Source organism: Biomphalaria glabrata, chromosome 1, assembly GCF_947242115.1.
Source record: "Biomphalaria glabrata chromosome 1, xgBioGlab47.1, whole genome shotgun sequence".
Lineage (NCBI taxonomy): Eukaryota > Metazoa > Mollusca > Gastropoda > Planorbidae > Biomphalaria > Biomphalaria glabrata.
In genome coordinates, this window is record NC_074711.1 from 62,955,660 (window position 1) to 63,082,015 (window position 126,356).

A 126,356-nucleotide genomic window follows, 5' to 3' on the forward strand; every position below is an offset into this window, starting at 1 on the left:
CATCAACGCTGCTGTATCGGTTGTTTTCCTTTCCCTTGGACACATCGGCTGTGTGGTCGACATCGTTCCGATCCCAGGTAATGCTAAAGCTTTCAAATCCCTATCGACGAGATAAACAATAGTTCTTCTACGACTAAATAAGGCCAACAATTGATTATTAGGATCATTATAAATCTCCCGATTCTTCTTTACAATTTTAATGGACTTTTAAAAATAATATATACACTAGGGTTGGCTGAGCCGTAAAGCGCTTGGCTTCTGAACCGGGGGTCCCGGGTTCGAATCCTGGTGAAGACTGGAATTTTTATTTCGGGATCCTTGGGCGCCTCTGAGTCTACCCAAATCTAATAGGTAGCTGACATCAGTTGGGGAAAAGTAAAGGCGGTTGGTCGTTGTGCTGGCCACATGACGCCTTCGTTAACCGTTGGCCACAGAATCAGATGACCTTTACATCATCTGCCCTATAGACCACAATGTCTGAAAGGGATACTTTTACTTTTTATACTTTTCATAATGCATTAAATGGCTACCATCGTGCTTAGAACTTATTCCGTGAGTCTATAAAGCGTTTAAAAAAAAAACTTGCTATTACACAATGGTGCAACGATGTGCAATCATGCAAAATTCCTTTGCACCTCAGAGCACCGTGTTTGACCAACCTCAAATGAAAACTTCCGCTGAAGAGATTCGTTGATTGAACATGATAGCAGATCAAGGTTCTAGTTTCTTTTCTCTTGGCAAATGCCTGCATCGGTTCATTGCTTAATGTTGTCTAATGAATGTTCAAAATTATGTAAATTAATTGGCTAATTTTAGCTCAACGATCTCTTTGAAATGTCATTGAGGTTTGATATTGAGTTACATGAAATATGTTTCTGGATAAAGTGCGCATGCCGACAGTCACATTCACAGTGATTCATTTCCGCATTTTTATGTAAGCGCTCAGTAAGTAATGCCACAAAGAAAGAAATTAACCTGTCCGGAAATCTCCCCGGGACCACATCTAGTCGACTGTCAAGGAAGTAATCCTTTTGGTGGACGGCGTTTGATGATACAAACAAACGAGTACAAAGAAGTACTGCAATCAGAGAGCTCTCCCGATGCTGGAGACAGAGAATGTGAATCTGTCCCGAACTTCAGTGTATCTCAGTCAGAAGCTGCGTTAGAGGACGAAGAACTCACGGAACTGGATGGTCAGGACCTAGACGCTTATATAGAACAAGATTTTGAGAATGGTTCCAATAATGAGATCATTCATCTGAATCAAGCGAATCATCTACAAGACAAAAGAAAGAGAAACAATTCTACCGAAGTAAATAGAGCAACAACGAAGACAACCAACAGATACAGGTAAACATGATTTTAGACAGTCAATGTCTCAGACTATACAAATAATTATCAATGCCCCTGAATTGTGTTTTAAATGTAACTATAGTGCTGTAAACAATTAACCACAAGAGAAGAAGATGACAGACATTTACAATCCTTACAATAACGAAGAGGAGAGGAGAGATTATGGTTGGTGCCACAACAGCTGTGCTAGTGTTTGAAATTATTTAACAAGAACTAGGGAAAAAAGATTCCAAAAACAAAGCTGATCTCGAGGAAAGAACAGCTAATTACTGCCATTAATCTGAAAATTAAGGGTTTAGCTCCCTTTCTGCTATATAAAACAAAGTTAATTAATTAGTACTAACTAAATGATAAATAATTTGTTAATTTTTGGATTGATTTGTGTGTTGTTATCAACTATGAATAATTGCGCAAAATGTGTGCCACTTGATTCGGGAATGGAAAGTGGGAGAACAAATATGTGAAAATGTAATAAGGGGACTAAAGCCATTAATATATCCACATCTTTCATTCAGTAGCATTTATGTTCCTTATTTTGAAAAAAAAATATCACCAATAATAAATGAACTAATTGCTTTTTTTATTGATTCATGTATTGTCAGGTTCAATGAACAATTGTGCAAAGTTTAAACTTGATCCGAGAATGAATGGCAAATGGGGAAAAAAACTTGTTCATACGGACAGACAGATAGACATTGAGTTGATATAAATTTATAACTATTTTTTAAAAGGAGCACTAATTTGTATCGTATTATTATACATTTCAGTGTCTCTGATGCTGGTGGTAATGGTGCATGTCCAAAATCCCATACAATCAAAAAACGAGTACCAGATGAGTCTCCACTGAATGTAACTGATGGCTGTGTTGAAATTTGTGCTATTAAACCTAGTAGCAAGCCGCTCGCACCTAGAACCTCATTCACACGCACCCATAGAAGAGTGCCGTCAAATGGCAATGAACCCGAAGCACACAGTGGTCAGAGTAATGCCAACCGTACGGTTCATGTTACAGAAGCGCAGAAAGGTGAGCTAAGGAAAAACAGAGTGACACACGAAGTAGAAAAAAAGCGCATGAAATGTAACAACGATACGACAAAGAAAATCAATGGCACTGCTCAACCCCCCAGCAGTTCTGACAAAGAACATGCCTTCGACTCTCAGAAGATTGAACTCCTCAGAGCGTTCATCAGTTCTCGAGCTTTTACTGAGATCAACAATACATCTCAGTCAGACCACAGTGCCGACAGCGTGTCACAGAACTCTAGACAGAAGGCCAACACTGCCAGACTTCTTCAAAATTTACTGACTTCAGAGGTAGCAAAAAAGCCTCTTAAAATCAATGTGAACACCAACGCCCACGGAGACCAGAATTCCCAGCCCACGATAGTCACACACAATAAGCCAACCCACGGCAGTCAGAAGTTTTTAGTCCGCAAGGACAAGCAGTGGAACAACGGGGACGGCTGCGAGCCTTCTTATATTATTCATATTGAATCCAGGACTGACCAGTCATCAGTTTGCAGCAAGCCACCAATCGAAACGAGGAGAAGACGAGGTGACATTGTTCGTATGAAACGCCTGGAGATAGCGGGGGAGGGGTCGCTTTCTACGCCCCACAGCAGACACAGCGAAAGTGAAAGTCCCCATGGGAAAAGATCCTCAGAAAAGACACAAAATAACGACAGTCAGTTTTCCAACGATGGACGTCAGCGTCCAAACAGTGAAACGGACAAAGCAGACCATGAGATTTCGTTGAAATCATCGGATAGAAGAAGGGCGCTATCTGACCGGAAAGAACAAGGTGATCATAGGTCAGTGAACCGCGCAAACTTTAATTTGAGACTCATCGACCATCTCGAACGAAAGGAGACGTCTCCAAACAATTCAGAGCCATTGACTTTGAGAAATGACGTGACGGCTGGCTCCGTAAATAAAGTGACCAAAATACCTGTGGTATTTAAAGAGTCTATCACGTGGATCTCCAAACAGGCTTCTCCTGCTTCGGGTAGTGTTGGTAAAAATCTTGTGCATGCTCATAACGGGAACCAGAGTAAACATTCTTTAAGGAGCAATGGAGATAGATGTCCTAAATTTGACATTGATATATCAGATAACTTTAATGACAACTCCGATACTAACAAAATGTTACGCTCACATCGACCACGACCTTCCAATGGATTAGAAAAAGAAAATGGAAGCAATAGTCCAAAAGTGACAAACGGATCTCGACCAGGGCACAAAAATGATCGCGAAGAAGGCAAAGCATACACCCTACCATATGTCAGCCTTCCGTGGGAGGTGATGAGCTCCGTTTACGGTAAAAACTACGAAGACCTGCTGCCGTTCGTTAAGGTAACGCACGTGCGAGACGTGGCATGTCAGTACTCACCCCCTTCTGAAGATGATAACCAGGAAGGTGAAAGGGTCCATTTGGCGAATCCAAAGTGTTCTAGAACATTGCTGAATGCTCAACAAGGTCATCATGAGACGAACATATCCGGAAACGCTGTTTGGTCTCAGGAAAGAGAAGAAAGCAATTATTTTGAAGAAGCAACGCACAATGAAATGACTCTGAGAGCTTCTGATTCTGACAAGCATAGAAAGTCTATTCCCATGGAAAGCTCGTGCTCTATTAGCTGTAAATCAAGACATGTCGTATCAAAAAGTGAAACATTTGCTAAGAAACCATCAAAACGGAAGAAAAACCACGTGTGCAGGAAATCTGAGGGCAGGATCCATTCTGAACAATCCAAAGTTTCATGTGAAAGTCCGGAAAGTTTAATTTCATGCGATGGCGAAAGATACAGGCCAGACTCTCCACTGCCGTCGTGGTCAGGGCAAAACTATAATCCCAACGCTAATTTCAGCTCCTGCGAAATTTCTCCGTACTCTGAAACTGGTATCCGTAGACAGGTTTGGCCAACAGGGCACCCCTCTTTGTGCTCATCTTCTGAACAGGATACTGAAGGATTGATGAACCCTCACCTTAACGAGAATTACTCAAACCAAAGGTCAGCCCAGTCTAGTGACGGTGAGCCCATTGATGAAGCCATTGTCCTGGAGCCATTGAACCCTTCTATGTTGTATATGCCCACGAAGGACACGCCGTCGCCAAGGTATAGCTCCCACGTGTCCCAGGAAAAGCTTCAGAAGTTGATTGAAGAAGCCAAGGCAAACAGTCGAGCGAGCGTTAAAATTTTGGATCAAAATACAAATTTTGACGTCGATGGTACTTACCAAGAAAAAGAGACTCAAGATGTGACCAATACATTCATTGGTGAATACCTGTATAAACTGTGGAAGAATGAATGTCTTTGTGATGTCAAAGTGACAGTAAGTACAACCATTTATTAAAGCATGTTAATATCTAAGAAATCATAAGGGGATTGTTGTCTGCATCATTTTATCAACAAAACATTACATAATATTCTAGAATCTATTAATTAGATTATGACATTGACCATTAGATTATGTCTGCAACATAAACAACAGCTATGGGTATAATGTTTTGTTATTTGTAATGCACAATTAATAATATTAAAGATGCATTATTATCTTTTTTTAAAAACTTATAAATCAAATATTGGAATTTCATTACAAATTCTAAACTAGTTTAATCAGTTTGCAATGTCCAGTATACACTACATTTCTTCAGAAGTTAATATTACAAAAGAGAATTGATTTCAAAAGAATGGACCACATTCACCAATCGTAAATAAACACATTTAGCCAAGTCATAATATTGATAAAACAATGAAAACTACGTATCACGTGACAGCCTTTATGGATTACATAATTTGAATTGAAGATATATAGAATCACGTGGCTAAATGTTGTTTGTTTACCATTGGTGAATGAGGTCCATTGTTTCCACAATGCGCTCGTCTCGCCAATAATAAACACGTGTCTTTTTCTCCCCTCCCCCCCGGCCCAATACCTTGTAGGTTGAAGACGTCGATTTCTTCGTCCACAAGCTTGTGTTGGCAGCTTTCAGCAACGTCTTCTGCCCCTCAACACCGCAGCCGCCGCCTTCTGTGTGCTTCAACGTGCCGTGTTCAACTCCAGACGCAGTCAACCAAGTAAACTAGTAATGTCCAATATTGACTTGTATAGAACATTGTTACAAGTGTTTATTTAGTAGGATATTCTTCTTTACCTAGTTCTAGATTAAAAAAAAAAGTATTACTGACACATATTCCATTGCATTGCAAGAATAAATTTGAAAAAAAAAACTTCCATAATTAATTGGAACACATGGGATCTTTCCTGTAGAGGAGGGCTCAAAACCAGTCAATTATCTTCTTACTACGTCTCATTTGTATGCTACATTTAACTCTTACTAATCCTTTACACTAGTAGATCTACTATCTCAAAGATCAGCAAGTGTAAAATGGGATTCGACTTCAAGAAAATGATTTTCCACTGTAATAACTTTATTTTCGACCTCTGTTAAGGTCATTGTCGTGACAGCAGGTACTGGCCTCCCCCCACCCCCATGAGACCCTAATCAGAGTTAGCATATCCATAGTTAATTTAAGTTTGGACGAAATGGTCGGTTCTTCTTGGTTAGGGTGTTTCAAGGTCATTCGTCATCACAGAGAAGTGTGTGTGTTTGTATGTTGTTTGTATTAGCTTCTATATCATTATTGTTATAGAAGTAATGCTCAAGTCGACAAGTGTAGTCAAACATAATTTCCATTTGGTCGGACTAATACAATTATTTTTGTATCATCTTGTCTTACAAATGTTTATTTAAAAAGGTATTTGACGAAAAAACAAATAGATAAGCCTTGTGAGTCCAATGATGAAACAAAGTCTCTGAAAGTTGTCGGTGTCCCACGCCTTCTAATACTTCCATTATATTTCTTTCTTTAATTGATTCAGATTTTCAACTACATCTACACGTCAAGTATGGAGCTGAAAGACGATCTTCTGGAGCCGATTCTCAGTGCTGCCATCTTTATGGGGATCTCGGAAGTGATTGAAGTCATCAACGAAATTTTGATGAAACCAACTATGGAAAACTTAGAGGTGAATATAAATACACACTTTTAGCTAATGCCTTCGTTTTGTAAGTATTTTAAAAATAAATGTAGACATTTTTAGTTTCTTATTCATAACCATCATTAAAGACCTGAAGATATTCCACCAAGAAAAGATGTTCATGTATATATCTGAGTATTGTGTGTCTTGAGTGTGATGGCACAATATAGATGTGTGTGTGACATTCCATGCAGTATAGCTGGAACGTTTGTTTAGCGTTGTAATGTCCTCCTTGTTGTAATGTCCTCCTTGTTGCAATGTCTTCCTTGTTGTAATGTCCTCCTTGTTGTAATGTCCTCCTAGTTGCAATGTCCTCCTTGTTGTAATGTCCTCCTTGTTGCAATGTCCTCCTTGTTGTAATGTCCTCCTTGTTGTAATGTCCTTGTTGTAATGTCCTCCTTGTTGCAATGTCCTCCTTGTTGCAATGTCCTCCTTGTTGCAATATCCTCCTTGTTGTAATGTCCTCCTTGTTGTAATGTCCTCCTTGTTGTAATGTCCTCCTTGTTGTAACGTCATCCTTGTTGTAATGTCCTCCTTGTTGTAATGTGCTCCTTGTTGTAACGTCATCCTTGTTGTAATGTCCTCCTTGTTGTAATGTCCTACTTGTTGCAATGTCCTCCTTGTTGCAATATCCTCCTTGTTGTAATGTCCTCCTTGTTGTAATGTCCTCCTTGTTGTAATGTCCTCCTGTTGTAACGTCATCCTTGTTGTAATGTCCTCCTTGTTGTAATGTCCTCCTTGTTGTAATGTCCTCCTTGTTGTAACGTCATCCTTGTTGTAATGTCCTCCTTGTTGTAATGTCCTCCTTGTTGCAATGTCCTCCTTGTTGTAATGTCATCCTTGTTGTAATGTCATCCTTGTTGTAATGCCATCCTTGTTGTAATGCCATCCAATGGTACGTCACTAAATACAAATTTGACCGTTCTTACTTAAGGAAAACGGTTAGACTCTAGAATCGTCACGAATTCTCTCCCCGGTGATCACGTCCCACAGTATGAGAAACGCTAAGATAATGTTTGCGATTTCAATTGTTTTAAAACACTTCTACGCCTAAAAATTAAATTTCTTTCTAAATACATGCAATATTTTAAGGTATTAATGTTCTACGTAGTTCCTTATTTATGCTGTATTGATAAGCTGTGCCAACAATGAAGTGAATGTTTTTAAATAGCAACATTATCTAATTAGAAGCCATTCTCTTCCTGCTTGTAGATTAAGTTTAATATTTCCTAGGACTACACAGTTACTACCTACATATTCAACGCACACAAAGCAGCTGTCTACCGAGGGTCAATTTATGTCCACTTTTCGATGTAACTCGCTTTCGATGGCAAGGTCCTTTCCTTAGGTTCCTAACCCTTTCAGAAGCCATTAGCTGCCAGCTGCTATCTATGCAAGTGATGACAACTGACGCCTTAGTTGATCTTAATAGCACTGCTGAGGGGCACCATTCTTTCTGCAAGTGAGGACAACTGACGCCTTAGTTGATCTTAATAGCACTGCTGAGGGGCACCATTCTTTCTTTGTGTTCCCTTAAGTTTGAGAAAAAGGATCACCTTTGGTATACTGTCATTTACATATGGGATGGGCGTCCAACCCATGGCAGCTAATGGAACAAGTAGTGCCTCTACTGTGTCCACACCAGCGATCAGAAGAACATGTAGTGTGGTCTTGCCAACTATGTCCATTATAGACCGAATGCACTTTCATTACAAGCGTTTCAGGTGCTTTAGATGCTTCCAATAAAGCATCCAGGTCTGAGCACCATACTAAGAAGTTGTGAGAATCACTGCATTATTACATTGATGTTTTGCTTGACGGAGAGACCTGTTTTGTTGGCCTGAAAATAAGAATAAACACGTACAGTCTCTAGTGTCTCAATAGCAGACTTCAAAGAATAAAATGAAACACTTTCGTTTTGCTACAACTAAGTTTGTTTCCCTTCTCAGCTCTATATCAAGGTGAAACGTCGTCATGGGACCTACGTCAGTCTCGCGACGTTCCCAAAACTTTATCAGAACCACTTTTTGGAGCTGATAAGTCAAGATTCCTTTCTCAACATGACTATCACTGAGGTAGGGTTGACATATTCGACTGTCTTTCATGGCAAAAGGTATTTAGTAGAAAATATAAAAGGGAGTTAACTTAAGTGTTTTATTTATCATTTTTGATATATAAATTTATTTCCCCTTTTTCGCCTATGTAATAAACTAAAATGTTTAAAATGCACAATTAAAAGCTTTATTTATTATGAACATTAAGTGACATTTTGGTATAATGCATTTTCCAGATTTCTAACTTTTTAAAATAAAAATCTAAGGAGAAATGTGCATACAGCGTGAAAGGCTATACATATGAACCATATACTTAAAGAGTACAAGGCAATTGATAAGCACTCCAACCTACAAGATTTCTTTCCTACAAGCTTAGCGATAAATGTGCACACGTGATAGGATGTTATTATAACGAGCAGTCTATCCTACAGTTAAAATAGTATACATAGTCAAACAGATCTAACGAGCAGTCTATCCTACAGTTAAAATAGTATACATAGTCAAACAGATCTAACGAGCAGTCTATCCTACAGTTAAAATAGTATACATAGTCAAACAGATCTAACGAGCAGTCTATCCTACAGTTAAAATAGTATACATAGTCAAACAGATCTAACGAGCAGTCTATCCTACAGTTAAAATAGTATACATAGTCAAACAGATCTAACGAGCAGTCTATCCTACAGTTAAAATAGTATACATAGTCAAACAGATCTAACGAGCAGTCTATCCTACAGTTAAAATAGTATACATAGTCAAACAGATCTAACGAGCAGTCTATCCTACAGTTAAAATAGTATACATAGTCAAACAGATCTAACGAGCAGTCTATCCTACAGTTAAAATAGTATACATAGTCAAACAGATCTAACGAGCAGTCTATCCGCAGATAAAATAATATACATACATAATCATTCAGACCTAACGAGCTGTCTTCTATTTCATGCACGCATGCTGTGAAGTATGGATGGCAGCCTGGTCTCGTGCAATGTTAGTGATTTAACAATAATTAAATAACTAACTTAATTACCAAAAATAAAGGACAAAAATATCTCTTGTTTTGTACATGAAAAATACGTTCAACACAAACACTCATACAAAATATAGATATCTATCATTCTTTTTAAAGAACGTAAATAATTTGACATTTTACGCTCCAAAACGTCTCAAGTGCCAAAACGGCTGCGCCAAAAAGGCTGCTCCAAATCGTCCTGCTTCAGTCTACCCCACAGATAAAAAAGGATATATACATAATCAAACAGACCTAACGAGCAGTCTGAACCTTCAGGTCTTCATCAAAGTAAAACAAAAAATTGTTGCCTACTAACGTTATTCTTTTCTTTAGCTTGAATATTGAAATATTTTACTGAAGCAAGAAGAAAAGTCACACTTGGCAATCAATATTATACTTTCTTTCAATTTTGGCCTCTCAGTTTGAACAAATCCTCCAAGATCCAGACGTTTTGGTGACCAGCGAGTTAGACACAATAAGTGGCATCGCCAGTTGGGTCAAATACAATGCATGTGAACGGTCTTCCTATCTGTCCAGGCTGCTCCGATGTGTTAGTTTCGAGAGCATCTCGCCCAAGCTGCTGGCCTGCATATCAGAACAGTACAGCTATTTGTTCAACATACCAGGGGCCCCACAAGTTATAAGCGAGGCCTTCAAGTAAGTTGTTGTGTATGTCTAAGACAGATCTAAATCTAGTTTTGAAATAAGTTGTTGTTTTTTTTTATTTCCTTCTAGCTGTACAAGTCAACATGCATTCTTGGGAGTTATTTTTAATAGGTTTCCTGCAATTAATATCGACTTATATTTTTACATTTCTATGAGAATAAAAACAAAAGAATAAAATAAAAAAGAATTCGACTACACCTTTTCATTATATCAAAAGGTTTGATTCATTTATGAACTTTAACAACAAAAATTCTGAATAGACAAATATGTTCCTTTTGAAAAGAAAACTACTATCATGTCCAGGGGCTGATTCCGACATTTTCTAAAATCATTGACTTTTCTCGCTAATGCTTTGCCTAAAAGTCAATTTTTTTTCAGTGCATGAATTATAATATGAAATTCCCTGTTCATATGTATCATTGAACGACAGAGTTCTGTTCACTAATAAATCACTCCTGTAGTCTTTTTTCTTGTTCTTTTTAATTCAGATCTCATTACTTAGTACTCTAGTTATTTTTCTACTTTAGTTCTCATTAGTTAGCACTCTAGTTGTATTATTTTTGCTTCTGCTTCAGGTTTCATGCTTTGAAACTAGAGACTCAGTGTGGTAGCTATCCGCCAACTAGCGTAAGTTTGAATTTTATAGATTTAATTTATTTACTAAATAGCTCTAAATGTTAATTCCAATGTGCAAAAGATGAGCAAGCACTAGTTTGAAGACATTTGTGGCATCAGGATATAACACAAGGAAAGTAGTCACAAAAGGAAAACAACCCATGATTACCTACACAAGATGCTGCGCGACAGAGTTACCCTACACATGGTGCTGGAGTTGAGCTATGAGAGGGTTTCCGTGAACTACAGAGAATCAGTTCTCCGTTTCCAAAGGTTTGAACCCACTACTGAAGAAGTTCAAGTTCTTTAAACTAGATAAATATCATATGAACACATAAATTAAAGAGATCTTTACGGTATAATATTAGATTCCTTGTCATTTCTATAGACTTATTTTATACAAATAAAAGCGGGGGGGGGGGGGGGACAGAAAAATAACCTTTTGTTATAAAAGTTTTTTTTAATATAAAAATTAGGAACATCTTAATTAAAACTAACAATTCTTTCCACATGTAAAAAGTTGTAATTCTTTCTTCAGCCGTGTAAGCCAACCAAGAAACAGATGAAAGGTAAATCTCTTCTCCTCGTTCTTCTCTACAGTCATTTTGTCCATCAGTAAGATGTCACACTATCTGGCAATATTAACAACTTACAACACTAGATTAATTAAAATGCAAAGGGGGCGGGGGCTGGATGTTTGTGAAATCGATTATTTCTAAAACAACAACAAAAAAAAACTATTCTAGACTTAGAAGATCTATTTGATTCTGTTTCGCTTAGTTTATTTATTCCAGACATTACATGAATCCTTACAACTCACTGTTTTTTGTGGTCATTACATCTTTATTTTGATATTTAATATGAAACTAGCATGCTGTTTAATGTGCGTGTCCATTTTCCAATGATTCTGACCCAATTTCCTTCCATTTAGCTGCCTTTTTATGTAAGAAAAAAAGAATTTCAAATTTGAAAGTCAGGTTGTTGTTTTTTCTCTTATGTTACCAGGATGACTTTACGTCTTCGTATGGTTAAGACTATATTTTTTTGGTAGCCTAAGTCTATGCTAATGATTTATTCTGTTTTTGGAGCTGATTTATTTGATTCATAATCCAAGTTGTTTGATTCCATAAAAAAAAAATTTAATGGGTGTTACGTTTTTCTTACCAAATTTATTTCAGATAGCCAGTTTTGAACATTAATGTTAATGATCTTATATTATATTTGTTTGTTTGTTGTTGTTTTGTTTTTTTAAAAGAATAAATGGGCAAATGTTTGAAGTCAGCTTGATACATTGAATGAAGTTAAATGCCTAGATATAGACCTACTAGATAGATCTAGATTTATATAGAGAGAATATAGAGGATTCATCTATTTAGGCAAGAATGGCTATCCTAGCCTGTAATATACTACAAAAGATCATCTGCATTAGAAATGTATTAAATGAATAAACAAAAATAACACAAACATTCAACACACATCTAATCATGCAAACATAAAATAAGTCTAAAAGTCGATGTAGAAGTCACTATGCCAGTCACCTAATTTTGGTAGAATAAGTATGTTCATATTTTTATTTTTTGTGTTCGTATTTATGCATAATTTAGAGATATATTAATGATTTCATGTGAGGGGCTATGCCTGGGATCTTAAAATTTAGTTAATATCAATATAGAATTAAAATCTGAGTTTATAGATGCCAAAATATTGAGACTGTTTGAAATAAATTTTGGTGTTTGGAATCAAATGTGTGACAAAATTTATTTGAATTTAATATGGCCTCTTTGACCTTTTTTATAATAACTAATATGGGCTAGTGGTATAAATATAAGTAATCATCCTTATTTTCCTTAAACTAAGGAAGATTTTTATCCTTCATTTTCTTTGCTATGTCAAACCATTATCAAATAATGCACTGTCAAAGTCAAACTTTGAATTTTTGCCTTATTGGTGTTTGAGTAGCTTAAACTACTCTTGATCAATTTATGAACAAGAAAAACAAATAAATATCGGTGTCTTGTTGTATCTCTTTTGTGATGGTACACTCATTAGGTTAATAGTAGGGTTGTGATTATTTATTTCGAAGATCTTTTTATCTTTTTTAAGAATGATCTCAAATAGCTGCCCAAATGTTGTTCTTTCTATGGTAGTCAAATGTTTAAATTAAAGGAACGTAATTCATTTTGGACTTTTGTTGACAGGCCTCAAAACTGGATGTTTGCAAAACAGTAAAAAGAAAGATAAGTTACGAAAAGCTATTTATTACAGTCCAAACCCTGGAACAACTAGCTGCGCATGTGAGACATTCCCAACAGATTCCAAGCAAAGAATTGCCGCCAACCAATCTTGTGGCAAAATAGACTATGAAAGTTTCGGCTCGCGCAAACCCTCAGCTCAAAACTTAAATTCGAGCGCCTCTCAGAACCGGGAGTTCAACGCCGCGAGGTACGACGTCTTTCCGTCCAACTATTTAAGAAACCTGCCACTCGACGCCTCGCAGCCCTCGGTATCACACCACGGGAAGCAGTGTACCCCTAGCGGGGCTGTCATGGCAGCACCTAAAATACCTCCCGCGGTGTCGAGTAAGCGAAATGATATCATGAAGCAGCATCCGGGTATGGTCTGGCACTCGACGTTGAACGGAGACCGACAGCTGTGGAAGTGTACAGAGGTTCCTCAAAATGAGCGTGTCTACTCCAATAAACTGAGGCACCTTAGAATCACACCAACAGGCCGTCCGGCGTCGAAGCTGCGCAAAAAGAGGTCAGTGCGACATAGACACAGCCACGGCTTTAATAACAACGCTGCCGACTTTGGATTTATTATCAATGCTGCCATTATGGAAGAATCGTGTGCAAAATTGGAAGAGCAGCTCGACGCAGATGTCTCAGAGAGCTACAACATCGAGTCGGTGGCTGGCCTCAAGTCGAACTGCACGAGTCCCAGATCTAAAGAAGACACAGAAACATTTGACACCCAAGAGATCAGCTCACTGGAGACTTGTTGCAATGCTGAAAAACAGGAGATATTAGCATTTCCACAGGATGCATCCCCGCACAGTCTGGTGACGATCTCTACAAAAGAAAATATTCTTCCGAAAAAAGGTTTCACTGGTTTACAATCAAAACGACTAGTACTAATTGAAAATGTCAACTGTTTTCTACCAATCACATCTTCAGAAGATGAACTGGTTGGATTCTATGATACTAAGCAAAATATGAATGTAATATAGAATCATTTATTCTCTTATAACGTAATTTTAATATGATATATATATATCATAGGATGGACATTAGCGGTACTTCGGGAGGGCTTAATGGGAAATGTTATAACATTATTTCTCGGCATCTTCCTACAGACATATTTATTGAGTGCTTAGTTTAAACATTTGCATCTCCAATCATGAATGTCTGTTCCTTGGCCACCTAAGTGTCACAATCATGAATGTCTGTTCCTTGGCCATCTAAGTGTCACAATCATGAATATATGTTCCTTGGCCATCTAAGTGTCACAATCATGAATGTCTGTTCCTTGATCATCTGTGTGTCACAATCATGAATGTCTGTTTCTTGGCCAACTATGAGTCACAGTCATGAATATCTGTTCCTGGGTCATATAAGTGTCACAATCATAAATGTCTGTTCCTTGGCCAACTATGAGTCACAGTCATGAATATCTGTTCCTGGGTCATATAAGTGTCACAATCATGAATGTCTGTTCCTTGGCCAACTATGAATGTCTAGAAATGTTAAAATCTATCTCTGCCAACAGCGATGAGAAGGGAATTGACATCTTTGACTTTTAAGCAATGCAACCAAATAATAGTTTATAATAGTTTTTATGAACGCTAAGCGTGATACAAAGACATGTATGCTGATGTTTAGTGAATGAATTGTTTCTCTTATACATTTTTATACATATCTACTAGTTACTCTCTTTTGCTGCCTTCCTTTACTAACGTGAACATTTCCAACAGACAGTGTAGCTGTGACGTACACGTCTTCTGTTTCAAACCAGAGTAGATTTGAGTAGTGGCTAAGTTGGATCTTATTGCGACGAAAGAGTTGAATAAACTGGAATGAAACATTCCCTCGCAATGTTTTCTATTCATGTGTTTAAATAGTGTGATGTAGCTAAATCAGCTGTTTTAGAGCAGCGGTTCTCAACCTTTTAAGCTCGCGATCCCTTTTTACAATCCCCTACTCTGACGCGACCTCCCCCCCCCACACACACACACATACAGCAATAGAAGAGTAGACAATAACACTCCATATTTTCGATTGTCCTAGGCGACCCCTGGCAAATCGTCAATCGACCCCCAAGGGGGTCGCGATCCACAGGCTGAGAACCCCTGTTTTAGAGGAATCAAGACTTATCTCTGTTATTAAGTATAGATATGAAGCGCCAATGAATACTTTTAAAACCTTCAGTTACCAGTTAAGGCAACCTCCCCCCAGTCACACACACACACACAAACACACAAACACACACACACACACTCTTTTTACTCGTGAACTCATCAGAAGTTGGTGATGAGTCAGTGAACTAACAAGCAAATCATGAAATAATCATTTTTGAAACAAAACAAAAAGATTATTTAAGGGAAAGAACTCCGCACTTACAACTATATCTCTTAATAACGTAGAAGTTATTTCCCTTATTCAATATCGGCCCGAGATAATTACCACTAATTATTTGACTAGTTTAATTATTTAATTGATTCATGTTTTGTTAGGTATAATAAATATTTATTTAAAGTTTCAATATATTCCATATATATTAGTGTGGGATCAGTGGCGTAGCAAGGTACCCGTGGGCCCGGGTTCAAGAACATCTTGATGGGCCCCCCTCCAGTCAATAAGACAAATTTAGTGTGTGACAAAAATGAGTAATCTAAATGCAAAGTCATTCCAATGTAAAGATCGTACCTTTTTTAAAAAATAAGTTATTCGAATGGATGGTTTTAAGTGAATGAGTGGGCATTGCATCGTATTGGTTTCAAAATCAACCACCGCAAGAAAACAAAGAAACAAACAAACTTCGAATGGATGGTTTTGAGGTCATATGATGAGAATGTATGGGCATTGGCATCGTATTGGTTTCAAAATCAACCACCGCTGGAATCCGCTATCGGAATAATTTAATTAGGCACTCGCTGAACCTCCAAGAAAACATTTAATATCTATATTTCATTTGGTATGGGGATCCAACCCAGGACTTGTGTGACAGGCTCGAGCTAAATGGGAGATGGCATAAACACGGCTTGGTGTTGGACCGAATTGATTTTGGAAATCAAGTGCCAGTGCTTCTTGTGACTGAGTCAGAGACAGTATTATAAGCGCACATTCTTAAAAGCACGGGATAAAACGATATTATTAATTAATATCTATTCGTTTTAAGACACATTAGGAAGTAATATGTAATCATGTAGTTTGAATATTGGACTATTAGTGTTAAGTTAAATTTTAATTTAGATGATGGCCAGAGACTGTAGATGTATACGACGTAACCACTGCCTGCTACACAAGTAAATATCACACCAGTATTGCGAAGACTATAGGACCTAACCACTGCCTACTACACAAGTAAATATCACACTAGTACTCCGGGTTCAAGAACATCTTGATGGGCGGCTCCTCTCCAGCCAATAAGACAAATTTAGTGTGTGGCAAAAAATTAGTAAACTAAATGTAAAGACATTCCAATGTAAAGATCGTACCTTTGTCTCAAAAAAAAGTAATTATGTCATAACGTTTGATTCAGTTAGGACTGCATATAAGTAATAGTGTCTTAAAAGTCAATGTATTTACAGCTTCTTAACAGAATTAAACTACTTAAAAGTGTTTCAAATGAACAAACAAATGTTCTTCCTAAGTTCTAATGTGGGCTCCAACTGGCCTTGAGGCATGGGCCCAAGCGTAATGAGCTCCTTCGCGCCATGTTTGCTACGCCACAGCTGTGGGCCCCTATTGCTTGTAGGTCCGGGTTTATTGAACCCCTTCGCGCCATGGATGCTACGCCACTGTGTGAGATGTATAACTATTAACTAATAATAGTTTTATAATTATCAATTATTAAAGTCCATACTTTAAAGTGGCGACCAACAAAGAATAAAGGGGGCTAATTCAACTTTTACCTACATATCAGTCAAGTACAATTTCTTTCCGTTGTTCGAGATACGAAACAAAATAATTTATTACCAATATTTAATTATTTACATTGTTTATTTTTCTTTAAAGATTCTTGTTTTGTCATGTACAAGAAATAATTGTCAAAACTTTTAGCTTGGATTTGGGAGAAATAACATACACAAACTCTTACCAGACAGACTGACTGAGTGAGTTGATCTTAGCTTTGCGAAAAAATAAAAATGAGGTATCAAAAACATGTTATCAACAAACCCAATTGTATCGGTACCATTTCTCAAAGTTACTTATTTGATTATTACAGGGGCGGACTGGGTATTAAAATCGGCCCGGGCATTACCATATAGACCGGCCCACAAATGGCATGTTATATATTTTCGGTGTGGGGTGTGTGTCTGATTTGAATTTTTTTTTTCTTTGGTCGCGACCAGACCGGCCCATTTGGTACCGGCCCACCGGGCATTTGCCCGTTTGCCCATATAGCCAGTCCGCCCCTGGATTATTACATATTTAAGAGACCTTTTTTTTAACAAATGCTTAACCCTTTTGGATATCTCATACATGTTCCTCTCCAGCCAATATCTCCTATGTTGCAATAGATCATCATTGCACTCTCTGGCAGACCCTACAACGTTACTGACCATTTGAACTGAGACGATACACAGGTTCTTAGCTCGTCTTCTATGAGCTTTAGTGACCTAACCCTAACCTAATTATTCTCTCTACCTTAAATGAATTACTTAGAGTGTTTGTGTAGGCTATTTTTATGAAGCAAGTGCATGTATTCAAGCTGTTCTATAAACGAAACCGAGAAGTGTATGTAAGTAAAGGACGAGCTAATGGTGCTGACGTCATCCGATGGTCTTCAATGGACCTACCGAGACCAATCGTCATAGACTAAGGCTGCTTCATTGATCCTTATGGAAATTTGTTGTGATCAAAAAGATTCTTTTCTCAAAATAAAAACAACAACAAATACATTCACATAAATAGAACAAACAGAAACATAGAGAGTTCATTGAGTGATTACACACAGGCGTCTTGATCCTTTTCATTGAGTGATTACACACAGGCGTCTTGATCCTTTTCATTGAGTGATTACACACAGGCGTCTTGATCCTTTTCATTGAGTGATTACACACAGGCGTCTTGATCCTTTTCATTGAGTGATTACACACAGGCGTCTTGATCCTTTTCATTGAGTGACTACACACAGGCGTCTTGATCCTTTTCATTGAGTGACTACACACAGGCGTCTTGATCCTTTTCATGGTTCCTGGTCAACGAGTAGCGCTGATAAAAGTCTGGCCGAGAAAGGCAGGAACGATTTCTTTGTTCAGGTCGGTTCTAGTCTTGATTGACAGATGTCGCCCACTTCACAACGACTTGACACAGTTATGATCGTGCGGCCGATTGCTGTCTTCCATGACTTTACGATTTTGTTAAGGCATATTTATTCAAACACTGACCCGCAACATCGCAACCTGTGGACAGTGGAGACCAATAGCTTGTTGCCATGTCACATGTCTGTACGACAAGGCATCGAACTATTGGTCTCCAATGGCCACAGTTTGCGACATCAAGGGTCAGTGTTGAGGCCGTCTCGGTCCTACACACATTTGACAATAGAATGGAATTCAGCTAATTTTTCCCTAGATGTGCACGTCAATGTAGGGAGCCTTCAGTTACACGTAGGACAAATAGGGTTCCTCTCACAGTGATGAGTTGAGAACCTGGGTATTAGCTACGTTGGGAAATGTGTAGCCCACACAGCAGTTCCCCCTGTCCCCCAATCAATCAGATGCTGGGTTCAAAAGAAATGGATATATCGATACAATTTGGAATCAGCAGAAAGCAGCCCTGCGGGATGAAGTCTGACACAAATGTGCCAGGATCCTGACTTTTCTTTAAGATTTGATTTAATCAGCCTTTTTTTCACACCACATTAAATTTTTGGAATTTCCCGACTAGTGTACCATACGTCAGCTAGACATGTGAAAGGGCAATGTCTTGTTTAGACAGAGGTAAAGATGGCATTTAGCTTGACTTGACAGCTTGCGACACACAACGGCGTGGTTTGTCATGAGCCGCTTGTCTATACGCTAAGTCTTCCCAATGAGTGCATCACCGAAGACATCTCCAGCGTCTGAAGTCAAAGCTGAACAAGCATGTAAAGTATGGAAATTAGATAGCTAGATCAACTTAGTTCTAGATCTAGATAGAGATTATCATTAACTAAGATATCTACCAGCTAAAATACCATATTTAGAATTTTATATTTAGATGTAATTCTAATCTCCTTCTTATTATTAAGATGTAGGCACAACTAGATATATTCTATAGTTTTAAGTTCACACTATATTGGGTGATCTGAGGCTATAATTATTATTTTTTGTTTGATTTCCAAGATCTCCCTTTTATTGGACGATTTTGCTATGAACCAATACAAATATATTTATTATTACAAAGTAGCTGACTACATCATACATCATTGACCTAGTGCATTCATCAGCAATATCTATCTACATAAAAATGGCTACCCCAATGCAATGGCTTAGCAACAATGGAACCAAGAAAATCATTGCACTCGGGCCTAAGACAGTCAGGGACGAACAGGAACCCTTAAGAAAACACATTTGTTGATTGAAACAATTTAAATGCATTCAATTTGTATCAAGTTTCACTCGTAATATGGCTTTACTAATTTATGTATAAAAGTCACTATATACATTGGAAAACCTTTTGTTAATGTACTTACTGATACACTCGTTGAATCAATTTATTTTGTGTCATTTTCAACCTGCGGAGCAGGGGGTGGGTGGCGGGGAACACCAAAATATTCTTTATCGCTGCCAACAGTTACCGTGCTAAGTCTTTGTATATCCATATCTCATTGCATGTTCAGAGAAGTTCGGACAGATGAATTAATTACCTTAAAAATGTTTTGAACTAGTTCAAATAATAAATATTTATATATAATAATATATAATTAAATTTGACCTTGACGTGACAGTGAACTTCAACCGCAGTTCGTTAGTCTTACAACCTGCCTATGTAATGATTGGCTTAATTCACCTAACGGGTTTTTATTTCATTCTCTATAGAACTCAGTGCCACTGTCATTACTTGATACAATGGACTGGCTAACTATCGTGGCTGCCAAGTTCCTGACAATATTTACCAACCTTTGAGATTTGGTAGACCTATGAGAATGTCTATTTCAATCTAATTAATATGTTATATTGTTAATCATACTAAAGACCACTAAAGTCACTGTTTTCTAACTCAGTTACTAAACCGCTGACAGGAGTGATAGTTAATTTCGCATATTTGAATACTTTTATATATTCTAAAATTTTAATTTAAGGTTTTGTTTCTCACGTGATACTTTTTTTTCTGAAATTCTTTCCCAAGGAAGCCTCAAACCAACTCACTGGGCCTGCTCCTAGCAACACATTTCTTTGCCAAAACACTTTGGAAGGAAGTCAGTACATCAACATCAAATCTCTGTCAGCGTCATCTCGCTCCAAGACTGAGTTGCAACGAGGAGAACACTCTGAGCATGTTCCTTGCGGACGATCTTCATGTCCGGCCACTAAACAGCAAGACTCTTCACTAGCCAATAACATCGAGCTATTCCTTACAAAACGAAGGGAGCTTTTATGCCTATCAGATAGTAACGTCAGCAAATCAAGGCGCAAACACTTGGACCGGCAGAAACAGTGTGAGAGCAGCTGGCACAGCCATTCCTCTGGAGAAGGAGAGACCAGAAAACAACTAGCCCGCAATGCGGAAACAGGATGTGAAGATCCGTTCATTTCTAACAGTGACAAAGGAATAAAGCAGGTTCCTGAGGTAACATTGCAGGAGGCGAAACGAAAAGGAGATTCCATTTCTGGTAACGTCACTGCTTTCTTGCCTGGACGCTCGTGCAGCTCTCCTGCCAGGTTTCTTGAGTGCTGCCTAGCAGCAGAGAGTGGGGCTAAAGATTTGTTTAACATCCAGTACTTAAAAGGAGACACGGCAATGGCTGTCAATAAACACGGCGATGGAATACTAGATGATGACCAATGCAACTCTTTGGAAAAGAGAGGTCACTCACCGCAGTCATGTCCGGAAACTTCTGAAGCTCCCCTCATGTGCAAAGGGGCTTGTTCTAATTGCTGTAACGTAAAGTGGGTCTCGGAAGGATCCTTGAAAACGAAGAAGAAAAACGCATGTGGAGATGTGAGAACATCCGACAGCGGGATTCACAATGAAGTCGACTGTTGCCGAATATGTCAAGAAGACGGCACATACGAAAAGCTAATCTCTCCATGTTACTGCTCTGGAACTGTGGGCTTCATGCACATGTCCTGTCTGGAGACTTGGCTCGGCCTGAACGGCAGAACCGCATGCGAGCTTTGTCTTTTTCCATTTCCTGTGGTGAAAATCCATCCGAATATCTGGCAATTCTTCAGCCGCCCACTGGCAAATATGGACTTTGCTAGCCTCCTGTGTGATGTGGCATGTTTCTGTGTACTGACACCGCTGCTCATCGCCAGTACCTACCTTTGCAGCATAGGAGTGAGCCACTATGAAGAGGTCGGCAAGACGGGATCAGTGTTCGCCATCGTGACCCTCATGGTTTCGTTGATAGCAGTTTACATCTCATGGGCGGTCCTGGCCATTCTGTACCATCGTCGTGTGTTTCTCACGTGGAGAGAGAAAACGGCCCGTATTCAAATGTGGACCGACAAAACTTCGCCTGGCCTCAGCCCAAAGAAAATTCCGGAAGATCACAATGTCACGGACGACGCTACCAATTCTGGAAACACTCCTCTCACTAGTAGAAGACAGTCTGGGATGTCTCTGTTTCTGAAACCCATGCTGTGGTACTCCTACAGATTCAGGTCTCAGAAGTCCGAGCCGAGCTTGCCATTTGTCCACGGTGTGAACTTCAATTCTAACCGCAGGGAGCAGCTCAAGTTTAAGAAAATCCAGGCACGAAGGGCTGAAGTCGCCCAGAGAATCAAAGCCAATAAATTAGCCTTAATGTCAAAGTTCAGCAGTTCAATTGCAAACAGCGATGTCTAGAACTCTGACGCCACGTTGTTTTTAGAACTATTGTACAGAAATGGTTCTGGGTAATTATGTATAAAATAGAAACATCTAATGTTTTGCAATCGGCACAACCTACAATTTTCAAAAAGAACAAACGAATAAAATTCTGTAACTTTGTATGCATTGATCGATTTCATATTGATATACTTCATCCTCCATTCCATTGAGTTGTAGTCATGATGTAAGCTTCAAATCTTTTCTGAATTTTATTTTCATGTCGTTTCTAAAAATGTCTTCAAACTCACATCAACATTACCAGGTTGGTCAAGAGAGAGACAGAAGGTGAGAGAGAGAGAGATAACGAGAGAGGGGGAGGGAGGGAGAAAGAGAAATAAGGAGAGAGAATAAGACTAGATCTATACATATATAAATAACTTTTTTTTTTTAAGCCTAAAAAAATATAGATAGGCCTATAGATCTATACATTCATAAACATGTAGACATGTCTCAATTTTTCAAATGAGTGTTGAAATTTCATGATATAGAAATATGTTTTGAAATATGTATAGATCTGTGAAATTTATAGAGAAATAATCTCACGAAGCTCGAACTTCGCTTTGAAAAGCAGATTTAATCTCTGGCATTGGTACTATGGGATACTGGCTGCTTTGTTTACATTAACTTTTTTCTTCTAACTGTGGGATATCCACTTTGCATGGTACTGATTGAGTAAAGGTATTTTAAAATGATTTCTCAATTTTAACTAGCGAACTAAACGCAGCGAACGCTGATTATAACAAGGCATTTATTTTACCACAAACACCCTAGACGATTGCTGGACGATTGCTAGAAGATTGCTAGGTACACGATATCCGGAGTACAAAACAAAGGAGATTATCAAACTAGATATCCAGTCTTGGAAGTTAAATATAATGAGCTTCTCAAAACTGGGAAGTGACAAATGTGTGGTTAGCTCAGAGACACACACGATTCCTAGACTACAAATTGTTAAACTGTTTAAAAAACTTCCAAGTCGCCAACATGAAATAATGGACAGGCTATTGTGTGGTCACACAGCCCTTGAGCTGTAGGAGTGGAGAATGTTGGTGGCGCGAACCGTCACAACACAAGCTTGACGCTGAATGGTTTTAGGAAAAAGAACGTTGTAAATGTTAGTTTTGTGCCGGTTGTTCGGTGTTTATCCTATCCCCGTTTACCAAAAGTGGGAGAGAGGCATGACGGGAAAATGTGCAGTAGCTGTCCAGTAGGATTATAGAATCCTTCCCACCGACAAAAGTGTCCCCAAGCGCTTGGCTCTACTCACATTGAGCATTGCATCTTATAACCGGTCACTGCCACTTTCCGTGTTTCGTCTGCTCCAAAGGCTAAGCAGGAGTGTCTCCAATAGTTTTTAAGGTTCTTCTGTCCACGAAGGCAATGTGTCCAAAGGAACTGCAAATACGCGACACAGTTTGGGATCAGAAACTGCAAGGATTTATCACTAATTATAATATTTCTAAAACAAAAGGCATTGTGGATGAATACTTGTTACAGTTCTAGCTACCCAATCAAATAGAACCACGTAGAAAGGGTTATCTAATGATAAATTGAGAGACCTTGTGAAGTAGCAATCAGGACTATTTCAAAATACAAATGGAACAAGTGGAAAATCTCGGTTTAAATATTGTTACTATTTGGTTTCGTAGACACTATTTTAAGAGGGGAAAAAAATGAAACAGGGGAGGTAATTGTAACAAACATTTTCAAAATGTTTTTATTTATAACATCCCTTTAAAAAGGTCGAATATATTTGAGCTCTCGGTTTTTTGCTGCATACCGTTGTAAAAGGCTGTAAAAGTTGACCTACAAAAATTTGATCTGACTAGAGGGAAGGAAGATAGATGACAACTTTAAGCCATGGAATTATTTCAATACAAAGTGTTGAAGTGCTGGTGCAGCTGTTAGGTGAACATCTGCAAACAAAATAATTTACCTCGCACTCGGTGGTGGTTTATCTGAGTTGCTATCTTCATTTTCTCTTTTGCTCTTTTGTCTCTCTTTATTTTCTCTTTTAGCTCTATTTTATTTCTTTTTTGTCTCTTTATTCCCTATTGTCTTTATTGCTCTTTTACTATTTTGTCTCTTTTTGTTTCTTTATGTCTCCGTTTTGCATCATCATGTTCTCTCTTACTACTTTTACCTTGCTTAAATTGTACCTGTTCTTTATTACCCAGACTCACCTGTCTTTCTGTACCTGTTCTTTATTACCCAGACTCACCTGCCTTTCTGTACCTGTTCTTTATTACCCAGACTCACCTGTCTTTCTGTACCTGTTCTTTATTACCCAGACTCACCTGCCTTTCTGTACCTGTTCTTTATTACCCAGACTCACCTGTCTTTCTGTACCTGTTCTTTATTACCCAGACTCACCTGGCTTTCTGTACCTGTTCTTTATTACCCAGACTCACCTGTCTTTCTGTACCTTTTTCTTTATTACCCAGACTCACCTGTCTTTCTGTATCTTTTTCTTTATTACCCAGACTTACCTGTCTTTCTGTATCTTTTTCTTTATTACCCAGACTCACCTGTCTTTCTGTACCTGTTATTTATTACCCAGACTCACCTGCCTTTCTGTACCTGTTCTTTATTACCCAGACTCACCTGTCTTTCTGTACCTGTTCTTTATTACCCAGACTCACCTGCCTTTCTGTACCTGTTCTTTATTACCCAGACTCACCTGCCTTTCTGTACCTGTTCTTTATTACCCAGACTCACCTGGCTTTCTGTACCTGTTCTTTATTACCCAGACTCACCTGTCTTTCTGTACCTGTTCTTTATTACACAGACTTACCTTCCTTTCTGTACCTGTTCTTTATTACCCAGAATCACCTGTCTTTCTGTACCTGTTCTTTATTACCCAGACTCACCTGTCTTTCTGTACCTGTTCTTTATTACCCAGACTCACCTGCCTTTCTGTACCTGTTATTTATTACCCAGACTCACCTGCCTTTCTGTACCTGTTCTTTATTACCCAGACTTACCTGTCTTTCTGTACCTGTTCTTTATTGCCCAGAATCACCTGTCTTTCTGTACCTGTTCTTTATTACCCAGACTCACCTGTCTTTCTGTACCTGTTCTTTATTACCCAGAATCACCTGTCTTTCTGTACCTGTTCTTTATTACCCAGACTCACCTGTCTTTCTGTACCTGTTCTTTATTACCCAGAATCACCTGTCTTTCTGTACCTGTTCTTTATTACCCAGACTCACCTGTCTTTCTGTACCTTTTTCTTTATTACCCAGACTCACCTGCCTTTCTGTACCTGTTATTTATTACCCAGAGTCACCTGCCTTTCTGTACCTGTTCTTTATTACCCAGACTTACCTGTCTTTCTGTGCCTGTTCTTTATTACCCAGACTCACCTGTCTTTCTGTACCTTTTCTTTATTACCCAGAATCACCTGTCTTTCTGTACCTGTTCTTTATTACCCAGACTCACCTGTCTTTCTGTATCTTTTTCTTTATTACCCAGACTCACCTGTCTTTCTGTACCTTTTTCTTTATTACCCAGACTCACCTGTCTTTCTGTATCTTTTTCTTTATTACCCAGACTTACCTGTCTTTCTGTATCTTTTTCTTTATTACCCAGACTCACCTGTCTTTCTGTACCTGTTATTTATTACCCAGACTCACCTGCCTTTCTGTACCTGTTCTTTATTACCCAGACTCACCTGTCTTTCTGTACCTGTTCTTTATTACCCAGACTCACCTGCCTTTCTGTACCTGTTCTTTATTACCCAGACTCACCTGCCTTTCTGTACCTGTTCTTTATTACCCAGACTCACCTGTCTTTCTGTACCTGTTCTTTATTACCCAGAATCACCTGTCTTTCTGTACCTGTTCTTTATTACCCAGACTCACCTGTCTTTCTGTACCTGTTCTTTATTACCCAGACTCACCTGTCTTTCTGTACCTGTTCTTTATTACCCAGACTCACCTGCCTTTCTGTACCTGTTCTTTATTACCCAGACTCACCTGTCTTTCTGTACCTGTTCTTTATTACCCAGAATCACCTGTCTTTCTGTACCTGTTCTTTATTACCCAGAATCACCTGTCTTTCTGTACCTTTTTCTTTATTACCCAGACTCACCTGTCTTTCTGTACCTGTTCTTTATTACCCAGACTCACCTGTCTTTCTGTACCTGTTCTTTATTACCCAGACTCACCTGCCTTTCTGTACCTGTTCTTCTTTTCAAATCCTTGTATCAACTCACTCTTTCTTGGATCAAGCTGCAATTTCGCAAAATTAATTATATTATCTGACAAAAAAAGACTCAACAAAAAAAAAATAGTTTATTAACTATTGGTAATTAATTACTTTTTTAGTATCAAATAAGGGGAAAATACTCGTTCTTAACTGAAGAGGTGGTATAAGTTGAATTTGTCGCTTTTATAATTTGTAGAGAGAAATAGGTCGCAGTTACAACAGTAGATGGCTATAAAACCTTCTACATTTATGGCACAGTAGTTAGTGTGTTGGCTTGAAGAGGCTTGAAGAGCTTTGAGCCCTCAAATTTCAATTCAGATCGTTCAACTTTTTTTTTATATAAACTCAATTAAAAAGCGATCATGGTAACACAAGTGATAGGATCCTAGCGTAGTGAGAAAGCTAAAAGTATGCTATTGCGCAAAACAAAAACAATGGTAAAATATTTCTAATTGCACAGATTTATTACTTCAGATCTATATCAAATTAATTACATCACTGATCCAAAATAATTGATACAAGTACGATTAATATAAACTTTGTTGTTGTTTTTTTTTAAGTATTTTACCTGTCCTTTTGTACCTTTCATCTCTTACCTGCTATGGACGGTCGACTATCTTCTGTCTTACTCTACCAAATCTCCACCAGAACCTTCCATCTACCTGTCTCTGTTCTCCTGTATTTGCACTCAATTACCTTGTCCTCGTGTTTTTTTAAAGCTCTGTGAACCAATCATCATCGATCACACGAGAAAAGTTTGACTCAAAAGAAATGTATCGATGTTTGCCGGCCAATGAAGTCTGTGGTCTCATTTATTCCAAAAAGTAAAGATTGCATTTCATACATTGGCCACGTCTTTAAATAGGTTTGATACCCCCAGGAGAGAAACAGCCGACATCGAGAGAAAAACCTTCTATTCAAACTTACAAGTGGCGTCCGGACATGGTTATAAGCCATTGCCGTCATTGTCTCTCATATTCTTTTTTTTAAGTTCAATCTTAAAAACGACAACTCGACCTAACCTAGATTCCATTTAGTAAAGTCAAGTTCCCATTTCAGACTTTGTGATCTATGGAGCAGATGATGTAAAAGTCATCTGTTTATGTGGCCCACGGTTAAAGAGAGTATCATGTGGCCACCACAGCAACTAACCACCATTACTTTTCCTCTACTTATGGTAGAAAAAAAAAACAACGCTTCAGTTTCTGGCTCGTCGAAATTCCGATATATTTTTCTTTTTTGTGGAGACCCTGGGGCACTAGCCTCGCTTGCCCTCATTAAATCCGTCCCTGATTATACTTAACAAGGAATAAACCAAAAGGTGGCTTAATTTTAGCTTTAACAAGGTAGTACGCTGATTTTTCGCGGCATCACATTTGATACTGTCTGTCCGTCAGTCCGTCTGTGTGTCAAGTTTAGAGCTCCAACATCAATAAGGTAATTGTAATCCCGACGACTACATTGCGTGTCTTGTGCTTCAAATAGGTGTACTGCGGTAACTATTGGTCATCTGAAAGTGAAGCCCAATGTTTGTCAAATTAAAATGTTATATATGTACACTGTTTTAAGACAAGATTCAAGAGTATTATAATAATTTACTGAAAGATAAAACAGTTTCATTATTCCTTTTTTTGTCTATTCCACTCAGAGAGTAGTTCTACTTTCTTTGTCTTCTACTATATAAAATCCTTGTCTCTGATCACTCAATCACTCGCTGATTATCTCTAATTCACAAATCACCACAATGTATATGTTTATGTTTAAAGGAGGTATTGTGCTTCTGTAAAAGTAGTTCTAATGATTTTTTCGTCTACATTGTTCTTCTCTATTGTTTGTGTTAAAATATTTAATATAGATTTTTTTATATTATCAGAGACGCTGAAACACAGGGGAACACACATTTGGAAGTTACAGGTCTTATCACTTAGCAAACAAGTGTGTTTTGTCAAGTACCTTAGGAAGTAGCCTATCTTTCATTTTCTGATAACTTAGTCCATATCTTTGCTTTATTTGTGTTGTCTCCCTTACTTCGTGCTATTGTGGCAGGGTATCTCCAAGGCACTTTCTAATTATTCGAGTCAATGTCTCTTTGGTGTCCTTGCAGGGTGAGCCTTTATTGTGTTTGTGCTGTTGGCCTGTCAAGTTCATTTCACAAAAAAAAAGAGGGTCGCTATTTATAGCTACAATACCGGTTCGAAGTTTGTTTGTTTGTGTGTTGTTGTTGTTTTTACCTAGCTACCTGGCTATCATTCAGAAAAACAATAACCAACAACAAACAGTGGCGTAGCTACCAATGTGCGGGTGGTGCGGGCCGCACAGGGCACCAAGTGGAGAGGGGCACCAAAATTCCCCCAGTGTGTATTAATTTTCTATTTCCCTGAGCGTTTCAGTAAAAACGACTTATTGTATGGACACGAATAAACATAAACTACTGTATTTTAAACGTGAACTAACGATGTATAAACTAGTCATGTCACTATTTTGTTTCACCTCCTTGACTATTTCTTCCATACAATGTAAGCTATAGAACAGTTTGAATCTAATTTACTAGATTTATTTCGGACACACGGTACATGTTGTTACTACACTGATCGATGCTCTGTAATATAAAGAAGAAGATAGGCCAACCTTTTTTTACTTCATTGTTTTAACCTAGATATTGGTTTAATCTAGATATTGAGTTTACAAATATATTTCTAAACTCTAGCCGTAAACAATTGTCTTAGTTTATTCATTTCTTTATGATTCTTTATAGTTTAATTTGTAATGTCAATATTCTTAAATAAGCTAACCTTTGTTTTCTACAAGTTTTTTTTTTTAACTAACTAGTTAATTGTAATACTGTAACGTAAACAAAATGATGAACAATGCTCAAGACTGACTAGTCTGGCTGGCGCCTCAAAACCCTTTTAAGCTCAGACGGAGAAATCGGCATCTCTGGTTATGTCCGGTCTGGGTAGACTAAGGGCCCCATACCCAGATCTATCGGGGTCCCTCATTACCGACCCATAGGTATAACAGAAAATGGCATCTGATGGGTGGGACTTTAGTGTAGCTGATGCCAAGTTTTGGAGTATGGCAGGTGTTAATCGCCTTTTGGTGGCCCCCTCTTGCCCTATAAGGGACATGCTTATTTGTGGGGCCGGCTTCTCCTCCACGGAGGGGTAAGTACTAATCCTTCTAATTGGGATTCTGTCAGTGGAGAGCCCAGCTGATTTTGACAAATTGACCGCAATATGGAGGAACGATCGCATTTTTATGCCGCTCCTCTCTCTCTACTGTTGCACTAAGATTGTGATGGGTAGCCTATAGTCGCCACTTTTATAGCGCTCATAGGCCGTAAGTACCACCCTCTCCCTCCTTAAATGTAAAGGGGCCACGTTTGTTAAGATTTCAGCAGCGTTTGTTGAGCTTGTCCGAAAGGTGCCACAAATGAACCTTAGTGCCTGTGATTGTACTCGGTCGAGTGATTCGAGGGCAGTTTTACTAGCATATACTTGAACTGTATAGCTGTACTCAATTTGTGATCTGACTGCCCCTAAGTACAATGTGCGTAGCATGTCAGCTTTGGCGCCCCACTTTGTGCTGGCCAGCTTTCTTAGTAACGCTAACTTCTCCGAGGCTTTTCTTTCAACTTCCTGGACGTGCTGGAGCATTGACAGTTTTCTATCCAGGGTCACCCCTAGATATTTGGCGTGTTTTCACGTTGGAGTCGCAGCCCACCGAGTTGAAGCTCGAATGGAGCCTTAAGAATGTCGATCCCTAGGCTGAACAGGGACCAAGTCGTTTTGGCAACGTTTATCTGAATCTGTCATTTGTCACAATACGAGGAGATGGTTTGGAGGTCTGCTTGTAATGCCGCCTGTATTTGGTCGGCTTTCTTGCCGGTTGACAAGAGGACAATGTCATCCGCATAAAGCAGTTTCTTGACCGCAGTAAGGTGCGTTTCTTAGATTTCTTAAGTCTAAAGAAGCATCGAGACCATTTCAAGTCACATCATTGCCAGAGTCCACCGACTATAGGCGAGCTGTTAATGGGTATGAATTAACTGAACAATTAAACGCAACAAAGCGAGATGAGACGGTTATCATTGAATCCAGAAAAAAATGATGAGGCCGACATCCTGAAAAGAAGAAAATACTTCAATACCGCAGGTTCTAGAGACTAAAGGACAGCACACAGAATTCATACTGAAGAAGCAGAACCATCAGACAGTATAAACAATACAGAAAGCAGGATAATAAACTCTTGACTGAATGACATTGGAGATTGGCCTGATGTCATTACAGGTAATATTCGCATACACCTTGTCACTCAAGGATCTGAAACAGTTCAGCATATGGACAGTCAATTCAGAGAGGCGTATAGACATCAAGAATCAGCAAAAGGAAAGGCTAGAAAGCTTTCAAAGGTTTGGTTTTTCCGGCAAATGTCAAACGGCGAGAAAGTTCTTAGAAAGTGGATGTGTTATTCGCTAACAAAAGAATCCTTATTTTGCTTCCCCTGCATACTCTTCTCAACAAGATCAAGTACCAAATCTTCATTTAAATCCAAAGATGGATTCAATGAGTGGTGGAGGTTATCCCCGAAAATAGAAAAACATGAGCTCACATTCACTCATCGCTTGATTGGAAGGAATTTGAAGTTTGCCTGAGAGTAGGGAACAATATTGACAACAAGGCCCAAGATTTAATTATACAAGAGACGAAAACTTGGAGAGTTAGTAAAATTACTATCAAAGTACGATCCACTCTTGAGGGAGCATGTGCTTCGAACTAAGCTTTGTTCCAGACCGAATACATACACAAATACAAAATGAATTTATTACAATATTGGGGGATCACGCTAAAAAACAAATCAAACAGCAAATAAAACAAGCCAAATATTTCTCTATTATTTTTGACAGTACACGTGAAATCTCAAAGCTGGATCAAATTTCCCACATTTTACGGTATGTTGTCATGGATAATGACGGGGTGCAGGTTCGTAAGTCTTTTGTTGACTTCATCGACACAAAGGACAAGCATGCTGCTGTAATCGCTGAGATGATTCTAGTGAAATTGCGTTCGGATGGCTTAGACATAATGAACTGCAGGGGTCAAGGCTATGATAATGCTGCGGTCATGAAAGGTCATTGAGGTCAAGAGAGAATTAACAATATTTGATTAATGAATGCATATTATTTTGAACAAAAAAGTAAGGTTTTGCAATGTTATTAATTAGTTAGTTTTTTGTTTTTTTCTGGGGGGGGGGGGCATCAAGATGAGGTACCGCACCAGGCATCATATACTCTAGCTACGCCACTGACAACAAATAATAGCATAGTATGCCAGTCGTAAGAACTGACCAACTAAAACCTACCAGCTGTCCTTAAGATAGTAATGACGTTTTCACAAAAATAGCCAAGGTTAAAGGTTTTTTATTATGGCATGAGTTACTACAGATCAAAGAAATTATTTGAGTTGGTGAAAGTGACCTGTAAATATGGATAGAGTCTATTAGCACAGCACTAAGCGTATTACTAAGAGCAAAAAAAAACACATGATTAATAAAAAAAAAAGTGTATACTGTTGAATGTGTCACGTGTTCAATAGCAGACACTTATACTTTGGTCTACTGAACGAAGTCATTTTCTTTCACTTTCAACTTTCAGTGGGGGCCGGTTGTTTTTTTAAGCTGTGTGAAGTTCCCCTTCTTTTAAATTCAGAACTGTTCTATACTGTTCACATCGAGAATCTATAGGTTTTTTTTTGTACTATAATAAATCTTGTAAGTGAGAGGGTTAAATCACAATTCAAAATAGAGAAGAACTAGTCTATAAAGACTTATTTCTAAAAAAAAAAATAATAATAATTAAAAAATATTTAAAAAATAAAAACCGTGGAGAGTTGTTAATACTCGGTCGTTGTTTTGTAACCCCAAACAGTTAGTACAATTTTAAATAATGTAGGCCTATTAATATATTGATGAAAATAGTAAAATGAAAGTATGCAGACGTCTTTTAAAACAATTAAATATAACTTTTATTAATAAATATACGTAGCTTCAACTTCAAAGTAAATGTATGTAGAAACATAAACAAAATGCTTATTTAAACAAGACATAAGTCACTAGAAACACGCCTCTAGATAGTCTCCCCTTTCACTCTCCAGCCTATACAACCAAAACATTCGCCTTTCTTTCCTTATGGTTACATCATAAACCTGCACATACACTTCGTAATAAAGATTAAATTTATTTGTAAAAAAAAAAATCCCTAATGATTACAATAGATTTATAAAGATCTAAATATAAAAATAAGCAACTCTTGCTAATAAAACATCATTAGAAATGTCAGAAACCGAAGTTTAATTTGTCTCAGTGTTTACATTGGGATTAAAACCAAGTTTCACTGACTCCGTTAATTGTAGCTATCAGTTCCTGGTTCAGCAGCATGTCACACCAGACCACACATTGCTTCTGATAACACACCCGCGATAACGTTAATTACAGGTTTAAAAAAAAAAGGCTTACACCAGCAATACAATAAATCAAATATGTCGATGTTTATTGAACGCGCATGTACACAAGTGATTATAATACTGAGCCACGTGACCACAGAGGTTTCTGGGACATTAGTGCCACAAGTTAAGACCAAGTTTTGGTTTGTGATGGACACTGAGGGGGTGTGGGTGATGGCTACTACGTTAGCATTCAAACATTGTTTAAGAGAAGTGGTCAATTGTGTCAAAGTGTAGACCTCTTTCACGTATACATTAGGCAAAGTATTGAATGGCAGGTAGATACATTATTTGGTTCCTTGCTGCCCAGGCAAGAAATGTCTTACAATGACAGTAGGCTAATAAGAATCAAATGACACAATACATGAGACTGTGAAGGGGGGGGGGATGATCAGTACAGCTATCACGATCACAATGCCAAAAGTGTTAAATATAGGCCCTATGAATTTAACGGAGGCCATCTTTTCTAAGAAATTTTTTAAAAAATTAATTACACTGTTTAAGAGTTATAATACTTTAAGTGGCACGTCTATTTAGACGCGTTCAAATGACAACAGACACCAAAGCACGGCTGAATTCCTTGATCATTTAAATAGACATTACAGTTTGAAGCCGTCTAAATGAGTTTACTTTTAAACCTCTAGCTGTAGCTGGCTCTGTTATTGAGAACAATGGTTTTCTGTTGTCTTTGTCTTTCTTTCTAACCTTGAGGTTGAATGGAACCTATTCAGGAGACAACGAACTAGTCAAGAAGTATGAAAGTTTATTAGCCTGTTAATGGTTATTAGACGCCTTCTGAGCGGAGTGTTTTAGCTCCTGGCGGCCGAACTGATCACCCCGAGATCAAGCCTCAAGATTTAGGAACGTCCCTAAGCTCATTTCGTACACGAATTCATCGGGCTTTAAAAGTTACATACTATTTGTCTTTAGTAAGTGTGATAAAGTAGTGGCATCCAAGATCCTCTGCTTCTCAAGTGGCAAAATGTCTTTGTGATCAAATAAATTATGACTAGTGGTGTAATTAATACAACTATATAAAGTACATTTAACATATTCGTTGACAATGAAAGTCAAAGTACAATAACTTATTGGTAACATTGATTAAATAGTCTTACCCAAACTAAGTCAATGAGTCTATTAATACATGAAATGTCACCAAGTTCATTTTTGACTTTTTCATTCTCTGTTTTGATTTTCAACGTTATATATATATATATATATATATATATATATATATATATATATATACATTTTAAACGGTGAAATAAAGCTACACATTTTAACATTTGTATATTCCCTTTTCATAGTATATCTAACAATGGCACATAGGTTACGTTATGCAAACATCATTAATGTCTTGGTGTGTGTCTTATAAGCCAGTGCTGACATTTCTCTATAGCCTGTTGTCGTATATCAGGGGGCGGGGAGTCCCCGGGGTTGTAGGGGATAATCTGATGGAACCGAATGTCAAAATCCACGGGGGTGATTTCAAATGTGTTCTCCCTAATGGACATTGGCTCACGTGCATGTCCAATGTCTGGAAGAGGAAGATGAGTTTTAGGGAAGTCTTCACGAGGAGGGACACCGTGCTCTAGCTGTGGCAACATCCTGTTAACCCTCTTGCTGCCAATGCGGTTCATCCTCTGGCTAATGTCCCCACCGAGTGAACTGCAAGGCATTATTAACGAGTTCTTGTTCGCAGTGCTGTCCGCCGCGTAGTCAGTGCGGCTCGTTAATGTGGCATCTGCGTTACGGAGAACTAGGTCAGGAACCACAGATTGTTCCGATGTGATTAGACTTTCTTCCCTAATCCTGTTCGATAGTTCGTGTGTTTCGTTATGGTATCTGGATGTGTCATTTGAAGTGCCGTGTGTTACGTTTGGTAGATGGGGTGATGTATTCGTGTCGTACTCAAATGTCCTTGAACTCTGCAGCATATCTTCTGCCCTCAGCTCGTCAACAGCGTGGCGAGCCTCAATGGACATGCGGGCAAACACCCTGGGCTGGTGCCTGCTGCTGAAAGGGCCGCTATCCAAGCCCTGGACGTTGTTTCTCAGATCGTAGCCCATGACGTCATGTCCATTGTTGACGAAAAACGTGGCCGGGCAGGATTGGCTTGTCTTATGGCTGAGGCGACTTCCGGGTGTTTTCACAGCCCGTAGGTCACGTCGCCGCCTTCTCGCACGACTGATCTCCATGTTTTCACCTTGATCGTCAAATCTACCATGAATTATACTATTACTTTTAGCATTTACGTTGTTATTATTGTTCTCTGTATGAAAAAATGAAGTGCTATTACCTTGGTCAACACAGTATTGAGACACGTCACAATCACCGGAAACAGTTCGGACAAAGGGATTATCTGAACTGACCGGTGTAGTGAAGTGAAATCCAGGATATGAGAAATCGGCTATCGAGTCTCGGCCTGTCTCGAGAGTGGACACGTTTAAATCTAGTTCCTGTTCAACACATGTGTAGTCTTGTTCGGCACACGGCGACTCCACCACACCACCGGCTGCCAAACACTCGGCTGTGTTGATATTATTGTCTAAGTGGCACACGTCCTCTGCCCCACCTGTGCTGAGGGTACTCCCGCTACTGGCGCAAACTAAATCGTCGTCACATGCCGTTTCGATTGGCGCTATTGTCAAAATCTCACCCGTTCTGACAGCTGGGCTGATTTTTGTGTATTCGGTATGTATGGGGCCTTTGTTTTGGGCACCCCTCCTGGCACTGACACTTGGATCTTCGAAGCAATGATCCGTGATAGCAGTTCTCGTCACGGTACTCGGGTGTCGTCTGCTGGAAAATCGCATTGCCTGGTTATGAATTTTAGCGTGGAGCCGTTGGTATTTTTCTTCCATTTGTTTCATCCAGTGAGGGGGTGGGGCGAGATTAGATTTTGTGTTCCCTGAGCCTCGTTTTCCAAAAGCCATTTCAAAAAGATATGTATTTTAAAACGACCACAAAATTATTTTTAATATTATTTATAATTTCATCAAATGTCAACCATCTTACACCAGAGCATAGACAGTAGTTATATTTAGTATATAATTAATTGTCATCCTTATCACCTGATGATCAAATTAGATGTAGCATTTATAAATATCATAACCTGCCTTGGATACAATTTATAATACTTGTAGCTTATTTTCTTTAACAACATTATTGGCTCTATCTTTTCCCCAATTCACGTAGAAAACATTCAGGTTCGACAACTTTGAAGAATCTAGTAAATTTTCATTAAATTGAGTTACCTCCCTCTGATACCTGTGAAATAGCGAAAAGAAATGTTTGTTAATGATTGAAGTGAAAATCTGATGAAGCCAGACAAGTCAATAACATAAACAATGACTCAATTACATTCATTGCTGTTGTTGTTTTATTTGGGGGGGGGGGCATAGGCCTTTGAATATTAGGAAGCATGCGATAGAATAGCTTTTGATTTAAGACTGCATACAATAATAACTCGGGCTTTTTGAACAAAATTTGGAGATTTCAATGCATAATGCCCCATTCCAAAAGTTATAATAAAAATTAAGTAAAAGTGCTTGGATTTTATGGATGGCACTAGATCGTCTGCGATTTGATAGATATTTTGTTGTCTTTTTTTTTTCGTTCCCTTTCGTTTAATTCTTTTGTATGGTCCTTACAAAGCTTATAAAATGCTGCCCAGAACTACAAATAATTACAAATACAAATTATTAGCGTGTGAATGTTTACTGAAGTGGTCTCTGTCGTGCGCATCTAGAGTTGCTTTTTGTGTGATGTCTCTTTTGTGCACCATAATGGTTTGTGCGCTCTAGTTCCTAGGGTCGCGCTTTGTTGATGTCAGTGCTTTTTTTTTTTTTTTGCCTCTGTTGTTGTTGTGCTGAAGGCGGATCTTTGTTTGGAGTTTTCTTTGGTGTTTTCTTCCCCAGTATTGGGTAAGTTCGTTTATTTTACTGTTTTCTTCGTGATGTAGCTCTTAATTCGTTAGTCATATAATAGTGTGAATGGCGATCTCAAGGGATGCGTATTTTTCTTGTTTAGGGACGCAGGCTTGGGACTCTGTTATAGTCAGCCTGATTTGTTTTAGTATGGTCCGTGCATCCATGGCATTGTGAATGATTGTGTGTGGGTTTTGAGAGCCCTGATCAAATTGTGGCACCGAGCTTAAGGTGTGCTATATTTTATTTGCATAATATGTATATGTTTTTGCCCTTGTATATACTATTGATCTTCATTCATGTCATAATATTCATACATTCATTCAATTGTTGAACGTACACTCTTGTTGTTAACTCATGAAAGTTAACTTATCGTTGTTTTTAATATTGTTCATGTTGAACAATTGTTGTTCAGTTTAATGACATATATTCGATGTTCAGTAAGCCAAAGTTCTACATGCCATTACTCTTTGCTTTGGTTTATACTGTCGAGGTGGGGGAACCTGGGAGTTCAAGGAACCTATGTCTACCCCTAAATCAACGAGCTGGAAAACCCACCTGAAAGTCTCAACATTTTTTTTCTTTTCTATAGAAAACAGAAAAAAATATTATCTTATCAAGCTTTTATTAACCAAAATCAAAAACCACACAGACATATTCCTAGCCGAAACAAGCAAACAACGAAACTACCAAGTAAATCTATTTTCATCCTTTTGTTACAATTCCTCTATTCAAGTCACACTTTCGATGTGGAACCTTCTGAGTGGGCAAAGGGTGGCTGGCTCCAACGATTTTCATAGAAATTTGAGCTGAGAAAAGAATTACTAGCTCGTTGGACCCCCTGGGAAAACTCTAGTTTGACCGCTATAATTTTTTAAAGTATAAAAAGAATGGAGTAGGGTAAAAAATATTATACTTTTTGTTTTAATCTAACATTCATTCGTCAAAAGCAAAATAATCCTTCTATAAGATGTATAAAGGACGATTTGTATTTTTTTTTAAGTATTGTTTATGTTTTTTTCTTGTCAAGTTGTGAGGAGAGGGCCTACATTTTTTTTTATATTTTCTTTTCAGTACATGTATTATCTATCTATTTAGCTAGCTATACATTTAGATAGATAGATAGATAGATAGATAGATAGATAGATAGATAGATAGATAGATAGATAGATAGATAGATAGATAGATAGATAGATAGATTTGATTGATTGATTGATTGATTGATTGATTGATTGATTGATTGATTGATTGATTGATTGATTGATATAAAGATAGAGATAGATAATTACTTTAATTTTACCTTAAATATGAATTGAAATTACATAAAACTACAATATATCACTTTATTATGTTTAAAAAGAGTGTAACAACAGTATATCACTTTATTATGTTTCAAAAGAGTGAAACCACAGTATATTACTTTGAGACAAATGATTTTCACACAAAAATGTTTACTGCGACGTGCAGGAGGTGATGGCTGCAGTAGTGGATGATACCCAAGTAGAGAAAAACACACTTCCTCTTTCTCTCTCTCTTTCTCTCTCTTTTCCTCTTTCTCTCTCTCTCTTTCCCTCTCTATCTCTTTTCCTCTTTCTCTCTCTCTTTCTCTCTCTTTTCCTCTTTCTCTCTCTCTCTTTCCCTCTCTATCTCTTTTCCTCTTTCTCTCTCGCTAGCTCTCTTTCTCTCTGTCTCTCATTTCTATTCTCTTTCTAACATACCGTAATGTGTGTCTATAAACACTCCTTTAAATGCCACAAGATTTCCTTTGTCTCGTAGTCTATTACCAACTACTTGTAAAAGGCGTCTGTTGATAAAAAATAAAACAAAGCAATGTCAGATACGTTTTGAGTCTTCGATCAATCAAGTCATTCTATTGCACTTAGCTATAATCTGGTTCTACCGTACAGAATGTATCCAAGGGATTAAATGTCTTAGTTTATTATTGCCGATAACTGATAAGGGGATTCAACTGTGAACGTTGGAACTTTGTCTTTAGAAAGATAGTGTCGACAAAATATTCGTTCATTCAAATAGAAACGAACAAATTAGAAGTCATGTTTAGCTACACTATGCTGTAGTTTTAAAGAGTTTATGACACGATGAAGAATGTAGTTTGTGCTACACAAACTCGTTGGAGACCCTGCGGGCCAGACGTATTCCCACATTAGGTCACACAGAAACTCAACTAAAGATCTCACATACTAAAAGTGACCATGACTAGCAATTTGGAGAGTATTATTTACTCCATGAGAGTGTATAGGACGATCCTTGTCTACTTAAGTGTATTGAGTCATTTCGTAAAACATAATTAGTCGTTGCACTTATGACTAACCCGATGATGGTAATAATCAGATTTACAATTTGTAAATCATACACAATAGTGTGTAGATCCCAAGCAGCTGCGGAATGAAAACATTCGGATGTGCATAAAGAAAACATACTTGATGTTTGAATCAGAATGATTTGTTTTCGTAAAAACTAAAAGCAGTCGATGAAAGCGAGATTGTCATTGTATGTTTTTAAAGCGTAGTTTGTGTACGAGATCAGACCAATGCTTACCACAAACTTCATTTGTCCCCATGTTTTCAAAGTGTTTTTACATAAAATAAAAACAGTTAGTTATAAAAACAAAACTGTTCGCTCTCAGCAGACGAGATAAAAGTGAAATTAAAATTTGACGTTCTAAAGATTTTACTACAAATTTGTCAATGGGCTTTTTTGCGTTTATGCATTTCGTTTCTTTGATTTAAAACTAGGCCGGAAGTACCTTTTTCCTTATATATCTTTTGCATTTTTCAGTTCTCATTTTAAATTAAACTGACATTATTAGGTTGTAAATTAAAGTGTACCTGTTAGAAAAAAAATATCTGCACAAAAATACGGGTAGTTGGGATCAAACCCCAAAAAATGATAAATAAAATGAAAAGACCTGAAACAAGCGCGTGAAACTACACATTTATATTTCTTTATTAGATGAGTCTTTTACCCAAGATCTGTGTATTTCTTTTTAGGACTAGCTTACTTCAAGTACCCGGCATTTTCCGATACACAATTTCACACAATAAAATTATTGTAGAAATAAAAATTGTGATTTAAAAAAACTTTTAATGGTTTTTTAAAAGGTGTTTTTAAAAAGGTGTTTTTAAAAAGGTGTTACTGTATTCAATTGTGAATATTCGTTTGTTATGAATCTCACTGTCTATTTTGTATTTGTTTTAATTTCTTAATGTTTTCTTGAGTTAAGGGGTCGTGTTTTCTCCTGACGTTTATACCTGATTTCTCTTATCAGTCGTTGTGAGACATTGGTCCAAAATAATGTTAAGCTTATAAATATAAAAAAATCGCATGTGAATATATGAATGAACTTGTTTTAGATGAAGTCCATTAATTACAGTTGCTTTAAAAAATTGATGTTTGTAAAATGTTTTACATGTTTCGGATGTTCCTTCAGAGTTGAAGATAGTTTACTTCCTAGTCCAAACCTCCCGCAGGACGACGGGGGATGGGAGCGGGCAGGGTTTGAACCCGGGACCATCGATAAATCCGAAGGACAGTCCAGCGTGCAAACCGCACACACATGCCATGGGCCTTGTCATAATAGTCATAGATATATAAAATCTAGTTATAGTCTGTAATCTTTATAATCATAAATATTCACGTTGAATTCGAATTGTAACTATAGAATCAGTATAGATCTACTTCTAGAATATCTATCTAGGTCAGGGGTGGGCAAATTACGGCCCGCGGGCCACATGCGGCCCGCCGGAGTGTTTTATTCTGCCCGCCTACACCTACAGAAATCATGTGTGCCCACAGTATATACATATAAAATTACAAATATATTTAAAATAATATCTTTAGATAGTATTGAAACTGTCTCATAATAAAAAGTTTAAAGTAAACGAAGATTATGCTTATTGGCTAAACACCAATACACTCAATAGAACTCACAATCTCTGATCAGTATGAAGAACTGTGTTAAGTGTCGGGTATGCTTGGAAAAAAAAGGGAAATGAAACAAGTGGCTGAGAAAAGTATCTTTTTTTTTTTAAATATAAAACCAGAAACTCTAAACAGGAAAGTTTGCACAAAACTGCATAAAATTGCATGTTAATGTAGTATGAGTTTGAAATACAAACTTAATAAAGTAAGAAATGTTAAACACGGTTAGTTTCAAATGAGCAACTATTTAGCATGTACAAGGCAAATGAGAATATATTATCTCAAATAAGAAACTGTTATGTTACTCGAAGGACATTGACTGTGACTTTGTTACCAATATTTCTAATGAAGAGTGGAAGACTGATTTCTTATTCTCAATAACAACTATTGCAATGCAATTTCTACAAGCAAGCTACAGAAAACAGGTTTTGACATTTTCCTTTGCTGAAAGATGAAACTATTTCTAGTGAAATGATTAAAAGTACAACACTTATTAAGATTCCTTAACTATGCAATTTATAAAAGCAAATTTTAAGACGTCATGAGCCAGTTTTCAATACCTTCAGTTCACCACTTAGTGAAGAAGCTGATTCTGCTCCAGAGGACATACCTCCAAACAAAGAGACGTTTCAGTCAGTACTTCCACAGGAGTCTTATGGGTGCCAAAAGCTGTTCACACTATTTATGTACATATACATCTGTTCTTCTAATTTTACATGTTGGAGGTTTAACTGAGATTAACCGCGCAGTGGCTTCCAGATCAGGCAGTTCTCAGAATAGCTTTTGTTGTATAGGAGGGCTTTGTGGCCAGAGTCTTTTTCTTGATTTACTATGCAGCGTTGAAGGACATGGTCAGCCATCTCTGGTGTTGCTCCACAAGGGTATGTTTAGCTCGTTCCAATATTTAACTTCCGGAACATACATTGTCTCATTTGTGTGGAAACTAAACAAGCATAATCACTGGTCGACGTTGACTGACTGTATTTTGACAGTATTCACAAGCGTAACAGCTAGTAAGCTAGTTCTACAGTTTCGGAACATTATGCACGAGTGTAAAAAGTAAAATACTACACATTAAGAACAACTGTATATTTGTGATATAAAAAGGAAACAAAAATTTGATAAAAAATCGTAAAATTGGCTTCAAAAATTAAATGCTGACTCTTGTCGTAATTCCTCAAGTGGTGTGGAAGCAAAAAAGAAACATGAATATAATACAGCGTGCATTTAAAAGGCATTTTACACAGTTAGCAAGCGTATCCTTTTTCTAAGTTGTGTGTGTATATATATATATATTATTATATATATATATATATATATATATATATATATATATATATATATATGTGTGTGTGCGGCCCGCCATTCCCAATTTTTTTTTTAAATGCGGCCCTCGATACAAAAAGGTTGCCCACCTCTGATCTAGGTTATAAATATAGTAGATAATCAGAATCTAAGATAATCATAATTTACTGGTACTCTAGGCAGTCTAGATCTAGAGTCTTAGACTTAGTCTTGATTTTAGACTAGATTTAAGTCTAGTATACTATCTAAACCTATATATACGCTGCCTTCGTAGACCTCACCAAGGCTTTCGACACGGTCAATGGTTAATGGAGGATTCTGGCCAGGCTCGGATGCCCAACTACGCTCCTATCAATTCACAAGCAGTTTCAAGTGGGACAAAAAGATTAGATTAGACACAATGGTGACCTTTCTGATCATTTCCCAATAGAAAATGGCGTGAAGCAGGGCTGTGTACTTGCTCCTACTCTATTCGCTATCTTCTTTGTAGTAATCTTATTCTTCTTATCTTATATGATACAGACGTTACTTCAAAAAAGAAGATCATTACGTCCTACGCGTCATGCATTTAGTACCTTGCTGGGTCAAATGACGCAGCGATTGCACGAAGGCATCGACATCACGTCTACTGTCCCATACACAAAACCAAAGAAATGGTCATAACAGAGCTTCTCTATGCCCACAATGAACAATGATCTCAAGTTCGCGGTCAACGAATTCGACGACGCTCCCGAATCTTTCTATTTATCTATAAACCATGGGAAAACAGAATTCATGTTCCAGAAGTGACCCAATAAAACCTACTCAGCCCCAAAGATCACTGTAAATGGACGTCCCCTTAACGTGGTAGACCACTTCACATATCTAGGAAGCATAGTATCGAATGACACCTGGCTTTAAAGGAAGTTGATAACGGTCTTGCCATGGCCAGTAGTGCTTTTCGACGCCTCCAGGAGTGAGTTGGCGAAATAGATCGCTCGCCTGCCTACAAAAAAAAGTCTTTACCAAGCAGTGGTAGAATGATACAGAAAACAACTAAGACTACTTGAACGATTTCACCAAAGATGCTTGAGCTCCATCATAAACATACGGTGGCCAGACAGCAATACAAACAGAGATGTCCTTGCGAACGCCGGCATGGACAGTATAGACTAGTATAGAGGGACTTCTTATGGTCCGACAATTACGCTTGGCAGGGCACGTATCCCGTATGCGGGCGAACGTATGCCAAAAGCAGTCTTTTTTTGGTGAGCTAAAAGGTGGTCGACGTAACAAAGGTGCCCCACGGAAACGCTTTAAAGACCAGCTTAGGCGCTTACTTGCAATAGCAAACATAGAAGAGAGCACCTGGTTGCAGCTGGAGGTCACCCACAAAGGCCGCGGGATGCACATTTGAGACCAAAAGGAAATCCGCTGCCGAGGACAGACGCAGACGACCATAGACGGACAATGGTTATGCTTGCCTTGGTTGTGGGAAAATATGTAGGTCACAGCTGGGGCTGCGTATCAAAGGGAAATATTGCATCCTCATTAATCTTCGGACTCAATTATTATTATTATATTGGTATATTAGATCTAGGCGTTCAAAAGTAGATCTATAAGTAGAAGTATATTCAATATTGTATAGATAGTTGATCTACTGAGTCTGACATAGACTAGCTATAGAATTTTTCTAGATCTAAATATAGACTCTACATAGAATAATCTAGATAGTAGATGTAGGCCTATCTTAATTAATAAACTTTAGTCAGGTAGAGCTAGATCTAGACTAGTGACAATCTAGTTTCAAAATAGAATGTAGATTTCTAAACTAGATTCGATCTGAAATGTAGATCTAGATATAGAGTCTACTTAATGATAATGCCATTAAGTCCGAAGATTAATGATGAGTGCAGTGTTTACTATTTATTTAAATGTTTCACGAATCCCATGTGCCCATGTGGTGATATGACTACTCCTACGGTATATGCGGAACCGTCAATGGCGTGAACTGTAGGTTAGATCTATACGCAGAACCTATTGCGATGTGACGGCTTTTGTAAGTTTGTTTGCTGTGCTGCACGGGATGCCAAAAAATATGTAGATTGTAAAATTCTAGAACAATAGATCTATTCTACTTAATTTATTAACAAAAATCTACCAATCTCATTATAATATGTAGTTCTAGATCTACTATATTACCAACGAAATCATACATATTTTAATATAAAGATTTAATTATACTAATATAGAGATGTAGGCCTGATCTATACGGTGTTAGCGAATAGCGTTACACAAAAATAAAATGGGTTTTTCTAAAAACTGATGCTTGGTATGTAATAGTAAAACAGCACCTACCTAAATAAATCGTAAAAAGAGAGAAAATACCTATATTTATTGTAGTGTATATAGATCCGTGGTTCTATAGTATATGACTTTCGTAACTTCTTCTATAGAGAAATGACTTTTTAATTTCTTTTACTGAAAATTTGGGCTATTCGCGTCTGACCATAGACATAAATAAATATAGACTGGCCGAAGGAAGTAACTTCATGTAACTTGAAAACATGTATATCTATTGTATTCGGATTTCTTAGAGATTTAAAGAAAAACACTAGTGAAAATAATGTAATAATTATATAGGTTATGGCTGAAATAGGTATGAATACTTAACTTTTATACTGCTCATAAATGCTGTATAATAAAGTACACAAAATTGCAAGTCACAAATTTTCGTTACAAAAAACTCTTTAATCGGCCAGTCTATATTTATTTATGTCTATGCGTCTGACACGTTTATAATTTGTATGTGCACCAACAAAAGCCCATTACGTACACATTAATGGAACAAAAAATGGCCACACGGTGAAAGCTTAGGTTTGAAGGTTATAATTTTTTTCCAAATGTTATCGTCTTAAAATTAAACCTGGTCTATTTTGAACACCCTCCAGTGGGAATTGGATAATTAATTATTTTGTTTGTTATCTCAAATAAGGAAAAGAATTTGTACTTGAATGAAGTGGTGGTATAAGCTGAATTAGCCCCATGTATATATCGTCGTCTGCGTCTTATTGAATGCAACATGAACAATCGGACTAGACCTGGACTAGACTATAGAAACAATAGATAACTCTACAATCATTCATGTTCATAGGCTCTACACTAGGAGAGTGGTTGCCATGTTGGGTTTAAAATCCTGAGAAGGCTTGAGCCATGAGTTAGAAAATTCAGGTCGATTCCCCTTTTTTTTAAATTTTATAAATGTTTTTTTAATGTTAGTCTAGATCTATTCCAAATCTAATTATGTGACTGGTCCAAACTAATTGTCCACAGATTGTACAGACCTGTCTATTCTATATATCAGCTTTTTTTAAAAAAGTATTTTATTTTTATGGTTTGTTTTCAGTCTTAACAAACTTATCACGGGTTCTTCTCCCCCCCCCCCGGTCCTTACTAACTATTTGTTTATTTGTAATAAATTTTCATTTTATTTAATTTCATTGCATTCTGTTCTTATATCAAAGTTGGTGTCATCAACACACGCACACACATACACCCTACCTAAGACCTATACCTGATACACACACACATATATATTTGTTACCTAATACCTATACCTGATACATACACACACATACACATTTGTTACTTAATACGTATACCTGGTCGCTAATTAAACATTCATTACACTCATTCACCAGAGTACGTTGGCCACTCCAGGTCTGAAAGTTAAGGATGTTATTGGCTAATTAATAGGAAATCGATTACGCCCTTATCTCTCTTCGTGTATGTGTCTGCATTTAGGCCAGTGCGCTGGTCCACACTGTCTGTGGCCCAATTACATTACAGGAGAAGGTCAGCGCCCTTTTTTTCCCGTCTGTTAATAGAAGTCGTCCGTTAAAGGCGGCAACTACCCAATCTTCTAGCCTTAAGTTTTGTCCTATTTTCTAGTGCTATTTTCACGATTCCTCCTATTAGCTTGCAAACTCTTCGTGGGTTCCAAAAGTAAAAAAACTGGACGAATATTTCGAAAACTGCTAGGACTATTTTTACTAGAAATCGACAGTTGATGTATATTTTGGAGTACAATATAACTACCCAGTTGGCCACACAGTGAAGGTTTGGTCATTAGAATTTGTGTAAAATATACTCATCTTAAAATTAAATTTGACATGCGTCTTTAATCTTGAATACAACTTCAGCATAAATTGCCGCATTCGACCGAGACCAATCGTCATAGGAGACCTGAACACTGATCTGCAACGTCACGAGACCAATAGCTCTTTGCCACGTCACAGGTCTGTACAACTTTTGAAATATTTATTCTACTCGTTTTTCTGTCCATTTTACACCCTAAAAATTCCTGGAAATTTTCTTTGCGCTGCTCAGCAATTTTTGGAGTTTAGATACCCTCTACGCCCAGGCCTAAAGCAGCACTCAAAACAATCTGGACAGAAAGGCATAGCCATCGACATTAAAATCAGACTGATGCGCTCCCTGGTCGCGGCCACATCCTTGCGAACGCATGCGAATATTGAACTAGATGCTACAGAAAGATCCTAGGTGTCTAGAGCCCAGTTGGCTATTGATCATAATTTTCATAATACACCCACTACTGGTAAAAATATAAAAATCTTATTTCTTAAAAATACTGAAATATCCAGGGCCGCTTAACCTCTTAAAATTATTTTGTTTGTTGGGAGGGGAAAGAATGTAAGTTTGTGGGTTAACACATTTCCATCAGCACGAAATGTTTTAAAATATTTTTATAAACTTTTAATACCATACTCTGTTGTATTTCCTTCAACTAATAGCTCTTTTCAAACAAATGAAATCATGTATATATTTACTCTAATGGGATAGGTAGGTAGTTTAGGCTAGTGTAGGTAGTTTAGGCTAGTGTAGGTAGTTTAGGCTAGTGTAGGTAGTTTAGGCTAGTGTAGGTAGTTTAGGCTAGTGTAGGTAGTTTAGGCTAGTGTAGGTAGTTTAGGCTAGTGTAGGTAGTTTAGGCTAGTGTAGGTAGTTGTCTGGTTTATAATCTTCTAGAGTGTAATTCAATTGGATGGTAGTTTTAAAAAGATTTGAGAAATATTTAATACAGTTCATAAGACAAGATATTGTTTTAAAACATGAAAAAAAATGAAATTAACACATATTTTACAAAGTTTATATCAACTCACTCTGTCTGTCTGTCTGTCTGGTAAAACTAATTCTACACGTCTTTTCTCCCACACCCAATCTCGGATCAAGTTGAAATTTTGCACAATTATTTCTTGTACTTGACAAAACAAGAATCAATTTTTAAAAAAAACCTGTTAGTTATTAACTATTGGTAATTAATTAATCTGTCTGGCATCGAACAAGGGAAAGAAATCGTGAAATAAGTTGGAGGAGGCTTGAGCCCTGAGGAAACAAGTTTTTTTTTAAAGCATGAAAAAACACTCAACAAAAACAATCGGTAAAAATATTTCTAATTGCACAGAGTTATTATTGTTAGTCTAGATTCTAGATCAATAAAAATTTTAATTACATGATTGACCCTAACTGATTGATACAATTACACTTCATAGAGGTTTTGTTTTACATTATATCTCACATTTAGCCATTGTTAAAGTTTAGTTCTTATTTTGGTTTTCCAGTGAGTTCACTGCAAATGTTCCACTACAGAGAAAGTAGAAAATGTAATATCTAGTTGTGGATTACAGAATTTTGCACGGATATTTGACTTAAAATCATCTATATTTATTTACTGAGAGAACCTGTGGTCCAAGGAGTTGCACAAATATCTGTACATAACTGATCACTGTTGTGTTATATGCTACTATTCCAATGTGTATCAAACATCCTTTGGGGAAAATCAGAGGTAGCTATATAATTTATAACACACTATTGTTAAGATTAGAGTACAAATGCAGATCTAGCTCTAGTTAATTAGACTAAATACATGAGAATGTTTTTCTTATGTATAAAAAAAAAGATTATTATCAAAAGACTTTCAAAAATTCTGAAACTAAAATGTTTAAACAAAAATTTAGCAAGTGTGTAGATCTAAAATTTATTGAACATAATTTAGTTGCGTCAGAGTGAATCTCAAGGTTATAATTGTGAACTTTTGATTGTATATCATAACAGCCTTTAAATAGAACATCATAGGATCTGTATAGTTAGAAAATAAAGACTTATATTTTACTTTTTAACATTTATATATTTCTACAATGTATAATTGTTATTTGAGTAAACTCTGTTACCTTAATTGGCTGTAAGACTTTTGTCGTGTCTATCTCATCCACCTGTTTCGACAAATGTCAACATATATCCGTAGAGCTGAATCGAACAGTTTAAATCAAAGCTCTGTACATCTCTCCTATCGTCTGACTTGTATCACCAAAATCTATAACACGATCACCTGGTGCCTAAGGATATATATATTGGGTGCCAAAGAGAAAGTCTTGAAGATCGCGCGTTTTGATTATGATACTAGCTTCCGCCTGTGGTATATGTTTGATCGAAGACAAGAAATCAATCGATCTATTGGTTGTGGCCCGCGACACATTTTACCCTTGGTTGTTTTTTGTTCCCCTGAAGCCATTGTACGATTTTATTTTTCTTTTAGGGGCCAGCCAGGTAGAACTGTGATAGTGACAGAAGGCTTGATAGATCGTTCTCTTGCTTGCTAATGTTATGACCATTGAAAGGCTGACATTAATTATTCAATCTTTTTTATTCTAAGAGACAAGAACAAAATAATTGTTCCATGGTGTTACTGAAGTAGATGCATGCTTTTCAATGTCCTCACTTGTATTAATGGAGTTGGACCATTCGTAAATTAAACGTTACATTTCTGTATTCATGATTTTCATGTTCCTTTTTTTTTTTTTTTTTTGTCCTTTTCTGTCTTAATGTGAACATCTTCCTTATCCCTATTGCAAATTAGAAATGACTTTATTTAAAGAAAAAAACTTTTAGATTGAATATCTCAAGTTTTTATTTGGGTGATAAATGGATTCGCAGAATGCTTAAGGCTCATATTATAATAAAATTATTGAATAAAGATTGTTTCATTGGCCAGTCTAGATATTGCCTTGTGTATAATATGTGGGATTGTGTATTTTTACACATACTTGTTTGAGTTTATTTAATAGCTGCACATGATTAACCATTCAATGATACTTTCTCAATTTAAAATGTACAATTTTCCAATGCCGATGCTGACTGTATCCATCAATCCGATAAGTAGACATGACACTAGTAACATATTTATCAGTCAATAAAAGCTCTATTGTAAACTAAAAAAAAATATTTTTAATCAAAACTTACACTTTCACCTGCTTTGTTTACCAAACATCAGACTCACAGGAGCCGCCGAGTTCTTTTGAAAGCGTAAACTCTTTGTTATGGTGCTGCTTTCATTGTTCTCAATACGTCTGACTATCTGGACTAGAGGTTTATGTAAAAAGGTTTTCCTTATTCAGATGTTCAGTTTTCACCGTTTGTTTAAACCACACATACCCCACATACCCCGCATACCCTCTGTTTACTCGACTCCCGTTGGTAACCAGGTAAGATGATGAGCATTACATTCCAAATATTTACCTAGACGACGTCATTAAAGGCTTTTCATTCATAAACGTTGAACTACTCCACCTCGCATGTCTGAATTAAAGTGCACAAATCAAATACAACAGAAATACAAACTTTCTTGCTTTATTTTACCTCCCTATAGAATAAACATAAAAGATATAGCAATGTCCCAGAATTCGATTTTTTAAAATATATATAGAATACGAACAGTATTTCATGTTTACAAAGCTTATATCAACTCACTCTGTCTGTCTGTTAAAAGTTTGTACACGTTATTTCTCCGACACCCAAATCTCGGATCAAGCTGAAATTTAGCACAATTCTTTCTTTTACCTGACAACACAAGAATCAATTTAAAAACTTAGCCAATACGTTTATTAACTAATGGTACTGTTGTTGTAAAAATGTTTTAGAATAACTACAAGTTTATCTTGTTATTGTCAATACAAAAAAAAAAACAAGGCTATTCAGAACATGTCAGAAAATGTCGACATTAAAGTGTTGGACATCTGAACTAGAGCTTTGCATGAGTTCTCCAATTACTCTGTAATCAATGACGTTGTAATTATAATTTCATGGACAAAATAAAGAATAAACCATTTGTTATCACATATATACTATGATTGACAGACGATCTGGGGCTGAAGGGGTACCATAAGTTGCGTGCTGGGTTAAAGAATATGTTGGGGTTTCGGTGCTTCTCTTCTAAGAAAACAGAGGGTTGAATGTGAGATCAAAACAAATAGAGTCATTCATTTTGAGTACTTTTGCACACACAAAAATAATTTTTAAAAAAGCTTATCAGCTAAATCAATGTCATATCTCTCAATACTGCCAGGTTTAACTCCCTTTTCGTAGATAAAACAAAGTTAATTAATTACCACTAATTGATTAACTATTTGGTGTTGTTGCTTTTTTTTATTGATTTTTATTGATTCATGTATTGTCATCGGTTATGAATAATTGTGTAAAGCTTCAACTTGATCTGAGAATGGTAAATTTGAGAAACAAAACGTGTACAAGATTTGTACTCTACAGAAGACGGATTTTAAAGATATTTCAGTGTATGACCAATATACCACATTGTACATGTCCTTAGAATTCAATCTAGTAACAACGTCTTACAATTAGACTTAACAGCGACACGCCATTGCGGGGAGGGCAGCGGAGAGGGTTCAAACTGGGAACCATCGAGACCACCGAACAACTGTCCAGAGCGCATACCACACGACCAGTCGGCAAGTATTAATAACGAAACCGGTCGCAATAGTCCTTTTTTTGCGTGATAGTTTCTACGCCACTGAGTACCGGGGAATTTTCCTCTAGCAGTCGAGTCCGCCTCTGTGTTTGTATCAATCAAGCGTGAATGTGTGAATGTGTGTGCCACACGAAGACAAAAGTGGATATTTGGTCTCATTGCGTTCCTAAATATGTCCTATGAAATGACCCCGGCTATCATCTGACCTGGGACTTGTTCTAGTTCTCACTGCTGTCTTCTATTTAATAACAATGAAAGGCCCTGTATCAAACGTTTTGCATTGTTAGAGACACTTTGTATTGGCATGCCCTGCCCTGGGCACGGTTCACTGCTTTCCAGAGCCAACGAACAAGGTTTCTAAATATAAACACAATGGACCTTCTATACATCTCAGCGGTCATATTAAATCAAGAAACCCAAGCTTGAAGTCTAAGTGAATGTCGCTAACACAGCCAACAAAAATGTGAATGCTAAATATTGGACATTGTCATTGATTTAGTGAGTCTGGGTAGATCATGGGGTCTCTCTTTTTGAGAACCACTGTACTGAGGCACGTGTGTTTCAGTTTACACCGCATCGTCTTTCCCTATTCTACTTTAAAGTATTTAATAAAACATTCGTTGGAACCGATCAGGCCTCTGCCAGTGCTGAGTGCATAAGTCGAGCTACAGAGTGAATGGTTCGAAGAACGTTTGCATTCCATTTCTATACATTTGTTTATGCCACTAGAAAATGAATGGTTCTACTGCATTAAAAAAGTTATTATATGTTATATAAGAATTCAACCATTTTTTAATTCAGTATTTTCGTTTGAGATTTCCAAGTGCTCTTGCCCTAGTAGACAAACTCGCCTTTAAAGAGATCTTTTGTCAAATAAATATTGCTTAATGATTGATACGTATCAAGAATATGTCACTTGAAATTCCATGAACGTATACCTTGTGACTAGTTTCCTGAGTCTCTTGCCAATTGGAAAAACACATAATTTATTTTGCCGCCAAATTTAGTTTTAAATAACTTTTTTTTAGATCTACATGTGACAGACAGATCGGACGGACAGACAAACAAAAATATTAGTGGCTTTTCCCAGATCGGGGGCCTTTAAAAAAAGGTTCTTTTCACGCCTAGATCGACAGAGTTGTTCCCCTTTTGTTCTATTTCATTCAAACTCCAAATGATTTTGATAGCCACGTGCTTAGGACTACTGCTTGTGTTATGGTCTCATTAGAGTATTACATTATACGGAATGCAAACGTTTTATTCGAGCTGTGTTTTTAATGCTTGGGTTATCATACAAATAACTCATCATTAACAAAAACATGGCGGATTGTCCAATTGTATAGCACTGGCGAATCCCAGGGGGGAGAGGTAGGGGCAATCACCACCCCCCCCCCCACTCTGCCGACCCCCCGCCACCGAGATTTTTTGTTTAGAGATTTGAATTACAGTTCTGTAACAAAACAAAGTTACAAACGTGTCTATTGAACAAAATGTATCACTTACAAATGAGCTTTTTTTTTTCGGCGGCAATCCTCAAAGTCTTAATCTAAATATGTTGGGTATCTTATCTTTTCAAGGAACAAATCGGTTGTATTTGCAATGTAGTAAGGGCCTGTAAATTCATATTAGAATATTTTTCAAGTAAAACATTATTCAAAAGGTCCTTTTTTAATAGGATGCATAATGAGCTGTATATGCCCGGAAAATGCTTTTCTGCAGTGATATATACATGGGCGTAGCCAAGGGGGGGTTCTTGGGGTTCAACCCCCCCCCCAAATGAAATTCCCCCCTCCCCTGCGGGGGGAGGGGGGGATCGGTATTAAGAGACTGCTTTTTTGCTTTGATTTTGTTTATTTTAGGTGAGATTTTAATACTAAACTATCACTTGCCCCATCAAAACAAAGGAGCTTTTGAGTTTAAAACCCCCTACCAGCAGGGGCGGACTGGCTATATGGGCAAACGGGCAAATGCCCGGTGGGCTGGTACCAAATGGGCCGGTCTGGTCGCGACCAAAGAAAAAAAAATTTCAATGAGTACAACTTTAAAAAAAAAGTGACAGCAGCATGACACAAAGGCCAGAACAAGTTTTCTTGCTGTTGTTTTTTTTAAATTATTATTACAATTAATTTTGTTTAAAATTCAACAAGAATATCAAGAAAAATACACTATACACTGTACGTATTATCATTTGCAAAACGTTAGACTGTACTTTCTGCTATGCACGTGCGGCATGGACTGCTTTGATGTCTTGAGGCTGTGTTTGGCATGGACCTTTGATGGCGCTCTTATTTCTTTTTGCTCCTCCCCTCCCCCGACTTCTGATGGTTCCATTGTCAGTTAACGAAAAAGATGGATGAGAGAGGTTAAGTTAGAAAACATTAATATAACGCAGCAAAAAGAAAATAAATAGGCGCTACAATTAGCTCTTTAACAATACTAAATAGAAATTAACTTGAACACATACACACAGCCGCGAAATTGCAGACTGCCCAACTTATTCGTTGTTCAGTATGGGTATAAAGTTCTACTTTCTGCGATTTGAAAAGAAATAGTAAGGTGGGGGTTTTTTTTGTTAGTTTTTAAAAATATAGATCTAAAAATCCTACACTTAAGGCTTTCACAATTTTTTTATTTAATTAAAAAATAAATCTAGGTCTAAATAAATTTTATACTATTATAATTAATGGCAAACTTATGCTTAGTATGAAGTCATTAATCATGAAAATTATTACAATAATTTATATAACGCTGTCACATCCGATATTTAATGAAAAGAGGTTTAATTTATATTTTAAATAATGGGTCATGGTATATTCATATAAATATACAAATCGCGTTTTTGAGAATTTACTAGGACGAAGCAAGAGCTTTTCATTTCCCCCCAAACCCCCCCCCCCGAAAAAAATCCTGGCTACGCCCATGGATATATATATATATATATATGCGCGTTTATGCTTAAGGTTAGGATTTGGAAAAAATCGCCCCCCCCCCCCACTCCAAAGTTCTGGATCCGCTAGTGTTGTAAAAATGCAATAGCTATCTCTGAATTGGTCGAACTTTTATAGTATATGTATTTTATATATTTTTAATAATGTTGAAATGAATTATTAAATATTTCCTTTGCGGTATTTAACTTTAATAATAAATCACACATACACACACGCACACATTTAGTTTGTTATAGGGCTACTTTACATATGTTAGTTTTACCGTAAGCATCCAAGGAACATTTATATTTATTTATGTATTTATATACAAAGTACAACCGAAATACATCAAACGGTTTTCATTTTTGTTCGGGATATACGTACATGCATACTTACGCCTTACTTTGTGCATTATATATATATGTTTTTTTTTCCCTCTAAATTGTCCTGATTCTAAACGAATCCAAAGAACTAGCCTAAATGTTTGAACGTGCTCAAATTTGAAAGTCATTGGATATTTACGCCAGCTGGTACACTCTAGTAGGCATAGGTTCACTATTGGTTGAAAAATTGTCAAAACTGGACCCAGTGACACAGTCACTGGAAATTGGAAAGTCCAAACAGCCAAACACATACACACACAAACAAACACACACACACACACACACACACACTTTGTTGAGTCATGAGAAAACTATTTCGGAAATTTATTTTACTCAAAACCAGATTAAAAATTTACCATCGTTTTTTCAAGCTTTTAATGTGACATTATGATTCAAACAAATAAAATAACAACACTAGGCCTCTTTGCCGTCTCAATTAAGTTCACTTAATTAACAGACGTCTATAGAGCAAGTAGCCGGATATTTGCCATAGTTGAAAATGCTAGAATTATGAAGAAGAAATATCATGTAGGGCTATTCAGTGACAAATGTTACTGAAAAAAAAGCTCATCTGTGTTATTTCATGACAATACACGTTATTGAACTAATAAATCCAGACTTCAACTAAAAATCTCTTAAGTTTCCCGCCTAGCGGGTTGATATTCAACTTCATTCGCAATAGATAAGTAATTTAGACGCCAGGACACGCAACTTCAGACGAACTAAAACGCGAAAGTCTAATTTATGAGAGTCATTTCCCTTGAAATCCGGTCTCGCGTGGATAGAAAGAAAGAAAAAAGAAAAGACTGCCTTTTCCAAGCAGATATGGATTTGATATTTACGCTGACACTCTCCTGGGTATAATTACTTCAATAGCAATGTTGTATGTTATCCAGTGGACTTTCTATAGTCTGTCACACCATGTTATTGATACATAGAGAACAACGCACATCAGGGTTAAGGCATGTCCATTTTTGGCAGAAAATTACAGTCGACCGTCTAAAAATACAAGAAATTTATGACACTCAAACTGCAGGACACGAATCTCATAAGAACGTAATGTATTAGCAATAAATTCAATGCTAATGTTTAGCGTAATTACAGTAGGAGGCTAGCTTTTCAAAATGTTATATGTAGAGAGTGGACATCAGAGACAGTATAAGAAACAATAAACATACAATATATTTGAATCTAATCAGGTGATTGGGCATTAATTAAAAGCTTAACAGGCAATACAATGGGTTTTTTTTTTATAAAGCAATAATCGTTTTGCAAGAATGAAGGTAAATTTAGAATGAAGGCAAATTTATATTTAAAATATTTATTTATTTCTTCTAGAACTTTGCCTGAACACCATTACAGTGTATTCAAAGAAAATATAAGCCTAATTTATTCATTCCTTCAACATGCTATCACATAAGCCATTTTGTTTTCCATTAAACCTATTTTTGAATGACATTACGAAATAAGACACTATTGTAAAGTGTATTTATTGTTGACTAGGACTGGATAAGTTTTAAAAAAAATAACATAACTTTTCGGTTCACTGGACGTAAGTGAATACAAGGAAAGTACCAGGAGATGAATGACTCAATTCAAACTGGAGATTTCTCGTAATGAATATTGTTTTGTACAAATACATTGAAATATTGTCAATGAAGTACTGCAGCACCCAGCTTGAGTACAGACCATTGATTCAATAGTTTACACCTCTTTTTGAAACTGGGCATTCAAATACAAGGAAATAGTCACGTGATTTATGTTGTGTTGAAAACGTTAATGTTCTAGAAGCTATTCCTTCTTGTGTATCCATTCAATAGGTTTATGATAAGTAAGATCTCCGCTGTTATTGTCTCTGTGTCCACCTTTTCTAGGGTCACCTTGATTGTTGGTTCTTTGCTGACCACTGATGTTGTCTCTCTGATCATCGTTTCCTGGGTCAAGGGGCATCGGCTGAACTTGCAAATAACATGGCAATGTTTCAGAGTTGTTACCGTTACACTGACCAGTTATGCAGGTACGGACACGCCTTCTTAAACCTTGGTCACAGCTTGACCAAGATGACCACGAGCCCCACTGCGGCTGTGACAAACGGGCCCTGGTGTCGGTGCCTTGTGCAGACCAAGATGACCACGATCCCCACTGTTGTTGAGATGGTCGAGTCCTGGTATCCGTGTTTTGCTCAGACTGAGATGACCACGAGCCCCTCTGTTGTTGAGATGGTCGAGTTCTGGTATCCGTGTTTTGCTCAGACTGAGATGACCACGAGCCCCACTGTTGTTGAGATGGTCGAGTTCTGGTGTTGGTATTTTGCTCAGACCAAGACGACCAGGAGCTCCACTGTGCTTGAGATGGACGAACCCTAGACTGTGTACTCTTCGATGACCACTGAACCCATGTTGTTTGCGGTCGTTGTGTCTGCTGGGTCCAAGATGACCGAGTGGGTGGCAGCGTGTTCACTCGCTCGTCTGTATTACAAGCTCTGCTTTCTGATGTCGTAGTGCCGCATTGCTCTGGTCCACTTGTGCACGTGAAGTAGCGGATTTGATATCCTCCATTGCAAGATGACCATGCCCCCCAATAGCCAACATTTGTCGATGGAACAGTAGCTGGACCAGTACAGGATTTAGTTTCTTGCCTTGAGCCACTACACTGGTTCGCAGAAGTACAAGTTCTCTGTCGCAGCTGATAGCCGTTATTGCAATTAGACCACTCACTCCAGCTTCCCCATGTGCTGGAAGTACTCCAGCTGCTCCAAGATGACCACTGCTGACGATCATCAGGATTAAGGCAGGACGATGTTTCAAATGCTAGGCCGACACAGCCGGAAGACCCCTGACAAGATCTTGTTCTAAACCTCTTGCCCTGGTCGCAGGCTGACCAAGTGCCCCAAGGGGACCATATTGAGGTTTCAGTCTGAGTAGAGCAAGGCCGGGATTGTCGGCTGAATCCGTCACAGGAAGAGCCACCCAAACAATTTCGCTGCCGCGTTTGCGTGCTCCCTGATTGACCATTCTGACAACCTGTCCAGGTCTCCCAGTTTGACCACGACATCTGCCTGTCGCAAGGCCTGCTTTCTGTGGGCTCACCGTTGCAATCATTATTGTCGCTCCTGCACTGCCGAACTCTGGTTTGTTGCCCATTAATGCATGACGACCAACCGGCCCATTCAGACCAAAATGTGCGATCGCTATTTGACGATGACGTGTCACAGGAAACAGACTCTGTGCGCTGACCGGAACACTGAGCAGCACGACAGCTGCGAGAGCGACGACGATACCCCTGAACGCAGTTTGTCCAGTCGGTCCACTCAGTCCATATGTTAGATTGAGCTGGTGCCCAGTCAGTCCATGATGTGGACTCATCCTCAAAACGTAGAAGCATGCCTCCTTTGTCCATCCTTCAATAGAGGAAACACCAAAAAATAAGAAAGATTGAAAGAGTGCTGATGATGTCATATACTTATAGCTAGACAAATAAAACGATTGATAATTGTATACACGATATTCGCGGAAAAAATAATGACTGTTAGAAGGAGAGACAACATGATGATCGATAGACCAGCTGTAGCCAGTACAATTTAATATACTCTAACCAGCGTTCTTTTCATTTAGTAAAAATAAAATACAAAAAAATACTGTTTGGTAAATTGTTTGTTTTACATGTTTCGGATGATCCTTCAGAGTTGAAGATAATTTACTTCCTAGTTCAAACCTCCCGCAGGACGACGGGAGATGGGAGCGAGCAGGGTTTGAACCCGGGACCATCGATAAAGCCAAACGACAGTCCAGCGCTGAAACCGCACGACCAGGCTGCTTATATTAAGTGTAGTTGTAGGCCTATCAATTTGTTTGGATCAGTCATGTAGATAAATTTGCAATAGATCAAGACTATCAATAATAAATCTGTGCGATTAGAAATATTTTTTCAAAGCTTATATCAAGTCACTCTGTCTGGTAAAAGTTTGTACACGTTATTTCTCCCACAACAAAATCTCGGATCAAGCTGAAATTGTGCACAATAATTTCTTTTACCTGACAACACAAGAATAAAAAAAATTAAATAATTAACTATTGGTAATTAATTATTTTGTTTGGTATCTTGAACATAGGAAAGAAATCGTACTTAATGGTGGTATAAGTTGAATTAGTCCCTTTGAGCACTCTGGAGTCCTAAGTAATAATTTTTAAGCCTTTAAAAAACGATCCTGTCAACATTCACCAAGATAGATACCCCCCTTCTTCCCTCCTCTTTCACAAGTGAAAGCGCCTTGAGAAAACTAAAAGCTAATAAAAAAAACAATGGACCTCATTCACCAATCGTAAACAAACAACATTTAGCCACATGACAATATTGATAAAACAATGAAAAAAACATATCACGTGACAGCCTTTATGGATTGCGTAAATTGTATAGAAGAGATAGAGAACCACGTGGCTAAATGTTGTTTGTTTACGATTGGTGAATGAGGTAAAAATGTTTTAATCGCACAGATTTATTATGTTTAAATCAAAGGTATTTATAATTACATGACTGATCGAAACTAATAGTACATTACACTTTTTTTTATAGTTATTTTTTTTAAATGTTTCTCTTGTTGCCTATTGTTTTTGTTTAGCGCAATTTCATGCTTTTAGCTTTCTCAATCAGCTATGATCTTATCACTTGTCTGGACCAGTTGTGAAGGGGGAGAAAGATGGGGCTATCTGGGTGATGTAGGGACCAGTTGTGAAGGGGGAGAAAGAAGGGGCTATCTGGGTGATGTAGGGACCAGTTGTGAAGGGGGAGAAAGAAGGGGCTATCTGGGTGATGTAGGGACCAGTTGTGAAGGGGGAGAAAGAAGGGGCTATCTGGGTAATGTCTGGACCAGTTGTGAAGGGGGAGAAAGAAGGGGCTATCTGGGTGATGTAGGGACCAGTTGTGAAGGGGGAGAAAGAAGGGGCTATCTGGGTGATGTCTGGACCAGTTGTGAAGGGGGAGAAAGAAGGGGCTATCTGGGTGATGTCTGGACCAGTTGTGAAGGGGGAGAAAGAAGGGGCTATCTGGGTGATGTCTGGACCAGTTGTGAAGGGGGAGAAAGAAGGGGCTATCTGGGTGATGTCTGGACCAGTTGTGAAGGGGGAGAAAGAAGGGGCTATCTGGGTGATGTCTGGACCAGTTGTGAAGGGGGAGAAAGAAGGGGCTATCTGGGTGATGTCTGGACCAGTTGTGAAGGGGGAGAAAGAAGGGGCTATCTGGGTGATGTCTGGACCAGTTGTGAAGGGGGAGAAAGAAGGGGCTATCTGGGTGATGTCTGGACCAGTTGTGAAGGGGGAGAAAGAAGGGGCTATCTGGGTGATGTATTCAATGTATTTATAAAAACAAAGGAGCGCCCGGAATATGAACTCGGCGGCCTCCTCAGCCTTCTCAAGCCAATAATGTAACCACTGTACCACAGCTGTTTCAGAAAATTGGTTTGACATGTAAAGAAAATAACTGTGCAAAATTTCTGCTTAATTCGAGATTGGGTGTGGGACTCCCCGGCTGTTTGAGAAATAACTTCTACAAACGTTTGACCAGAGAGACAGAGTGGATATACATTTTGTAAAATCGAAAATAATTGTAATGAAACATGAAACAAAAAGGTTTTAAATGTTATTGACAAATCCAGTTTATTGCCTTGTCCACAATATGAGGATTATTTTAAGAATTGTATGTTTTTAATAAATCACTTCATTATACTTTTTAATGTTACACAGTGGCGTAGCAACAATGGCGCGTAGGGGCCCCACAGTCGCTTATTAACTTACTTTCAAGAGAATATACATGTAAGAATCTAAGAGTGTCTTGACACTATTACTTGTATACATATAACACTGGAATGTATTTTTTTTTATTTAACGGTGCCTACTGGATGACTTTTTGTTTTTGATACACTCAACCTTCTTACCATCATACAATGTGTTAGACCTGGCCCAAGGGTACTGATATCACATCGTTTGATTAATCAGTTACACTAATTGCAATCCTACTACTCATTAATATCTTTAATAGACAAATTTAATGTGGATTAAAATATAATGAAATTACATACAAAGGTGGTTCTCTAAATCCCCTTGATTGATCCTCTTGTAAACCTGTAAAAAAGAGATTATGAACTTTGTCAATATAGATATAATTTTTTTTATAGATTTCAACAAATGCGGTGTCAATCATTGACTGTGTATATAGTTACACATGCATATAATGATAAAAGTAGTGCATGTTTTTACTTAGTAGAGGGCCAATACAAATAAACTTAATAATATTGATAAATTTACATGTCACATTACCCTTATTTCATTTAATTTAATATGCTTATTTTGTCATAGTCATTTTTGTGACCTCACGCACATTGATATGTTTACATTCTAATTAACCCCCTTTATAGCGATAATCTTTGCTGCAACCTAAATCAAATGTAATCCACATCAAAGTTTTATTATAAAGTCTCATACGTTGTCCAATAATATGGAATGTGTCATAGATACCTGTATCTTCTTCCAAAAGTTTGTGCATGCTTTTCATATAATTCTGGTCCAGGTCTAGATGAGTCAGAAATTCCTCCCCCAAACTACTGTTGGCTAAAACGGCTGAAGCGTTGACCTGCCACCATGTCACCACTGCACAGAAAGTAATAACCAGGAGGAGAAAACTGTATGTCCGTGCTTCAGGTTTCCAAATCAACAAAGTCATTTTAGTTCTGAGAACTTCTGATTTTAGTTCTGAGAACTTCTGATCAGTTGAAATAACGAAATTTAAAAAGTATAACTAAACTTTTTGATCTTTACTATTGCTTTGTAATGATCTAGTGATTGTATCCAGTTTTCCACTTCTCTCTCCCTAGGTTTCAAATGAAAAGCGCGGCAACGACTAAGTCTACAAAAGATGTGGTGACTTCACTGTTCCAATGGAAAGCTACATCACCTTTTTATGGATAAAGAGGCGTTTCCAACCAATCAGGAAGTGGGACAACACAAATAGAAACATGTATTTTTAAACCTTCCATCACCTGCTTAGAATTCGCAATGAGATTTTTTTTAACTAAAATTGAGGGGCGTGTTTCAGAGTCGTCAGAGTACAGAGTTGATTACATTGAATGATTGTCTTTGTTTCTCCATGCAGTCTTAGCTTACACTCAAACATCTGTCCAGGATAACGCTATAGTGGAAGACATTTGTGGTGGTTTGCAGAGGGTGATAGGTCTACATTATTTTGTCATTACCTAGCTTTAAACATAATAACAGAGGCGAAGTCTGGGAACAGAAAATGGATGGTTGAGGTTTTAATAAGTGTTTATGATTCATATTTGGGGTTTTTGTTTTTGAGAATTTGAGAGATTTATTTCTATGACTGAACAGACTTGTTTGACATGTATACAGGCCGTAAGGTTGTAGCTGAAACATGAAGTTACATAATCTGATTTTCGATGTATGAGGGTGTATTGGTGCAACTATACAGTCATGACTAATTCAATAGAGAGACAGCGCTGAGAATATGTAGCCACATATGTAGGCTCGAGTTTGAATCTCCATTTAGGCCAGGTAATTTTAACTTCAAGACCAAGATGCCTAACAGCAGATACCAGAAGAGAATGGGCTGAATGGTACTGAGCTACCTAACAGCAGATACCAGAAGAGAATGGGCTGAATGGTACTGAGCTACCTAACAGCAGATACCAGAAGAGAATGGGCTGAATGGTATTGAGTTGCCTAACAGCAGATACCAGAAGAGAATGGGCTGAATGGTATTGAGTTGCTTAACAGCAGATACCAGAAGAGAATGGGCTGAATGGTATTGAGTTGCCTAACAGCAGATACCAGAAGAGAATGGGCTGAATGGTATTGAGTTGCCTAACAGCAGATACCAGAAGAGAAAGGGCTGAATGGTATTGAGTTGCCTAACAGCAGATACCAGAAGAGAATGGGCTGAATGGTATTGAGTTGCCTAACAGCAGATACCAGAAGAGAATGGGCTGAATGGTACTGAGCTACCTAACAGCAGATACCAGAAGAGAATGGGCTGAATGGTATTGAGTTGCCTAACAGCAGATACCAGAAGAGAATGGGCTGAATGGTATTGAGTTGCCTAACAGCAGATACCAGAAGAGAATGGGCTGAATGGTATTGAGTTGCCTAACAGCAGATACCAGAAGAGAATGGGCTGAATGGTATTGAGTTGCCTAACAGCATATACCAGAAGAGAATGGGCTGAATGGTATTGAGTTGCCTAACAGCAGATACCAGAAGAGAATGGGCTGAATGGTATTGAGTTGCCTAACAGCAGATACCAGAAGAGAATGGGCTGAATGGTACTGATCATGTTGTAGGAGGCTGGAGGTGGAGAAGTATACAAATAATAAAAAGGGTAACCACATTTGATAAATGAGTAAACAAAGCAAATTGGGCATTGGATTATTTGGATGTTCGTGGTTATTCCAGCAATATAAAGCTGTGCATCTAACCACACACACACACACGCATACCTATTAGTTAACAAACATCTAACATCTTATGTCACACACACACACACGCATACCTATTAGTCAACAAACACCTTATATAGTTAAAAGAGTTTTTCAAATTTCACAAAATAAACGCTCGGGCAGCATTGAAAAACAAGTTACTAATTTCTTGCTTCCGCTAACAACTTTCGCCTGGGTAAGTTTCAAACGAGTCTGTTAACTTTTAAATCATAGTAATATGTATACAAGAACTATTTTTTATTTTCTATAACTTGGGAGGGGGGTGAGTGGGAGATAATTATAACTATGACATTAGTATGTTATTCCCATTTCACATCTAAAACTTCCAACTGCACTCACTCCTCATCTCGGACTTTCGTTTTATTAGTATTATTCATTTCACGAAGCGACTCCACATCAAAAGTTATCGCCATATTCTATTCCCTATGAGCCCCTTATAAAACATCGCGTTCTGCTATAATTTGAACCAAATTTGATTTCATAAGTGAACAGTAAATATATAAATGAATAATTTATAAGTTGCTATATTTCAAAAAAAATATATAATTTCGTACAATTTATTTTACCATTTTAGTTCACTCATATAAAAAGTTTTTTTTTAATATTTCTAAATTTACTTTGTCTTAATTGCATGGTTCCGCCTGGTAGGGTCACTATAATGTGATGATCGCCTCAACTTAACGGGACACCGAACTTGATTTGTTCCTCGTGTGTCTGAGTAAACAAAGACGGAACTGTGCTAATAAGGAAAAGTAAACACGGACACCACCCACATTGTATTTACCCCTTTTTAACCTCTCTCAATGGACAGTTACTTCGGTATACGGGTGACCCTGCTATTAATAGTCTAGTCGTCAAGTAATAGCCATCTGCCAATGCACGAGCTTCCTGATGGATTGCAACATATGAAATCATGTTGATCATTATAGATGATGTTCATTGACCTAATACATCATATTCAAATGTGTTGTTGGTTGTTGTTGTTTTTTTTTGGGGGGGGGGGGGGGGGTGTTGATGTTGTTGTTGTTTTTTAATTCATTGAATAGTAAAAGGTGAAAAAAAAGAATTTCTAGCAAAAATGTATTACTGTCTCCTATATCATACTTTAAACTATAGGTCATTTTGGTTAAACTATATACGTACTGTTAAAGTTAAACTATATGCGTATTGTTATACATGAGGTCATACTGTTAAACTGAGGCATTGTGATGAATCAGTTTTATTCCTTCGATAATGATCTTAACGTTTAATCAATGAGTATTGTCAATAAGAGGCCATTAAGAAATATAATAATTCTTTAAGAATTTATTTTTGATTTAAAACTACCTGTGTATTTACAATGTTTATCAGTTGGGCAAACCTCTATTTCCTCAAAGTTACCTTTTAATCAAATTAGTTGGGTTGTTTTTTTTCTGACTTTAATGAACAATAAGTAAAGTTCCCCTTTCAGACCTTACGATCTATGGGGCTGGTGATGTAAAGATCATCTGTTTCTGTAACCCACGGTTAACGAGGGTTTCATGTGGCCAGCACAACGACCAACCGCCTTTACTTTTCCCCAACTTCTATCAGATATCCATATGAGCTGGGTGGACTCAGAGACGTCTATCCATTAGAGCTGGGTGGACTCAGGGGCGTCTATCCATTAGAGCTGGGTGGACTCAGAGGCGTTTATCCATTAGAGCTGGCTGAACTCAGATCCGTCTATCCATTAGAGATGGCTGAACTCAGAGGCGTCTATTCATTAGAGCTGGCTGAACTCAGAGGCGCCCTAAAAATCCAGAAATTAAAAAAATCTTCACCAGGACCCCCCCCCAAGCGCTTTACTACTGAGCCACCGCGCCTCCCAACATAAGCCAAAGAAAAAATTATAAGCATACAAGCAGATGAAGAATTTCTAATTTAGGTTGTATTTACTAGACCTTTTTTTAAGTCAAAAGAACAATCTATGTATCCAGGTGCACATCTTATGGAGATGACGTCAGATGAACGCTTCCCATTCTAAACAGGAGCTAGAAAGGTCATTGACCGATACCCAATTACTTGTTTTAATTAAAATGAGGGGGAAATAACCTTTACACCTACAGGTGTTAATCCCAATGTCAATGTGTTTTAAAAAATATAGTTAAGCTAAGATTCAGTGCGGAGAAATTCTTCGAGTGAAGCCTGAAGTACGAATCACTTTGAAGAAAAAGGCTTGAAGACATGGTTCATCTTGACTGCCAGTTCAGAAATCAAACTACAGATTAGGTTCGAACGTATCATACTTAAAAATCAAAACCTTTTTCTCTGACACGATCTCTTCTTCTTATCTCTCTAATGTTTTTTTTTTCTCTTTGCCTAATTTTCTCCTCTGTTTTCTCTCTCCCTCCCTATTTATCTCATGTTATATAATACAGACGTTACTTCAAAAAAGAAGATGATTACGTCCTACGCGTCATGCATTCAGTCATGCATATTAACCAATGACTTAAATTCTGCCAAGTCACTGGTTTTCCTGGCTAGCTCAGGCAACCCATTCCATGCTCTAATAGCACTAGGGAAGAAGGAGTATTTGTACAAATTTGTCCTAGCAAATGGAACGAGGAATGTGTCTTTATCTTTGTGTCTTTCAGAGTATTTTATTAAATTTTGTTTTTGTATTTGAAGATTATGATTCAGTGTTCTATGTATAATTGCTACTTTACTTTTGAGTTAATTAGTTCCTCTTTGCCCGTCTTCTTCACATTTAAATACGTCTTATCTTATCTTATGAAATACAGACGTTACTTCAAAAAAGAAGATTATTATGTCTGCTCGACAAGAAGTAAGCGTCTTAAACATTTCTTGCCTTCTCACTTTCTGGGTAAAGAAGATAACTGCCTGGTAGTGAGGTATGAGCTTGGAAGTTTCGTCATGATGAACCTGAGTTCAAACCCCGCCTATCAGCAGGATGAAACAAACAATAATTTAATCTACACCTAGACGTGTTTCATTTCACGTTTTTCAAAATCACACACAAATCTGACAGGCATTGCACTTGTGTTAAAATACATGATTTCTTTTTCATCATTGGCAGTTCATCAATCCATTAAAATCAATTCATCATATCTTCTGGTTAATACATACAAACTCATAAATGATGTACCCTGAAGTGTACCGCAACTTAAGGAGTGTGCTATTGATGTGAACTTCAATTGTGTGACAAGTAGAACTGCAGCTTGAAATCATTTCCTTGACAACCTCCTTCGTGAACACTGGCCTCAGTGTGTTTAGGACTGTGAATGTGTTTAGGACTGTGAATGTGTTTAGGACTGTGAATGTGTTTAGGACTGTGAATGTGTCTAGGACTGTGAATGTGTTTAGGACTGTTCATGTGTTTAGGGTTCATATGTTAAGAACTCTTCATGGGTTTAGGGCTGTTTATATATTAGGACTGTTCATGAGTTTATGGTTGTTTATATATTTAGGACTGTTCATGATAGGGCTGTTTATATATTTAGGACTGTTCGTGATAGGGCTGTTTATATATTTAGGACTGTTCGTGATAGGGCTGTTTATATATTTAGGACTGTTCGTGATAGGGCTATTTATATATTTAGGACTGTTCATGATAGGGCTGTTTATATATTTAGTGCTGTTCATGAGTTTATGGCTGTTTATATATTTAGTACTGTTCATGATAGGGCTGTTTATATATTTAGGACTGTTCATGATAGGGCTGTTTATATATTTAGGACTGTTCGTGATAGGGCTGTTTATATATTTAGGACTGTTCATGATAGGGCTGTTTATATATTTGGGACTGTTCATGATAGGGCTGTTTATTTATTTAGGGCTGTTCATGAGTTTATGTCTGTTTATATATTTAGGACTGTTCATGATAGGGCTGTTTATATATTTAGGACTGTTCATGATAGGGCTGTTTATATATTTAGGACTGTTCATGATAGGGCTGTTTATATATTTAGGACTGTTCATGATAGGGCTGTTTATATATTTAGGACTGTTCATGATAGGGCTGTTTATATATTTAGTACTGTTCATGATAGGGCTGTTTATATATTTGGGACTGTTCATGATAGGGTTGTTTATTTATTTAGGGCTGTTCATGAGTTTATGTCTGTTTATATATTTAGGACTGTTCATGATAGGGCTGTTTATATATTTAGGACTGTTCATGATAGGGCTGTTTATATATTTAGGACTGTTCATGATAGGGCTGTTTATATATTTAGGACTGTTCATGATAGGGCTGTTTATATATTTAGTACTGTTCATGATAGGGCTGTTTATATATTTGGGACTGTTCATGATAGGGTTGTTTATTTATTTAGGGCTGTTCATGAGTTTATGTCTGTTTATATATTTAGGACTGTTCATGATAGGGCTGTTTATATATTTAGGACTGTTCATGATAGGGCTGTTTATATATTTGGGACTGTTCATGATAGGGCTGTTTATATATTTAGTGCTGTTCATGAGTTTAGGACTGTTTATATATTTAGGACTGTTCATGAGTTTAGGGCTGTTTATATATTTAGGACTGTTCATGATTTTAGGGCTGTTTATATATTTAGGGCTGTTCATGTGTGTAGATATGTTCGTGTGCTACCTTTTCAAAAAGAGTATTCGCTGAACGACGTAATTGAGGTACAAAGAATAAAAGGGAATCGGTGAAACAAAATTTCACAAAGAGCAATTTGAAGAAATTGAAAACAAAATATCTTGCATGGAGATCCACGAGAACGTTTGAGTCAATGATGAACTAACAGTACTGGGAAAAATATCATTTCGTCTATTAGTAGTTTTACAGCCTATGATTTATTGACATTTCAGTAAATACATTGTACGACTAGTTTATTTTTTTTAACTTGTTTTTTTTTTTAATTCCTCCTTTGTAAAGTTTTATCTGGTGACCCAAACTTCAGGCGACAAAAATACAGGCTACACCCCTGTAACGAACTATAGGGTGACCCAGTAGACGGTTAATAGAGTCAGTCCAAGGGGAGAGAGCTCATCTCGACAACTATTCTCTGAATAGGCATGATAAATTCAACCTTTACATGTCACCAGGCGGCTGACAAGATTTTAACTAAATCAATTTGAAGAGACAGCTAGTTAGTCGTGTCAATAGGACAACTAGACTCCCTTTAGTGTACGATATAGAAGACTCACTGTGGAGATAATTACAGGCCGAAAATGCACTGAAAATATATTGAAAGAAGTTTCGACTGTGGTTTCAGTGAGGCCTCCGGGTTCAAGCGTACAGGTTCACGAGTACAGTAAACACTTTAACATTGGACACAGAAACGACACTGCATTACACACGTATGAAACTAAGTTAGCCTTTATATATATATATATATATCTAGGCTTATCTTAGAGTCCGAAGATCAGTGAGGGTGAGGAATGCAGTATTTCCGGTGGCTGCGCAGCCCTAACTGTGACCAACATATTTTGCCACTCCTAGAACAAGCATAACATATATATACACTCACACGTTACATACCCTCATTCCCCTCATTTTGTTTCTATGACACAATACCACTCAGATAAATGATCTTGTCAGTTTCTGTATAGAGTCAAAGTGAAACCCTTTGAGACCTTCGACCAAACAAAAAAAGATTTTCTCTTATATTTCAGATATGAAAACAATAAGTGGGGAGGGGGCTCAGTACAATCTTATGTATCACCACATGCCATAGATTGAAACCAAGACGCGAAGGGAAACCAAAAAGAACATGGCGACGTGTACTAGATGAAGCTGAGAGGACAGGAAAGAGCTGGAAAGCAATTCGTAGACAATCAAGAGAGAGTGACGTTTTTTTAAGGCCCTATGTTCCACGAGGAACACAAAGCACGGATGGTGATGCATCACCACACCAGAGTATCCCCCTCCTTCCGTTAAGTTTTTTTTTTCTTAACTACATCCAGTAGCGGCCCTAGGGGGTGGAAAGTGTTTCGCAATCCAGATCAGTTCTCATTAACTAGGACTCAGTATTTTGGTATATTCCAGGCATCAATATGATACCAATCACCATGCAAGCTCTTAACATGACATTTTTGGTTAGGAGGCTATCATTGTTGAACAGTTCACTTTGGCATCACTAAAAACAAGTAGCCGGAAGCGACCAATTCACGTCGTTCATTTCGTAAATAAACGACATCCAATCGGATCTGAATAGGAAAACGCGTAGTGATCAAGTTTGAACCAGTTCCAAGGCTATAGTTATATCTACAGGAAAGAGTCTTTGGTTTCTTCATCGTTCTCATTGTTATGTTGGAGTGTTCATATGACTAGACCAATACAAGAGATGAACTGCGCAGTGGTTTCCAAATCAGGGAGCTCTCCATATAGTTTTCTTTCTATTGTGGTGATTTGGGGCCAATGTCTTATACGGGCCTCTTGGTAGAGAGAGCAGTTTTGGAGGACGTGGTCTGCATTTTCTGGTGATACTCCACATGGGCAGATTTCACTGGTTCCAATTTTGAGCTTCCGGAACATGTGTGGTCGCATTCTGTTGTGTCCGGTCCTGAGTCGAAAGATTAGACGTTGGTCTTGTCGGGATAGCTTATAGTAAGCGTCATCTTTCTTGTGATTTGGATGGGAGCTCGTCCATTTCTCATTTATTTTATCTACAATTAATTTCTTCATTTCTTCTGGATAGAGTGCAGAGTTTTCTTGTGAGTTTGTTCTCCCACTCTTAGCGAGTGTGTCAGCCTTCTCATTTCCTGCTAGTTGTATGTGAGCTGGTATCCATTGAATAACAGTTTTTTTGCTGTTGTTGTTGAGCTTTGTAAGTGCTGTTCTGAGGTTTTTAATATAAGGGGAATCAGAGTTTTGCAAGCTTTGGAGGGTTGTTTTCGCGTCTGTTAGAAAGACAATCTGACTGTGAGGGGAACTTGGATGATTTGCTAGCATGGTAGCAGCTAGTGCTTCCTTTTCTGCTCTGTGACTGTCAGAGAGCTCTCCAGTTGCAATGGATTTTTCTAGTTTTCCTCCATGTGGCCATTCGATAAGTAGAGTCTTCGGTCATTTATATCTTTCAAACATAAATGCAACTTTTGTGAAAATTGATTTTTTAAATCAAAATTAATAAAGAAATATAGCGTGTTCTTGACTTTCGAGACAGCCAGCGAAATTATAATTTCCTAGGTATTTAGTTTCATATGCGTACACTATTTTATTATTATTTTATTATCTAGTTTGTTGATTTTTCATGCAAAATGTTTCTGAATCATTAGTTACATTTATTAACCTCAAAAGGCGAAATCTTTCATGCGGAACAATTACAATACAGTGTGTCTTAGTGAAAGGCCAATAGTACAGTACCTAAGTAAAGTACACTGAATAGGGAGCAAAAATAAGGCCTACGCTGTTTTGAGGCGGACGAGCCCGTTAGCGTAATGTGGTACAGTATATAATTAGTCTCAGGCCCTGCATGTGACACTCGCCCAGGGCCCCGCTCTCTGCTAAGGCCTCCTCTGACTACAACAATAAATAAGCTTTAATTTTTTGGGGGGGTGTTTTGAAGATTACGTATAGGATTTTCAAGTCTTTTCAGTTGTAAAAAATATGGGTGGGGGCCACAAAATGTTAGTAAAAGCCAACATAGTGAGTTGAAATGAAATGTGCAACTGAGGAGCCATATTTATTAAACAATGATTTTTTTAAACAAATTATATAGCAATGTAGACAATGTTGAATGAATGAAACCCGCCAATATGTTGACTGAAAATTTACTTTTTATCTAGTGTACATGTCCTGCATATAAACAGCCAAGGAACTAATTGGTCCATTTAGACTGAGGGAGAGGTGGAAGGAATTAATTTATTTTGGTTGTAAAGATAAAAACTTTGTTTAGAGACTTAACCACTATATTATGATGGCCTTGATGGTGACTATAAGCCTTCCAGTTTGTCAGATGATCTAGTCAATGAAATTACAGGATACAACTGTGTTTATTATATAACCCAGTGATGCCCAAAGTACGGCCCGCGGGCCAAAAAAATGGTTCCGTCCGGCCCGCCGAAACGTCAGCACCAAAAGTAGGAAATCCTCCTCCCTTCAAAAAAGTTGAAAATGTATTTTTATCTTCGTTAGGGCCCTCACTTTTTCTCTGATGAATTGGTAACATGACGTTTAACGAGGGTGCGTTTATGTCAGTTAATGAGTTTATGAAATGGAACTCTGAATGTAGAGTCTACCAGAAAAAGTGAATGGATCTTTTTGTGGAACATAAGTCAACATATTTGTTTTGTAAAGAAAGTCTGACTGTTTCAGAAACAACAACATATACAGCGGCAATATAAAACAAATATGAAGGCCTTCTTGGTTTGAGCTGCGTATAAAAGATTAGTTAAACTACGCTAAGAGATTGGAGGGTCGATGGGAATATTTACCAAACAGAGATAAGAAAATAAGTTGATGATAAAGTTAACTACAATCTTGCTCACATTTTAAGTAGAGAAATGAAGCCATTTTTAGATGCGTAAAAAAGTGATAGACTTGAACTATCCCATTCAATGAATGTCAGTTCTAGATCCAATAGTTGATAGACTTGAACTATCCCATTCAATGAATGTCAGTTCTAGATCCAATAGTTGATAGACTTGAACTATCCCATTCAATGAATGTCAGTTCTAGATCCAATAGTTGATAGACTTGAACTATCCCATTCAATGAATGTCAGTTCTAGATCCAATAGTTGATAGACTTGAACTATCCCATTCAATGAATGTCACTTCTAGATCCAATAGTTGATAGACTTGAACTATCCCATTCAATGAATGTCAGTTCTAGATCCAATAGTTGATAGACTTGAACTATCCCATTCAATGAATGTCAGTTCTAGATCCAATAGTTGATAGACTTGAACTATCCCATTCAATGAATGTCAGTTCTAGATCCAATAGTTGATAGACTTGAACTATCCCATTCAATGAATGTCAGTTCTAGATCCAATAGTTGATAGACTTGAACTATCCCATTCAATGAATGTCAGTTCTAGATCCAATAGTTGATAGACTTGAACTATCCCATTCAATGAGTGTCAGTTCTAGATCCAATAGTTGATAGACTTGAACTATCCCATTCAATGAATGTCAGTTCTAGATCCAATAGTTGATAGACTTGAACTATCCCATTCAATGAATGTCAGTTCTAGATCCAATAGTTGATAGACTTGAACTATCCCATTCAATGAGTGTCAGTTCTAGATCCAATAGTTGATAGACTTGAACTATCCCATTCAATGAATGTCAGTTCTAGATCCAATAGTTGATAGACTTGAACTATCCCATTCAATGAATGTCAGTTCTAGATCCAATAGTTGATAGACTTGAACTATCCCATTCAATGAATGTCAGTTCTAGATCCAATAGTTGATAGACTTGAACTATCCCATTCAATGAATGTCAGTTCTAGATCCAATAGTTGATAGACTTGAACTATCCCATTCAATGAATGTCAGTTCTAGATCCAATAGTTGATAGACTTGAACTATCCCATTCAATGAGTGTCAGTTCTAGATCCAATAGTTGATAGACTTGAACTATCCCATTCAATGAATGTCAGTTCTAGATCCAATAGTTGATAGACTTGAACTATCCCATTCAATGAATGTCAGTTCTAGATCCAATAGTTGATAGACTTGAACTATCCCATTCAATGAATGTCAGTTCTAGATCCAATAGTTGATAGACTTGAACTATCCCATTCAATGAATGTCAGTTCTAGATCCAATAGTTGATAGACTTGAACTATCCCATTCAATGAATGTCAGTTCTAGATCCAATAGTTGATAGACTTGAACTATCCCATTCAATGAATGTCAGTTCTAGATCCAATAGTTGATAGACTTGAACTATCCCATTCAATGAATGTCAGTTCTAGATCCAATAGTTGATAGACTTGAACTATCCCATTCAATGAATGTCAGTTCTAGATCCAATAGTTGATAGACTTGAACTATCCCATTCAATGAATGTCAGTTCTAGATCCAATAGTTGATAGACTTGAACTATCCCATTCAATGAATGTCAGTTCTAGATCCAATAGTTGATAGACTTGAACTATCCCATTCAATGAGTGTCAGTTCTAGATCCAATAGTTGATAGACTTGAACTATCCCATTCAATGAATGTCAGTTCTAGATCCAATAGTTGATAGACTTGAACTATCCCATTCAATGAATGTCACTTCTAGATCCAATAGTTGATAGACTTGAACTATCCCATTCAATGAATGTCAGTTCTAGATCCAATAGTTGATAGACTTGAACTATCCCATTCAATGAATGTCAGTTCTAGATCCAATAGTTGATAGACTTGAACTATCCCATTCAATGAATGTCACTTCTAGATCCAATAGTTGATAGACTTGAACTATCCCATTCAATGAATGTCAGTTCTAGATCCAATAGTTGATAGACTTGAACTATCCCATTCAATGAATGTCAGTTCTAGATCCAATAGTTGATAGACTTGAACTATCCCATTCAATGAATGTCAGTTCTAGATCCAATAGTTGATAGACTTGAACTATCCCATTCAATGAATGTCAGTTCTAGATCCAATAGTTGATAGACTTGAACTATCCCATTAAATGAATGTAACTTCTAGATCCAATAGTTTTAAATCGTTTCAGTGAATTTTGGTTTCATTTTTGTTTTTTTTACCTTTTTGTTGATGTGGCCTGCGACACGCGTGTCGAAAGTTAAAATGGCCCGCAGGTCGAATTAGATTGAGCATCACTGATATAACCCTACACATTTACCCTGTTTTGTTTTGTTTGTTTTAAATGTTTTGATGCCTTCAGATTATTTCATCCTAGTCCAAAACTGCCACAAGATGAAGAGGAAAGGTGCCAGGCAAGATTCTAACATGGGACAATCAAGACAATACTCCAGAGGGCATTCCACAATGATGGTACATAACTTATGTTTGTGCCTTTTAATGTTAATCATTCATAGAGAAATCAAAGCAAGAAACTCAATGTCTAAAACAACAATTTTATTTCACTTCAAAGTCACCCCAAGCAAAGAAGATAAATGAGACAAAAGTAACTGTTGAGTTGCTTCCTGGCCAATCAAAGAATACGTCTCAGCTTCTTCTGCTGCAACCTACACATGGGAAGAGAATACATTTGAAAACATCAACAGATAAGGGGACAATACAATTCTAAATTATATAAATACAAGTTTTTATTTACAACAAGCCACTTACTAAAATAACCTTGTAGCCCAGAGCCTGCAGCTGTCTTGTCTTACAATGCAGCATACCCAATGGTTTGTTGTCATATGTGGTCTGTGCTTTACTTAGTAGCTGGAGGACAACTCTTTTTGAGTTGAGGAATTCAAAATAATAATGAATAAGTCAAGAAGAAGCATCTTTATGATGATATAAAATAAAAAATAAAGTATAGCTTTCATATAGCTCTACTTTCAGCGCTATGGTCCAATCTCATTTGTGGACAAGTGGTTAGAGGGGTTATCTCGGAGAAGTGTTTTCTGTCTCTGCTCAAGTCGGGTGTTGAACCTCAAGCCCCCTTCATAGGTAGCCAAGGCAAGACAAGTTCAAGCATACTTAGCCTCTCGACCACGCCTACCACTAATAAATATAATTTAGTTAGAATTGAAATCCTTATTTGTGTTTTTCATAATCAATTTTGCTGGCATAGCTAAAAGGACTTGTATCTGAAAGGATTAGGATTGTTTTGTGGTTGGAGAAATATTGAAACTCTTTGAATGCTAATCTTGACTTTTTACTTTTTCTTTTGTCAGCATTCGTTTAGTTTAGAATATTTTTTTGTATATAAAATTATTTTTTTTAACAATATAAAAAATAACAGAATGGTTTTTATTAAACAGTAAAAATTAATAAAACTTCAGAAAAAGTAGAAATGTACCATCATTGCATTGATAAATTTATAACAAACAGGTGCATGATTTGGTACATTGCATTGTGCCACGATTATACTCATATTTATTGTGATACAACTTTCAATATGTATAGAGTAAAGATGAAAGAGTAAAATGCCATGGGCATAAATTTGTGTATAAACTGAGGATGGAGTTGGGGATATTATTATTATTATAATATATATATATAGCCATCCATAAATATAAAATACTGAAAAAAATGGATTTACCGGATTAGTTAAAAAGTTTTGCTCTTTATTTTTAGAGCCTGACGGTTGTGGAAGGGACATTTAACATACACCAAGGTCTCCATCATGATGTTTTCATTCTTATTTGTGACATACATTCATGCTCCTTACATAGTGTGTTAGGTTACACATTTTTATTTATTTATTACTCTTTACCCTTTTTTATATTCAATTTAAGAATTAATTTAGGTGAGAGAGTACAGATTAGATGTTATAAAGTACAAACTTAGCATAGTTCACTTTTAAAGTATTGTTCTTTTAAAAAAATCTGCGTTTGCAGAAACCACTTTTAAGAAAATTTTTAATTAATTTGAAAGAAAATAATAATGTCAGGTTATCCATTTTCCATGTAAGTCACCATAACAAAGTAGCCAAGTTGTGAAACTAATCTATAAGCTTCTTGCCTTGATACACGATGTGATAAAATAATATACACCTTCTCACTGCAAATACTTGGAGATTTAGAGATAATGGAAATTTATAAAAATTACAATATTCTCCATTGTGATATTAGCCAAATGGCTGGTGACAAATGATCTTACAGATATCTTTGAGCCATATAACATTTCTAAGAAGACTCTTATAACATATCACAGGGCAGCACTGCTGCAAATCTGCCACATCATTAGAACATTTTGCAGTTGGTTTTCCTTTAAGGAATCTGATCCTGGCAGTGCCAGAGAATGACTATTAATTTATGTTTTAAATATCTAATTCTGTTAAGCCCTAAAATAGAGTGGAATAAATCACCTTTCAATATTTTCAGTATCAAGTTTGTTCAGTTCAGATATGGATGAAGGCAGAAGTACACTAGTAGGCTCAATGAAGCACTTTTGTTTCTTGTCATAAACAACTACAAGATCTGTAAGAAATACAAAAGTCATAGCAAACAAAGCAGTGAAATAAGACTAGTCTGTTACACAATAGTCGTAAATAGCATTAAAATATATCTAGTAGTTACTATTTATAAGATACTATAATAAAGAATGCTAATTAATAATAATGAAATAATGCTCAAAAAATAAATGAGCAAAGCAAAGAAAAAGAACATTAATGAAATACGTATGATTAAATTAATTTAATATTTCTTAATGTATTTTGATTAATAGCATAAGCCTACAGGTATTCCGAAGATTAGCCGGCCATATTTAATGCTTTTCCAATGGTATTTATGTTAAGCCCTAAAATCCAAGTATATAAGGAAAGTCCATTTTTTTCTACTGTGGGATGCATTCAGGAAAGCATCAGACTGAGAGTAGTAATTAAAGTGAGAGTTTTCAGTCTCAATAGAATTTTATTACCACAAAAGTGGAAAGCATAAAAAAATTTTACAAAATTTGAAATAAAAAAAAATACCTGCTGTTTTAAAATGTGGAAGAACAAATGTACAGTGGACAAATTTATCTCCAAGCCAACTCTGTAAAGCTTTCATTGCAGGAGTCACACTAGTTCTTAGTTTCAAATCCACTTCCAAGGAAATAAATTTTAGTTGTTTTAGCATGTGTATTCTATCTGACTGTTGGAAGACCAAAACAAGATTTATCTGAGATATAATTTCGCTCAATAACTTTTGTACATTAATAAACCAAAATCAAAATATGATTTCTTTTTTTTATTACGAGTCACATTTTTTAAGCAAGTTTTCAAAGCACATGTTTGTATCTTTTTCAGTGAAATTTAATAATGATCATTTTGCAGAAACTTATAGTCATAAAGTTGTTTTTTTAAAGAAAATATTGATGTTTCATGAGCATAAAGAAAAAATTTTGTCCACTTATTTTTCCAACTAGCAAGAAGTAATATCACAACTATTACCTCAGTAAGAGTATTTCCAGAATAATGAGGACATTCTATCAGGAGACTTTGGTCAAAAAATTGTAACTGCATTATCTTATCTCTGTCGGACTTCAGTCCTAAAAAATAAGTTTTCACAAAAAAGTTAAACTATATAAACTTTTAAACAAATTTTTTTAAATTTCTTTTATTAAATACATTTTTACTATCCCTATTTTTGTCTCACTCTACAACATCTAATAGAGTAACTCACCAAAAATCATTTTGATTGTTTCAGGATGAAATAATTTGTTGTACAGCTCCACTGGGTAAATGTTCAGCAGTGCTAAGCCCATCAAAAAATCCACCAGGTTATCAGGGTACCTCCACACCTCATCTAGTGATAATTTTCTCTTGACTTTATTTAGAATCGTTTGAATGAGCTTAAGGTGCTCAGGGTGATCAGTAACAAGCGTGCCACAGGCCCAGACAATTTTGGCAATATCTTTGATTCTAGCCCTATGCTCCATTTTATCACAGCGAAATAAGATTTGAGTAAAAATGTCTGGATGAGTGATGCGAACAGAAGCATATGTAAAAGCAAAGTGCATGATGCTACTCATGGAATTAAAACTCTGAAAAACATTCATCTCTATCACCTTGTCGCCTAATGTTTTATAAAAGCTAATATTAATGTAATTAGAATATCTCAGCATTTTCATTAACAATGGTAGATAATGATGATTCACAGTTTTAAAATCATCTAAAAGTCTGGTAGCAATTCGGTCTAAAAGCTGGAAACACTGCAGCCGATTCTGCCCAATAAAAAACAAGTGACAAATAATAGCAATCAGATTCATATCAAAATTTGATAAATTTTTCAGCATCAGTTCTTCAGTGGTAAGATATAATGTCTTAGGAGCGTCTCCATGGACTTTGATGTGAAATGCAAGGCGAGCTATCTGTAATGGCGTGAACTCAAGATATTCAAGCATCTCATCCACATATGTGAACAGTGCACTGTAATAGTTCTTGGAAGGTATATTATTGAGATAGAATATATCTGCTACTGTCAACCGTTCTTCCATACTCATAGCATCCAGACGCCTCCACAGGGCTGTGATTACATTTTTTGTATCATTATCTCCAGCTTTAGCTCCCTGAGCCATGGACATGAGCTCTGAGGTTGTCATCAGCTGCAATGTCCATAGATTGTAATCTTTGTGACCTGCTCAGTGTTCATGGATGTAGGATAAGATTGAAGAGAAAAAAACATTACAATAAGCTTTTATCATTATTATATTAATTAATAGTAATCTTTTAAATTTTTCTCTTTTTTTTTTTTTTTTTTTTTTTTTTTTTGTAAGACATAAAAAAACATTTGCTAATAGATGACATTACATTTGAACTTTTAAAATTTAATGCTAAAAAATTTTGTTCTTGTTGGACATTGAAAATAATGTTTTTTAAAGATACTACAGACCTGTAGAAGCTACTGGAAACTTGACATATTTAATCAGATCTTGATGTATTTTTGAAAACCAAACAGGTGCCTTATCAATTGAAAATGAGCCCTCAGTGTTCCATTCAGACTCTCTTGTCCTCATTTGTGATAATTTAAACACCTGTGAACTGACGCCTTTTGGTTCCAATTTCACTACAGAAATAAGGTCTTGTTTTTTCCTTTCAGCACTTACATTAATTTTTACAGGCTGGGTTTGATAGACTTTGTATGTAGTGATATTTTCAGGGGATTTTCTTAAACTCTCATTTCTATAAAGATGTCCAGGACGATATTTCTTAGTTGAAATAAATCTAAGATGAGTCATTGGATTTTGTTTGAATGATTTCATTATAGCATTTGCCCACTTATGAAGTTGTATCATTTTTAGCTGGAAAAGAAAAAAAAATTAAATTAAAAGAGAAGGTTTAATTATGTCTTCAGTATTTCTCCTCCATCTAATTAACAGACAAATATTGACACACAAAGAAATCCTAATAATATTATTTCAAATTCATTACAATACTATGGACTATGTTTCAATATGAAAATATGTATGATACCATAAATGACGATGCATTGTCACCTATAAATGACATATTTATTATTTGAATGAATGCAATGCAGTTTCAAAATACAAACTGTGAAACAGGTGATAAAAACTTGAATACAATATGTCATATACGAACAAGAACAGTAGTGTCATCAAATAATACATTCAGTATAGTAAAATTAAATTTATTGAAATAACAATATAACCTTTACAAAATTAACAGACTGGCTGAATTTATTAATATCTCCCTAAATGTTTGATAAAGCGCGGTGGCTAAGTGGTAAACCATTTGGCTTCCAAATCAGAAGTCCCAGGTTTGAATCCTGGTGAAGACTGGTGAGAGGCCACACCTTCTGAGTTTGCTATTTCACATTGTTACAAACTAAGTTTTAATAAAAATAAGTTTAAAAGGACTATTTTTTCAACAATGGTTTTTAAAAGATTGAATATTGATTTTAAAATAATTTTAGTCTTTTATAAAAGTACTGAATGACATTAGCTTACAATAAATAATTTTTTCTCATTTCTTTTAAACTTTATAGTATAAACATAATTATTATAGCAAATATTAGTTTACTCAATCCCAAAATGAAAGTTATGTAACACTTACCAATTTATTCAATCTCTCCCTTAAGTTTATCTATCACAGTTTGAACTGACAAGCCACAATCTTTTGAAAGTAGTAAAACTTTATAGCGTGATTTGGAACCCTGAGTAAATTTAATATCAGATCAGTGAAAATTACAGAATCATAGAATCAGTTATAAAAAATAGTGCAAATACCAAGAGGTAAAGTGAGACTTTCTAATTTATGTAGATTTGTTGAATTAAATAAACTACACAAAGACTGCAAAGTACTAAACTAGCAGGTTACTTTTTTACTGCCTCTAGCTAGCATAGCTAGCAGGTTATTTTTTTACTGCCTCTAGCTAGCATAGCTAGCAGGTTATTTTTTTACTGCCTCTAGCTAGCTTTTTTTTGTTATATAGTGTTTATTTGTTACAGAACAATTTTAAAATGATGTTTTTGTCTAATTTTAAGGAATACAGACTAATTAAAAGTAAGGATTTTTATTAAGGCTTCAGTGTTTTAGATGGCACAACTTCTTTAGCACTAGAATTAGCTTTGAGGCTAAAAAAATCCTAATTCTCATTATATTCTCTGGACATAATGACCAAATGCTGAACTAAAAGAGGGCAAGTCTGGAAAGGCCATTGTTCTAAAACTGTAAGTTGATTTTTTTAAGACAGCAACCATTTCAATGAGTTATTAGGTGCTCTAAAAAAATATTTTTGGTCGCCTGCAGTTTTTGACAATTAACAAGACACTCAAATCAATAATCAATGTTAAACTTTAAAAACTTGGTCTGAACTGTAGTTTTAATGAAAAATAAAGTAATTTAAGTACTTTGTCTAGTTGAAGATCTGATTTCTTGACTCCCAATACTTTTGAAATATACTTGAGAAGCTCTGTGTTGGCTTCTCCTTCTACTGGCGGAGCAGATATTTGGACACTCACTCCATCAGCTGTAAGGTCTGAGGAAATTGATGCTCATTTTTAATTTTTTAAATATAATTTTGTTAACATAGCAATAAAAAACAAAGACTGTAACAAAAAAATCAACACAATTAATTCAGGTTTTTAAACTTTCCTCTTTCAACCTTGTCAGTGCGATTCAAAGAAATGCTAGATAATACATTTTGGGCACCAACTCAGTCAGAGGAGCTGTCAAAGGGAAAACCGAAATTGATTATGCCAAAGGCTAAATACCCAAAGGTGACCAACTATACCACTGTATATACACAAATTATGAACACTTACATTTTCTAGTTAGTAAATCTTGCTGTATTTTGCCTAGATGGCAAGAACTAATTTTTAAAAAAATTTTTACTACCGGTATGCAAAAATAAATTTGAAAAATGCTGGGTTTTTTATGCACACTCACATTTGCTAACCAAGAAACATTATTCTTCATAATAAAAAAAAGGCTTTGTCTTTTGAGTCTTACAATTAGGAAAGAGTATCGTACCCATATTTTACACAGTTCTGCAGGCCTAGCTGTGACCTATATATTTGTCACTTCTGACACAGACAGTGTTTGTTAATAGTCTATTTTAATTTCTTTATTCACCAACTAGAGTGTTATGTTTTCTATGAGTCATAAATGTTACATGCAGCAGTCTTTGAAATGGAGAATGGATTTCTTTTGTGGAATTTTTTCTAGAAGTATTAAAAGCTTTCTATACAGCACTTGAGTACGGCCTTATAGATGGGTTATAAGAACCACTGGTTCATTTGTCTATTAAAGCTACACTTACATTTATTATATATTATGTTACTCTAATGTTAAATTTTATCATTTTACCTGTGATGTTATTCTGCTTAGCACCAGGTTTGGCTAAAATTCTGATAGCAATAGATTGATCTGAATGTAATGTGACTGGGCTATATAGACTTTTTGAGTTACTTGCACCCACTGAACTAGTACCTGCCTAAAATAGAGAAAAGTTACATGAACAGTATACTTTAAAAAAAAAACTTTCTCATTGAATATATACTCTATATTTCTTTGCATTTAAATATTTTGTAATATGTAAAGAGGCTAATGAAAACTTGTTCTTTTAAAACAAAAACAAAAAAAAGAATTTATCACCAGTTTAGATAATTCTAATGATATTTTTGCAGAATTAGGTTGTTGTTTTTTTTCTTCACTCACTTTTAAAATGTTTCAATATATAAATATATCTTCAAAGCATTTCCAACCCAACATTCTAATATGCAAAATTTCTTAATTTAAAGCATTTTCAACCTCATTTTTTCTCAGTTCAGTTTCATTTTAAAAAAAAAAACACAAACAAAACAAAATATCCAAAAAAAAAAAAAAAAATTTTTTTTTTTTTTTATCAAAAAGATACTAATTTTCCTTAAAAAATTTTATCTGAAAAATTTTACAAGAAAAAAAGCAAAATTTAAAAAAAAAAATACAAATACATTTTAGGTTCACAGAGAAATGGCTGGTGTTTACTAGTATGGTATACAAAATAAATACACATACTGCTAAATGATAACTTTGAAAAATGCAAAAACATTCTGTTAATTCAAGGGTGGGTAACATTTTTCTATGGAGGACCACATTAAAAAATTTGGGTATGAAGTTGGGTTTTTTGCACTCATGCATAATGTTCCAGAAAAGTAGAACTAGCTTACTAGTTGTTATTCTCGTTTACGGTAAAAAAAAAATACATTTCTTTTATGTAAAGGAAAATGACAAATCATGTTTTCACCTGCTTGCCTGGAGAAGTGGGATAGCTTTGTTTGAAAAGATTTAACATGCATATACATTTCATGTGAAAACAATCCATTGCAATAATGTCAATGGCACACATGAAGTCTATTTTCCATTCTTTATTAGAACTATCAATAACAAAGTCACAGTCAATGTCGTTCAAGGAACAAAACAATTTTCTCAATACCTTGCCTATGCTAAGTGGTACCTAGAATCAGAAAGATTTGTTTCCAAATATTCAATTTCTTCTCAGATTTGCCTGTGATTAAGACCTCTTGCTCTGATAAATTTGATCACTGAGATAATTGGGTCAATAACATGTTTGATATTCAATGCAGCTTTGCACAAACTCTCCCATGTAGAGTTTATGGTTGGGATAATGTTTTTTAGTTTAATTAACAATCCTAGATGTTTTTTTCAATCAAAACACAGGCTCTATCAGTTGTTTCACTCCCCATCTTGTTCCATGCCAACCCAGCACAGTTCATCATAGCATTGAATAAGTTCTGGCCTGAGTTTGGGTCTTAGACCGAAACTTTTGACATACCCGTTCTGCCAATTATAATAATCTTCATTTACTTTCAACTTTTTTTAGAATGACATGTAAAGATAGTATTTTTAAACCTCTTCATAATAAGAATCAGAAATTTTAATGATTTATATAGATATTTATTTTTAATATATATATATGGATTTTATATACATTATCTATGGACACACTTAATATTTGTAGTTGTCCACAGGCCACATAAAACACTCACGTTACCACATGTGGCCTGCTGGTCATAATTTGCCCACCCCTGTGCTAATTATAAGAAGTTTGATGTGATTATACTAAACCTAGCTTGTCTAAGGTTAAACTTATGGATATAGCTATTCTGTGTTATTCTGGAAAGGGATGACAAACTCAAATGAACAATGGGAAATTACTAATGGGAACTTACTTTATAATTTTATAATCATCATATTTTTATCCTTGTTTATGATATCACAAGATCTTCAAGGACTGACAAATGCCTAAATGGATGCCAAATTAGGTTTAAAAATCAATTAGAAGACAATTTTAATCATGAGCTTCAATATTGTCACAGAGAAGCTCTAACTTTTAAATAAGAAATACCATTACAGTAATAACTCAACCATTAACTAGTTTAGCACTGGTTTCTGATTACCAGTACTAATACAGAGTGATCTAGAAGTATCACATGACTATGGAAATCATCAGATGCATAAACATGAATAAAAAGTATAAAAGGTTAGAAGACATTCAACATTCAGAGGAATATTTTGAATCTTGAAAAAGAAATACTTTGTTATTTCAATAAGTTAAACTTTATTATACAGAATCATTGCTTTCTGAGAAACTACTATGTATCAATTCAAGTTCATCTACTATGTTCCAGTACATACTTTGATTCGAAACCTGAATCCAATTACTTTCAAGTCAGAAAAGATAAGTCACACAAAATGTGACTATTCCTATTCAAATCACAGGTGTAGATTTTTTGTATTAAATAAAACTTGCTTTGAGATTTACAGATATTGATGGATGCAAGCAGGATAGATCAGCATGGAGAGATGTGCTAAAGCAGGCCAGGACCCTCCATGGGCTATAGTGCCGCCGGGATGGATAGATGTATGTATATTAGTATGAATTGTTCACTCTTATACATCTAGTCATCATAGAGATACAAACTAACTAGTTCAGGTCACAATATATCTAGTTAAAATTAAAGTCATAACCTTTCTTTGTGCTCCCTCCATTGTACCTTGGAAAATGACTTTTGATAGTGTGTCGTGTCTTACAATGTGACCAAACCAGCTCAGCTTTCGTCTCTTCACACTAAGGAGTTTTTCCTTTTTGCCAGCCAGAGTGTTGACTTGTAAAAGTACAAACTCAAATGTCTTCTTTTCCTAGTGTCTGATACCCAGCATTTTTCTACAGCATTTACTCTCAAAGGCTTGGATTCTTCTTTCAGCCTCAGCATTCAATGTCCAATATTCACAACCATGTAGTACTTAGACCTCTTGTTATGTTTGACCCCAGGTACTAAAATGACTCAACTTCTTCTAATATTTCACTATTCAACAGTATGCAACATCTCATACTATCACAGCCGCAAACAAGTATTTTGCTCTATTCAGCAGTGATTTCCATGCCAACTTCTCTAGCTGCAGCATCCAGTTTTGAAATAAGATCTTGTACCTGGTCTGCCCATTTATGGGCAAACTAGAAGTAAATCGTTCTAGAGTTTCCATCATAATATGCTCATTAAATAAGTTAAAAAGAGCTGGAGAGAGAAAATGCATCCTTGACGCACTCCTATGGATGTTCTAAAACTTTCTCCGATTAGGTTTTCAGAAGTACTGACCTATGCACATTTTAATATAGGGCTTTGATAACATTTTATTGCTATACTAGACAGACATTACCCGCTGCCAGTGGGTCTTAACTAGCGTATTGCTGATATAGTCACTGATTTAGTGCATTAGAAACGATTAAAGAAAATAATTATGTTATAAGTAAAGCGAATGAATGAATTCATGATTTTAAAAAAATAATATGAATAGAGCTAAAAATAGCTAATTGACCTTAATTCAATTTTTTATGAAAACATTGGCGAACGAATGTAGATCTATGTAAAAATGCTTTAGAAAAACAAATTTGAATGTTAATTTGATTAAAATATGAAATGAATGAACTATAATTAGTATGTGAATGTGTTTAATTATATAACTATCTTTGCGAAGAGAAGTTCTATCATCTTAGAGCTGAAATAGTGTTTTAGACTTAGGAAAAGAGAGTTTTGTAACATTTGGTCTGCGCATGCGTGACCTTTTCTATTAGATTACATGAATGAACGAAACTATTAGAATATAGCTTTGCAGCTCTAGCGAATGAATGTATGAAAAATGCTTTAGAAAATCCAATTTGAATGTTAATTTGATCAAAATATGAAATGAATGGACTATAATTAGTATGTTCATGTGTTAAAGTATAAAACTATCTTTGCAAAGAGAAGTTATATCATCTTAGAGTTGAAATAGAGTTTTAGACCTAGGAATGGAAAGATGTGTTAACATTATGGTATTGTCTAATGAAAGTATGTTCGTCAGGAAATCTGAATTCGCTGATATAAGGAACGAATTTATGTAAAAAATGCTTTTAAAACACACATTTGAAGCTTAATTTTATTATATAATGAAATCAATGGACCTTCTTTTTGTATTTTCTTATGTAAGTAAAAGACTATCTGTGCAAAGTGTGGTTCTTAAAATAAGATCTATATCTAAATCCTTTCGATCTTTTCTCATGTCCACATAGTAAACATGGCCTAGATTTATAAGATACTATACTTTCATAGAGTCTGTCAACTCTTTTTTTTTTTTGAGGGTCTTAAGTTTGTTTTAGGGCTACAATACATACACTACGGTCTAAGTTAGTACCCAAGGAACATTTCTGCCAAGTTTTATCAAGATTGGTCAAACGGTTTTGATTTCTATTCATCACATACATACATATATATATACATACATACATACGCCTTACTTTCTACTTTATATAATAGATAATATTATAAAGTTTGAATGTTTTACTGCTAATATAAAGTTTGAATGTTTTACTGCTATTATAAAGTTTGAATGTTTCACAGATATTATAAAGTTTGAATGTTTTACTGCTATTATAAAGTTTGAATGTTTTTCTGCTTTCTAGGTCTGGTTTCGTTTTTTTTTTAAAGAGAAAGTTCTTAGTCTTATTTATAGAATATCGCATGCCGGCAGATCAGACAGTCTCATTGCGGTTGTTTTGTTTACCTTTTTGATAAAAAGCGAAAGTACAAGAATTAGAACATAGGCCATAATTTAAGAAATGTAAGTTACTGTCTTTGTTTAAATACGACTTATTATTAAATTTTAGCTATCAAAATCCAACAAAGTCTAATAGACAAAAAGTTTGTATTTATGGCTAGTGAAAAAAAAAGCCCATAAGGCAATCAGTTGGACTGCCGTTTACCGCAAGTTAATTTTTAATTTAAGATGTAATTTTGCCGGCATGCCAGCAATCTTGCATCCATGTAGAAAATCAATAAATTTAGAATTTTTCTAAATTTGATTTGCATTTACCAATATTTTTACCAGTTTGAGTTTAATTGAAATAATATTACCTTATTTTCCTTTTTGTCTGTCTTTAATTTTGGCATGTTTGTTTTAGTATGCTTGTAGCTTGCAAGGGGGCAGCATCTTGAAAAAAAAAATAATTGTAAATTTAAAAGAAAAAAATAATATATAAATATTTTTAAAAAAAATACTTTTTAAGTTAATAAAGATGATTAGCAGTAGGATGGCCCCTACAGGTCAGATGCATTCAAACATTGCTACAAATAAATATTTTGATTTATATATTTTAAATGCTTCCATAAAAGTGAATACATTATGCATAATTTGCTTTTATTGTTTTAACAAAAGTGCATGCTTTCAGAAAACCAAAAGAAAGAAAGGGATATCTGAGTGGATTTTACCACTTGACAATTGGTTTTTAAAAGCTTTTGTTCACACCTCCTTAAGCCAACATGCTAACCACTCTGCTAGTTAGGTACTTATGACTAGAGAATATTGTATAGTTAAATATTGTTTGTTTTAATTTAGAGTGACAACCTGTAAAGGGGACTAATTCAGTTTATACCACCACTTCAGTCAACTACAATTCCTTTCCCTTGTACGAGATACCAAAGAAAATAATTTATTATTACCAATAGTTAATTAACTAATTGGTTAATTTTGTATTGATTCTTATGTTTTCAGGTAAAAGAAATAATAGTGCAAAATTTCATCTTGATCAGAGATTGGGTGTTGGAGATATTATGTGTACAAACATTTGGCAAGACAGACAGACACACAGACAGAAGGAGTTGATATAAGCTTTATAAAGTAAGGCCAATATTGATATGTTTTCTTTCAGAACTCACTATTCATCATGCAAATTTTCCGCTTGATCCTAGATTGGGTGGAGAAATAATGTGTTCAAACTTTTGTCCAGACAGACAGAGTGAGTTGATATAAGCTTTGTAGAAATTATTTACTGTACCTAACAAAACATTAATCAATTAAAAAATTAACCAATTTATTAATTAGTCAATTAATTACTGGTCATTAATTATTTTGTTTAATATGGGAAAAGGGAGAAAACTTTTATATTATTGAGATATATAAAGTGGTATATGGAGTTATTTCCCTTCAAAAAGCTTTAAAAGGATCTATAATATATAATGCTCTTCGTCGCTCAAGAGTTTGGATGAGAAGAAGAAGTAAAGGAAAGATCACTCTCTTATTTCTGCGGACAGTCACCCCACAAAAAGCAAGGGGTGGGGGAGGGGAGAGAACAAGTATTCACCGGTCACTAGGGATGGCTGCCTGGTTGTGCAGCCTGCGCACTGGACTGTCGTTTGGATTTATCAAACCCTGTCCGCTCTCATCCCCCTTCATCTCTGAATGAATATCCGAAACATATAAAACATTTTACAAACACTAAATAGCAGCGCCGGACTTAATCATTGTGATCAAAAAGTCATGGAAAGAGAACAACTAATCTACTATGTATATTCACCCATTACTAAATAGCAGGGCCGAACTTAATCATTGTGGGGCCCTATGCGAAACAGATTTCGCGGGGCCAAGTTTGGGTAGGGAAGTGGATAATTAGTGAAATTTTTAAGAGTTTGTATTAGAAAATAAATTCTTCTATGCATTTTATTCATTCTATACTACATACAGAATTACTTTACGAGCCTTGCGTGTAGCGAAGTCATACAATATATCATAATAATTCTGTTTCCTACATAGATCACGCTCAATAGCAAGAATTACCAAATGTTTCAATCTATCTTTGAGTATTGTTGACCTCAAGTAATTCTTCATTAGTTTGAGGCGCGAGAAGCTTCTTTCACCAGATTACACAATTATGGCTAAAGCATAATGCCATTTTTATTTATCGCGTGTAGGATTTGCCTTTTCCATATTGAATGACACCCCAAAATGACAATTTTTGTCTATATATTCCCTATATTTTAAGGACTTTTCATATCTTTTGCAATTTCGGGAGATTTCCAGGAGCTCTTGGTAAATCGACAGGAGGGCGCGGGAAATCCGTTTTAAGTTATAAAATGGTTTAATTTAATAATTTATACACCTAGAATTAGCGTGGGTCCTATGAAAGTGCAGGTTCTATATAAGTACTGGGCCTACTGTGGTCACATAGGTTGCAGTGGCCTAAGGCCGGCCCTGCAAAAAAGTGGCGTATGCTACGCCGCCGGTCGACTAATTTTTTATATTTTTATATATTGCTTGTTTTTTTTTTTAATTATTGGATTCATAGCACATTGAAGTTGTGTGCTATTATTTGTTCTATTATTCTAAATCAGTAAATGTTTGGGTTAAACCTTTGTCAGTGGGGAGGTATGGTGAGAGTGAATATGTTACTTTGATATTTTGGTATGTTAGTTTATCCCCTTGTTTAAGTACTCCCAGGTTATGAATGTGAATAGTCGTACACATGTTATGAACTGAATGGTTTAATCTTCGTTGCATGTGCGAGAGAGTGTGTTAGGCAGTGAGGTCTTGCTCCCGGGAAGGTTGGACGTTTGCTTCCTGGACTAGTGTTTGTGTATTATTTACTGACAGTTAATATAATTGTGTGCTTTATTAAGTATTAAACTATTATTTGCATTTCTATGGATATCTGAGTTGGAGCTGAAGTGTATCTAGTAGTAATTGTTCTTATTTGTATAACCATTAATGAGCCAAGTAGGTATTAATTAATTGGAATTGAGTAATTGTGTAACCCCCTAACGAGCCAAGCAAAAGACAAGCAAAAATAGAACCCTGACACCCTATGTCCAAATCCTTATTTTCATTCAAGCGCAAAGACAATGTATAATCTTTCTTAGGTTCACTCATCTTCAAGAATGTAACAAATTTAGACAATTAAAGAAAGACTTTACAAGTCATTTGATGACATCTTCAAGGTTTATGAATAAATCCTGAATATATGATGGGACAATCAACCACCATCTTGAAATTCTAGATGTATCAGTCTATAAGTATAAAAGTATATAAAGTGGTGTTTCTATTTTTATTGCCATTCATAAGAATCAAATATTTATTAAATGCTTAGATATAGATATCTAGAAATAGATTGTAAATCAATAAAGAAATTAACTGAGAATGTCACCATTCATGAGAATCAAATATAATTTAATTTATGCTTAGATATAGATCTCGATTATTCCAAAAGACATAAATGAGAATGTTAAGCTGTTACTGTTGAGAGATCAATACTATATTCAGGGTTAGTAGCACTTTTCCATGACAAAATTTTAGGAGATTTTAGGAGGTTTTTTAAGGATGAAATGTATGATGTGTGTGTGTGTGTGTTTCCTATCCGTTTGTGTGATACATAGTAAAACATACACAAAACTAAGCATTTATCAAATCAATTATTGTTATTTGATTTTTAAAATAATAAATATCTTGCCAATATGCACAGAAACAATGTTATCAGCTGTTGTATGTCCACAGAAAATGTAATGAAAGTTATCTTTTAATCAAGTAACAACTTGACTGTCATCCCAAAACCTCTAACAAACATTTTTTTTTCAAAGATTTATTTAAAAACATAACAAATGGTTACTTTTCCATTTTTTTAAAATAAGAAGCATTCTTAGAGATGCCTTATTCATGATGTATCTTCTCTGTGATGGAAATGTACATTTTTAGTTCCTATGTGTATCTTATGACTCTATGACTAGAGTCATGGTGTGCATTTGAGGTAATGTTTTATTCTTTTATTAGTTAACTTAAATCCTTTTCATAAACAGAGCCAGTAATATATAGGGTAATATTGGCCTATTTGAATGTTTAGTTGACATTTGCTTACTAAAAATGGCTTTTGGGTTTGGGGGGGGGGGGGGGGGGGAATTAGACCTATTCACGTTTTTTTTCCTAGCAGAATCTTTTTCAACCATATAGGCCTAGTTTCCCTGGCTTTTATGAGTGAAATAATTTTTACGGACTTTTCATAGCTGTATGCGAAATATTTTCGTTAAATCTTAAGTAGATCTAGACTCTTTTGATCTAAATCACTAATCACTTTTCACGGCTGTGAGAGAATTATCTTCACTGAATTTACAGTAGATCTAGACTCTAGATCTAAGTCACTAAAATTCGCGGACTTTTCAGAGAAATATTTTCACTATATATATTCTAGTGATTTAGCGTAAATCTAGAGTCTACATCAAAGTCACGAAAATTCGAGGACTTTTCACTGTGTGAATATTATCTTCACTAAATTTACAGAAGATCTTCGGTAAAATTCGCGGACTTTAACTCTAAGTCACTAAATTTTGCGGACTTTTCACGGCTGTGTGAGAATTATCTTCACTAGATTCTAGTGCTTTATAGTTAATCTAGAGTCTATATATAATTTCACTAAAATTCGCGGACTTTTCGCGGCTGTGTGCGAATTATCTTCACTGAATATACCATAGATCTAGAGTCTATATCTAAGTCACTAAAATTTGCGGACTTTTCGCGGCAGTATGCAAATTATCTTCACTGGATATACCGTAGATCTAGAGTCTAGATCTAAGTCACTAAATTTGCGGACTTTTCACTTCTTTGTGTTAATTATCTTCACTAGACTCTAAGTGATTTAGCGTAAATCTAGAATCTAGCGTATTTCTAGAGTAATCTAGACATTAGATGTATCGAGATCATTAAATTGACTAAAATTCACGGAGTTTTCAGGTTAGATGCGAATTATCTTCACTAGATCTAATTTAGATCTAAATCTAAATCTAGATACTATTACAGTTACTAGAGACTAGCTAGATCTAGAAGATTTACCGACTTTCCGCGCGAAGTCACTCTTACACTTACAACAAGAAGATTTTAGGTGAGGGAGGGCCCGGAGGGATGTAGCCTACAAATTAGTCTGGTAATTGCTCTAATTATAGACAATAGTCACTACAGACTAGATCTAGCGCGTCTTTAGTGGTAACAATAAATGGAAACAAACATTTCTAAAATGACTTCAGAAAAATACTGCCAGGTGAAATGCTTGCTTGAGCCAAGGCCATCTTCAATCACGAGATCGCGCTTCACAAGTGGGTGAAAGGCGGTGTAGACGCGTCACTGGTCAGGTCATTAACACAGCCAGCCCGTAAGGTCATGCGATCAGAATGCCTAGTAACGCTGTTGTTATCCCCTCACATTTTTAGCAAGAAATAAGCAAAATTATATTTAAAAAAAAAATATTGGGTAAAAATTTTAGGAGAGTGGACAAAATTTTAGGAGACTTTCGGCAATTTTTAGGAGAATTTTAGGATTTTAGGAGACTTTTCATTTTTTAGGAGATTTTAGGAGTTTTTAGGAGCGCTACGAACCCTGTATATTACTATAGACTTATACTGTCTGCAGTATATAGTCTAAGTAACTATTTTATTATGTATAGATAGAGTATAGACAGATAGTATAGGTGAAGATACATAAGAGTCAAGAGTCTAAGAGGATCTAAGAATCTGAAAGAATGAAATATGAATGATGTATCTAGATCTGAAGACAGTCTAAATTGTTATCATTCTAGATCTAGATAGATCTTGACCTTGACTTTTATCTTATCTTATAATATATTTATATAGAGTCTACTTATATACAGACATTACTTAAAAAAGAATGAATTAATGATTATTTATTTTTATAATGATCAGATAAGATTTCTGATTTGGTCATTTAAAATAAATGACATCTCGATCTAATTCTAATTGCAATTTGATAACACTGACAGCTCATTGTTAACTAAAACTACTAAAAGTATAAAATAATTTTAAATATTAAATTTATTAATAAAATAGTACAATATAAAAAGTATAAAATGTATTATATATTATATAGTATTGTTGTAACTCTAGGTTAGGCACTCAACGAATAGGCATGCAACTCAACACAGTGTAACAGGAAATAAATACAGGTGTTTATTCACTAGGACAAACACATAGCATCCTTCAGCTTCCTCAGAGTCTTTCTACTAATTTACCAGTCCTTTAGACAGCAACCCGAATGTGGACCAACGACAGCCTTCCCCGCTTCGCTCCAGGTCCCTTCTACAACCTTCAGGCAGCACCAAAAGCTGGCTTCTTAGTTTCCAAACATTCAGACTCTTCACAATCCCTGATGCAATGTTATTATCTCCATTCTAGTGTCTTCCTGTTTTCGTTCACTAGTGCGCTAGTGCGCACCTCAAGCACTGGTGCAAGGCAGGGTTACAACACTGCCCCCACCTTAGTCTTTTCGTCCCGAAAAGAAACATGTTCACGGTTGGTCAGTGCAGGTGGAGGTCGGTCAGTGGGAGTCACAGATTGAATGGAGCGTGCTTCCCACAAAGCCATCCACACTGCTCTCTGCAGGTGCCGCTTTCTCCTTTTGCTCCAATTGATCCGCCTTTGGTTAAGGGGAAGTCGTTTTCGTTGTCTGGCCTTTCTCTTAGTTACAACCGACGGCAGACTCATGGCAAGAAGCGATGCAGTGGATGTCATAGCGTAGGTCATCAAGACCATTTGTCTTACACGTTGCTCCAGCAGGCTTTCTCGATATGCCGTGGGCCCCCAGGAGGCCAGGTTGTCAAACACGGAATAATATTCAAGCGTGTCTGAAAGACATATCTGTGGGGCACGTTTACAACGTCGTATGTGTCCATCTGCTGTACCACCATCAGCGCTTCTCTTGCTGATACTGGTATCAGGACAAATACTTAGTTGGCAGGTCTTCCGGTGCTCGAATTCTCCCTTTGAGGAGGTCCCGTCATCACAGTTATTGTTCAACGTCTGAGTGTAGGCAGGAATCACGATAGCATGATCAGATCTGTGCTCAGTGCTTTCACAAGAAATGTTAGGATTCTTGTCGTAGGAGCCAAGCTTGCACGGCTCGCTATTACAGTCATAGACAGCGCCACCATCAACGGCGTCTCCGTTGAGTAACGGATTGTTTATACCTGTCGACATGGTAGCCATCTGATCGTCGGTCTTGCTCATCACGGTATCAAACGTTTCATCAGTCTTGTTCAGCGTGGTACGGATACCTATCTGTTTAATCATGGTACAGATCTGCTCGTTGACCTCTTTAAGCTGTACCTGGAACGAGTTCATCTGATCTGTCACGGTATTCATGAGCTCTCTGATATCTGGTTGTACTTCGAACAGATACGAGTCCGGATCTTCATCTTCGTCCAGCAAGGCTTGTCGAAGGCGTTCTCTCATCTTTTCTTTGGCACAGAAGATCCTCATCTCCCTGGCTCGGAGTTCCTCTTTTAACTGTTTACAGCTAAGTTCATCTAGCTTCCTAAGCGTTGCCATTCTTTCCTTTCGTTGAGCTGCCCAAATCCCACTTCTGATACCAATTGTTGTAACTCTAGGTTAGGCACTCAACGAATAGGCATGCAACTCAACACAGTGTAACAGGAAATAAATACAGGTGTTTATTCACTAGGACAAACACATAGCATCCTTCAGCTTCCTCAGAGTCTTTCTACTAATTTACCAGTCCTTTAGACAGCAACCCGAATGTGGACCAACGACAGCCTTCCCCGCTTCGCTCCAGGTCCCTTCTACAACCTTCAGGCAGCACCAAAAGCTGGCTTCTTAGTTTCCAAACATTCAGACTCTTCACAATCCCTGATGCAATGTTATTATCTCCATTCTAGTGTCTTCCTGTTTTCGTTCACTAGTGCGCACCTCAAGCACTGGTGCAAGGCAGGGTTACAACAGTATGTAATAGTAATTTGTATAATAAATAATTATAAGTATATAGATGAACTATAATCTATAATAATTATAATTAATATAATTTTTTATAATGTCTATATTTATACTCCGAAGTAATTCTAATACTGTGACTATACTTTTAATAGTATATAATTAGTAAATTATTAGTAGACTCTATATAACTATAACTTTTGACTTTATAAGTTACAGTTACTTGAGTTACAGTTACAGTAACATCAAACATGTTGAAATTAATAAATAAGCCAAAATGATCATACGTATGAGTCCATGATGAGAGGGGTCCGATAGTATTAGATCTAGATCTAAATGTTAAATTATTAATTTGATAATAATGCGTATGAATTTGAAATAAAGTCCTGTAACGAAGTAGTACTACAGATACGCTTCTCAAACTCATGACACCATCGATGCCTTTGACATTAACTTTCGCTTTCGTTATCAAAGAAGCCTGTTTGGATTTAATAAATTGTAGTAGACTAGATCTAGAATTTATCTAAAAGTTATTACCGTCTAAAATGTAATATTGTAAAAAAAAAATTGTAATAATATTCTAATTATTGAAACGTCAGAAAGAGAAGAAAAATTGTTTTACAATGCATTTATCAAAACTTGAAGATCTATATAGATATAGATCTACACATAGATTTAGCAATATTAATTTTCTGAACGAAGCCTGAGATTTAAAAACTGAAGGGGAAAAAACTGACTACTCTAGGCCTAGTTACTGTATCCGCTTCCGAAAATGGCTGCGCCCGTAGATCTAAGTGGATCGTTGAAAAATAAAGTTTCACGGATTCGGTTAGTCCCATTTAAAAATAAAAAACTCTTTACTTTCTCAAAACGATCTAAATTCATTATAGAATCTAATCGTCTAAAAAATAATCTATTTTACTTACCAGATCTAGACCAATAAATAACAACAACAAAAAAAAAAACTAAACTCAAAACTGACCGTCTAAAATCATAAAATGTAAATAATTATTATATAAATAAACTACCAAATAAACATATATCATAAACTTTGTAGTCCACGGCTACGTCGGTCTACGATTTAGAGTTTTTACTAGATTACACTATCTAGATTAGATCTTATAATAATAGTATTATAGTATAATATCTCTAGAAAGAAACTAATTTTACGTCTGTTACTGTATTTGCTGTGTATAGTATATACTATTATATAGTTACAGTATAGACAGTATAGTCACTATAGTGACTATAGTGACACTATAGTCAGTATAGAAATCTATACTAGAATTGACTAAATCAATGCTGTATAAGTTAAGTGTATAACTGTATTCTGTATAAACAGTCTGTATTATAATAAATTACTCATTACTGTATTAGTATTAGAATAAGGATAAGTCTAGATATAATAATAATAGTATATAGTTAATATAGTATATCTTATATGTCTAAGAGTCTAGATAATTATAATATTATATTTTATATTAATTAATTAGATAGCTTATTAGATATATACTAATATATAGTTAATATAGAGACATATGCCTATAGACTATAGATCTAGATATATAATATAATTATAATAAATAATAATAATATATTATTTAATCTATATCGTATGATATGGATGAGGATCTTGACGGGATAAATATTGTGACAATATTGTCAATATTGTAATTTATGTCATATTTTTAAATGACAGATGACAGACATTGGGCTACCCCTTCTTTAAACTTTAACATGCCTTACTTTTCTTACTAAGAGAAATAAATCATTAGCACAAAGAAAATGAATTTCTGAAGCTAGGAATTCAGGAAAACCTTAGGCACCAAAGCTTCATCACAACCTCAGTAGGGGGGAAGTTAATCATTGAATCACTACACCAACCCCATAGGCAACAATATCTTACTAATTTTAATGAGGCACAATTTTTTTTTATCCTTGGCTCTTAAGTCTTCATTATTTTTGTATATTTCAATTTTATATATTATTTCCCTTTGCATATAAGATAAGATAATTTTTATTGGTCCAATGCAATGGAAATTCAGTGTGAGTACAATTGACCTACCCAGCGTAACTACTGTAACAATAACATAATATATAGATGCAAATACGAACAACATTCACACATGAAACACATATATACACATTCACAACCAGCGCTTTATGAATTAGACTTTTATGTACTTGATGACAACAGATGACCTTGTAACCCTCTGACTAAAAGTAGGATAAATGAGTTTCTAATCTTTCTGTTTTAATCCCAATGGAAAGGAGACGACCTCTTCGTTCAGATCTGATGTAAAAGTGGTTTAATGGGTGCAAGTTGTCTTTAAGAATCGTATGTGTTTTGGAAAGGCATCTTTCATGAAAAATTTCTTCAAGAGATGGTAGCTGTGTTTGAGTGATATACGATGCTTTTTTAATTAGTCTATATTTAGTCTATAGATGTCTTTGTGCCTGTGAAGTATTACCATACTAGCACCTCATGGCAAAGTTAATTAGACTGCTAATGGTTGCTGTATACAAAAGTTTAATTATTGTTTTGTCAATTTTAAATTACTTTAGCTTTCTAAGATGAGAGGTGAGAATAATATGATCATGCCGCAGATAAATTTGGCCATTGTTCATTTTAATTTTATTTGTCATTCCTTCTTTCTTGAATTAGGACATGCCATTTTTAATTCTAATAAACGCTGACTTCAACACTCCACTGGACCTTATTAATAATGCCTATAGATATAGTATATATACATTTAGATTCCCTGTTATAATATTAACATAATAAATTCAGGCACTGATGTAACGTTGAAGGAAATATACAACACTGGGAAAGAAATTAGAAACAATGCACAGCAGTGAATCATCTTCTTTACCTAAGTACTGCTATCTTATTGATTTAGACAAGCAAAAAAACAATTTTTACATTAGTTCTATATTTATATTTTTCATCTCATCATCTCATCTCTGCCTGTGGTCCCTTCTGGAGCATAGGCCACCAACCAGCTTCCTCCAGGCATCTTGGTTCTGGGCGAGTTGGACTGTAATGGGTGTATTGTCTTGAACACCTTGCTCTTCTCTCTGTTTATAGTAAGACCCATTCTCAATGAATCGCCAGCAACAACGCTTATCTTTTCCTGTATCTGCTGTTGTGTGTGAGAAAGGAGAGCCAAGTCATCTGCAAAGTCGAGGTCATCTAGCTGTTTCCACAGTGTCCACTGTATACCATTCTGCTTCAGGTCTGTTGCTGTCTTCATGACCCAATCAATGGCTTGTAGAAACAAGAAGGGAGAGAGTAAACAGCCTTGTCTCACTCCTGTTTGGACTTCAAATGGGTCTGTCAGTTGTCTGCCATGCAATATCCTGCAAGTCATCCCCTCGTATGACTTCTTGATGATATTTGTAGTTTTTTTGGCACTCCATAGTGTCTCAAAAGTCTCCATATGTGGATCTACAGCATCTTTTATTTGGTTTAGCAGGATGCGGTTAAACACTTTTCCTGGAATGGACAGTAGTGTTATTCCTCGATAGTTGGAGCAAGAACTAAGATCACCTTTCTTTGGGAGTTTGATGAGCTAGCCCTCCTTCCACTCTAGTGGCACTTCTTCTTTTTCCTATATCTTGCAGAAGAGAAGGTATTAGTTCTATATATATTTTTTCAATGACACTAAATTTTATTTTTATTTAATATGTCACACTTTTTGTCATGTAAATAAAAATTTAATTTGCCTAAATTCTGACAAGTAGTGGGATATATAATGCAGACTTTATTTTTGTTGTGTTACAGAGTTAGTTCAGTTTTAAACAAAGATGTTAAACAGTTTGGTAAACAGCATTTGTTGGATGGGGATGAAGAAACTTGCTGGAATTCTGACCAGGTAGAGCATTTGGAAACTAGAAATGGAAATTGTAAAACTTTCAATGAAGTAGAACTACAATAATTGTGGTTTTTATAAATAGTTTTCTCACTATTTTTAATCATATTTTTACTGTATTTTTTAAATTTTATTACAACTCATTAAACAGGGTTCCAACCAATCGGTAATCTTGGATTTTTCTGAAGATGTGCAAGTGTCTGAGATTTGGATTCAGTTCCAAGGTGGTTTTGTAGGAAAAGTCTGCTCTTTAGAAAAACAAGATTCATCCCTCAATACTTTTGTCAATGTTTATACTTTCTACCCTTCAGACTCTGGTCAAACACAGGTTCAAGTTATATTTATAGTATTATTTTTGTTAGTCATCAATAATTAATAAAATAATAAAACACAAAAATACTGATTAAGTTAAACATTGTGTCTTTAAAAAAAAAATTCTTTTCTCTTAGTACATTTTTTTATATTTCAAATTAACCATGAGAAAATAAGATAATAAACTGATTTTTTTTCCTCAGATATTTAAACTTCCTGAACCTGTCAAAATGTCAACTTTAAAAATTACATTTGAGCAGAGTACAGATCTTTTTGGAAGGATAACGGTATATAATCTAGACATCATTGGAAGATCAAGCTGATATTTTTTTTGTATTTCGTTTTACACTGTAGACCCTTTGTTGTTGTTGTTTTTTTTTTATAAACATTACTGAAGGAGAATACTTTCAACAATTTATATATTGTTGTATCATAAATAATACTAAATAAAAAATGTATATCTCTGTTTTAAGAGAAAAGCAATACTAGAAAAGAGTACTTGGTGTTATAGATCTAACACATAAAACTGACTCAAGAAGATTGGGTTAAGACATTTTAAAAGCAATGTACTTTTTAATCAAATAGTGATATATTTATACATTGAAACATTATCAATGAAATTGATATGAAGTGGTGCTATTAAGTTATGCTGCTAAAGATAATAGCCAATACTAGATCAGATATAGGGATTTTTGTCCTTGTTTCTTTTTTTTTTTTTTTTTTTTGCCTCTTGGTAGATAGTCTAGTACAGTGATTCTCAAAGTGGTCTTTATTGGCCCCCCCAGGAGTCTACCAAGACTTCCAAGGGGTCTATGAAAGGAAAAAAATAAATTGGGGGTCTATGAGATGTCCACAGGGGTCTACGATGATAGATTTCATTTAAGCAGGTCGTGACTTTAATTTTAACATCCCATTAATGTAATTCTTTCATACACTAATATATGATTTGTACCTGAGTTAATCCTTTAAATATTTATCCTGCTATTCAAACAAAAATTGTTGTATTTAATTCCAATACTTATTTAAATAGCTTATTTTTTTGTATACATGTAACTAATGTTTAACAAACAAATTTAGACTATATACCATTGATTATTTAAAATTGGGAATTATTCCTTCCTTGTCAAACAAGCGGTTGCCTAAGGATCATTTGAGACAATGCCACCCTGACAAATTAAATAATGATTTGAAAAATTTTCAAACGCTCAAAGATAAAATTCAGAAAAGACAAACAAAATCTTTCTTCGACATCATATAGAGAAGATGATAGTTTGTGAGCATCTTACAAAATCTCTTTACTTATATCAAATTACGGAAAACACTATAGGTAAAACATTGATTTTATCAGTAGTTGTATTTAAAAAAAACATTTTAACCAAACCTACATCTGATATTATTAAAAGAATTTCTTTAAGCAACAATACAAGGGCACATCTGTGGCATGAGTTATAAAATTAAAAGCTTCTTCTGTAATTTTTTGCAAATGACATATATACAGTTTGGTGTCAGCGTTTTCTTCCCAGCCTCTGACAGGGTGTAGTGCTGTGTGCTGCAAACTACCTAAGGGTTGCTGGCTCCTTATTTTTCTTCAAGGTTGACCCACAAAGCCTTTTTCATGTTTGGGCATTTCCAGTGTCTTTGGTGACTCCAGTAATAAATATTAATTGTTATTTTAATTGGTTTAAATTTGAATTGTATCAATAAAAAAGATAGATCTCTATATTCTCTATAACTTAATTATAACTTTAAATTACTTGTTCACACTTTAACTCACTACAGTTAGAAATTTGTTAAAAAATATGTTGATGAATTTGAAAAAATGCAATACAAGTTAAGCAGTGGGTCTACTGAAAACCAGAAAACATGGCAAGGATCTACAAGTCAAAAAAGTTTGGGAACCACTAGTCTAGTATGTTTAGTTTATCTTCAAGATATGATAAGTTTAATATTCATAATTTTTTTCAACTAGTTAATATTCTATTAATGAAATATAAATTTGGAACACTTATAAAGAATTTCTATAATTATATTTTCTGTTATTTAAAAAAAAAATTAGATATGGGTCTTCCTTTGAGTAATTAAATCCCAATATGTTATTAACGTTTATTGATATATAACTTGACTTAAGTTGTAAATATCAGTCTGACAAGATATAATGGCTTTTGGGGTTTTCTTATATAAAAGGGAAGTAATCTGTTTTCAATATCATGTTGCCTTTGTATTTAATTGTCTAATTTTTTTTTAGTGACAAGCGAAACAGTACAACATTAATATGTACAATGACTTCATTAACAATTTATTTGAAATAATTTAAATGTTATATATACATTGGGCACATCCTACATTATTGCATCTGTTCTTGTCAACAGACAAGGGATCTCATGATTTTCCAGTCTCTGTCTTATCCTTAGAAAATACAACATTCCTATCAGAGTGACCATTCATCCTCCTTTTATTATACCACCGGCACACAAGGTCTCTCAACTGAAACAGCCCAAATACCAAAATGTAAGCCAATGGCAGGGCGATTAAACACACCAAAGTAATTGTCACTGCTGCTTTACCCGGCGCCTGAGTGTAGTCAAGCATCTTGTAAATGTAATGCTGCCCCTGATTGTTAGTTCCTCCTGCTATCCAGTAAATGAAAGTGAAGAGGACATAGGAAACGTTGAAACTCAGTGGAATGTACAGGTGCTGGAGTCTGCAGGGTGCACGACTGATCATTATGTCACACAGGACCAACACAGAGTTCATTATATGGGAGTTGATGCTGACATACGTCTGGGAATTCCCTTAAAAAAAAAACATATAATGAAAAGCATAAATTTCAATGTATTCTATCTAGGTCTAGGTGATATTGATTATAAACACTGACTTCTGTGGTTTCATTATACTAGTATTATATGGCATGCTTCATAAATACATTTCATTGTTAAAGTGTTGCCCACTTTAAATCATTTTGTTAAATTGGAAATAACTCAATTAAAATCTTAATTTTCATAAATAATTGTTTAAAAAGTAGCACACTTTAACTCAGCCACACATGGTTGGAAGTAGCTATTGAAATACATGCTTAAACCTTTACATTATTATATATATCATATCCTCTTCTAATAAGAAACTTGTTTGTTTGTTTTTCTGATAGGCGTTATGTTTTTGTGATAGGCGTTAGCAACAATATCGATTCAAAACTTTTTGAAGAAGACATTTAACAAATTCTCCGCTAACGATATTCTTCTTGAATGGTAAATATGATCAAAGTTCTCTTAGATGTTTAATTTTATCTTATCTTATATAATACAGACGTTACTTCAAAAAAGAAGATGATTACGTCCTACGCATCATGCATTCAGTCATGCATATTAACCAATGACTTACATTCTGCCAAGTCACTTGTTTTCCTGGCTAGCTCAGGCAACCCATTCCATGCTCTAATAGCACTAGGGAAGATGGAGTATTTGTACAAATTTGTCCTAGCATATGGGATGAGAAATGTGCCTTTATTTTTGTGTCTTTCTGAGTATTTTATTAAATTTTGTAATTGAAGATTATGGTTCAGTGTTTTATGTATAATTGCTACTTTACTTTTGAGTCTTCTGTCCTGAAGGCTTTCTAAATTTAGTGATTTAACTAAAGGAGTTACTCTAGTCAAGTGTGACTATTCGTTTGTTATGAATCTCACTGTTCTATTTTGTGTTTGTTCCAGTTTCTTAATGTTTTCTTGAGTTGGGGGGTCCCAAACAGAGGATGCATATTCTATTATTGGTCTAACCAAGGTTAAATAACATTTTAGTTTTATGTTCTTATTTGATTTATAGAAATTTCTTTTAATAAACCCTAATGCTTTGTTTGATTTTTTGATAGTTTCATCAATATGGGGATTCCATGACAGTTTTTCATTTATTAAAACACCTAGGTATTTTGTGTTTTTAGTTTGTGTTACTGGTTTACCATGAATAAGATAAGTGGAATTAATTTATTTTAGCTTTTTTTGTTACTCTTAATAACTGACATTTCTCTGGTTGGAAAGACATGCTCCAATTTGATTCCCATTTCTGTAGTTCATCTAATTCTCTTTGTAAAATTTCTGTATATGTCTTGTTTTTATTGTTCTATATATTATGCAATTGTCTGCGAATAATCTGACTTTTGTTCCTGAACTAATGCAATTTCGTAAATCGTTTATGTAAATTAAAAATAATAGTGGACCTAAGACTGTTCCTTGAGGTAAGCCTGAGTTTACTGTTATTGGTGTTGATTATTTATTTATTATTTATTATTTTATTATTTACATTTATTATTACAGTTTGTTCTCTCCCTATCAGAAAATCTTTAATCCACTGATGCAATAGACCATCAATGCCAAAATATTTTAATTTTTTAAGCAAACTATGGTGGTGAATTTTATCAAAAGCTTTGGAAAAATCTAGTAAGATAGCATCTATTTGCTTACTGTTATCTAAACCTTTTGAAAAATCATCAATTAGTCCTATTAGTTGTTTTTCACATGATCTATATTTCCTAAAGCCATGTTGGTATGGAGTAAGGATATTATGTTTGTCTTAGTGGTTTATGATGTTGCTACATATTATGTGTTCTAGAATTTTACATGTGATGCTGGTAATATCGTTAAGTTGGCGACCTTCGTGTAACGAAAACTAAAAAGTTAGTGGCAAGGATTCTTACTGAACACGAAGATTGCCCTTTGGCGGTGTGTACTGTCTTTCCACTACTTATAGGAAGAGAGTATTCTAGGGTAAAAAAAACGTTTGAAAGAATGAAAGATCAGAATGTAATGAAGATTAATTACATATATATATATGTATATATATAAATTGCGGAGTGGGGTAAAAATCCCCCACCGAAAATATATGACATGCCATTTGTGGGCCGGTTTTGATACCCAGTCCGCCCCTGTAGTGAAAGTTTGAATAAAACAGCATAATGTTATGCCTTTTTCGTCTAAAAGACAAGGAAACATGTTCAAGTGATGTTAAGTCTGTTTCTTATTCTACGTGCACTGTAAATTAGGAAGTAGGCCCTATCTATTGAATAGGTGGCTTAAACAATGGGGTTTTATAATAGAATTGACACTCATTCTACATGTGTGTAACAATCAATGAAAGTAGGTAGGCCTAATCCGCTCACTGTATTGGTTCAACAAAAAGAACAAACTAACGATAGTGTTTATTGGGGAATCATCTTATCAGACGTTACTTAAAAAAAAAAAAAGAAGAAGATTATAAAGTCCTACGCGTCATGCATGTTGACAATGTTTCAAGTTTGATAAAGCAAGTAGAACTAAACTCATGCATGGGTGGGTAAAAAATGTTTGTTTGTTTGTTTTGTAAAATGTTTTACATGTTTCGGATGTTCCTTCAGAGTTGAAGATAATTACTTCCTAGTCCAAACCTCCCGCAGGAGGACGGGGGATGGGAGCGGGCAGGGTTTGAACCCGGGACCATCGATAAATCTGAACGACAGTCCAGCGCGCAAACCGCAGGCAGTGGGTTTATTACAAAGCTTCGCTTATCCTATATCAACTCAGTCTGTCGGTCGATCTGGTCAAAAGTTAGTACACGTTATTTCTCTACACACCCCAACTAGGACCAAGCTGAAATTTTGCACAATTATTTCTTTTACCTGACATCAGAAAAATTAATTTAAAAAAAAAATCCATTAATTAATTTGTTTAGTATCACAAACAAGGGAAAGAATTTGTATTTGACTGAAGTGGTGGTATAAGCTGAATTAGTCTCCTTTATACATCGTCGACGCAGGGTTTAATTGATACAAGTAGGCTTCGCTTAATATAAGCTTTGTTGTTGTTTTTTTTAAGTATTTTTTTTTTCTTGTCTAATTTGTATTAGATGGCTGACCCAACCTTAAATTAGTTTGAACGTTTTGTTTTGATTATGATCCTACTTTATTCAAACTAATGTAAATTTAATTCTCAATCGTGACTCTCTATGGGAGAGGATATATAACATTTTTCTGCTGTATTACAGACCATTCTTTAATTCAATGCGAACATTTACTTATCAGCCCATTTGGGGGCCAGTTGTTATGGATTGTACATGCCTGAATCAAATGTAATAATGAGAAGTGGGCGGATGGTTTGGTTATGTTGGCTTAATAGATTCTGATCAAATCACGTGGCTGTCTGTCATCGTTCAAGTTCATAAATGCTAGTATGGAATTTTAAGAAGAAGAACAAGCCAGGGACGTGAGATAGTAGCCTAATGATGTGTATTTTTTTATGTGTTATATCTTGTTAAAATTATCATTTCGCTTATATTTTTACACAGGCTTATATCTACTTAAAAGTTGAATCTGTGTATATTTATAAATAGAAGTTATATTCAGTTATGTTTTAAAGGAAGCCTGTTCATGTTGAGTAAACTCTGCATGAATCGCAAGGTCTGAAAGGGGAATTTTCACTTTGTATTTTAAATCGGTTTAGTTGTATTAGCTTTTTGGAGCTACAAACCAACTGCCGAGTATTAAAACGCGTCCAAAGGTCCCAATGCTCATTTAGCAAGTGCGCCCCTGGATCGATTTTCACATACATTTTCTAAAAAAAAATGTATATATGTAAGTCACAATGTGCGATAAGGATATTGGTGATTTCATTTTGATTAATTCGAATGTGACATAGGTCTGAGTTTGTGTGTATTAGGTTAAGTTTGTGAAAGATTGGGTGTGTTAGGCCTGTTAAGTTTGTGTGTAGTTTAATGAGGGAGAATGAAAAATCTCAGATTGACAATTAAAATCTATACGGCCTGATAGTTTCAGCCCATGAACTCCAGTCTTTATCATAATCGTTGAGATTTTTGAAAATCTATTTTTTCTTTTTCATTTGATCGCTTCTGTGTTGTGTCCCGTATCCAATAATGCATGTCCTATATTAGTTGATTTTATTATTGATCGTGTGAACAGGAATCCAAAACTGTAGCTGACTCTACTAACCTGTGTAGACAAGAGCCCAAAACATAACTGTCACCAACAAAGAAGAGACATTGCTAATGTTCTGAAGTACCCATTGTACGGCTACTGCCTTGGGGAATTCTTTCTCAATCAGTGGGAAGTTAGAGTCCTGTCGTTTGGGTTGCAAGTCGTTCCCCGTTTGCTCCTGTTGTTGCAAGCAGCACTGCATGCATGCGCTTTCCACATCGTCACTATACGAACACTGCTTTTCGTTCTCTTTTGGTATATTGCCATGTTGGCTAACCCAACTGTGCCAGCAGTTAGCTGCGGTTACTGCGAACCTGAGAAAGAGGCAGTAGAATGACCAGTAGGTTAGCCAGATAAGAATTTTGATGCCATGCTCTGAACACAGTCCACTGTACAGGATCATAGAGAGACAATAAAGGCTGCATATAGACGTCCATACTGCGTACACCAGGACATTGTCGTTGAACTAGATAAAACAAAACACAAAAAAAAAGAAATGTAAAACTAGTCATATAGATGTTTCATAGTCTGTATAGTAAGTAGTTAAAGTAGGCTAGTGTTTTTATTGCATATTAATCCACTTAGAGCTAGACTTTTAAAATTTATACATATAAACAAATTTATTTCCTTGTGAAAAGTTTTGTTTGTTTGTTGTTTTTTTCGTTATGATTCATAGATTGCCACCCCCCCCCCCTTTTTTCATTTTTTTCTTCTTGCTTTTTGCAAAGTGGATAATCTTATTTGATTCCAGTTTTCTGAAAAATTAAGCGGGAAAAGGGAAGAAACTTCACACATTCAGTTGTCCTTCATTAGGCTACACGTTAAGGTCACATAAGCTTTTTAAGATGAAGTACATTGTCAGGGGGAATTAGGATTCAAATCGAGAGAGTTGTGGTGTTTTGGACTTTGTCACAGTAATGGGAAAAAAATGGGTTGGAAGAATACGGGAGTAGCTGGTGTTGAACCCAATGGGAAATAGTTTTTGATATTAAATTATTCAAATACCTCTATTCAGGTCGCACATTCGTAGTGGGCAAAGGGTGATACGGTTCTCGAAAACGGCTCTAACGATTTTCTTAAGAAATTTGACAGCTGATGTATATCGTTTGGAAAAGAATGACTAGCTCGTTGGCCACGCTGGGAAAACTCTAGCTTGTACGTAGTGTTTTTCAAAGTATAAAAAAAAAAATTAATTTGGCTAGAGAACAAATCGTCTTCGGGTAGGCCTACTTCCGCGTGTAAGACATATTCATTAAAGATTTTAATAAATTAATGTTAGGAGCATTTTACGCACCATCATCTAAGTCTAGATCTAAAGGCCTATCATTAGAATATTAGAAAGAAGGTCTGTGATTTATACATTCGCCAGCAGGATTTTTTTCTCGGATGGGGTGGGGTGGGGTAGTAAAAAATGTTACATTAAAAAAATCTAATACTTATTAGTTATACTCAATAGTTATTAAGAACAAAGCACACAAAAAATTGCTCTATAAGTAGTAGGCCTATAAAAGAGGTATTGTCTTTTTTTAAATGTATTTTTTATATTGTTCTTATATTTTCTTGTTTATTAGTTATAATTTCACTAGTTGGTTCTGTCGCTTTTCAGATGTTCTTTAATTGACCGTATTTTTTAAAATATAAATATATGGTTAGGCCTAATTCTGGCTTCTATAACTATTTTTAGTTTGTCCGCATAGCATATTAAAAATATTAAGTATTAAACATTATATTTTTAATTGCTTGTGAAAATTTTTAAGGTTAGGGCTAACTAATTTACGAGGCGATAATTACAAGTAAATTACCAGTAGGAGCTTGGATTGTAGGCCTGGTGTGGCATGCAGTAACTGTACATGTCGTTGTACTAGTTAAACTAAAGACATTTACTTATTGGTGTATCTGGCAATACAAAATATATATTAACTCACCCAAGGTAACAAAAAATCCTGAACTGAACTGTGACGTAGACAAAAAGATTCTTTAGTAATACTCCTGAAACAAACCGGTTTTGTCATTGTATCTCTGAGTTCTTAAATTCCCTGACCGATTTAATTCTGTCCTGAAAACATAATGCAGTCAATTGGTTTGAAACGCGTCACGTTCAGTTTATGCAATGAATACACTGGCTAGAACACCAGAGTCGAAACTCCAACGTCTAACTCGCCCCAAAAGTACTACGTGGGACGTCATTCATTTGTAGATAATAAAGTCAGCTTGTGGGCAGGTGAATTCAATCTGAAATATTCTTTTGACAGGCGTTGTATGTGTAAAGGTTATGTGGATGTTAGCTTTGTCAACGCTGTGCTCGTAGTGTACAGAAGTACAGTAACTAATACAAATGTATGTTTTCTTCCCATCCCACTACCTTATATTTCCCAATGGTGTACTTGTGTAGTAAAATGCGTAGACTACCAAGAAACTACGTCATCCGCTACTTGGCGGTAAGTGGGGTTAATGAGTGTTGACTTTGAACCTAAGCAGACGAGACCGTTTCCAAGATGATATCAACAAATTTCCGCCAACTAATTTGTCTGCAACCACGTGTTTGAAAAAAAAACGTTTTTCTAATCATCATAAAAGCAGTATCAGTGGCGTAGCTAGGAATTTGCAACCATTTGGGGGCCCTGGGGGGCTTGACCTTTTAGGGGCCCCTGCTTTTTGACATTCGACATCATGACATGAGATAATGACGTAATATTTTAACAAATTCGAACACTCATTTGCCCCCACCCCCACCCCGCAAGTGGGTGCCCGGGAGGATTTTCAAATTCTCCCCTCATTCCCTCACCATAGCTACGCCACTGAGTAGTATTGTACGATCATAAGCAATTGTCTCCATAGACCATCCAAGAGTTTAATATAACAGGAAAAGGAGTACATTTTTCAAAGGATAGTTTCAATAGATTTAGAGATGATTTGCCTGGTGACTACTGATGACGTTAACTGTTGCTATGTTTAGGAACTAGTCATGACCTGAGATTGAATGTAGAGATAAGAAAACCGTCTATCAAGCCGTTACAAGAATTATTGCTATTTTTTTTTAATTTAAGATGGTGTTAGGGCCTTTTTAAAAGCAGACGAGAACAAAGTTCAGATACTGATGGATAAAAGAGATAAGGACAGAGAGTAATTATTTAAATTTTGTTTAATCTTTTCTCAAATTCTTTTAAGTCAAATTATTAGTAGGCCTACTTAAGGAGCACTAGAGTTCATACATAGATAAGAAAGTGGACCAATGTTCATCAAGAGTAATAAAAATTGGGCCTAAATTAGAATCACCCATTGAATCATACAGCATGTACCAACGCACGTAGAGCAAAGGGCCAATAAGCTATACCCCTGTAGTTTGCTTTGTAACATGTTCTCTAAGCTAAGCGTCCACAAACTAGTGTTGAGTATGTGCTTATTGGTTGCCCACAACAATCAACGTTGTGAGTCGTTGTGCGTTGGTGGCTGTAGTTGGTCTGTATCCAAAATAAATAATCCAAAACTGGCCTTCCTAAATGTGAACTAATTAATAATAATAAAAAAAAATAATAATCTTTATTATCCATACGAAATTTGTCTTACAATTTCCGCATTACACCAAACAAAACATTAAAACTATAGAAAGCCAAAATATATATTCACACCAGACTCACTCATAATTTACATGCAAAAAGATTAGGCCTATATCATTTTCAATTTAATGATTTGGTTGCCAGGGGAACATAAGAGTGTTTGTGTCTGTTTGTCTTGTATCTCTTTTTTTGTATGTTCAAATCATAACGCCTACTTATTCTGCTATATGACTAGGAACGAAAGACGCTTGAACTATTCATAACACTAAAGTCGTTAAATTAATACAGGGCTTCAATCGATCACAGTTTCATCACAGATCAACATCCTCTTTTTCTTTCTCTATTGAATAGGCCTACACATATACGCAGCAGGCTACTAGTTCAAGATCAAGTAGGCTGTAGGCTAGTCAAGAAATTACTTATGAAATACATAATGTAATACTAATAATAACAAAGTCAGCCAGCCTAATAAATGCAGTTACGTCAGCAACACTTTAACCCCGCACACGTCTATTTTGTATGAAGGAGATAGGATTGTAGCTGTTAACATATTGAAAGCGTCTTACTCAGCAGATGGCCCATGGGTTGACACTTGTATTTTTGTTAAATCTCTAATACCAGACCTATGAAAAAATAAACAGAGCATATAGACTAAAGGTCTAAAAATTTGGTTATTTTAATTTAAAATGGGCTACAAAATTTTGAATATACAAAAACTCTTTCGTAAAATGTTTTTTTAAAGCTTTTGAGTCCTTGACCTAATAGGATGTTTCAATCAATAACTAAAGTACTATTTTGGTTTTTTTGTAGAAGTAGAATTCATATAGTCAAGTTAACTCAATATGCCTACTAAATGAATTTATTTATATGCAAGAATATTTTTGAACACATAGAATATCTACTGTGATGTTGCTAGTTCAGGCTGTCTTGAAGTCAACCAATTACTCTGCAATCGTTTGGGTGTAATTGTCCGGGTGTATTACGTGTAGTTGCACAACAATACAAACAAGAACTGGCACATCGATTTTAACTAGTGAAGAGATGTAGTCGACTCTGATGAACTATTCAACATGTATTTATTATGATAAAAGGGCCACAGTAGAAGTCTCTGTCACTAAACACGTCGTTACCCTGGAATGTTCTATCGCTAACTGATTTTCCGGTCTCTAACCCAACATATCCCAAACGTCACTAGTCCCGTTCAATATGCGTCTACTATGGTGCGTCGCTAAATAACTAAAATAACTAACCTATATAAATAAGGTGTCTAACAGATTCCTCCCCCCTTTGAAAAAAAAATATGTCAATATTTTTCCACTACTGTCAAGTCTTACAAGGGCATTTTCAATTTAAGGGGAAGACAACAAACATAAAATCTTGACATCTTCATCTTGACATCTTCATCTTGACATCTTCATCTTGACAGTTCCTCATATTCATGTCAATGTTCATAACAGTTCATAACATTCCAGAATCATCTTCATTGGTACACAGTTCATCATGGAGGAAAATGTGGCATCTTATGGGCATGTCCTACACATCTCAAATGTTCTTCACTGGCAGTAATCTGATAAAATACAATATTTCAAAAAACAATTACAGACTTTATTTACACATTCAATACATTTTTTCTTACCACCCTTTTATACGCTTTTGTCCATTTTTCTTTTATACTCACCCTTTTCCATAGAACTAACTTTCGTCAATGATATATGAAATGATTCACACAAAAAAAATATCCATACTTACTTTTAAATGCTTAACATCAACTTTACTTATCTCCCTTTTCCATAACATATAAATGGTGTCAATATATTAATATATATTACATACTCAATATAATCATAGTTTATTTACAAAATTGTTTCACTTCAATGTCATTCTAGACAATAAATCAGCTACAATATTCACAGATCCACTAATAGCTTTCACTTCAAATTTATATTCCTGTAGTGCTAAGAACCATCTATAAACACGACTGTTTTTCATGCTCTTTTGCTGTATATACTGAATAGGTTTATGATCAGTTAATAATATGAATTTCCTTCCTATTAAATAGCTCTCTAGCTTAGTAATTACCCATATTACAGCTAAGGCTTCTCTTTCAATGACACTATATTTTTTCTCTGCCTCTGACAATTTTCTGCTTACATATAATATAGGATGTAAGTTATCATAGTTCTGCATTAAACAACCACCAATAGCATTACCAGATGCATCAGTTGTGACATAAAATATTTTGTCTTTATCAGGTAGTCTTAATATTAGTTCATGACTAAAAACATCTTTAATTCTGTCAATAGCTTTCACACATTCCTCATTACAAACTACTTTTTGAGGTTTTCCTTTTTTAAGTAAGTCATTTAGTGGATTCACTATTTCTGCTAAGTTTTTTATAAACTTTCTGTAATAATTTACTATTCCCAATATACTTTTAATTTGTCTTTTTGTTGTAGGTATTTCAATATTAAGTACTTTCTTTATGTTATCTTCAATAGGGCTAATCATGTTGTTATTTATTTTATGTCCTAAGAAAATTATTTCCTCCAATCCTATTTCTACTTTTTCTGCTTGAATTGTAAGTCCACTTTCTTTTATTATTTTGAATACTTCTTTTACATCTACCAAATGTTCCTCCCAACTATTATTAAAAATACATATGTCATCTAAATAGCAAATAACATTTTCTTTGTTTCCAATTATCATGTTCATCATTCTATTAAATGTGGCAGGTGCATTTACTAATCCAAAACTCATATAATTCCATTGAAAAATACCATATGGTGTTACAAATGCTGTGTAAGGTTTTGCATTTTCTGTTAAAGGTATTTGCCAATAACCTTTAGTTAAATCTAATTTAGTAAAAAATTTTGCTCCATTTAATTTATGTAAAATATCCTCTATATTTGGCATTGGATATGGGTCAAATTCTGTGATGTTGTTAAGTTTCCTATAATCAATACATAACCTTATATCTCCATTCTTCTTTTTGGCTATCACTTTGTTTATATTTCTTATTGTTGTTATATGCTTGAGTCCATATTTCTTTCAATTCTGTTGTGATTGTTGTTTCACTGTCATTATTTAATTTATTCTCATTGTCTATTAGATTTTCTTTAAAAACATCTAATTCATCTCTGGGTTTTCTTCCATGTATTATTTCATATGGTGAAAATTGTGTTGCTTCATGGATGTTGTTTCTATGAGCAAATAGTACATAGTTAATGTAATGATCCCACTTGTTCTGATTATTCTGAATTATCTTTGTTAGTGATCTTTTTAATGATCCACCATATCGTTCACATAAACCGTTACTCTCCGGGTGGTAAACCGAAGAGTATATGTGCTGTATATTGTATTGTTTAGTCCATTTCTTAAATTGTTCTGACTTAAACTGAGATCCCTGATCACTCAATATAATTTTAGGTATACCATGTCTTGTAATTACTTTTTGAGTTATGGCATTAATGATATTTTCTGCACTTGTATTTGATAATGGGATTGCCTCTGGGTATCTACTAAACATGTCTATTACTGTTAGAATGTATTTGTTATTATTTTCAGTTTGGATTAAAGGACCTATTAAATCAATAGATACTTTCTGAAATGGTGCTGTAGGTTCATCCATTTCTTGAATAGGTGCTTTATTCACTAGGCTTTTGTTAGATCTCTTTTGACATATGTCACATGAGTTTATGTATTTGTTGATTGTTGCTTTCATTTTGGGCCAAAATACTTGTTTTGACAAGTTCCTATAACATTTCTTTACTCCCCTATGTGCTGCTAAATTATTATCATGTGTCATGATTAAAACATCTTTCCAATATTTCTGTGGTAAGACAAGTTGTTTTATTTTCTTGTTATCATTACTTGTTTGTCTAAATAATATTTTATTCTCTATACAAAATTTCTCCATTGGATTATTATTGTTTTTATCTAATATTCTTGAATAAATTTTCCCAATAATATTATCATTCATTTGTTCTAATGCAAATGTGGGTGTTGTTTCTTTTTCACTTTGAGATATTTGTGTTTCCAGACTATTTTGTGTTTCATTTTCTATCTCACTTTCCTTAACATCTGTATTTTCTATTTGTATTACATTACTGGTTTCTTTTTCTTCATCCTTACTTATTACATTTATTGTATTTTCCTGTTTCTCATCTTGTTTATCCATTGATCTTGTTATTACCATACTTGTTATATTTTGTGTTTCTATGTTTCCATGATTTTGTCTTATGTTTTTGTATTTGTTTTGCCAGTCTTCTAATTCTTTTCTTGAACATTCTTTAACTCCTTTTATGTTTCCTACTAACATATCATATCTCATTTCTGGTATTGCAATGCCATCACAATAACCAGTGAAAAATGGAGTTTCAATGTACACCCTTATAGCTTTAAATTCCCTTACAGTGCCATCTGCTAATTCTATTTTCTTAGTAAACCCTTTATACCAATGAGGTTTGACAAATTTAGTTTTTACTGCCAAAGTGTTACAACCTGAATCCCTGATTAATTCCACCGGAATTCTATCTACAAACCCTGGGTACACTGCAAAATTGTTCCTATTTCCTTCCATGAAATATATCCTATCTGTACCTTTACTTTTGTATTCCCTACTGTAACTCCTATTTCTATAATTTCCCCTGTCATTCCTATCTCTACTCCTATATCTACTGTTATTTTGTTCATTGTATCTATTTCTACTTCCAGATCTACTATTCCCTCTTCTACAGTTAGCTGCTATATGACCTTTTCCTTGACATTTAAAACAGGTTATTTCACTATATTTTCTATTTCCACTATTTGATCTGTTTCTATTTCTACTTCTATCAACATTTTCTTTGGTGTATCCTATTAAATCTACTTTGCTCTTATCTCTATCAGAAAATGGTTTATTTGGATATGCATTTTTGTATACTCTCATTATCTCTGTTATTTCATCTATAGTTTTTGGGTTTCTTTCTCTAATAAAAGATTGTAATTGAGGATCACATTTATTTACAAAGTTGTCCACTAGAATAAAATTTTTTAATCCTTCATAAGAGTTTGTTACTTTTTCTAATTTTACCCACTTATTGAAAAAATCCTTTTCCATATTAATGGTAGTTTGGGGTTCTATTCCTAATGATGGTATATTGTCAAAGTATTTCTTTCTAAAAGTTGTAGCATTATGACCATAGGCATTTAATAATTCTCTTTTTAAAACCTGATAGCTATCATCAATATGATGGTCATGATTTTGGCATATTGTTAGAGCTTGACCATGAACAAAGTCTATCAGTATTTCAGACCATTCTTCTTCAGGCATATTAAATGTAGACATTCTTGCCTCATATCCTTTCAGAAAATCACCAATGTCATCCTTCTGTTCATCAAAACTTTGTATCTTTCTCTTTAGCCATGTCTGCGAATTAGGGTTGTCTCTTTGAGTGGTATAATTATTTGAGTTATTTGTGTTATTTCCTTGTTCAGTTTGGGCTCTGGCTTGTGCTGCATCCAATCTCATCTTCTCCATTTTAGCTTCATGTTCTCGGTCCTCTTTTTGCTTCTCATATTCTTCCTTTCTGATCCTATCTTGTCTCTCTATCTCTTGTCTTTGACGTTCTTCTTGTCTTTCTATCTCTTGTCTTTGACGTTCCGTTTCTTCCTTCACCACTTGCTGTACATAAGCTGCTAAGTCCTTTCCTTTTAACTCCATGGCCTTTCCATCCTGCATAGCTGTTTCCTTAACCTCCTTAAGGTCCACATATGATGATGTAGCCATTGTGTTTTATATTTTATATATATATATTTTTACTTAGCCTATATTAGTTATGGCTATACTTTAAACTTATTTTATATTTAAGTTTTTCCACACTTTTATACAAATTTTAAATGGTATGTCTCTATCTATAGATTTAGTAAATGTATAAATCTAGTCTGAGTTATTATAGTTATATTCAAATCTGTATATTGGATCTAGTATCACACAAATTTAAATCCAGTATATTATAGTATGTATAATATTACCATTTAGATCTAGTTATCAAGAGCACTATGACTATTAGATCTAGTATGACCAACTATGATCAATTTTAAAATCTGGTATGACTGAAATGTCTAGAGTAAATTCAAAGACTGTCTAGAGTCTAGATCTAGAGTAGATTATGGTTCTATTTAACCATATAAAACAGATACGTTCATAAAATGTCAAATATATCTTCAACAAGATATATATATTTAGAATGTACTACCTTCATTCATCTTCAACTTAATAATATTTCAAAGTAGAGTCTAGATAATTAAATTGTACCAAAGAGATGTACAAAATTTGCAGATCTATATTTAGCCAGACGACAGTGTTTGACTACATAGCCAGTTTCGGCATTATTCTCATGGCAAAATCATAATTGATTTTAACCGCTCAAACTAAAATTATTTTAGTCTGATTCACAGTAAAAGAATCCTACCCGCACTTTCTATCATTAAGTGAAAAAAAAAAAAAATACAGATCTAATTAAATTAATAAAAATAAATAATTTAAAATAATATAAACAAATGAAATAATTAAATGAGACTATCACTATGGGTTGGGATGTGACAATATGGCACACAATGATAACGTCACGAAGTAACCAGGCAACAACGGATATGACGTTTACACAAACAAAACAAATTACAATCCTAAATATATAATATAGCTTTTCATCTAAATTACGTCTTCTACCCCGACGGGTTTTAAGGCGCACCACCTGATTTTACTCAGGCTAACGTACCAAATTTAGACAAAATCTATTTCTAAGGGCAATCTAAACATATACTAATAAGAAAAATGGCACTTAGCTTTTGATAAGAAAGATCCCTTTGTTCGGACTCCCGAATATGCTAGATCACAACAAATTCCACTGCCTCTCTTCCAGTTCTGACTCTGTTCTCCGGTGCTACCAGTATCCCACGTAATGCCACAGATGTCCTGATATGCCACAGCAAAATGTTCCAGTTTCTTCGACGACTGTTGATGAGCGTATGTGTAGTTCCGACGACCTTGTGTACACAGTTACTGACGAATAGGTTAACGGTTCTTCTGGCGATGACTTGACTTGTGTAGACGACTACTGACAAATAACAGTCTCTTGACGGCAACTTGATCTGGACGACTGACGAATAACGAATTTCTTGACGATGACTTGATCTGGGCTGACGAATAACGGCTTTCTTGACGATGACTTGATCTGGGCTGACGAATAACGACTTTCTCGACGATGACTTGATCTGGGCTGACGAATAACGGTTCTCTAAAATAGTTCACTGCTTCTGCTGCTACTCTGGTAGTACGACGAAGTTTGCTGTTGTACTCTGCTTCACTAGACCAACTGTCCAATGTAGACTAGGTGAAACCAAGGTCACCTCCGACGACGTTCCGTTAGACGATTAACGGTCCTCAACGAAATCAAGTGGATGTAGCCGTTTCCACAACTTCACTGCTAACAAGTCTAGATATGGTCTAGACCGACGAATACTAGATATATCAATGTTCAGTACTGATAAAGATTACTTCACTAACCTTCCAAAGGTTAAACACAGTGACCGTTATAAACGTGGCAAGCAACCGGTTCAATGAGCAAACTGCTCCACAAGAATCTCTCCAAGGGTAAGACGACAGAGCGATTTCGATTTAGTTAGCTACCAAACTTGTAGTACTCACAATATTTCTGACAGCGGGCAAACTGTCCTTCTCGAAACTGACGAGGTAAAACTTGATACTCGACGTGGCTCCTACGACGAAGAAAAAATATGTCCAACAGGTTCACTAACGATCTCTCACCCGTTATGAATGAACGGTTTCTCTGGTTGTAGGTCGGTTCAGCATATGAAGATCAGGCGTTGCGATGATTACGGTCCTGACGAAGGTCACCCTGAGTTAACGGCTCGTCGAACGTGCGATCAAACAGGCGATGACTGTATGTAGATCTAGAACAAAGTCACTCTGTGATGCTGCTGTGTTCAGCCGTACTCCGATGAAATCTTATAACTTCGAGTGCACGACCCTCACCTGAGTAAACGTTCTGCTTCGAGGTCCGGTTCGATGTTCGTCTTCATCAGGGTCCGGCTTCGAGGTTCGGGGTCGCCACTGTGATGTTGCTAGTTCAGGCTGTCTTGAAGTCAACCAATTACTCTGCAATCGTTTGGGTGTAATTGTCCGGGTGTATTACGTGTAGTTGCACAACAATACAAACAAGAACTGGCACATCGATTTTAACTAGTGAAGAGATGTAGTCGACTCTGATGAACTATTCAACATGTATTTATTATGATAAAAGGGCCACAGTAGAAGTCTCTGTCACTAAACACGTCGTTACCCTGGAATGTTCTATCGCTAACTGATTTTCCGGTCTCTAACCCAACATATCCCAAACGTCACTAGTCCCGTTCAATATGCGTCTACTATGGTGCGTCGCTAAATAACTAAAATAACTAACCTATATAAATAAGGTGTCTAACACTACGCATTCAATATAATGGGTGTTACCTTGATTCTAATGGTAGTACGACCGTCAATTAACTAATCTATTTCTGAAAAATTAGTAGTTAAAAAAAAGATGATCTAATATAAATGCTATGTTTATTCATAACACAATATGGAACCCTGAGACCAACAATAGACTATAAAGGTGGCCCTGCTGAGTCTAAGACCAGCTCTCTTCATAAATGCGTAGGTATCCAGGCTGATAAATATAACTTGACATAAGCATTCTCAACACCACGCTATTAACAAGCAGCGGCGCGGCTGACATTATTAACAAGGAGAGATCTCTAACTGGCTGTGATGGAAATGTATCTATTTTGACATCACACATATCACTTAGTATTAGCCGTTCTCTGACTGAAAAAAAAGATGAAACTTTGTAAAGCAAATATTCACGTTGTATTCGGCAGGACGGCCTTAGGCATAGGCGAACTAGGCAGCCGCATTGAGTGGGCACACTAGGTTTTTAATAAATTGCGTAGTTTTAGTTTTTTCACAGTTTATTTTTTTATTTATGTTTCTATTTCATTTGGAGACCACCCAATTCACTTCACCTAGGACCTCCAATTATCTAAGGCTGGCCTTGTATACGGATACCTCCAAGTCTCTTTTTTCAGGCTGACGGTCCCCTGACCCCCTCTCATAGTACACGCGTTAAAACATGTTGTTTTGTCTTCAAAGCAAAAAAAAATTCCTTATAACATCACTGTAGGCCTATTCTATTCAAAGAATGCCTCCTATTCTCGTCCATGCGACTAACTGTGTCCCTATCATGATGGTTTTAGATATGACTTTTTTTTTCCTTCATCAACAGAAAAATTCCTTACATCATTAAATGGCTATTCTATTCAACAAATCTCCCAATGACTTAATTGAAAGAAAGGAAATACAATGCTTCACTTACTAAGGCATATTTTTTTTTATAGATGTTGCATTATCAGAAGCATAAACATATTTACATTATTAATTGTTTTTTTAACTGTTAGTCTAGCCCTGGTATATATTCTAACATCATGCCAAATCAAGTATATACCAAGCAATGTTAATGTAGGCTACATAATAGTAAATAAACATCTTTAAACATATTCAATAACAGTAAGAAATATAGAGACGAGGGGGAGGTCAAGGAAAAATAAGAAAAGATGAAATACGTAGGAAGTGTGGCTGAGATGCCAAAACCGCTTGGCTGCCTAACAAGGGGGCTCGAGTTCGAGTCTCGACTCCCTAGCAGTGTTTGCTGAGTACCTAAAGGCAGCACGGAATCGTTTTCCAAGGTACCCCCCCCCCCCCAAACTGGCCCACAAAAAAAAAGATTGAATCATAGTGCACCGAGCTTGCTGTAAGTCTGCGCTTCTCAAACTGTGGGTGGCGCGACGTCCTTACAAAGGGCCTGAGTGGGGGGGGTGATTTTTTTATCCTTAATGTAGTATAAATCCATGTATGTTTGAATATTAAAATGACATTAACAATGTTGTAAAAATGAAACTTTTTTAAGTAATAGATCTTCTAAGTTGAGCCTTGTTAGAATGTAGGCGTAGGCCTAGTGCGTTTTCCCGAGAGGTGTCTGCAACAATATCGATTCTAAGCTTTATGAAGAAGACATTACAAAAAGTCTCCATTAATGTTATTCTTCTTGACTTCCGACTGTTGTACCTCGTAATGTTGACGACATTTGAGTGACAAAACGTCTTACTTAACATGAAGATGATCACGCGTATTACAGACGTACAAATGTCCCTTGCATAATATTATCGACATTTTTGTAACAAGGATGAATAGTCCGCCCTGATAGCAACCAAAAAAAAAAAGTCAACATTCGCCTTTTTGACATTCTTCTTACTTCGAGAAAAAGAAATGGTAGGCTCCAGGAGAAAAGATTTCTGAACGCCAGAATACACTAGGGGCCGGGGTTATAGTGGAGCGTTGCTAGCACCTCCAGATCCCTTGCTGGATAGGGGAAACCTGCTGCATCTCCAATTCTATCTCTAGTGATATCTTTATCTAGTAAAAAAAAATATATATATATGTACGAAACACTATTACTATTATCACCATCTGTCCATTGACTTTCGTCAAAGGAGTGCTGTGACAGTTTGCATAACCAAATCCCTCCATTTGTCCCAGTCAGCAGCTGTTCTTAGCAGGATATCAAGACAGAGGCCTGTCCATTCTTTCACGTTATCCACACTTATCTTTGGACGACCCTTTCTTCGTGCTCCCTCCATATTAAAGAATGACTTATGATAGTGAGTCTTGTTTTAGAATATGACCGAACCAGCAGTTTTCGTCTAGTCTACTGAACTAGCTCTAGTAAAAATTTCATTACGTAAATTTTAATTCTTAACATAGTTTTAATATCAATGAAAAATAGATCTGAACTTTGTGTTATAATTATAGGAATTTAAGTTTCTTTTCCATTATATTTTTAACAAAAAAAAAAAAAACTTCCCGGACCCACTGTATGAGTCTGCAGCGCTCCTCCAGGTCCCAACTTTTAAAGGGGGTGCGAACGAAATTTTTTCCATTGCTGGGGGGGGGGGGGGGGGGCAGATATACGAGTTTGAGAAAAACACTGCTGTAAGAATAAAAGAGGCGCCATGTAAAATCAATTTTTTTAAAATATTTAAATACATGTTTACTAAGCTTTGGATAAGTATCTCGATGTTGAACTCAGTTGCGGACCCTGAATATACATGCGCGTATAATTACCATGAGACCACATCATTGTATTCTATTCAACACATCTACTAATGACAGTGTTGGCAGTAATGAATTACAGTCTCACTAACCTGTATGTATTATTGCGAATACTCTATCATCAGAAGCATAAACCTATTTATTTTATAAACACGCATTTTTGTTGCTGTTAGCCTAGCCATGGCCGGATTGAAGGGAGAGCAGGCGGAGCTACAGTCCCGGGGCCTCCACAAGAAAGTCAAGAAAGGGACCAAAAACAATTGGTAAATTTTAAGTTAAATTAAATTTTTAATACATCTAGACTCTAGACCAACAACAACAAATCTGAACGATTAATAATATTTTTATTACAAAGCGTATATAAACTTACTCGGTCTGTCTGGTAAAAAGTTTGTACACGTTATTTCTCCCACACCCGATCTCGGATCAAGGTGAAATACAAGAATCAATTTTAAAAATTAACCAATTAGCTAATTAACTCTTGGCAATTAATTATTTTTTTGGTATCTCGAAAAAAGGAAAGAAATTGTAATTCACTGATAAGGTGGTATAAGTATTTTTTTTATATTTTACTTTTTCTTAAATGTAATGAAGCATGGAGTTTGAGCTCTACGAGGATCGAGATCCAGCCTTTGGTGTAGACCTACTGAAAAGGTCCCGACTGTAGCCGTAAATTTGGAAATTTACATTTAAAGCTATAATTATATTTTAATCACCACATTATTAATGCCATCTTCTCCATTTCTAATTTAGATAAGACAGCTTATGTACAGCGTACCTCTATATATTTCTTCGTGTGATGTTCGTCAATAAACAGTTGGGTAGGGGGCGCTTGAGGTAGGCCTTCTATCGCGTGAAGCCACTGACTGGACAAATACAGAATGTGGGTCTACTGTATAAATTGCACGTGTCTAGCTTTGAGTTTTACATGTTTAACATCGACCAGTCTTTAACTTCTTAGTTTACTTGTCATAATCCAAAGTCCGTACCTTCTATGACTTGACTGATATATTGTCAAACTCTTTTAAGCTTCATTTGAAATTAGTCAGAGGTTCAAAGAATGAAATTAAGAAAATTTAGGGACCTATACTGTATTTTTTGTTTCAATAGGTTCTTGTTTCAGATCATTTCAGCACACGAGAAGTCTGACTTCTTTCTTGATCTGTTGAAAAAAAAATATCAGAACACATAATTACTACTCTTAAGGAGTACTAACTTCCTCCCCACCAACAATACACCTCCCCTCCACCTACAAGTAGCCATATGACCCTCTCCATGTTAAGATGTACTTCTGAAAGCAGACTAAAATAGCTGACCTTACAGAATAGATTACTGGGCTATAAAAACATAGGCCTAGGGCGGGCCTAGGCTACATCTGAGTATAATTTGCTTATTTATATATGAGTGGTGGCTGTTGAGAATTTCAAAATTACTCATTTCTAATGGGGAAAACGTTACGTAATGTTTTATTTCACACTTAATCATTTGAAGAGTTCTATAATATTAGCCAACATGCCTACAGAAATATTAGACTATATTTCTTAACGTTTCTATAAGGCCTATATTTCTTGATAATATTTAAAAAAAAAAAAAAGGAAAGTTACCATTTCAGACCTTGTGATCTACTGGGCAGATGTAAAGATTTGTTTCTGCGGCCCACGGTTAACGAGGGTGTCATATGGGGAGTGTTATGGAGTGTGTGTGTTTCTATGGTGACGTTGGGAAGAGGTTAGTGATTGGTTGTGAATGATGCAACTAGGTGGCATTGTCGTCATTTGGTCTTAGGACAGATGACTCCAGAACGTGAGACTGAAAAGTTGTGTTATTTTAGTGAGTTAGATTTTTTTATATATATATTATTACTTAAGTCTGCTACATTTATTTAAAAAAAAAATCTAAAAATCTTACTTCAACAAGAAAACGCAAGTTTTTTTGTTGTTGTTGTTTTTTTTTTGGGGGGGGGGGGAGGTTAAAGATAGTTGTCGTGTATCACAACGCGGAGCAGAAGTCTAAAATGTCGCATACTATTGTTTTAATGTTTTTAATTTAATTTAGATTTTTAAAACAAAGATTGTCCGAAAAAAAAAAACGAAAACATCCTCCAGCTCCTGCTCAAGGCTATAGCACAAGAACTTCGAGATTTGCAAACATTTTCTTGTAGTACTTTGGTCGTGGGGTATGCGCGCTAGACTGTCGTTTGGTCGCCTCGATGGTCACGGGTTCATACCCTTCCCGTCGTCCTGCGGGAGGTTTGCACTAGAAAGTAGATTATCTTCAAGAAACATCCGAAACATGTAGAACATTTTACAAACTAGAAAAGCAACAACAAAATAATAATAAGTTGGCAACGGATGAGCAATACATTGAACGTAATGGTGAATTAAGTCAGCGCAGGAAGGAGGCAGTAGGTCATTCTTGGTACAACTGTTCGTTCTATTCAAGTGTGGTTAATTTGGTCCTTCCTTTAAGCCTACAGATTGTTGGCCTACTTTTCCTAGATCAGTCTTTATTATACGTAAGACGCACAGATTGCATTTTTATCATTGTTATGGATGTCAATATTGTAGCGTAGGTGAAACTGCTTAATTAACGAAAGTCTAATAATAGTGTGGTCTGCATTGTCTATTATGTTACAGAAGTTTGAAGAGAAAGGAAAGAAGGGGTTAATTATGCTTCCAATCATCCCTTTCACTTTGTAACGTAAGCTCTGGTGGAAAGTAAAACGTTTATTTTTCTTTCCAGTAGGTTTTGGTAAACTAGAAGAGTACGTTGATACAAACATTTTAGGTCTAACCAGAAATTCAGAGGACAGAGGAGACGCTATTTTTAGAATTACTCTAAAGACATGCGCTTAATTTACCCTGACCTCTTCAACAAGGATGCCCTCACTTATGTAAATTATCTCCGCTCTCCAAGGTCGAGAATTAAAAAATCATTTCCCAGATTTATTTGTAGGTTCTAACGTTTGTCGACTACACAGAAGTCGAATAAGACTACAGAGACGTCAAAGTAGACTGTTTCATATTGTATGAAATCTTGGGAACTTTGAAATGATGTTAAACTACATTACACATTATCAAGTTCACACAAACACAGAAATATTGAAGTAGATTTAAGAAATTATACAGTAAGCCTATCAACAAAATGGACTGTCTCGCTTCAACAGAATAAATAGGTAGCCTATAGCTCATTCTGGTAAATTATACATACAGTAAGCCTATCCACAAAATGGACTGTCTCGCTTCAACAGAATAAATAGGTTCGCTTCAACAGAATAATAGGTAGCCTATAGCTCATTCTGGTAAATTATACAGTAAGCCTATCCACAAAATGGACTGTCTCGCTTCAACAGAATAAATAGGTAGCCTAGAGCTATAGCTCATTCTGGTAAATTATACAGTAAGCCTATCCACAAAATGGACTGTCTCGCTTCAACAGAATAAATAGGTATCCTATAGCTCATTCTGGTAAATTATACAGTAAGCCTATCCACAAAATGGACTGTCTCGCTTCAACAGAATAAATAGGTAGCCTATAGCTCATTCTGGTTTTCGTTTTATTCGGGTACAGGGCGGTACAAACTATAATTTGGGTAGAAAGTCATATTGCAAGGGTCTCCCCTGTGTGTGTACGTGACCTTAAAATTCCTACCGGGAAAATTATTACATGTTAGGGTTAGTCTATTATCTCCAATCAAATGATTAAAAAACAAGATTACAAAGACAGTTTGTGTGGAAACACAAACTTAAAATCGGCCCCCGAAGTGGTCCACCCAGGCAGGCTTCAATATTTTCAGAAAGAACATCCAAATGAAATTATGTCAAAGACAAATGAGAGATAAGAATGGAGAAAAAAGGTTGACAGATCTTGTGTAGTGCCCCAACGGTAGGCCTACAGCAGATCAAAGGATAGGTGCAAGTGAATGCAAAGTTAGATGTGAACATGGCCTAACTAGTTCCCCTTTCAGACCTTGTGGTCTATAGGGCAGATGATGTAAAGTTCATCTGTTTTTTGTGGCCTACGGTTAACGAGGGTGTCATGTAGCCAGCACAACGACCAACCGCCTTTACTTTTCCCCAACTAATATCAGGTACCCATTGGAGCTGGGTGGACTCAGAGGCGCCTAAGGATTCCGAAGTTGAAAATCCCAGTCTTCACCAGGATTCGAACCCGATCTCCGGTTCGAAAGTTAAGCGCTTTACCGCTCAGCTAAAGCGACTCTCCTGGCCTAACTCAGGGGTCGGCAACCTTTTGAGTCGGAAGAGCCAAAAACTACAATTTACACAATTTCAACATTTTTAAAGAGCCACAAAATTTTTTATCTTCCAAACAATAAATAGTATGCCTACTCGCACTAATAAAGTTTTTAGATAAAAAAAATCAATCTATTTTTTCATAAGAAAAAATATGAATTTATCTTTATATAAATAGTGTTTTACACAACAAATTAGTTAGATTATATATAGGCCCTATATATGGTATTATTAGATAATTAGTTATTATTTAGATACGAAATTTAAACAATTAAACATTTACATACAACACTAACTTGTACTTCAATAACAAACAATTGAGCAAACAACTTCAGTGGTAACTGTGGCTATTTGCATGGTTTTAGAGAGTTTGGATAAATTTGGCTCATAACTTGTTTTTAGTTTCAAACTCGACTATAAATTTTCATTTGTTTGTTGGCTTCTTACTTTACTTTTAATTATATTCATCCAAGAGAACACTTGCTCGCACGAATATGCCGATCCGACGATAGCCAACCTTCTAAATGCCAACTTTTTCACCTGACTGTAGCAATCTGGAAGGCGATTCCATGCGTCGAATATAAGTTGCTAATCTCGCGGCATTTCTTTTAAAGCTGTCCACTTGTGTTGCGTTACATATATTTCTGGACCTTCAACTCTTTCAACTTGATTTTCAGCTCTGTAAATCTTGAACTCCACAAAGCTTTACTTTTTAAATCTAACTATTGCATGTCTAGAGATCCAGTATTAGATACTAATGGATCATGTGGATTTCGGTACTATAAGTGTTGAGAAGATTTTATTTTATAAATGCTACTATCCTTTTGTTTGTTTTGAATTGCTCAAATCTGTCAATAAATTCATCTTTAATTTTTCTTTCTAACTGTGCTGAATTAACTCCTCTCAACAGTTTTACTGGTTTTATCGAAATATTGCTTTACAAATTAAAAAGGAAGTAAATGACCGCTCTAAGTAATTTCTGCAAAAAAGATTTTTTTTTTCTTCAAAACAAACTAATTCTTCTACCAAAAAATAGACTGGGTATCCCTTTCCTTACAGTTTTAGATTCAGCTCATTTAATTTTACTGTTATATACACCATAAAGTAAAATGCTTGCAACCATTTGTCGTTCTCTAATTCAGGGTGATTAATGTCTTTATCATTTAGGAATGTAGTTAATGTATTAAAAGCAACACGCTTCCTTTGGAAAGCCATCGCACTTTTTTATAAAGAAGTTGCTCGGAATACTGAGTCTCCATTTCGTTAAGAACTCTTTAAACTGACGATGGTAGGGTGCTTTTGGCACGATACTGTTAAAAATCAACTATTTCGACCGAAAATGTTTGGACACAAAGCGCTTCTTGATGTATTATGCAGTGAAACGTAAGAATTTCGTGGTTTATTTTGCGCCAAAGAATCATAGTTGCCAACTTTTTTTCTGTCATACTTCTGGCTTCATCAGTTGCTATTGAAACGATTTTATTTATATCGATTATATTGTCTTTAAAGTATTTTGGCACGACATTAGCTGTATCTTCTCCTCTAGTTTGTCACGAGAGCGGTAGCAATCCTTCTTTTAGACCTTTGGGAAGACATCTATCTGACAAAAATGGTTAACTTGTGCAGTGTCTTTTATGTCGCAAGAATTATATATCGAGTGATAAAGCGGAAGAAAATTGAATATCTTCCACCTGCAAATATTTTACCTTCAAGACGAGGGGGTGCGCTGAAAAGCGAGTACAAGTGGCTGAGAGATAGAACAGAATCAGAACAATTTTTAAATGTTTTTTTTTTCCCGATAAAATAAATAATATTTGAGCATGGAACTAAAGTGCCGCAGCTTAGCATCCAAAGAGCCGCATGTGGCTCGCGAACCGCAGGTTGCCGACCCCTGGCCTAACTGAAGACTTATAATTGATGTAATTGTTTTGAAAAGCCTCAATCTCTTATTCGAATGCTCAAAAAAAAAAAATGGGATGAGATATACAGCAACAAGTGACTGAATAGTAATCAATGTTTTGCAGAAATCTGGTGCAAGGGAGGGGGGGGGTGCTCTCTTTCGGTCAGTAAATTAACTATATAGTTGTGAATAAAGGACAGCAGTTTCACGCATTCAATACTTCTCCCAAACCTCTTTCTTTTTTTTGTACACTGTAATCATTATTTGGCCTTTGTCTAACTAGGCTGTTGTCTAATAGAAAAACAGTTTCAAACGCAGGGGAAACGTATGACCGATACGAGTATATTTTAGAATACCAACCATCAAACAGCCCTGTGAGCGTACACGCAGGAGGATAGAAGGGCCAAGGAAAAGATGGAGTGATGTCATGAAATCAACTCTACATCTCCTTCCTATCTTAACTTTAACAATGAAAGTATGTTGACAATTACCCTTTATACAAGATGCAACCCTTCTAATTGTTTTCTTTATGCTGTGTATGTTTGGGGACTGAGTCATAAGAGATAATTAAGGACCTTAAGGTCATGTGGAGGTTAAAGCCTAACTTTAAAAAAAAACTCGAGAGCCAAGGACTATTATGAACATGTTAATTACTGTCATGATACATTGCACACAAACTAAAACTTGAAAGTAGTCCATCACGAACCCAGCTCTGCTGCTACTAACAGCTTT

At 35.8% G+C, this 126,356-nt stretch overlaps 7 protein-coding genes and 2 long non-coding RNA genes across 12 annotated transcripts; 4 read left to right on the top strand and 5 right to left on the bottom strand.

Annotated features, from left to right (window-relative positions):
* Positions 1-680: 680 nt before the first annotated feature.
* Positions 681-14,828, top strand: LOC106072249 (uncharacterized). Its single transcript, XM_056006767.1, has 9 exons — positions 681-1,350; positions 2,121-4,686; positions 5,298-5,432; positions 6,238-6,384; positions 8,346-8,471; positions 9,884-10,119; positions 10,704-10,755; positions 11,282-11,312; positions 12,942-14,828. Exons 1-9 carry the CDS (start codon positions 953-955, stop codon positions 13,970-13,972), a joined length of 4,722 nt encoding a protein of 1,573 aa, XP_055862742.1. The 5' UTR covers positions 681-952; the 3' UTR covers positions 13,973-14,828.
* Positions 14,829-18,881: 4,053 nt separating this feature from the next.
* Positions 18,882-22,106, top strand: LOC106072254 (uncharacterized). Its single transcript, XM_013232598.2, has 2 exons — positions 18,882-19,061; positions 20,301-22,106. The coding sequence occupies exons 1-2, from the start codon at positions 19,002-19,004 to the stop codon at positions 21,960-21,962; spliced, it is 1,722 nt and encodes a 573-aa protein (XP_013088052.2). The 5' UTR covers positions 18,882-19,001; the 3' UTR covers positions 21,963-22,106.
* Positions 22,107-32,083: 9,977 nt separating this feature from the next.
* On the bottom strand, positions 32,084-52,011 carry LOC106072256 (uncharacterized). 3 transcript variants are annotated; one of them, XM_056006787.1, is made up of 3 exons: positions 49,168-52,011; positions 38,343-38,428; positions 32,084-35,965 (listed from the first exon to the last, which is right to left on the bottom strand). In XM_056006787.1, the coding sequence occupies exon 3, from the start codon at positions 35,629-35,631 to the stop codon at positions 34,045-34,047; it is 1,587 nt and encodes a 528-aa protein (XP_055862762.1). In that variant the 5' UTR covers positions 35,632-35,965; positions 38,343-38,428; positions 49,168-52,011; the 3' UTR covers positions 32,084-34,044. The 3 variants fall into 3 exon arrangements, with proteins under 3 accessions (XP_055862762.1, XP_013088054.2, XP_055862769.1); XM_013232600.2 differs by lacking the exon at positions 49,168-52,011 and adding an exon at positions 48,099-48,229; XM_056006794.1 differs by lacking the exon at positions 49,168-52,011 and adding an exon at positions 39,184-39,475.
* Positions 36,430-48,105, top strand: LOC106072257 (uncharacterized). Of its 2 annotated transcripts, none has more exons than XR_008774112.1 (3): positions 36,430-36,621; positions 46,053-46,148; positions 47,490-48,105. It is a non-coding gene; the product is annotated as an uncharacterized LOC106072257 (long non-coding RNA). The 2 variants fall into 2 exon arrangements; XR_008774111.1 differs by lacking the exon at positions 36,430-36,621 and adding an exon at positions 44,353-44,735.
* Positions 52,012-54,343: 2,332 nt separating the features above from the next.
* LOC106072255 (A disintegrin and metalloproteinase with thrombospondin motifs adt-1-like) lies at positions 54,344-60,985 on the bottom strand. Its single transcript, XM_013232599.2, has 3 exons — positions 60,509-60,985; positions 60,073-60,115; positions 54,344-57,399 (listed from the first exon to the last, which is right to left on the bottom strand). The coding sequence occupies exons 1-3, from the start codon at positions 60,711-60,713 to the stop codon at positions 55,791-55,793; spliced, it is 1,857 nt and encodes a 618-aa protein (XP_013088053.2). The 5' UTR covers positions 60,714-60,985; the 3' UTR covers positions 54,344-55,790.
* Positions 60,986-73,484: 12,499 nt separating this feature from the next.
* On the bottom strand, positions 73,485-79,928 carry LOC106072258 (FAST kinase domain-containing protein 5, mitochondrial-like). Its single transcript, XM_013232601.2, has 9 exons — positions 79,888-79,928; positions 79,091-79,190; positions 77,910-78,318; positions 76,701-77,654; positions 76,469-76,566; positions 76,010-76,169; positions 75,404-75,515; positions 73,711-73,822; positions 73,485-73,607 (listed from the first exon to the last, which is right to left on the bottom strand). The coding sequence occupies exons 3-9, from the start codon at positions 78,310-78,312 to the stop codon at positions 73,503-73,505; spliced, it is 1,944 nt and encodes a 647-aa protein (XP_013088055.2). The 5' UTR covers positions 78,313-78,318; positions 79,091-79,190; positions 79,888-79,928; the 3' UTR covers positions 73,485-73,502.
* A 75-nt stretch (positions 79,929-80,003) lies between these two features.
* LOC106072250 (uncharacterized) lies at positions 80,004-94,039 on the bottom strand. Its single transcript, XR_008774117.1, has 5 exons — positions 93,858-94,039; positions 85,933-86,008; positions 82,711-82,783; positions 80,846-80,972; positions 80,004-80,015 (listed from the first exon to the last, which is right to left on the bottom strand). It is a non-coding gene; the product is annotated as an uncharacterized LOC106072250 (long non-coding RNA).
* Positions 94,040-94,292: 253 nt separating this feature from the next.
* On the top strand, positions 94,293-99,542 carry LOC106072253 (nuclear receptor 2C2-associated protein-like). The gene is made up of 4 exons (XM_013232597.2): positions 94,293-94,398; positions 97,355-97,445; positions 97,594-97,770; positions 97,958-99,542. Exons 1-4 carry the CDS (start codon positions 94,343-94,345, stop codon positions 98,075-98,077), a joined length of 444 nt encoding a protein of 147 aa, XP_013088051.2. The 5' UTR covers positions 94,293-94,342; the 3' UTR covers positions 98,078-99,542.
* LOC106072259 (protein rolling stone-like) lies at positions 98,444-107,175 on the bottom strand. Its single transcript, XM_013232602.2, has 3 exons — positions 106,634-107,175; positions 104,724-105,174; positions 98,444-100,546 (listed from the first exon to the last, which is right to left on the bottom strand). Exons 1-3 carry the CDS (start codon positions 106,718-106,720, stop codon positions 100,134-100,136), a joined length of 951 nt encoding a protein of 316 aa, XP_013088056.2. The 5' UTR covers positions 106,721-107,175; the 3' UTR covers positions 98,444-100,133.
* Between the last annotated feature and the right edge of the window lie 19,181 nt (positions 107,176-126,356).

What these genes read in the sequence shown, in the direction of transcription:
- LOC106072249 (XM_056006767.1), top strand. Translation starts at nt 953, where the DNA reads ATGCCACAAAGAAAGAAATTAACCTGTCCGGAAATCTCCCCGGGACCA. An exon ending in TCAACATGACTATCACTGAG is followed by an intron (nt 8,472 to 9,883) that starts GTAGGGTTGACA and finishes TTGGCCTCTCAG; the next exon opens with TTTGAACAAATCCTCCAAGA. An exon ending in GTAGCTATCCGCCAACTAGC is followed by an intron (nt 10,756 to 11,281) that starts GTAAGTTTGAAT and finishes TTCTTTCTTCAG; the next exon opens with CCGTGTAAGCCAACCAAGAA.
- LOC106072254 (XM_013232598.2), top strand. Translation starts at nt 19,002, where the DNA reads ATGAGTGCATCACCGAAGACATCTCCAGCGTCTGAAGTCAAAGCTGAA. An exon ending in AAGCTGAACAAGCATGTAAA is followed by an intron (nt 19,062 to 20,300) that starts GTATGGAAATTA and finishes TTCTTTCCCAAG; the next exon opens with GAAGCCTCAAACCAACTCAC.
- LOC106072256 (XM_056006787.1), bottom strand. Translation starts at nt 35,631, where the DNA reads ATGGCTTTTGGAAAACGAGGCTCAGGGAACACAAAATCTAATCTCGCC.
- LOC106072255 (XM_013232599.2), bottom strand. Translation starts at nt 60,713, where the DNA reads ATGACTTTGTTGATTTGGAAACCTGAAGCACGGACATACAGTTTTCTC. An exon ending in ACTTTTGGAAGAAGATACAG is followed by an intron (nt 60,116 to 60,508) that starts GTATCTATGACA and finishes TCTTTTTTACAG; the next exon opens with GTTTACAAGAGGATCAATCA. An exon ending in GGATTTAGAGAACCACCTTT is followed by an intron (nt 57,400 to 60,072) that starts GTATGTAATTTC and finishes CCTCTATTGAAG; the next exon opens with GATGGACAAAGGAGGCATGC.
- LOC106072258 (XM_013232601.2), bottom strand. Translation starts at nt 78,312, where the DNA reads ATGATACAACTTCATAAGTGGGCAAATGCTATAATGAAATCATTCAAA. An exon ending in GTTTCCAGTAGCTTCTACAG is followed by an intron (nt 77,655 to 77,909) that starts GTCTGTAGTATC and finishes AACACTGAGCAG; the next exon opens with GTCACAAAGATTACAATCTA. An exon ending in TCCACATTTTAAAACAGCAG is followed by an intron (nt 75,516 to 76,009) that starts GTATTTTTTTTT and finishes TATTTCTTACAG; the next exon opens with ATCTTGTAGTTGTTTATGAC.
- LOC106072253 (XM_013232597.2), top strand. Translation starts at nt 94,343, where the DNA reads ATGGCTGCGCCCGTAGATCTAAGTGGATCGTTGAAAAATAAAGTTTCA. An exon ending in AATAAAGTTTCACGGATTCG is followed by an intron (nt 94,399 to 97,354) that starts GTTAGTCCCATT and finishes GTTGTGTTACAG; the next exon opens with AGTTAGTTCAGTTTTAAACA. An exon ending in CAGACTCTGGTCAAACACAG is followed by an intron (nt 97,771 to 97,957) that starts GTTCAAGTTATA and finishes TTTTTTCCTCAG; the next exon opens with ATATTTAAACTTCCTGAACC.
- LOC106072259 (XM_013232602.2), bottom strand. Translation starts at nt 106,720, where the DNA reads ATGACAAAACCGGTTTGTTTCAGGAGTATTACTAAAGAATCTTTTTGT. An exon ending in AGGATTTTTTGTTACCTTGG is followed by an intron (nt 105,175 to 106,633) that starts GTGAGTTAATAT and finishes TGTTTTATCTAG; the next exon opens with TTCAACGACAATGTCCTGGT. An exon ending in TTGGGCTCTTGTCTACACAG is followed by an intron (nt 100,547 to 104,723) that starts GTTAGTAGAGTC and finishes TTTTTTTTTAAG; the next exon opens with GGAATTCCCAGACGTATGTC.